Source organism: Ascaphus truei, chromosome 4 (assembly GCF_040206685.1).
Source record: "Ascaphus truei isolate aAscTru1 chromosome 4, aAscTru1.hap1, whole genome shotgun sequence".
In the NCBI taxonomy this organism is placed as follows: domain Eukaryota; kingdom Metazoa; phylum Chordata; class Amphibia; order Anura; family Ascaphidae; genus Ascaphus; species Ascaphus truei.
In genome coordinates this window covers 16,823,115-16,967,293 of record NC_134486.1, presented here as the reverse complement: position 1 = coordinate 16,967,293, position 144,179 = coordinate 16,823,115, and the positions used below count along the sequence as shown (strand labels likewise).

Genomic DNA, 144,179 nt, shown 5'->3' with positions numbered 1-144,179 from the left:
TTATACAATTTGGCAATAATCCTTGCTGCTCTGCTGGGCTTTGGAAATCCTTGATGTTCTTTTTATTCTAATCTAAACAATTATTTCAGCCCTTCCTTCGGCCCAAGCACAGGAGACTTGCAGTACAGGCGGTTACTATCGTGTGTTGTCAAAAGCAAAAGAAAAGTTTTATTGTAAAAATGAAAAATAAAAACAAACGTAACGCTGGTATTGGCAGGGAAATGAAGGAAGGGAATTTGAATGCTTATATGAAAGGAGATACATTAGTATCATTAAAGGCAATTAGGTCTAACCTCCTTGACTACTTACGGATAAACTTCAATTACACTAACAGCCCCGAGGCACGGTATTAATTTTAAGTAAGCACATTGCAAGCCTGGTCTTATTGGAAACGACTGACAATACCAGTAAATGAGTTGGGTTTTTCCCTGCGTGTGTTCGTGCTATAGCAGCACATTCCACACTGTTTTCCAGGTGATGTGAAGAACAGGATTGGATGAGTTATTATTTCCAGAAACCTCTGCGACAGAGTTGGCGCATGACCAGTGTTGATGTTGCAACTTTACGGTTGTAAAAATACTGGCATGGAAGTATCTTGGGATCAAATGCCCCCTGCCTACGGATCAGAGAAATGTGTTGGCACGGTATCCTCTCGGGATTGCGGCACCATTGCTTTGTAAATAAGGGAGGCATACAGTAAGCTTATAGGGGGTCCATGTTAGGGCTGTTATATACAGGATGCGGCCGTGCGGCCGTGCGTTCCTATGCGAACGCATGTGCACGTGCCGCATGCTTTCCGTGTATGTAGAGCCGGGAGCTGCAGGTAAGTGTATGTGCGTGTATGTGCGTGTATGTGTGTGTATATGTTGTGTGAGTGTAAGTGTAAGTGTAAGGAAGTGTAAGTAAGATGTTTTAAATTTAAAAAAAAGTTTAATAAATTTTTTTTGTGTGTGCATTTATTTACCCCGCCACCCCCCTACACACACACACACACACACACACACACACACACACACACACACACACACACACACACACACACACACACACACACACACACACACACACACACACACACACACATCCATACAAACACGCATACACACATAGACACCAATTCATACATTTGAGCGCAGGCAGCGGCGCGAAAAGATGAATTTCTTCATCTTCGCCGCTGTCTGTCGGCTCCCCTCTCCCTGCCGTGCGCGGCCCTTGTATAGAAAGGCTGACTAATGTCAGCCAACTAAAAATCCGCGCGCGCCCGGCACTATAGAACGTGCCTTAAAATGGATAAGAAGTAAAGAGTGATACATTGTGCTCATTTGCATGTCATTACCCAGAATCCTTGGACAGCGGTGCGCAAACTGTGGGGCGTGACCCCCAGGGGGGGCGCGACACTGCCGACGGGGGGCGCGGGTTTACAGAGGCCCCGCGCGCTTCCCGAAGGCACTTAAATTAAGTGCCGGGGGAGCTGCAGGGCCTCTGTAAACCTAACTTACCGTGGCTTCCTCCCTGCGGCGCCATGGCAACGCGGCGTCAAAATGACGCTGCGAGGTCATGTGACGTCACGTTGCTATGGCAACGTGACGTCATTACGCCGGAGCGCGGGTAAGTTGGGGTTGGGGGGGGGGCGCGGGAGTGAGGGGGCAGCCGGCAGGGGGGTGCAGGGAAAAAAGTTTGCGCCCCCATGTGCTAGGAGATAATGGGGGAAAGCAGCGCTGCAGACCCATCTGAGACGTGAATGTGTTTCTATTTGCTAAACAATCCTCTAACCTTTGAAATTTGGTGTACACAAATATAACCCATTTTGGTCTAGGTGGGCATGACTGAAACTGGCCTCGTCCCCGATTAAGTGGGGTCTATATCCAGCAGAATGAGTCACTTGCAAAACTTGCAAGACCCACTGTGGTCTTTCTCCCTCCTAATAGAGCACCATCAGCAAACAGCCTTTGTCTGAGGCTGATGAGCCAGAGGAGGAAGACGAGGCTGAGGAGAAGACATCATCCTCATCCCGACGAGGTTCCTCCTGAGGATCTGGCCCATAACTACTGTAGGAAACGCAAATGCAATAGGCTGTGTTTTGTATTTCCTTGCACGCTTGCGGCGGTGGCCCATGCTGAATCCGTGAGGGCACCATCAAGCACCAGGGAAATCACCCCGTTCAACCACGTGGGGTTCGTGGATATCGAGGAGAAAACGTGGCACAGTACAGATTCTCTCCCCTGTACTATTAAGATTCTATCTTGTAAATTGGGGGTTTTCCCGCTTTAGTTAGGGTTGTTGTTGTAATCTTACTGCGCAATTGGTGTGTCTTTGTCTTTGTTTCATTGCAGAGACCATCTGGATCACTTTCTGAGGACCACCCAATCCATTCAGAACTTTATTGGTTAATTCACCCATTTGCCAGGACTGTTTCTCTAACAAGGACTGTCTTTTGGAATATGGTACTGTGGACATTAACTCACTAGCGACGGGGATATTGCTTTTTGTATATGTATTATGTTTTGTTAGATTTGGAACTGTCTATTGTTTGCTGTCCCCTTGGCAGCTGGTCTTTCACATATTGATTTTTTACACTTACCCATATTTTGTTTAGTGTATATTATCACTTCACGTTTGCTAGTTGGATTAAGCGCCGACAGAGAGTGTTATTAGTTAGTTCGTTTGTAGTACATCTGCATTGGGCGTCTAACTGAACAAGGACCTTGATAAGTCATACAGTGTACACTGTATGTACTGTATAGTTTCGGTGAACCCCATGGTGCAAATGCTAGTGCTGTGGTTTGGAACATTAGCAAACACTTTCCAGGATTCCATGTTGAACTTGCAAATCACATGGTGCCATTAACACATCTTTCCTCTCTGCTAGTGGAAACAGGGCTCAGAATTCAGGGTGGTCACTCTCCCTGGTGTTTTCATTCTAACGTCTCTTTGTGTTTTGGTTTAGCTGGAATTCGAACGGTTTTGAACTTTGTCTTGGAATTGTAAAAACTTATGGAAACAGTCAAAATAAGCAGGAAATGTTTTTAAAATGTAAAGTTCACAGTTTGATTTAAGAAAAAAAGAAAACATTTAAAAAATAAACCGAGTGCAAAGAATGAACCTTTCTGGCGTTTTGGCAGCAAATGCCCTCGAATTCGGAAAATGTGTTCTAAAGCTTCACTCAGACATAAGAACAAGTTCACAAGGTTTATTTGAACTCGCACGAGTGCCCATGAAATGAATGCGTAACTCCAGCTGTGCCTTAATAGAAGGGCTTATAGGCGTTAGTGGGGAGCAGTCTGCAATTAGTGGGTCCCGCTCAGAGATTATTCGTTTAAAATGACAAAAAAAATATTCCAGTGGCTGGCAAGTAATACAAGATAAATTGAACGGTGACACAATGTTTAGGACAGTATTACAATTTCAAATAGTTCCTATAAAACCCTGGTCTCTTTTAGCACAGTACAAATCGAATTGCTCCAATAAAACGCCTGATTCTTTCCCTCCTGGTTAAGATGTATCACCCCCTGCAGTGTTTGTGGGCTTGCTAAAAGGTCACTGCGCTGTACAGGCAGGTTATATACTTAACAATTTCACTTGTCACTGTGGCCAGGATTGCCACCACTCCAGGGACTACGGGTGGAGATGTGAAATCTCCGGGTTACTGCAGGGCAGGCTGGGATATTTGGTGCAGGGACATACGTATGCGGGGGCCTTGGCTCCTGCCTTCTCTGGCGCCTGCAGATTCCCCCTGCCCCCCCCCCCCCCCCAGAATGGTCCCGTTAAAATGGCTCTACGACGTCAAATGGTGTTGTGTTGCCATGACAACGGGACGTTATGTGGTGTCCCATTGTCATGGCAACATGGCGCCGTTTGTCGCAGAGTTTCCTTGTTGGGACCATGCAGGGGGAGCTGCCACCGCCAGAGACGGTAAGAGAGTTAAATATATAAATATAAACCTTTTTTTTAAATAAAGGCTCCGGGCTATATATAACAGAAGGTATCTTTTGTATGAACACTACATTCTATACACACTGATGTTTCGGAGGATATTGAATTGTCCCCTAAGAACCACATTTAAAGCAGCAAAAACATGAAATCTTTATTTTTTTTTATAAATCAGTTTAGTAGTGTTTTTTTTTAATTCAAATCTTAATTCAATTTTTAATGAGATTTAAAGCATCCTTAGATTACTATAGCAGATTTTGGCCCACATCCCCAGCAGTTCAAGACACTTTCCTGTTTGGGATAATTTGTTGCCAATCTTCCCAGCAGTTTGAGCTGCAAACTGTAACAATAGATAATGTTACCTTAGTAATATAAGGATACATTGTAGCTGCTGAGTTACACTGACTGAAGGATTAATTGAAACTGAAAGGCGACCATTATATTAGGCACACAATCAGGATTTTAACAGGAGCACCAAATGATTCCCAGTTTTGGTAAGAATGTAAAAGTATCCATTGTCACATGTTTATATATATATATATATATATGTAGCTCGATTAATTATAAAAAATGTCACTCGCCAGAGAAAAAAGGGTCTTGATCCCCCCATGAAATTTTTTTCTGAATCGCACTGTTCAACTGGGCGTGCACTCCCTCTCTCACCCATCTCCTTCCCTCTCCTCTTCCCCTCCCTCTCTCACCCCTCTCCCTCTCCTATTCCTTTCTTACCCCTCTCCATCTCTCACCCCCTCCTTCCCTCACCCCTCTCCTCTTCCTCTCACCCCTCTCCCTCTCCTATTCCTTTCTCACCCCTCTCCCTCTCACCCCTTTCCCCCTCCTTCCCTCACCCCTCTCCTCTTCCTCTCACCCCTCTCCCTCTCTCACCCCTCTCCCTCTCCTATTCCTTTCTCACCCCTCTCCCTCTCTCACCCCTCTCCCTCTCTCACCCCTCTCCCTCTTTCACCCATCTCCCTCTCTCACCCCTCTCCCTCTCTTATTCCTTTCTCACCCCTCTCCCTCTCTCACCCCTCTCCCCCCTCCTTCCCTCACCCCTCTCCCCCCTCCTTCCCTCACCCCTCTCCTCTCCCTCTCACCCATCTCCCTCTCTCACCCATCTCCTTCCCTCTCCTCTTCCTCTCTCATCCCTTTCCCTGTCTCACCCGTTTCCCTCTCCTCTTCCTCTGTCACCCCTCTCCCTCTCCTATTCCTTTCTTACCCCTCTCCCTCTCTCAACCCCTCCTTCCCTCACCCCTCTCCTCTTCCTCTCACCCCTCTCCCTCTCTCACCCCTCTCCCTCTCCTATTCCTTTCTCACCCCTCTCTCACCCCTCTCCCTCTCTCACCCCTCCTTCCCTCAGTCCTCTCCTCTTCCTCTCACCCCTCTCACTCCTCTCCCTCTCCTACTCCTTTCTCACCCCTCTCCCTCTCTCACCCCTCTCCTCTTCCTTTCTCACCCCTCTCCTTCTCCACCCCTCTCCCTCTCCTATTCCTTTCTCACCCCTCTCCCTCTCCACCTCTCTCACTCCTCTCCCCCCTCTCCTACTCCTTTCCCACTCCTGTCTCATCCCTCTCCTGTTCTCACCCCCACTACTTCTCTCACCCATCTCCTCTTCCTCTCACCCCCCCCCCCCCCACCCCTTTCCCTCTCCTATTCTTTTCTCACCCCTCTCCCTCTCTCAGCCCTCAGGAGGACTATGGGAGCGGAGCAGCAGAGGAGGTGATCGGCGCAGCGGAAGAGGACTGAGGAGGACCACGGGAGTAGAGGAGGAAGACAGCCCGCGGCAGTAGAATTGAACTGCGGACCATGTCAGCAGAGCAGGAGCAGCACAGGAGGACTGCCGGGGGGGGGGGGGGGGGGGGAAAGCGCACCTCAGCAGTCCGACCCGGAACTCTTATGGCTCTGCCATAAATCTCCTTCCCACTCCAGAAGACACCATACAGCCCATTCATTGAGTAGTGTCTTATAGCATTATTTAGTTAACATGGGCCTAGGTCCCCTATTCAGTATGATCCAAAGCTAACATGATAACAATGCAGTAACTTCCATTCACTTGAAGTGGGGTAATGATTCGCCATTCTCCGCAAACCCGTGAAAGTTAGTCTGCGCGGTTTGTGCTGACAAACCCACACAAAAGCATGGAAACCCGCCCCCAGCCTGCATTTCACTACTGGTTTTTTTGCGATTATTTTTGTGTCGTTCTGTTTGGTGCGCAAAAAACTAAAGTTCGTACAAACAAAACTTAAACATAAATAAAAATATGAGCGGCGAAGTCTTTGTCACGCGGCTGCGGCGGCGAAGATCAAAGTTCCCACATACAAAATAAGAAATCTTTTTTTTTTTTAAACAGCGGCAGGTTTTTCCGATCTCAGACGTGTCCGCGACGATTTGCACTCGATAAGATATGATGATTTTGCGGAGAACTCCAACTTTGGTGAAAAGTTCGTCCATCTCTAGTAATTTCCATTCATTCCCAACTGAATGGAAGTCAATGCCTTGTTAGCTGCACATTGTCCTGTGTATCATCATACTGAATAGTGGTCTCAGAGGTAAAGTATGGAGGTTTTATGTGTTACATGGACAATACCATCTAATACACTGTTTCTTAACTAGGTTAGGAACAAAGCTAATTATGATGCGATGTTAGGGTATCGAAGATTTAATTTCCATTAAAGGGGAAAACCAAGCCGGTGATTTGTTTTAACCTCCGACGTAGGTGCTCCGTCTCAGCAAGCAGCGCTTTCAAGTTTGAAGCTCCAGTGTCACATGGGCCAATAGGAAGCTGCACCGATGATGTCATGGCTTCCTATTGGCCCGCAGGGTCTGATATCTGTGAACAGAGGACATATTGTGAACCCTGGTAGCGGAGAAGAGCAGATACCGGCACCTAATCCGCAGGGGGTCCCCAGAACTGAAATTAACAGGGTTCAGCTCCGACCCTATATATATATATATATTGGATTGTCTAAGAAAAGCAGAAAAACTGAAATATTAAATTATATTTAATTATACGAGTCATTGTAAATGTAACTATCAGTGAACATGTTTTATATTTCTGGTTCCAAACCAGTTTTATGAGAACCTCAGTTACAGTAGGTTAAATTCTCAGACCCCCGTGGAAGTGGCCTCTGGCGTTGAATTTAAAAAAAAAAAATGTTGAGAAACTGGTTAAATAGGTTACATGTTATTGTGCCTTTACACACTGAGTCAAGTACAAATAATATCGTTTCAAATCATTTTTTCCAAGGACATAAATAAGTAAAAATGTTACTGTATGCGATGCGTACAGAGGAAACGACAGGAGTCTCGCCTTTGAAAAAGTAAACAAAGGCATTAATTCAGGCAAAGTTCAGCAACAACAAAAAATGACAGCTTTTCCTCAGCCAAAGTTCAGCAAGAAAACACAGCACAAGTCTATATACATAGGAAATAACAGGAACACCGTTCCTAGTGCCCATCTGCAAGCCATGTACAGCAACTGTGAGCTGTATGCTGCCTGCATTTTAAAGCTTCCAACCCAAGTGGCTCATTAATGTTTCAGCCTTCTCTAGGCAGGAGTTAGCTACTTGATGACTGCCCCAACAGTCCTAGCCTTTGATAAGAGGGTTGACTCTTCTGCAGTCCCTTTAACAGAGATTGAACCAAAGTCAGCCAAGATCATGGATGAGACCCGTCACCTGTTTTTTCTGTAAATGTCACTGGTTTGAAGGGTTCAGTCTCACTGGTTTTTAGCATCATCGTCTCATGGAGATCAATGGAATGCCACTGGTAAATATCAACACTTTTCAAATGTAATACAATTTTGGGGTTCAGACCCTCAAGTCTCGCTGATGCTGCTCCTTGAAAGTTGACATCTCTAATGCATAATTTTTCAATCTTTTTTTATTCTCTGCTAATTCATACTGGCTTTTCGGACTTAGCTTTCAAGTTATGTTGAGGCCTACGCGTAAAATTGCTTTAGTCTAGTTCTTATTCAGGTTCAATCTGAACCCCTTCAGTGTACATCAACTTTGCCCCAAAGACGGACGGACACCTGATGGGGCTCCCCAAGAGCTGCTCCCCTGTGCACAGGTCCAGCGTGCTAAGGGTTAACATTTACTCGTACTTTGTGGAACGTCAACCCCACCCAATGGGTCAAACGTTACGGGATATGCAACCCTAAATAGATCTCGAGCTGGCACTTACTTTAAGCCCCCTGAACAAAGCAGGTGGCGAAACGTGTGCGTCGGGGGTCTTCCTTGTGTGTACGCCTCAGAACCCCCGTGGTCCCTACACCTTCTCCTCTGCGAGCCGTCCGGTGAACTGATGTCCTGCGATCCTGTGACTCTTACCATTACCACCACATGAGTGACTGACTCATATACTTTGCAACCAAACGCTTGGCTTTGGCTAAGTATTAATTTGATTACATCTACATGTGGTTTATTTCTGGACTGATACCCTATAGACCCAGGGTGGGCAACCCTGTCGCCATTCGCCACTTGTGGCGAATTGGCACTGAAACTATGGCGCAAAAAGCCGCCGGGACTTCCTGTGCGCCTCCTCCCATGTTGGGAAGGAGCGCGCTCCAGCGGTGTGACGCGCTCCCCTCCCTAACCCCCGGCCACTCCAGCACATGCGTGTCGCGCACGTCCGCTCCAGCACGTGAAGCGCTCGCCCACTCCAGGGCTCCAAATGCGCGCACTCCATCCCCTCCGAGCCGGCTCCAGCTGAAGTTGATGCGCTTCACCCCCCCCCCCCCCCGCCACCACTGCCTCCATCGCCTCTGTGCCGCGATCTGGTAGGAATGGGGGGGGGGAACTGATGATGAGGGGGACTGCTGAAAGGGGCTGGAGGGAGGACAACGGTGTTGGGGGAGGACAAGGGTGCTGGGGGGAGGACAAGGGTGCTGGGGGCAGGACAAGGGTGCTGGGGGAGAACAAGAGTTCTGGGGGAGATCAAGGGTGCTGGGGGCAGGACAAGGGTGCTGGGAGCAGGACAAGGGTGCTGGGAGCAGGACAAGGGTGCTGGGAGCAGGACAAGGGTGCTGGGGGGAAAACAAGGGTGCTGGGGGGAGAACAAGGGTGCTGGGGGCAGGACAAGGGTGCTGGGTCAGGACAAGGGTGCTGGGAGCAGGACAAGGGTGCTGGGGGCAGGACAAGGGTGCTGGGGGGAGAACAAGGGTTCTGGGGGGAGGACAAGGGGTGCTGGGGGGAGGACAAGGGGTGCTGGGGGGAGGACAAGGGGTGCTGGGGGAGGACAAGGGTGGTGGGGAAGATGATGAGGGGGGTTAAATGAGATGATGATGATGATGATGATGATGATGATGATGATGATGATGATGATGATGATGATGGGGGTGAGGAAATGATGATGATGATGATGATGATGAGGGTAGTGGTGGTGGCGTGAGAGGAGGATGAAGGGGGGTGAGAGGATGAGGGGGTTTGCGGTCTGAGGGCCGATCTATAGTGCATGCGCTTGCTGCGCCGTGCGCGCGCAGCATTTATAGTTGACTGAAGTTAGTCAGCCTTTCTAAAATGGTGCCGCGTGCGCACGGCTGTGAGTGTGTAATCAGCCGACGGGGGAAGATGTGGAAAAGAAAGATTTTGCGCTGCTACCACCGCTGAAATGTGTGTGTATGTACGCATGTACAATGTTAATAAATAATTTATTAAAGTATTTATTTATTTCAGACATATTTATAACACACACATATACATATACACACACATACACACACATACACACAGTAACTCCCTCGCTCACAGCATACACACAAAAAGCATGTGTCACGTGCACACGCGTTCGCACAGGCACACGCGCGTTCGCACAGGCACGCTCGCACATACTATAGAACGGCCCTGAGAATTTATAAACGTGTTCAAACAGTGTGTGTTTAAAATTTTCACATGCGCAACATAATACCTCAATTTTTACATGGTGTGGCTATTTTCAATTCTAATTCACCACACCTGTGGCTACATTGAAAAATAGGTTGCCCACCCGTGCCCTATAGACTCTCACCTATGTGGAACTCCTTCATGATTTATAGCAGTTTATAGGAGTTCATGTTTACCTATTTTAGGATATATTATTTCCTCTATATATATTCAGTGCTATTATGCCATGTGATATTATGCTAGTGTCCTGCCTTAAATAGGGAGTCCTATTGTTCCATCAGGTTCTTGTGTCAGACCGGCGGGTCAGAGTGGTGGGAGGCTGATTGCATGCCTCCACACCCTGTATCCACTGTGTGCTAATTAGATCATTCATGAGGTTGCTTTTCAGAGGTTTATCATTAAGTGTATTAACACAGGTGTTAGCTACAATCACCTTAATATAGGATACTGGGGATTGTTTTACTCTATAAGTGTTGTTTGTGATGAATGAATGAATGTCTTTATTTATATAGCTAAACACACAAGATAAATGCAACTTGGGATGCCCCAACTCTATGGGAACAAGTGCAACAAACAGGAAAAGTAGTGGGTGCTGCAAGCAGAAACAACCTAGTCAGGGTAACTGCATGTAAGCTGAGCGCACCAAAAGAAATGCAATCATTTATCAAAAGTTCATATAATTGACTGATTACAGTCACAAACCATCCAATGGTTTGTGACTGTAATCAGTTAATTATATGAACTTTTATCAATTATTGCATTTCTTTTGGTGTTTTCATCTTCCCTTCTTTATTTATATAGCACCATTAATGTGCATAGCGCTTCACAGCAGTAATAGTTATAATCATATAAATAATAGGATATAAATAACACATAATAAGATATAAATAACACAAAGAGAAGATGTGCTTCAGACATAAAATGTGATGTTAATATTAATAAATGTGATACTTTAGTATACCTGGGTGCTTTTGTTGGGATACTTTCTCTTTCTCTCTTCGCTTACATTTGTACATTGTCCCCAGCACCGTCAGCAGTTGTGCACTTTATACATATGTAACGGGTATTCCCTATGAATACAACCGCTACTACCTGCTGTGCAACCTGTGTGGCTCTCAGGAGCCTAAGCCTCCGCTTGGGGAACCTGGGGTACATGCATGTTATACATCTCTGGGTGCAACGCCTCCACCTGGGAGGGATCCCAACGGAGTGGGAGGAGGCCCTCACAGGAAACAACCACACAAAGCGAGCAAATATAAAACAGGACTGGCTTTACTGCATAGCAAAACATATAATAACACACACATCACATAACCATGACTCCTCTCTAGAGGAGCCACATGTGGCGTCACACAGGACGCTAACCACTATGCACCACGGCGGACGCTAACCACTCTGCGCCACGGCGGACGCTAACCACTCTGCGCCACGGCGGACGCTAACCACTCTGCACCACGGCGGACGCTACAAACTCTAGGCGTCACGGCGGACGCTACCACCTCTAGGCGTCACGGCGGACGCTAACCTCCCACAGAGTGACCCCACCCTGTGTCCAGTAACCCCCACCCAAATGTCTCGCACTCCCAAATGTCAAATACCAATGTCTGTATATATGTGTGACTGCGCAGCCACTATGTCTGGTGATTAGGCCTTGTTGGTGCACGTGAATGGTAGGTTACCTGCCCGGGGCTCCAGCCACGGGTACCGCGATATCACTGGAGATCCGCCCGATCCGACGTCGTCCTCCACACCGCGTTGGGTGAATTCCAGCGCGGATAATATCACCTTAGTCCCAGGGTCGGCGGTGGTGTTCTGAGCCCAGAACCCACCTCGCCGGGCCGCACGGATTCAGCACTGTGTCCCTGACTAAGCTACCAATTAATGGGGCAGTGTACCTATCTAGGGCCTGTCCCTAAGCTCCACAAGCTACTAGGTGGCTCAGGACCTAACTGGGACCTTGGGGGCTGCTGGCCTAATGCAGAGGGTCACTGACCCCTGCATCCACCTCTTACCCCTAGCTGGTCTGGATCCTGACTAACTGCGTGCTGCCAAAACCCCGCGAAATGTATCTTTATTCCTGCAGGGCCATACCTCAGCCCTATTGGCTCCCTGGGGTCATGTGTCTCTGCCCCTATGCACCCTGGGGGCTGGCAGTCTCATCTCGCGCATGCGCGAGCTATCTGGGGCCTCCCGCGCTGTCCTATGCCACTGCGCATGCGCAACAGCCCTAGGTATGGCGGCGCCCTTCACTTCAGCCGCCGGGCCGGTGGCAACGTGATCGCGGCCTTAGCGACGGCCCGATCGCGTCCCCGGCAACCAGCCCGCTCGCGTCCCTAGCTACCAGGGATTCCGCTGCCGCTCGCGTCCCTAGCTACCAGGGATTCCTCTGCTCGCGCGCCGGCCCCCCCTCACTCCCTCGCACACAGCGTCTTGCCAAAAGGGAGGAGGGGGTCAGCCACACTAAAGGGGGACCTGGCTACACATATATTCAGCAGACTTTGGTACTTACTGCCTTAGGGTCTGTAGCAGGCATCTTTTCATGTTTCATGTATGTATATATGTATGTCTTTATTTATATAGCGCCATTAATGTATGGCGCTTCACAGCATTAATATAAGTGACAATCATAAATAACAAATTATATAAATAATAAATAAAGGGGACAAGCGCTTCAGACATAAAAGTAGCATTTAGGAAAATGAAGAGTCCCTGCTCCGAAACAGCTTACAATCTAATATGTTGGTAAGAAGAACATACAGAGACAGTAGGAGGACGTTGTGGTACGTGTGTCTGCCAGGGAGCAAGGCTAATGTATGAGGTGTTAATTATCAGCCATGGAGCTACTCATATGCTTCCTTAAACAGGTGTGTTTTGAGGTGGGTCTTAAAAGTAGATAGAGAGGGTACTAGTCGGGTATTGAGGAGAAGGGCATTCCAGAGGTGTGGGGCAGACAGTGAGAAGGGTTTAAGGCGGGAGAGGGCTTTGGATACAAAGGGATAGAGAGAAGACATCGTTGAGCAGAATGCAAGAGTTGGGATGGTGCATAGCGAGAAATAAGGGCCGAGATATAAGGAGGGGCAGAAGAGTGTAAAGTTATAAAAGTGAGGAGAATTGAGTGTGATACGGGATTTGATAGGAAGCCAGGAGAGGGATTTCAGCAGGAGAGACGCTGAGACAGATTTCGGAAATAGTAAAATGATTCTGGCAGCAGTGTTTAGGATAGATTGTAGGGGAGACAGGTGAGAGGCAGGAAGGCCGGACAGCAGGAGGTTACAGTAGTCAAAACGGCAGAGAATGAGGGTCTGTGTCAGAGTTTTTGCAGTAGAGCAACAGAAGAAAGGGCGTATCTTGGGGGGGGGGAGGGGGAAACAACAGTTTTTTGCTACCTTTTGAATGTGAGAAGAGAATCTGTGAGAGGAGTCGCGTGTGTCCCCTAGGCAGCGTGCTTGGGCTACTGGGTGAATGTGAATGTGGAAGGAGGAAATAGGGCCAGGTTTGGGAGGAAGTATGAGGAGCTCTGTTTTTGCCATGTTAAGTTTAAGTCAGCGGAGGGTCATCCTGGATGATATAGCAGAGAGACATTCAGAAACTTTAGTCTGTACAGCAGGTGTAAGGTCAGGGGTAGAAAAGTAAATTTGTGTGACATCAGCATAGAGATGATATTTGAACCTAAGAGATGTGATTAGGTTACCTAGAGAGAGTGTTTAAAGAGAAAACAGAAGGGGTCCCAGGACAGAGCCCTGGGGTACCCGCACAGAGAGATCGATAGAGGAGGAGGAGGTGTTAGCAGAAGAGACACTGAAAGTACGATGAGAGAGGTAAGAGGAGATCCAGGATAGCGCTTTGTTATGAATGCCAGGATTAAGGAGAATGTAAAGGAGAGGAGGGTGGTACGAAGTATCAAATGCTGCAGAGAGGTCGAGTAATATGAGCAGAGTGTAATGGCCTTTGTCTTTGGCAGCTATTTCAGTTGCTGTAACTTTAAAGGCTTTATTATGGTGGTTGCCAAGGGTTACTGAACTCTATTTAAAGTGTGCTAAGAGGCCGCAGAGATACAGAACACCTGACGAAGAGGATAGTTTCCTTGAAACGCGTAGGGCTGTATCTCTGCATGGCCTGCCAGCTGTGAGGTACTCTGGGACTGTCCAGCGCTTGAGCGGAGGTCTGCGGGAGCCAAATCACTACCATCCTGAAGATCCGCCCCTTTGGTGACGCGAGGACGACGTGCTACACAGATGTCACGTGACCCGGAAGTAGGATGTCCACGCGCGCTGAGGGTGAAGGACTCAGGAGGAAGGAAAAGACTCAGCAGAGCACCATGGATGCTACGGTGGACCTGGTTTGACCCCACAGCCATCCTTAATACACAATAGTGTGCCTGATAACGAACTACGTTTGTGAGTGATTTTAATCGTTTTTTCTTGTACTAATAAATGACAGACTTCACTATGAGCCTTGCGCTCTCTTCTTCTTTTCATTTTCATGAGTTAAACTCATATAGGTTTCTGGGAGATTGCTGCTTGAAATTGACACATCACTCTTTTCTATAAAAATAAAAAAATACAAGTTTTTCAAAAACAGTTGTGTTACTCTGTCCTGCTCTATACCAGGAGTTCTCAACTCCAGTCCTCAACACCTCCCAACAGGTCAGGTTTTCAGGATATCCCGGCTTTAGCACAGGTGGCTTAATCAGTGGCTCAGATTGAGCCACTTGTGCTGAAGCTGGGATATCCTTAAAACCTGACCTGTTGGCAGGGTTGCCACCTTCTACTGAAGGCTAATCCGGAGAAAAATGTTAAACATATTCTCCCTTACTGGCAGTGGCATGGTGCGGTGTCTCCCGGCATTCTCCTGCATCTCCCCCTCCAACTCAACGTGCTGTAGTGTAGCGTTCCGTTACCATGGCAATGGGCATCACGTGACGCTGTTACATCACGTAGCGTCCCATTGTCATGGCAATGCGGCGTTACTTGATGCCGTGCAGCCATGTTTATGGGAGCTGAAGGGAGAGATGGTGAGTGCCGGGAGACACTATCGCACCCAACCGACACCCGGAGACTAACAGACTAAACCCGTAGCCCGCAGGTATGTCGCCAAAACCCGTAGTCACCGTGTTAAATCCGGTGTGGTGGCAACCCTGCCTGTTGGTGAGGTCTTGAGGACTGGAGTTGAGAACCCCTGCTTATACCATATCTCCTTAATCATACATAAGTAAAACTACAAGTCCCAGCATTCCATGCTGCTAAATAGGCAGCTTGGTGTTACTCGGTAGCAGCCATCTTCTTTTTCTTCTTTTATTTGAGTGACCCCTTGATATTAAACTGAAAATGTATAATTTGTGTGCGTGGAGGTGCGGTGGGGGGGTGGTCCCATTACTTTCCTACACGAGAACTTTTGAACTTTTGCAACATGTTCACATGGTCTACTGTATGTGCTGATGCCAGAGCTGGCTGCAGCAAATATGTGACACGTTTCTTCTGTCCACTATGGGCTCATATGGTCCTTGCTTGGCACCCCTACCATGCCTTCTAGGTCCCTCTAATGCACACAATTTGCTAGGGCCAGTTCGTCCCAATGATGAGGATATGTTAATGGAGTAAAGGGTCTGTTCAGTGATATTTATAATTGAATATAGAGTCAGGCCGATGTGGGTACCAAAGTGACCTAATAACAGGGATATGGTTAATGGATTAAAGGCTGACTCCCATGTAGGGACCAAACTTACCCAATGACAGTAATCCCCCAGAAGTGAAAGGGGCAGACACTGGAGACCAGAAAGAAACAAGCCTCTTCTGCTTTGAGGTCCACAGGAATCAGGGGAAACCCTCCTAGCGCCAGAGTTGGCTGTTGCCCTATTTATATGAAATTATGATGAAGCCATTTTAATGGAGGTAACACAATAGTAGAGGACAGCTGGGCTATTTTTAAGGGCTGAAACAAAATAGCGGGGCTTATTGTTTTTTGGTCACCGTTGACATTTCCATTACGTCTCAACAGTTCACACGTTAAAAATGTGCCTAAATTTTGAATGTGCACAAATGTTTCACACATCTGTTTTCTGCTTACACCTTATAGGGAAGGCCCTCATCTTCAGGCATGTCAGCGAGAAATGAATGGATCCTCCCGATTTTCTCTCATACCTTCTTTGTGTATTTTTTCCCCACACACAAACAACTGTTCTAACTTGGTGACTGTCAGCCTTGTTAGTTTACCATGAAACCTCCTTTATATTTGGTATTCTGTGGTTAGAATACAGACTTGTGCTATTTATTTCAGTGTTGTCCCAGGAAACATCTGTACAGCAAATGCACAAGATCTGAGTGACTGGGGATTTCCTTTAAGTGCTAGGTTTTTTTTTCCATTTGTGGCATGCAGACCAGCTTAATGCAAACACTGCCATCTGCTCCAATAACAGGGAGTTCAAAGAAGCCCGTCAGGTCAGGAAAGGGCTGCAGAGTCTATGTGAATCTCTTTACTATATATTTTGGAAAGTTGTTTGTCTGGTCGATGTGCTTTTAGACACCTCTTAAGATATCGTAACCAAATTTATGCACGATGTTTCCTGAGGTGAAGGAGCAGGTTTTTGTCTATGTTTGGAAATTAGATACATTCTATTTTTAATTCTGTGAGTTATTACAATTTCTCTGAGCAAGTCACGCACTGGGTGTTGTATCTGGTAGGCTATGTATCTGGTACGTAACATCATATTGGTGACATCATAATGCACATAACCTGCTGGCAGATAAGGAGAGTCAGATCGCTATAAAGTTTACACAGAAAGCAGATGAAGAAAGAAAGAGAGGAAGTCAATTGGCGCGTGAGGAGAAAGTAAGAATGCTGGAGAAGGAGAGACGTGGGAAGAATTGGGGACATCATAAGGCATTAAAGGAAAGTGATTGGAGGAAGAGAGATGGGGGGTGGGGGGAGAGAAGGGGATAGAGGGGTGAGAGGAGGAGGAGAGGGATGAGGTTGGTTTCTTAGAATTCCCAAACAACACCGGGTACTTTCAGCTAGCTCCACTATAAATAAAAATACCTTTTAATAGTTTTAATGTGGCAAAAATACAAACATCATTTTTTTCATAGAGGATCCGCGGGCTACAGCCTCTTTAAAATCATACAGGTATGAAGATTCCTGCAGAGCATATGTGAATGTGCACAGTAAATATAGCACTTTTTACACTGTTCAGGCACATAAACACATGAGGAAGCAAAACCTATAAAGGTTTTTTTGGCTATGCATAGATTTGTGCATTATCGGTACTGAGCATTCGCCCTATTAAAATGCATGTTTATTACCAGTCATCACTCAACGTTTTAGTTGCACAGCGGAACCTTCAGCGTATGAATCTTACGTGTTAACACGTAATTTTCCAGCAAACATTTTGCGCTTTGATAGGGTGGTGGCTGACATTTTAGTATGAACGTTTGTAACTTTGTCCCTTATAGCAGCAGTTCCAGTTATGGGGGTTTTAATGTTTTCTTTTTTAATGTACCTAAACTGGAGAGCGGATCTGCGTTCCCCCCAAACTGAAGTTATTTGAGATTTTGTGTGTGTGTAACACAAAAAAAGACTATAAATATGGCCTCTGGGTGACCAATAGAAAGTCACTTTCCATAGGCTGCAGGACCGGGCTCGTCTCTGCTGCCATATTGTGTTCACCAAGAAAGTATTCTGGCCTGGTGGACAAAACAAGCTATAACTTGGGAACTGGGGGTCACCTGCGGTCAGAGCACCCCAGATAGTCTCCAAGGGGCCTCCTGGTTTAGGTAGCCAGTGTATTGCTTTAAACTAAATGGATTTACCAGCTTTGATAGTTGACATTGGTTAAGGAAACACAGTACAGAGCCAGCAAACTTTTACGTCTATTTCATGCTTTAGGACCTTTTTGCTTGGGGGTCAGCATTTGGATGATGGCAGTAAACCAGATACAATGAAAAAGGGAGCAGCTGATGGACGGGAAAGTCTCCATATTACCAGGTTTACAAACTACCCCTGAACAATGTTGTCAGAGCTCTTATACCTGTCTGATTTATATAACAAAGCGTCAGACACCAAGATGTTACCCATGAAATAGATAAGTGCTGTTGGTTCACACTGATGCTAGAAGTACCCTGAGGTCCTGGATATAGTGGGCGCACACGCATGATGGAGCGCATGGCGTCTCGCCAAGCGGTCTGTGGCCTGAGACCAATAGCGACGGGGAGGTGTTGCGGAGGTGTGGCCATGATGTCACGAGGCTGGTTCTCCCTCATTGGCTGAACCGCTCACGTGACCTGGCCGTCGCATGGCAGAAACAAAACAATGTGTTTGCGGAAGAATCTGCCATGCAGTCACGCTTCCTCGCGTGCTCGCACGCACTATGGCCGGCCCCATAGATCCCCTGTATTTTGTTACAGCCGCGCACGCCGTCACACGCGCCGTCCCTCGCACCATGGCCGCAGCCTTAGAAAGCCTTTGTGATGAGTTTTCATCCCGAGTTGCATCATTGTGCAGCATGTGAAGCACAGAGAGAGAAAGAGAGAGCTCATTATAACCATGAAGGTGGGGATCTAATCACCTGTTTGTGCTAATGTGATAGGGTCATGTATCACTCATCCAATTACTTGTGCCAATTTACAATACATCACAAGCGAAATCCATGACATTTACTGTACGCAACATTCAAGCTAGGGTGGAGACCAGCATAATAACTGTATTTATCAATAATTATGCAAATAAACATGGTGGAAGTAGCAGTAGTAGTTTACATGTTAAAGCGGCAATCCTCCCCAAATGAATTTTCTTAATTTCTCTGAATCGTGTGGGGGCGGGGGGGGGGGGAATGGGAATATGGGTGGGGGAGTGGGAATATGGGTGGGGGGGGAGTGGGAATGCGGGTGGGGGGGGAGTGGGAATGCGGGTGGGGGGGGAGTGGGAATGCGGGTGGGGGGGGAGTGGGAATGCGGGTGGGGGGGGGAGTGGGAATGCGGGTGGGGGGGGGAGTGGGAATGCGGGTGGGGGGGGAGTGGGAATGCGGGTGGGGGGGGAGTGGGAATGCGGGTGGGGGGGGAGTGGGAATGCGGGTGGGGGGGGAGTGGGAATGCGGGTGGGGGGGGAGTGGGAATGCGAGGGGGGGGAGTGGGAATGCGAGGGGGGGGAGTGGGAATGCGAGGGGGGGGAGTGGGAATGCGAGGGGGGGGAGTGGGAATGCGAGGGGGGGAGTGGGAATGCGAGGGGGGGAGTGGGAATGCGAGGGGGGGTGGGAATGTGGGGGGGGGAGTGGGAATGTGGGGGGGGGAGTGGGAATGTGTGGGGGGGGAGTGGGAATGTGGGGGGGGAGTGGGAATGTGGGGGGTGGGAATGTGGGGGGGAGTGGGAATGTGGGGGGGGAGTGGGAATGAGCATGGGGGAGGGATCCCTGGGATCTGATCCATGGTCTCACCACACCTGAGATACCACAACAAAGAATATCCAGACAAAGGTGAAACACCAGAGAAGAATCTGTGAAATGGCCCATCATGCAATTTTTCATAGATACATTTCACACTGCGCATGCACACCTCACTGCGCATGCGCAATTACTCAAAATTGCTGCCCCCACCTCCCTTTAGTGCAGCGCTCTGGCCAACAACTAACCGACAGCTCCCCCGCACCGGAAGCAGGGTAGGGGGACTCGGCTATCTAATATATATATATATATATATATATATGTAACGGGTATTCCACCCCACCCAATCTCATATATAGTGTGGGTGAGTAGAACATGTAGTGTTACCGGTGTGGTGCGTATACCTGCAGGCTCACAGGAGGTCTGAGCCTCCGCTAATGAGAGCCTGGGGTGAATCCTCTGGAACGGATCTTCTTGGTTCAGCGCCTCCACCTATGTAGGATTCTAGGGAAGTGTAGAATGACCCTACATAGGAACCCAATCAGAAACCACACACACAGTGATTTATATTATAACTAATGACTTTACTACAAATAATAATAATAACCTGTGTCCCTCTCACGAGGGGACACTGACAGTGACGTCTCGCAGGACGATTCCCCGACACCAGGTGATCCCACCCAGTGTCCCAAGAACCCCACCCAATGTCCCGTACTCCTACAGAGATAGTCACTGGGTGACTGCGCAGTCACTAAAACCTCTAGGCCTGTTGGTGCACATGTGATGACATAATACCTGCCGAGCACTCCGGTGCTCGGGTCAGCAACAAGCTTCTAAAAGGATCAGTCGAGCGATGCCTCCTTCTGGTCCTCCACTGCACTCCTTGAAACGTGGACCGCTCGGGCGGTCCCACTCCGGCACAGTCTCTGGGGACCCCAACGTGGGTCCAACCGCTTTCCGGGAACAGCAACGTGACACACCCTGCACTATAGGCCGTCCCTATAGCACAGCATCCTTAAGTGGCTTAAGGGTCAATCTCCTAGGGCATTCGGGGTTGCCTATCCTATATAGGTAGGTCTTGTACCCACCCTACTCATAATACGGGCCCTGGGCCATGGATCCCCGGACTGGTTACCGCTATGAACCCCCCCCAGTTGCCTCGTACTACGCGCAACGCCGCCCTGGGCTATGGCTCCCCGGATTGGTTACCGCTATGAAACCCCCCCAGTGGCCTCGCCACTCGCAACACGGACCCTGGGCTATGGCTCCCCGGACTGGTTACCGCTATGAACCCCCCAGCTGTCTCGTGCCACTAACTCACCTAAACGCCTGCCGCAACGCTCTGCAGACTAACCTCAACCCCCTTATCCCTTGCTATCCCCCAGCTCTGACTACCATGAGTGACAGGGTCCCTCTCTGAGACTATCCCTGGCAACACTCCCTAACCTGGGGTAATACAGGGTTAACTAGGGCCTTAGTGCAGGGAGTCTCCGGCTCCTGCACCCTACCTCCTTCCTCTGTCTGTCTCCTTGCCCTGCTTCTTCCTGACTGACACGCAGCTCCAGCCCGCCAAATGTATCTATATCCCTCCAGGGCAGTCCTGCAGCCCTATTGGCTCCTATCAGGCACCTGGTGCCTGTCTCCCTATGCCTCCTGGGAATTGTAGTCCCGAGGCCCTTACTATAACATTGGGGCCGCGTGCGCTCCTCCCCTCTGCCTACACTAACTCCTAATGGCCGTCGCAATCTCTCCCTATGCTTCCCTACTCTCGCGCGACCTCCTAAGAGCTGCCTTAGCTCCCTACCCCTATCTGCGCATGCGCGACCTATCTGGGGCTCTCCTGCCCTCGCGCGATCACTGCGCATGCGCGACTTGAAGCGCAATGGCGGCGCCCTGCTCTGCGGCCGCCGGGACCTTAGAGACGCGATCGCGGCCTTAGCAACGGCCCGATCGCGTCCCCGGCAACCGGCCGCAGGCAGGAGAAGCCGCGCTGCTCCCTGCTCCAGCCCCCACCCTTGGAAGCAGCCGTCGGGGTTTTCAGTACCCGCGATCGAGCTGCGCCAGGGAAGGGGGGTCTCCAAGGAGAAAAAGGTGACCTGGCTACACTCTCCCCCTGGTGAAACACCCAACGCCCTCGCTTGGGGAACCTCATCACATGGCACAATTTTACACAGTGAAAAATGACATGGCATAACCCGTACACTTAACAGATCGGCTGCAACATCCATGAAACCTGACACATCACACCCATTATTACCCGAGGCCAGCTGAGTATCAGCTGCTTGCTGAGACCATTTGTGGGGTGCCCCTAATTGAACATGTGGGGGTACCTCACTTTTGCGTCCATGAGCCTCCCCGGGGTAAATCTCTCGGAGAGTACACCCTAAAGCGACAGCTACTGGCTCTTCGCTACTTCCTCCCCCTGGTGGAAAGAGTAGCACAGTGTCTCTGAATTGGGCCTTTACCCGGTCATCCGCGGCAGGGATGCGGTAGACCAGGAGGCCAGGACCTTTCCCGCGGTCCACTACTTGGCGAAGGGCACGCTCCTTTCTGGGCTTAAAGGAGGCCAGTCTCCCTGGATCTTCCTTTACACAGTCCTTGTCCCTATATTTTTGCGAGGCTTCCACTGAGAAGCGAGCACTGGACAATGTCTCGGTTACACCTGGCAGGGGGGAAAGAGTAGACACCTTACCCCTGCGGTGATTCACGGTGGCCAACAGGTCCTCGGGGACGCTGTCAGTTCCCACCTTGGTGGTATCGGGACCTGCCCCCGGCACTTCTGGGGCAGTCCACTTACGCACTGAAAACTCGGGAGCGTTGGATCCTAGTCCTGGGACCACTCGCGTCGGAGCGCACGGGCTCACACTCCGCTCAGGAACCGTAGCTTTGGCCTTCTTCACGGCCACCTCCATCGGAGTCTGTGGGGAACAAGGGAGTTCCTTACCACTCGGCTGGCTGACGATGGGCTTCTCCTCTTCCGGAAGGATCGGCGGTAGACACTGGTCCACTCTCTTCTCTGGACAGCTACCTTCTAATGAGGACACCTCCACCAGGACGCGATGCAGAGGGGAGCCCCTCGCCCGGGCGACCAGACTTAAGGAGCCATCGTGCTCCGCGGTCACCTGGAGGCTCACCCCCAGCACCCCTGGGGCAGTCGACTCACCCTGGTCGTCTGTAGGTACTGGTCCCACGCCTAGGACCGATGGTACCTCTGTAGTAGGTCGGACTGACCATTGTAGGGCACACGGGCCCACAGCAGGGTCCGCAACATCGGGATACACCTTTTCCAGGGTATACGGACCCACAGCAGACTCTGTATCCTCTGCATCACCGCTGGGGTGGTTCGCCGGTAGGCGCATCGCCACCGATGGGACTTCAACCTCTTCACTGGAAACTTCTGCATGCTGGGGCACAATAGACTTCAGTAACCGCACACCGCAACATTCACAGTAGGACCACCATGTCAATGTCTCTCTAGAACAGTCACAAGTGGGGCTAAAACACTGTATGCCCATTTCTCCTTCCACCTCGACGGTCCTGAAGTCGAGGGGTCCTTGAGCCACGTTGGCTCCCTGAGCGTGGGCTTCTTGCAGGCAGGAGCATATGAAGAGAAGAGAATCTACTCCTGGCGCGCGCCAGGCCACATACACACTAGGGTGTATCCCTTGACAGTCTATCGCGGTTTCCTGCTCAGAAAGAAAATATTCTATGTCTACGACAATGCCTTCCTCCTTCTCCTGGTGAACAGAAGGGTCTAATGGCTGTTCACTGTGCTCACTCCCCCTGGTGGAATTTAAAGGAGGGGTGTGCTCTATCACTGAGTGGCTCGGGCTCTGCACTGAGTCACTCACATTGCGGGGGCGGGGCTCTGGTTTTCCCGCCAGTCCCGGATGGTTTTCTGCAAAATCATTCTGCGCCTTGGGAGCGGTATCACGTGCACGCATCTCACTTGGAGGAAGTTGCCATGGCGCGGGGTCAGCGTATACTAATGGGTAACCCTCAGGGGGACACCCGGGCATAAATAACGTGGACGGTGACTCGGACGGGCATATATCCCTTGAGGATGACACAACAAAAAGCCGCGATCTCCACGGGGACGTGGAAGCTGGCTCTAAGTCTATAAGAAGAGCGTGCTGCCATCCAGGGATCTTACGCATATGCTCATAGATCTCATCTTCAGATATATTGGCGGGAACGCCTTCTAAGGCCACCACACGGCGGGGACTAAGATTATTTATCCTCAAGGCCCAGGCGAGGACCTCGTGTCCGGACTTGACAACCATGGTGGAAAAAAATAGGACTTGGACAATTTAGAAAAAAAATGAAACAGGGCACCCCAGGTCGATCTCAGCAGCGCCTCCAAATGTAACGGGTATTCCACCCCACCCAATCTCATATATAGTGTGGGTGAGTAGAACATGTAGTGTTACCGGTGTGGTGCGTATACCTGCAGGCTCACAGGAGGTCTGAGCCTCCGCTAATGAGAGCCTGGGGTGAATCCTCTGGAACGGATCTTCTTGGTTCAGCGCCTCCACCTATGTAGGATTCTAGGGAAGTGTAGAATGACCCTACATAGGAACCCAATCAGAAACCACACACACAGTGATTTATATTATAACTAATGACTTTACTACAAATAATAATAATAACCTGTGTCCCTCTCACGAGGGGACACTGACAGTGACGTCTCGCAGGACGATTCCCCGACACCAGGTGATCCCACCCAGTGTCCCAAGAACCCCACCCAATGTCCCGTACTCCTACAGAGATAGTCACTGGGTGACTGCGCAGTCACTAAAACCTCTAGGCCTGTTGGTGCACATGTGATGACATAATACCTGCCGAGCACTCCGGTGCTCGGGTCAGCAACAAGCTTCTAAAAGGATCAGTCGAGCGATGCCTCCTTCTGGTCCTCCACTGCACTCCTTGAAACGTGGACCGCTCGGGCGGTCCCACTCCGGCACAGTCTCTGGGGACCCCAACGTGGGTCCAACCGCTTTCCGGGAACAGCAACGTGACACACCCTGCACTATAGGCCGTCCCTATAGCACAGCATCCTTAAGTGGCTTAAGGGTCAATCTCCTAGGGCATTCGGGGTTGCCTATCCTATATAGGTAGGTCTTGTACCCACCCTACTCATAATACGGGCCCTGGGCCATGGATCCCCGGACTGGTTACCGCTATGAACCCCCCCCAGTTGCCTCGTACTACGCGCAACGCCGCCCTGGGCTATGGCTCCCCGGATTGGTTACCGCTATGAAACCCCCCCAGTGGCCTCGCCACTCGCAACACGGACCCTGGGCTATGGCTCCCCGGACTGGTTACCGCTATGAACCCCCCAGCTGTCTCGTGCCACTAACTCACCTAAACGCCTGCCGCAACGCTCTGCAGACTAACCTCAACCCCCTTATCCCTTGCTATCCCCCAGCTCTGACTACCATGAGTGACAGGGTCCCTCTCTGAGACTATCCCTGGCAACACTCCCTAACCTGGGGTAATACAGGGTTAACTAGGGCCTTAGTGCAGGGAGTCTCCGGCTCCTGCACCCTACCTCCTTCCTCTGTCTGTCTCCTTGCCCTGCTTCTTCCTGACTGACACGCAGCTCCAGCCCGCCAAATGTATCTATATCCCTCCAGGGCAGTCCTGCAGCCCTATTGGCTCCTATCAGGCACCTGGTGCCTGTCTCCCTATGCCTCCTGGGAATTGTAGTCCCGAGGCCCTTACTATAACATTGGGGCCGCGTGCGCTCCTCCCCTCTGCCTACACTAACTCCTAATGGCCGTCGCAATCTCTCCCTATGCTTCCCTACTCTCGCGCGACCTCCTAAGAGCTGCCTTAGCTCCCTACCCCTATCTGCGCATGCGCGACCTATCTGGGGCTCTCCTGCCCTCGCGCGATCACTGCGCATGCGCGACTTGAAGCGCAATGGCGGCGCCCTGCTCTGCGGCCGCCGGGACCTTAGAGACGCGATCGCGGCCTTAGCAACGGCCCGATCGCGTCCCCGGCAACCGGCCGCAGGCAGGAGAAGCCGCGCTGCTCCCTGCTCCAGCCCCCACCCTTGGAAGCAGCCGTCGGGGTTTTCAGTACCCGCGATCGAGCTGCGCCAGGGAAGGGGGGTCTCCAAGGAGAAAAAGGTGACCTGGCTACATATATATATATATATATATATATATATATATATTATAAACACACACAAACACACACATATATATATATATATAGAGAGAGAGAAATGCATACATACATATATATATAAATATATATATATACATATTACACGCACACATACACTAAGTGTACGGTATGCAGCATATACACACATGAAACACACACACATAATAGATACCCATACTCCAGACACACTGACCTGAATTACATACAGATGTATAGCAGAAGTTACTGCACCCTCTGGCGCGCTCCATGTGGCTCATTCAAGACATTGGCCGCTTCACCCGTATGATCAAAGAAAGAACAGTTTCCATCCAGTGTGCAGGCTGAGTGCGTAGAGACCGGGAGGAGGACCAATAGCGCCCCATTGGCCAGAAGCAACGCCCGTTACCTCCCGGGGACCATCCCTGCTGCAGATTGCAGCAGCACTACCAGGTGTTATCGGTCCTGATCCTTGGCACTCGGGCCATCCCTTTCCCGCCTGGTCAGCCCGCCCATGCTTATTTTATATACACCAAAGTGGTCATTTAGCATCCCCATAGAGTTCAATGGTGATTTGTCCCTGAAAAAGGCCAGAGTTATACTCCAAAATGGCCAATCACACTGTGACCAGCCAAAAATCCCAAGTGACTTGAATATATTGAATGACTCCCTTAAGTGGCAGCACTTGTTATTTTCCAGTAGCTGCTTTATAACTCAGCCCTGCTCAGCCCAACTTGGGGATCGATGCTGCAGCTTAAGATGTCTCCCTAATTAGCCCGTAGTAAAACTAGCATGTACAGAATTGTATACTGTGCGATATTTCTTACTGCAGACCCTTTCCACTTTTGGCACATAAAAATAGGTGCACTTTATTTGCTACCTTAATGTGGGGTCGAGGAGTTTCGAGGCCAGTGACCCCTCCATCACTTGGCACAATAGCACGTGCTATTTACTATATGCAAATATCATATTATCAATAAGAGGTGTATTTATGGATTTCTTTTTATACACACACAATAGAAGTGGTAATAACCCCCCTCCAACCAGCTGATCATTAGCAGATAAGTCATCATTATCCCAGCTGCTGAAGTTCAGACACTGGCAGAAATAGGTACAATAGGTAGAGCTCGTTTTAACAGGTACAGCACATAACAAAACAGGTATAGTGCCTGCTAAGCAGGTACAGTACAGTTAAAGGGTATGTTACTGCTGTTTAAAGTTAGGCTTTGCGGCCTAAGTCCATGATTATACCTGCTCCGGCGGGGCGGCCGCGTGGTCGGGTGACATCATCCTCGTGATGCGAGCGGCATGTTGAACTGCAGGCAGGAGACAAGCCGGGGAGACAGGGAGGGTGGCGGAGATGTGGCCGTGAGCGGTTCAGCCTTATTGGCTGTACCGCTCACGTGACGCGCCCGTCACTCCTGAAAAACAAAATCTCCTGTCTGCTCTCCAGTCTGCCGCTTTGCAGTTCGGCGCTGTGTGGCCGTCGCGACTGGTATGTTCGCTCAATTGGATTTCTGCATTTTGTTTTTGAGCCGGTGATACGCTGCCGCCGGCTGATTTTGGTATAATCACAGCCTAACGTTACAAAGTTACTGAATATAAATAGTAAACCATAAACTATACCTATACCATATACTATACCTATACTATATACTATACCATATACTATACCTATACTATATACTAAACCATATACTATACCATATACTATACCTATACTATATACTATACCATATACTATACCTATACCTAAACCATATACTATACCTATACCATATATTATACCTATACCATAAACTATACTTATACCATATACTATACCTATACCATATACTATACCTATACCATATACTATACCTATACCATATACTATACCTATACCATATACAGCTAAACCCCGTTATAACGCGGGTCTCGGGGTCCACCCCGAGATCACCGCGTTACTAACGGGGTCGCGAGAAAAAAAAATGGCCGCCGCGCTTTAGCGCATATTCATCCCGCGGGACAGGAGATGGGAGCGGGCATGTCCCTCCGCTCCCCGCTTCCCCCTGTCACCGCGGGACAGGCCGCGGGGCAGGAGATGGGAGCGGGGATGTCTCTCCTGTCCCCGCTTCCCCCTGTCACCTCGGAACAGGCCGCGGGGCAGGAGATGGGAGCGGGGATGTCCCTCCTGTCCCCGCTTCCCCCTGTCACCTCGGGACAGGCCGCGGGGCAGGAGATGGGAGCGGGGATGTCCCTCCTGTCCCCGCTTCCCCCTGTCACCGCGGGACAGGCCGCGGGGCAGGAGATGGGAGCGGGGATGTCCCTCCTGTCCCCGCTTCCCCCTGTCACCTCGGGACAGGCCGCGGGGCAGGAGATGGGAGCGGGCATGTCCCTCCTGTCCCCGCTTCACCCTGTCACCGCGGGACAGGCCGCGGGGCAGGAGATGGGAGCGGGGATGTCCCTCCTGTCCCCGCTTCCCCCTGTCACCTCGGAACAGGCCGCGGGGCAGGAGATGGGAGCGGGGATGTCCCTCCTGTCCCCGCTTCCCCCTGTCACCTCGGGACAGGCCGCGGGGCAGGAGATGGGAGCGGGGATGTCCCTCCTGTCCCCGCTTCCCCCTGTCACCGCGGGACAGGCCGCGGGGCAGGAGATGGGAGCGGGCATGTCCCTCCGCTCCCCGCTTCCCCCTGTCACCGCGGGACAGGCCGCGGGGCAGGAGATGGGAGCGGGGATGTCCCTCCTGTCCCCGCTTCACCCTGTCACCGCGGGACAGGCCGCGGGGCAGGAGATGGGAGCGGGGATGTCCCTCCTGTCCCCGCTTCCCCCTGTCACCGCGGGACAGGCCGCGGGGCAGGAGATGGGAGCGGGGATGTCCCTCCTGTCCCCGCTTCCCCCTGTCACCGCGGGACAGGCCGCGGGGCAGGAGATGGGAGCGGGGATGTCCCTCCTGTCCCCGCTTCCCCCTGTCACCGCGGGTCAGGCCGCGGGGCAGGAGATGGGAGCGGGGATGTCCCTCCTGTCCCCGCTTCACCCTGTCACCGCGGGACAGGCCGCGGGGCAGGAGATGGGAGCGGGGATGTCCCTCCTGTCCCCGCTTCCCCCTGTCACCTCGGGACAGGCCGCGGGGCAGGAGATGGGAGCGGGGATGTCCCTCCTGTCCCCGCTTCCCCCTGTCACCTCGGGACAGGCCGCGGGGCAGGAGATGGGAGTGGGGATGTCCCTCCTGTCCCCGCTTCCCCCTGTCACCTCGGGACAGGCCGCGGGGCAGGAGATGGGAGCGGGCATGTCCCTCCTGTCCCCGCTTCCCCCTGTCACCTCGGGACAGGCCGCGGGGCAGGAGATGGGAGTGGGGATGTCCCTCCTGTCCCCGCTTCCCCCTGTCACCTCGGGACAGGCCGCGGGGCAGGAGATGGGAGCGGGCATGTCCCTCCTGTCCCCGCTTCCCCCTGTCACCTCGGGACAGGCCGCGGGGCAGGAGATGGGAGCGGGCATGTCCCTCCTGTCCCCGCTTCCCCCTGTCACCGCGGGACAGGCCGCGGGGCAGGAGATGGGAGCGGGGATGTCCCTCCGCTCCCCGCTTCCCCCTGTCACCGCGGGACAGGCCGCGGGGCAGGAGATGGGAGCGGGGATGTCCCTCCTGTCCCCACTTCCCCCTGTCACCGCGGGACAGGCCGCGGGGCAGGAGATGGGAGCGGGGATGTCCCTCCTGTCCCCGCTTCCCCCTGTCACCGCGGGACAGGCCGCGGGGCAGGAGATGGGAGCGGGGATGTCCCTCCTGTCCCCGCTTCCCCCTGTCACCTCGGGACAGGCCGCGGGGCAGGAGATGGGAGCGGGGATGTCCCTCAGGTCGCCGCTTACCTCAGAACCATGCTGCCTGCATGGAGGTTGTAGCGGGGGGTTTCTTCTCCCCACCGCTGTCCCCGGTGCTCCCGCTGCCTGCGCGGGAGGAGGGGGGGGAGCGGGTGGTGGTGCTGGTCGCGGCCCGTCTGTGTAGAGTGAGAGAGTGTGTGTGTATGTATATATGGGAGAGAAAGTGTGTGTGTGTATATGGGTGTGTGAGTGTGGGTAAGTGTCTGTGAGTGTGTGTAAGTGTCTGAGTGTGTGTCTGAGTGTGTGTGTAAGTGTGTGTGAGTGTCTGTGAGTGTGTGTGAGTGTGTGTAAGTGTGTGTGAGTGTGTGTGAGTGTGTGTGAGTGTGTGTGAGTGTGTGTGAGTGTCTGTGAGTGTCTGTGAGTGTCTAAGTGTGTGTAAGTGTGTGTGAGTGTGTGTGAGTGTCTGTGAGTGTGTAAGTGTGTGTGAGTGTGTGTGAGTGTGTGTGAGTGTGTGTGAGTGTCTGTGAGTGTCTAAGTGTGTGTAAGTGTGTGTGAGTGTGTGTGAGTGTCTGTGAGTGTGTAAGTGTGTGTGAGTGTGTGTGAGTGTGTGTGAGTGTGTGTGAGTGTGTGTAAGTGTCTAAGTGTGTGTAAGTGTGTGTAAGTGTGTGTGAGTGTGTGTGAGTGTCTAAGTGTGTGTAAGTGTGTGTGTGTGTGTGTGTGTGTGTGTGAGTGTGTGTGAGTGTCTGTAAGTGTGCGTGAGTGTGCGTAAGTGTGTGTGAGTGTGCGTGAGTGTGGTCAGTGTGTGTGCAGTGTGTCAGTGTGAGCAATGAGCAGTGTGTGTGCAGTGTGCAGTGTGTGTGCAGTGTGGCAGTGAGCAATGAGCAGTGTGTGTGCAGTGAGTGTGTGCAGTGTGTCAGTGTGAGCAATGAGCAGTGTGTGTGCAGTGTGCAGTGTGTGTGCAGTGTGGCAGTGTGAGCAATGAGCAGTGTGTGTGCAGTGAGTGTGTGCAGTGTGCAAAAAAAAAAATGTAAAAAAAAATTTTTAAAAAAAATTTTTTTTTTTTTTTTTTTTTTTTTTTTTAAAAAACGGGAGCCACGGGAAAACCGCGTTATAACCGAATCGCGGTATAACGAGGCGCGTTATAACGGGGTTTAGCTGTACTATACCTATACCATATATTATACCTATACCATGAAGTATACCTATACCATTAACTATACCTATACCATATACTATACCTATACCATATACTATACTTATACCATATACTATACCTATGCCATAAACTATACCTATACCATATACTATACCTATACCATATACTATACCTATACCATAAACTATACCTATACCATAAACTATACCTATATCATATACTATACCTATACCATATACTATACCTATACCATATACTATACCTATACCATATACTATACCTATACCATATACTATACCTATACCATAAACTATACCTATACCATAAACTATACCTATACCATATACTATACCTATACCATAAACTATACCTATACCATATACTATACCTATACCATATACTATACCTATACCATAAACTATACCTCTACCATAAACTATACCTATACCATATACTATACCTATACCATATACTATACCTATACCATATACTATACCTATACCATATACTATACCTATACATATACTATACCTATACCATATACTATACCTATACCATATACGGGCATACCCCGCTTTAAGTACACTCACTTTAAGTACACTCGCGAGTAAGTACATATCGCCCAATAGGCAAACGGCAGCTCACGCATGCGCCTGTCATCACGTCCTGAACAGCAATACCGGCTCCCTACCTGTACCGAAGCTGTGCGCAAGCGGGGAGACTATAGAGCCTGTTACAAATGCGTTATTTACATCAGTTATGCATGTATATAACGATTGCAGTACAACACATGCATCGATAAGTGGGAAAAGGTAGTGCTTCACTTTAAGTACATTTTCGCTTTACATACATGCTCCGGTCCCATTGCGTACGTTAATGCGGGGTATGCCTGTACTATACCATACAAATGGCAGAAAAATATATGGATGCGTATTTGTTTTCACTTAATTACAAAGTGAGATAAGAGTTGGTAGTAACTGTGTCTCCATTAATCCAATGTGTCCCAGTCCCATTCAGTAGAAGCGTGTAGAGGCCCCCTCTCAGAGGTGGGGGGAGGGTACTTGTGACAAGGACGGCATACAATAGGGGCATTGTATTCAGCCACAGGCTGCATTCAGATGAGGGGATTATAAATTGATGTATTTATTATTCCTTCTAAAAGGTCAGAAGATCTGAAGAAGGACGGCCTGCTGCTCACATCACCACTGAAGATGGCAGGGCAGGTTCACAGTCAAGACATTATTTAAAGCAGGGCTGGCCAACTCCAGTCCTCAAGGGCCACCAAATGGTCAGGTTTTAAGGATATCCCTGCTATAGCACAGGTGGCTCAGTCATTGACCTATCACCTATGCTGAAGCAAGGATATCCTTAAAACCTTACCTGTTGGTGGCCCTTGAGCACTGGACTTGGCCACCCCTGGTTTAGATGGACAGTCTAGTGAAGGACCTTTCCCAGTAAGCTGTAGAAGATGCTTCTCTGTGCTGGAGAAGATGTGAATCCCATTCATGTAAATAGGGCTGATTTCTTCTTCTGTGCTGGGCAGCAGCTTGACGTCATATTGAGTGGGGGCCGTATCTTCTCTATGCTGCATCTCAATAGCCTGGACCCACAAGCTTTTCTCCCCACAGAGGCACTTAACCATTGTGGTCAGGCACAGCAATCCACCCAACCAACTCCTCAATACGCTGTCCCTGTAAGTCGATCAACATACCACTTAGATTGTAAGCTCTCCGGGGCTAGGGGTCCCTTTCTCATGTTCTAGGTTTATGTTTGATAAACGTATTGTTTATTATACTGGATTAGATTGATTTTTGTTGTTTAGTGCTGTGTACAGTGTTTGCACTATATAACTATGCATATACACACAAAAACAAAAACAAGCAACATTTCAATGTAATCTGGTTCTTTTCCAATCTAATCACCCTCAAAGTAAACTTTTTAATTCTGAAAAATAAAAGCGTTTTTTTGTTGCCTGTTCTTGCGAATTTCCAGTCCTTTTTTGGCAATCTTGTACATTTTAAGACTCTTTGGACATTTTATCTCAAAAGAGATCGGTAAAAGATTGGGGATAAAAAACACCATGCAAAGCATTTGATTGCTATGGAAATGTTACAGTTTAAACAAATATATTTCAACTTCTCAATAGTTTCAATTTAAACCCCTTGTATGTACCCCTTGCTTGAAAAAGAGCCGATATGTCACCTGTTTTTCAGAGTCTCGTGGATTTGATGTCAGTCTGACTGATTTTTAGCCCCTTGTTTCTAAGGCCTATAGAGCGCGCTGTTGCGCTCCCGTGCGCGCGTCAATTACAATTGACTATGGGAGGCTGACGCGCGCTCGCACGGCCGTGAGCGGTGGTGCGGCAGACCATAGAAACTACAAGAGAATTGTATTTTCGTGCTGTCGCCGTGCCACGTGACGCTAAGAACAAATCACAGCGTGGCCTAGCGTTGTAACGTCATAGCCATGCCCCTTAGCCATTAGCGTCACCGCTTACCCTCTGCAAACGAAACACCTACTCCACGTGCACGCGCAACGCTGTGCACGCACCAGCGCGCACTATATTACAAGCCTAAGACTTCGGTAGAGTTTTACTGATAATAGTCATTACTTTTCTGGTCCAAACGGCCAACTCTTGGTCTTTTTAGGTTGACATATCTCTTCAGAGAGGTGAAGGGCTTTTACACCTTTCACATGTTTAGCACCTGTTCCCCCTGCCATGGAAGATCTGGCCACTACATGGGTGTTTCCCTGGGTACTGTAGCTCACCTGCTGGTTCAGGAGGTCTGAGTTGCTCCCTGTTGGAGTTTGGGAGCAGCAACAGGGCAGGTTTTCTTGTAGTTCTTACTGTGCAGCACCTTCATCTCATGAGGAGCCTGCGGATTGCAGGATGGTCCCCACTGGCCATACTCCTCCCCAATAACCACACAGCATATAGGGTCCATATAGGGTTTGTTGCATGTACAGGATGACATCTCCTTTCCTGGAGCACACCCCCGGGGCTTGAGGCCCCAAGAGCCCCTCCTAATCTCCTCAACCCTTTTATAGGGAAAAGGGTATACACGGCACAATAACTATCCACCTCTGAGCTCACTCAATTTGGTGAAGTGTCAGCTTTCATACCCGGGGGGAAAGGCTTGTAACCCTGCCCCATAACAGGGCAGGTCCAAGTACTGACAGGCATCACACCATATACTTGTGACCCAGTCAGAACCCTACCCAGGTATGACACTTCAACTACCGGTTTAGGCCTGCCCCTGGATAAGGCAACATAGTACCCATTCCAGGCTGCAACAGCAGGCTAGGCCCTGCGCAGGAGTTTAACCCCAACACTGCCTGCTCCTATCAGGACTTATAGTGTTGAGGCCAGTAGAAGGCTATAGCCAGGGCTACACTTGGCTACACATGCAACCCCACTTTGGGATTACTGGAGCCTTTAGGGGTTAACTGTGTGGGTTCACACAGAGTAACGCCCCGCCCCCATCACATGGTGCTGGAGTGACAAAGCAGAAGTTAAGCCCCCCACCCCCGCCTGGAGACAGTGACATCAGACTAAGCTATAAATAGATGGGGGGAAGCTTCTGGAAGGCAGATCCCAGGAGGAGACCAAGAAGAGGGATCTCACTGTGAATAGCTTATATATAGTTCATATGTTTACGATAGGGTAAGGATTCCCTTTTATTGTTTTACATCAGCAAAGTACCCTGATTATGAGTCACACAAGATGATCTTATACTGCTCCCCAGGTGTACAGAAAGACAGACTGGGCCCCACCAGCCGCAGTCCTTAGGCGTAGTCGGACCAGCCCCAACGGAGGGTTCGTCGCTGGCTCTCATCCAGATGCCCACATAGTGGCTGGCCGCCCTGAAATGAGGATCTGATAACAGAGGGAGTAATACCAGGCCCGTCGGGGGCCCGTGGATATGGGTCACTCCCAGCGATGCAGTGCAGAGGGACTCTATAGGTAACAGAGTAGTTACAAAGCCTCAGCACCTTCCTAGTGAGATGAGATGGGAGCAGCTAGGAAAGCTGTGCAAACAGTATAGGTAAAGGACCCTCAACTGGAAATACAAGATGACCTCTGTATATTAAATGTGAGACTGTGCCTACAAGATAATAAAACTGCTGTTTGAATGAATATAGTTCCTGGCGCCCATCATTTTGTACCAACGCCCAGCCTGCACACCGCCTGCACCTTGAACAAGGCAAGGCGCCCTGAGCAGCGCTAACACCGGCACTGATATAAACTCCCCAGGAGCCGGGCACAGAGGGTTACATACATATTTATATATTTTTCCTCAAACTATTAAATACACGTATGTATATATGTATTTACACAATAGACAGGCAGAAAGACAGATAGCTTAAACAGTTTTTAAAGCCAAGAAGGCAAGGATTATTCTTGATAGACAGAGTTTCTTTTCACTGCTGAAAACACAAAATGATGTATTCACTGAAATGCCCGACAAGAAAGAGTCTCGTGATAACTAACACTTCCTCACCTGGGCGCACAGAACTCCCCAGTGACTAGTCCCAAGCACTTTCTCACCTGGGCGCACAGAACTCCCCAGTGACTAGTCCCAAGCACTTTCTCACCTGGGCGCACAGAACTCCCCAGTGACTAGTCCCAAGCACTTTCTCAGTACTGCCAGAAACAAGCAAAAAATTAGGGTATTGTATGTCTTTATTTATATAGCACCAAAAGTGTGCTCAGCGCTCCACAAAGAATACAGTACGTGGAATTATAATAATACAATAAGCTCAGCAAAATCAGACAATAGGAAAGGAAATCCCTGCCCAGAAAAATATAAGAGGTATGATGGAAAACTTACAGAGACAGCAGGTGAGGGAATAAGTGCTGTAGATGGCAGTGCTTGGCCACAACGGTTGGTAGGAGTGACTGTGGGTGTGGGACAATAGCCATGAGTGCAGGGTATTGGGATGCTTGATTTGTGGGGCGAGTTTTAAGGTTAGTCAGTATTAAATCAGAAGGTTAACACCATTTACAGGAGAAGAGATGGCAGGGAGGCGTGGGTGAGATCAGGTGTATATGGCTGGGTTCAGGCTTAGGGGAGATCCCCAGCATCAGGAAGGAGTAGATAGAGGACGTGAATAGAGGATTTGTGTGGGTGTTTTTTTATTGAGGGGTAAAGAAGTTATTGGGAGAGAGGTGTATAAATAATGGTGTCGTGGGGAGTGGGGAAGTTGGAAAGAATAGAGACGTTCACAAAGGAGTGAGGAAACAGTAAACAGAAAAAGCAATAGGGAGGGCATAGTGAGACGCAGGAGGAGAGACTTAACAGTTATTGGAGGATAGGAAGAATACAAATAATCACAGCATTTAGAAAGTCAAGTTCTCACAGTTGTAAAGTTGTTGTTGTTGTGCAGAGTCAAGATCTTCCTCTAATCTTCACTTCCAATTTCAACTCCAACATTAACTCTACAGACACTTTAAATGTGACATTTTGATGTTACACAGCCATATGGCTTACAACCAAGATAGACTTTCTTAAATTCTCTGATCACATGCATTTGATTAACAATTAAGGGAGGGATTTTCCTAATCAACTCATAGAAACATACCAAAAAGTTAATTAGATTTTAAGTTCTATTGCAGTTGAAAGGAGAATTCAGCTCACAGAAATATACCTGTTTGAAGAAATGAATCAGAATGTTAGCCCAGATATTCAGAATGCATCCATGAATAAAGATATAGAAAGAAAACATCCAGAGATGATAACTTCAAAATTAACTGTACAGACACTTTAAATGTGACACTTAAGACATAGGGTCCAAACTTACAGATACCAAACATCATGGTTTAGCCAGGACAGGTCTGTAGAAAAGAAGTAAAGAAATATAGGCCAGTAATAACTGCAGACAGCATTACAAATACCCAACTACGTTAATCAAAGTCTCGGAGATTACACTTTTACTCTATTTCCAATATATTGCAGGGTCACACATACTTGTCCTGGCTTTGTTTAGCCCTTTAGAAATAGTGTAGCTTTGTCTCAGCCCGCCCATAGATCATCCAAACACATACTGTATATATTTGTGATTTTTGTTTCCATAAACTTGATTTTTTTAATTAATTGTATAGGGTGCGTATCACGCTAATTGGGTTTTGGATTAATTGTGAACAAAGGCCATCTTCCTCTTGATTGGGAAGATTTAATCTCCAATCACATAAATGAAGCTGAAATGTTTCTCAAACCAGGACAGCGCACCTTCACAGCATATTGGAGAGTGAATTTGCTCTTAAAATGGTCCTTTAGTCATGGTATCGGATACAGTTCTCTCAAATAATTACAATGATGTTCTGGGTGAATCGAATGTGCGCATGGTGGCCACCAGCGGAATTGCATACATTCCCATGTGAATATTCATCTGCGAATTGAATATTTCAAAAAAACAGAAATAATTTTCAAAAATGGTGGATAATTTATAGTATAAGACTAAAGCACGCTTATAAGTACAGCTTAGAGCAGGGGTGCGCAAACGTCTCCCCCTGCATGCCGTGCCCCCCTGTTCGCCCCCCACCCCCTTACCTTACCTTGCCGTCGAAAGTCAAATGACGCCACGGGGTCATGTGACATCACGTTGCCTTGGTAACGTGACATCACGTGATGCCGCGTTGCCATAACGACGCGTCGCTGGAAGCCAAGGTAAGTGAGCTACAGAGGTCTTGTGCGGTTCTCAGGCATTTAGTTTAAATGCCTTGGGGAAGAGAGCGGGACCTCTCTAACCGCTGTGCCCCCCCTGGAAAATCTCGTGCCCCTCCCTTGCCCCCCCCCCCAGTTTGCACACACCTTGGCTTAGAGGATAGAAGAGAGAGGGGGGGGATATAATTGAAACTTTCAAATTAATAAAGGGTTTCAACAAAGTACAGGAGGGAAGCATGTTTCAGAGAAAGAGAAGCACTAGAACAAGAGCTCGTTCTCTGGCACTGGAGGGTGGGAGCCTCGGGGGGAAATGTGAGGAAGTACTTAGTCACCGAAAGGGTGGTGGATTTGTGGACTAGCCACACAACATACTGTAGGTGGCAAAGCCCTCCTAAATATGAAATAACGCCAATGATCAAATAGGAGACATCACACAAAAGGTAGGAGCTACGGAAAGTCATATCCCTCGCATGTTTCAACTTCCCATGTTTACCAACAACATTTAACAAACGATTTAATAAAATGTGCCTAAGTTTTGAGTCAGCAAAGTAAAGGTGACATGTGTGATTTAATGAGAGATCATTTCCAGTGTACAGGACAATGCTGAGTCACTTACCTGGCACCTGCTCAATTGCGTACAACAAAAGGAAGCAAATGATCTACAAACAGCTCAACAGACCTACACTTATTGTACTTATTATATTATAGAAGTGTATGGTTCCTCCCTTCAGGACAGAGCTCCTACCAATTCTCCAATTAGCATAAAGGTAGAATACACCTCACTGTCAGTCACCCTCCACTGAAGAGCAGGTGAGTGTTTATGGCTGACAGAAAGAAGAGATGCGTACATTTTAATATTTCACACTAGGGTATTTGTGAACCCACAGATCACCTTTATAATAAGGGAACTCTGATACTAGCTTTGGCCAGCTTTTAATTGCACGCAATCACCAAAGCATATGCTTCATTTATTTAACCCAATCAGGGCATTTTCACATATCTCACAAAGTTTAGTGCACAGGACATTAAGAAATGACATATATTCAGTGTACTGTAGGTTCCTGCTAAACGGGATCTACCTTGACACACTTGGCGGCTTCAATCATATTTGGATCAAAAGATGCAACCAAATGACTCCTTAGTCACACAGACTTAGGACCCAAATGTAAACGTCACTAGTATATTTTAGCCCAAATTGGGAGTAGAGCAGGATCTGTTCTTTTGTTTTACACAGCTCAACAGACCTACACTTATTGCACTTATTATATTATACAGGTAGACTTATATCTAGAGATGGGCGAATCTTTTTTGGTGAATTTGGATCTGCAGCAGATCCACTGGTTCCTTTGGTCTGCGGATTTCAGTGGATCAATCTCAAAAAGGGCGATTCGCGTTTTGTGGATTTTTTTTATTATTATTGCCAATACACGCCGCGGATTCAGCAATCCGTTGATGGATTTTTTTGAATCTGCCAACGAGATTCTGAATCCGCAGATTGAATTCTACAAATCCGTCAATGGATTGTATCCAATGACGGTTTTTGATGAATCCGCGTGGATTAAAAACTGTCCAAATCCGTTTGCGGATTTTACACCGCGAAATGGATTTTGGGGGGAAAATGCGAGAAAATCCGGAAAACGGATTGGGGCTGATTCGCATATCTCAGTTCACAAGAGGGTTATCCATTTTCTTCTATTACTGCAAAATGCGTTGGTAGGCATCAATACTGCGCATTGAAGATTATTAAATCTAATTATTATTTTACTGAATTTCTTAAACGACAAACAATTGATGTTAGAGGTAAATGTTTTCGACAAGATAACAGATCTTAAAGCTGCCACAACAGGGTAAAGTTATGATGCAATTGGCCAGACAGCGAATTAGGTTTTACCTTCTAGCCATTACCAAATGTTGTGTTAGGGATTCTGTAATAGCAGATCCTACAAACGTCAACATTTTAATGGTGAACAGTGGCTGAAATACAACTATATGGATTAAAAAAAAAAAAAAAAGTGTAGACATTTTTTTTCAACTAAAAATATACTTTTCTGAATAAAAAACTGAAGGAAACATAGTGATGGCAGCTGGTAATGTGGAAGTGATCAACTAATCCATGCAGACAGAACAAAAGAGTTCAAGCTACAGAATGTGCAGTGATACTGTTACGCGGTGCTGCCCGCAGACCAGACCCATCCCCTGAGCTGAAGGGGGAAGTGGTAATACACGCACCCGCAGCAAAGGGAGCGTGTCCGGAGTGTGGTATAAAGTGTTGCCAGGCCAGGTGTAGAAAGGTAGACAATACTTGCCGGTACCGGTTGTAGAGATAGAGTGAAGAATGCCTTGCCGAGGTCAGGGAGTGGAGAGCGGAGATAGGTCGTAGTCCAAGCCGTGTTCAAGGGGTTACCAGAGTGAGCGTTGTCCAAGGAGTGCCGAGATCGAGAGCCAGAGGGGGTACTCGTACAAGCCGCGTCAGAACTTATGAAAACACTGAGAGAATCCAGAAGTACTTCCATACAGAGACTATGTCGAGCAAAGACTGAGAGCAGAGAGGAGCTAGATAAAGCAGGAAGGTCCAATTAGGAACGGAGGCGGGACAGGAAGAGCTACAGGGAGACAGTGCAGATTGGTGCAGGCATAACAGGCCAGGTGAGTCTTGTTGGTAACCTGAGTATGCTCGTGTGGTGTGCGGGGGCGGAGCCTGAGGTCCGGGGGACGGGAAGAAGAGTGTGCAGAATGAGCGCGCTCCGTAACGCGTGTACGTGCGTGGACCGAGCCAGTGGATGGTGCAGGTGTGCGTGTGGGAGGGCGTGGGCGCGCCCGGCGCTGAGCAAAGGAATCGCCGAGGGGAGTGATCCCGCGACGGTGGCAGGGGCGAGGAGCCGTAGAGGTCGGTAAGGCAGGATTGTTTTGTGTGCCCAGGGACTCCCTGAGGGGAGAGAGTGCTCTGTGTGGGGAGCGCGGAGGACGCCGATTCCTGACAGTACCCCCCTCTTCAGGAACGGCATCAGGACGGTCCATGAACGGTTTCTCTGGAAACTTTATCCTGAAGGACTTAAGAAGGGCTGGGGCATGAATGTCCTTTAAAGGTACCCAGAATCTCTCTTCAGGGCCAAAGCCCTTCCACTGCACCAAGAACTGGAGCTGGCCCCTGGATAGGCGAGAATCCAAGAGAGAGCATTCCTTGTTATTTTGGACAGTAATGGGGTCCGGTTTACGAGTCTGATCCGGAAAGAAGTGACTGGAGATGAATGGTTTAAAGAGGGACACATGAAAGACATTGGGAATCTTCATACTGGGTGGTAGTTGGAGCCGGTATGCCACAGGATTGATTTGTTCACAAATAGGGAAGGGGCCCAGGAACTTAGGTGCCAGTTTAGGAGATGGTACCTTGAGGTGGATATTCTTAGAGGAGAGCCATACCAAATCCCCTGGTTTGTAACTGGGCACCGAACGACGACGGCGATCGGCCTGTAGTTTCGATATGCGGGAGGAGTCGAGATGGGTAGACTGAATCCTGGACCATGCGGTTTGGAGGGAAGAAATGCGTTCATCTACGGCTGGTACTCCAGAAGGGATGTTGGGGATGGGAAGACAGGGAGGGTGGAACCCATAATTTATAAAGAAGGGCGACTCCCGGGTGGCCTCGTTTTTAGCAGAATTGACGGCATACTCTGCCCAAGAAAGGAGTTGAGCCCAATCATCCTGGAAATCGGATATGAAACATCTCAGGTACTTCTCCAGGGATTGATTGATTCTCTCCGTTTGTCCATTGGACTGAGGATGATAGGCAGAAGAGAAAGAAGAAGAGATGCCCAATCTCTTCGTGAAAGCTCTTCAAAATTTGGATACAAACTGAGAACCTCTGTCAGAAACAATGGACGAAGGGTTCCCATGAATCCGGAAAATCTGCTCCGTAAAGATATCAGCAAGGGCGGGGGAGGTGGGTAATCCTTTAAGTGGAATAAAATGGGACATCTTCGAGAACCTGTCCACGACCACCAAGATAGTGGACCAAGGCGTCGAGCGTTTTCTATGTAAAGAAGGTTCTTGTGGTCCGTGAGAATAGTAAACGGCTCTTTTGACCCCTCCAGCAGGTGTCTCCACTCTTGAAGAGCCATCTTCACGGCCAGAAGTTCCCTGTTACCCACGTCATAGTTCCTCTCGGCAGATGAGAATTTCTTGGAAAAATATGCACAGGGATGTAACTTATCTTGAGGCGTGGGTCTCTGAGAAAGAACGGCTCCAGCGTCGCAATCAGAAGCGTCGACCTCCAGGACAAAGGGAAGTTCAATGTTGGGATGACGGAGAATAGGTGCGGATATAAAAGCTTCCTTGAGTGTCTCGAAGGCGGAGATGGCCTCATATGACCAAGCAGAAGGATCGGCTCCTTTTTTGGTGAGCGCAGTGAGGGGTGCCACAGTGGTAGAAAAACTCTGTATAAACTTACGATAGTAATTAGCGAACCCTAAAAAACGTTGTATGGCCTTGAGAGAATTGGGTCTTGGCCATTCAGTGACTGCTTGAAGTTTACCAGAGTCCATCATAAACCCCTCATCGGAAATTATGTACCCCAGGAACGGAGTAGAGGTCTGATGAAAAGTGCATTTCTCCAGTTTGGCGTACAAATGGTGTTCACGGAGACGGGAAAGGACGTAGGAGGTGTGGCGTACATGGTCCTGGAGATCTTTGGAAAAAATCAGGATATCATCCAAGTATACAATAACAAAAATATTGAGTACCTTACAAAAGACATCATTGATGAAATCCTGGAATACAGCGGGATCATTACATAAGCCGAAAGGCATTACAAGATACTCGTAGTGTCCACTACGCGTGTTGAAGGCCGTTTTCCATTCATCCCCCTTCCTGATGTGCACCAGGTTATAGGCACCACGTAGATCCAACTTGGAAAAAATCTTGGCCCCCTGTAATTTATCGAACAGTTCAGAAATAAGGGGAAGGGGGTAACGATTTTTGATAGTTATGGGGTTCAAACCCCTGTAATCGATGCAAGGCCTCAACGACCCGTCCTTTTTCTTGACGAAGAAAAACCCAGCCCCTGCTGGGGAATTGGAGTGACGAATAAAGGCTTTCTTGAGATGCTCCTGGATATATTCATCCATAGCGTGAGATTCTGGTAATGACAAGGGGTAGGTCTTGGACTTGGGTAGGGAGTAACCTGGAACCAGATCGATCGGACAATCGTAAGTCCTGTGTGGCGGCAAAAGATCTGACTGTACCTTATTGAAAACGTCCCGGAATTGGTGGTAAACAGAAGGTAGAATAACTTCGGGAAAAGAGGTATTGGCCAGCAGTTTATGAGTCTCGCCTGACCTCGGCCTCCAGGAGATGGGAGCAGAGGAAGTCCAGTCAATGAGAGGATTGTTAAGCTGTAGCCAAGGAAGACCAAGGGTGATGGGTATTCCAGGAGCGTGAATGGCATCGAGAACTAAGATCTCCTTGTGCAGATGTGAGGACAGAAGCAAGGGGGCCGTCTCTAAGGAGATGTGGGCCGGGGTAAGAGGACGTCCATCGATACCGACGAGTGCGATGGGAACCTTCTTATTCACGAGCGGTATGCGGTTTAACCTGGCGAATTCAAGGTCCACGAAGTTTCCTCCAGCTCCTGAGTCAATGAAAGCGGCGGTAGAAGTCTGGAACTTATCGCCTGAAAAGGAGACTGGAAATGTAAGTTTCTTAGGGAGTTCACCTTTATGAAGGGGACTTGGAGACATTACACCCAGAGAGAGCCCCTCTGTACTCACTGGGTGTTCCCATTTCCCGGACGCAGTGGACACTCCCGAACCAGATGCTCCATGGATCCGCAGTAGAAACACAATCCCCCGGCGTGGCGGAACTGCCGTATCGGTGTGCAGATGCGTTGTACCCCCAATTGCATTGGCTCTGGCAACTCCAGTGCAGGACGAAGAGGTGTGGTAGCACTTGGGGGAGCAGGAGTGCTGCTGGGAGTACTGGAGAATGGAACTTGAAAGTTATGGAAGCGAGTGCGCTGACGCTCTGAGCGACGTACCTGGATACGTTGATCCACTCAGACGGCCAAATCAATGAGGACCTCCAATTGATCCGGCCTGGATTGGCGAGAGAGTTCATCCTTGATGGGATCTGCCAGGCCTTGCCAGAATACGGAGACGAGAGCCTCTTGTCCCCAGTTAGTCTCGGCTGCTAGAGTCCGGAATTCCACAGCATACTGTGTCACCATTCGCCGTCCCTGAGTGATCTGGAGAAGAGAAACAGATGCCATCTCCCAACGAGCGTGGGAATCGAATACTTGTTGGAACTCTGCTTTAAATGCCGGGTAATCTTGGGTACGATCAGAACGTCGCTCCCAAACCGGGGAAGCCCAAGCTAGGGCGCTGCCAGTGAGGAGGTTATAAATGTAGGCTACCTTCTTGCGACCAGTATTGTAGAGATGGGGGGCCATTTCAAACTGCACCTCACACTGGTTTAGGAAACCCCTACATTCTTGCGGTTCACCTGCATAAGGTTTTGGGGGAGGAATCCTTACATCGGAGCTGCTAACTGCGCTTGCGGAGTGGGGGCTTACATCTGGCGAGGTCGCGGTCGGTACTCGGTCTGAGAGTACTGTGACCTGGCGTGTAAGTGCCACAATTTGATCCGCCATGGCCTGGTTTTGCTGAAGGAGATTGGAGAGAAACTGCTGAAGTTCGGTCTGGTCTGCGTCTTGTGGACTCGACATAATGTTAAGCCGGTGCTGCCCGCAGACCAGACCCGTCCCGAGCTGAAGGGGGAAGTGGTCATACACGCACCCGCAGCAAAGGGAGCTTGTCCGGAGTGTGGTATAAAGTGTTGCCAGGCCAGGTGTAGTAAGGTAGACAATACTTGCCGGTACCGGTTGTAGAGATAGAGTGAAGAATGCCTTGCCGAGGTCAGGGAGTGGAGAGCGGAGATAGGTCGTAGTCCAAGCCGTGTTCAAGGGGTTACCAGAGTGAGCGTTGTCCAAGGAGTGCCGAGATCGAGAGCCAGAGGGGGTAGTCGTACAAGCCGCGTCAGAACCTGTGAAACCACTGAGAGAATCCAGAAGTACTTCCATACAGAGACTATGTCGAGCAAAGACTGAGAGCAGAGAGGAGCTAGATAAAGCAGGAAGGTCCAATTAGGAACGGAGGCGGGACAGGAAGAGCTACAGGGAGACAGTGCAGATTGGTGCAGGCATAACAGGCCAGGTGAGTCTTGTTGGTAACCTGAGTATGCTCGTGTAGTGTGCGGGGGCAGAGCCTGAGGTCCGGGGGACGGGAAGAAGAGTGTGCAGACTGAGCGTGCTCCGTAACGCGTGTACGTGCGTGGACCGAGCCAGTGGATGGTGCAGGTGTGCGTGTGGGAGGGCGTGGGCTCGCCCGGCGCTGAGCAGAGGAATCGCCGAGGGGAGTGATCCCGCGACGGCGGCAGGGGCGAGGAGCCGCGGAGGTCGGTAAGGCAGGATTGTTTTGTGTGTCCAGGGACTCCCTGAGGGGAGAGAGTGCTCTGTGTGGGGAGCGCGGAGGACGCCGATTCCTGACCGATACATGGCTTTGACTGCAGGTTTACAGCCAGGTACAGATAGATATAGGGCTTTATTCCTATGGGGTCATTTGTGCCATTTTTAGCAGCAAATCCCCCAGTAACATCAATGGAGATTTTCAGCCAAAATCGCTGCTTCAGACTATATAAAATTACAGAACGCCCTCCTTCTGTCTCTTTAAGATGTCCCCACTTAGCACTTAGATTGTAAGCTCTTCGGAGCAGGGACTCCTTTTCCTAATCTTTTATGACTGAAGTGCTTATTCCCATTATGTGTTATAATATTATATCACGTGCAAAGATCCGTTATTATAAAGCGCTATGTACCTGTATGGCGCTATATAAATATATATGTACATACAGTAGCTGTGTCATCAGCACACAGATGGAAAAAGGTACAAATGCAGCACTCACACGGTCTTCAAATATCTAGATATTTTATCGAAGATCGATGTTTCAGGCCTAAATTGTGGACCTTTCCCATAGCAGCATACAGCTTTATAACGTGAGTGCTCCTGTCTATTCTTCCATCAGCAGAGAGATGACAGCTGAAGCCAAATGAGGTAATGAGGTCACCCTGCAAGAGTGTATATATAGAGAAGAGTTTTGGACTTATATAAGAGTATTGGAGTAGTGAGAGAAAAACAGGAGAGGGCAGTGCCACAGATGCCATGAGAGTGAAGACTGTCCTGAGGAGGACGGTCAACAGTATCGAAAGCAGAGGAGAGGTCAGGAATATCAAAAGCAGCGGAAAGGTCAAGAATATCGAAATTAGAGAAGTCAAAAGTATCGAAAGCAGAGGAGAAGTCAAGAAGAATCAGAACGGAGAAGTTTCCTTGAGACTTGGCAATATGGAGGTCATTAGCTACTTTAGTGAGTCCGGCTTAAGTTGAGTATACTGTGTGGAATCCCAATTGAAGAAAATGTAGGTCATGGGAGTTGAGAAAAAACATCTTCAAACAACACGTGGAGAAAAGTGGGAAACATACTAATCAGGTATGCTAATCAGGTATGCTAATGACCACTGTTAGCATATTACTCAGATGTGCCCATTTTCTCTCTCTTTCTCTCCTACATTGTTTCAGTTGATCAATTATCATTATATGGATCGCTATATACTGTATACATCCATGATGAAATCCTCCTGACGGTGAATAAACGCGTAGGGACAAATCCTTACATGATCACGCTGGTCTTCCGTATTCTCCATACACTCTCAGAAACTGACTGCCACCACCACCACACTGGGATACAGCATGAACTACACGAGGCAGAGACTGTATTGTGAGTCCTGAAAATGGCAAACTATCGTTTGTAGGTGTGAGGGTTTGGGAGTCACGCCGCCCTCGGCGTGCTCCTCACTCACCTACAGCTCCGACGGAGATCTCCGCAGCACACTCTCATTCCCTCACCGGAGCGCCGGTCACTGCTTCACGTGGGCGCGCGCGCGCACGCCAGGACTGCACTTCTAATCTCGGGCTGGCGGCTTCACCCGGTCACGCGCACGCAAACCCCGCTATACGGAGGCATGGCCACACGGCGTCGCCTCAACCCCTTAAAGGTACAGCGCATCAAAACATTGCTGCAATCAAATGCACTCAGACTACTGGGCTTTATGGCTCCTCCCATGGGACTCATTCTGGACCTATCCCTGCGGTATCCTGGCCCTTCTACACACCTCCACCTTGCTGCACTGCTATTGGACCCTCTCTCCTATATATACCTGGCAGAATCACTGACTCGTTGGCTGAGCATAGAACCAGTTGTTCTCACCATTCTCTGCCTCCCTAGTTCTCTTTGCAGACTTCCTCGTGAACCGAACCGGCTTCCGCTACGTCTTCCTGTACCTCTGGCAACCTGAACTCGGCATACGGCTACACGACTCTCCGCACCTCTGGCTTCCCGATCCTGGCTTACGGTAAACTACAACGTCCCTCTCTCCAACCCCGGACTTGGCAAACGGCCTTCCTACCAACCGTACCTCTCCTACCCCGATCCGGAACCCCAGACCAATCTACTCTCAAGACGTGCCCACGTGGCTGTGGGTGGCGTTCTAACCTTTCCCACCTCAGCACCGCGGTCCCGTCTCGTTTGTGGTGAGCACATCCTTACATTATGCTCAGCCCACCAAAAATGGACCCCGCTGAGGTGGAGCGGACTTTAAATGCCCATACTGCTCTTTTTACAAGATTAGAGTCTTATCTGGACCAATCTGATAAACGAATGGATGTTTTACAGCAAAGCGTCCACGCCCTTACTCTTCAAGTTCGAGTCCTCACGCGCCAATCTCCACCCGTGGCACCGGCGAATCCTTTCCCGATACCTCCGTTCAATCCAGAACCACGTATTCCTCCTCCCAAACACTACGCGGGGGATCCCCAAGGATGCCGGGGTTTCATTAACCAATGTCTCATTCAATTTCGTCTCTCCCCCTCTCGCTTTGTGTCTTCTGTCTCCAGGGTTGGCTACATCTACTCCCTTCTCACCGACCAGGCACTGGCATGGGCCTCTCCCATCTGGGAACAACAGGGGTCTCTCACACAGGACATCGATCTTTTCGTCGAGGAATTCCGAAGAGTTTTCGATACTCCAGCACGGAAGTTAACGGCAGCTTCTGCTCTACACCACATAACTCAAGGAGATCGTTCGGTTGCCCTGTATGCTGTGGAGTTCCGCACTCTTGCTGCTGAGACGGGTTGGAACAACGAGGCTCTATCTTCTGCGTTCTGGCAAGGTCTGGCTGAAACTCTAAAGGATGAGCTCGCCGCACGAGATCGCCCTACTAACCTGGAGGAGTTAATCGCTCTGGCTATCCGTGTGGATCAGCGCCTACTGGAGCGGAGATACGAACGTTCTCATTACCGTCAACGGGTTCCAAGAGGTCTTGCTCCCACCTTCGTGGCTCCGTCACCTTCTTCCGGGGACATTCCTGAACCAATGCAGTTGGGGGGCAACAGGCTGTCTTCTGCTGAGAAGCAACGTCGGCGCACAGCCGGACTTTGTATGTATTGTGGCAATTCCACTCACGTTTTACCCCAGTGTCCCCACAGACCGGGAAAACGCCAGCTCTCAATGAGATCCCGGAGAGTTTCGTTGGGAATACTGACCCTTTCTCCCATCGTCCAAAACATCCTTCCTACCAGGATAGTCTTGCCTATAATACTGTCTGGAGAGGGGTTTCACACCCGGGCACGGGCGTTCATTGATTCCGGTTCTGCAGGTAATTTCATTGATGAGACTTTTGCTAGACAGAACAATATTCCATTTATCAACAGGAGGACGCCTGTAGGTCTGGAGGCCATTGACGGTCGACCTCTAAATCCGGCATTTATCACACTACAGACGGTACCTCTTCTACTGCAGTTCGTCGACGTCCATACGGAGATCATTACTCTCGATGTAATCCACACTCCCTCTGCTGAGTTGATTTTGGGTCTTCCTTGGCTCCAACTTCATAATCCTCGCATCGACTGGACGGATCGGGAACCTGTGCAGTGGTCTCCTTCTTGTGCCAAGACATGTACCAGGGTTTTCCAGAAGATCGGTGGAGTATCTACCATATCTGAGAAGATTAACTCCTTACCTTCTGTGTACTGGGAATTCCGTGACGTATTCGATAAAGCACGTTCCGAGGTACTACCGCCGCACCGGTCTTTTGATTGTCCCATTGACCTACTTCCTGGAGCACCTCTTCCCAGGGGAAGATCCTACCCTCTCTCTCTTCCAGAGACAAAAGCCATGAACATTTATATTGCCGAGAACTTAGAAAGGGGTTTCATCAGAAAATCTTCCTCCCCGGTCGGAGCAGGATTCTTCTTCGTCAAGAAGAAGGACGGTTCTCTCCGTCCATGCATCGACTACCGGGGTTTGAATAATATCACACGCAAAAATCGATACCCTCTCCCTTTGATTCCGGAACTCTTCGACCGTCTCCAGGGAGCAACTATCTTTTCTAAACTGGACCTGAGAGGTGCTTACAATTTAGTAAGGATACGAGAGGGGGACGAGTGGAAGACTGCTTTTAACACCCATGATGGCCACTACGAGTACCTGGTTATGCCATTCGGTTTGTGCAACGCACCAGCAGTTTTCCAGGATTTTGTCAACGAGATCTTTCGGGACATCCTTAATACATTTCTTATTGTTTACTTAGATGACATCCTCATCTTTTCTAAATCCGTTGAAGAACACATCAACCATGTTCAACAAGTGCTGTTACGCCTTCGGGAGAACCATCTCTTTGCGAAATTGGAGAAATGTCAGTTCCACCTCAAATCGGTGGCGTTTTTGGGATACGTTATCTCTGACTCCGGTTTCAACATGGATCCAGAGAAACTTAAGGCTATTTTGGACTGGCCTCGTCCTACCACTCTCAAAGCCGTGCAACGCTTTCTGGGTTTTGCAAACTATTACCGACGTTTCATCCGCAATTTTTCCTCTACAGTATCTCCCATAACGGCTCTCACTAAGAAAGGTGTAGATCCTTCATCATGGTCTGAAACCGCCATACGGGCATTTGATCTGCTAAAAAAGGCTTTTGTGTCAGCTCCCATCCTCAACCACCCGGATCCTAAACTTCCATTTACCTTGGAGGTAGATGCATCGGACATCGGGGCTGGAGCCGTCTTGTCACAGAGGACATCTCCCTTAGCTAAACTGCATCCATGTGCCTTCTTTTCGAAGAAATTTTCGGCCGCAGAACGGAATTACGATGTCGGGAACCGGGAGCTTTTGGCGATCAAATTGGCACTAGAAGAGTGGAGACACTTCTTAGAAGGTACTGAGACACCCATAACCATTCTTACAGACCATAAGAACCTTCTTTACTTAGAAGGGGCACGTCGTTTGAACTCTCGACAAGCCCGCTGGGCATTATTTTTTTCTCGATTTAATTTTCTCATCTCCTTCATCCCTGGCTCCAAGAATCTAAAGGCGGATGCTCTGTCTCGACAATTCCTTGCTGAAGACAAGTCTGAAGAGCAGCTAGAGACAATTATTCCCTCTAGATGTATCCTGTCCGCCAACTCGTTTGATATTATGGGCAAGATTCAATCCGAGCAATCACAGATTCCTATGGGGCTCAAGGTTCCGGAGGGAAGACTCTACACGGCGCCTCAACACCGCAAAAGGGTTCTCGAGTGGTGCCATTCCTCTAAGTCTGCAGGACATCCAGGGATACGGAAAACCAACGACCTTGTTCAACGTACCTTCTGGTGGCCTGAGAGGGCTAAGGATGTGGAGGAGTTCGTCAAAGCATGTGGCACTTGTGCTCGCAATAAAGTACCCCGGGTTAGACCTGCAGGCCTTCTTCTTCCCTTACCTATTCCAGACCGTCCTTGGAACCATATCTCTATGGATTTCATTGTGGAGCTCCCAGACTCCAAAGGAAAGAATACCATCCTTGTGGTAATTGATCGTTTTTCCAAACAAACTCACCTTGTTCCCTTAAGGGGTCTTCCAAATTCCTCCAGGCTGCCGGACATTTTTATCCAGGAGATTTTTCGTCTTCACGGAGTACCTGCAACCATCGTCTCTGATCGTGGACCCCAGTTTGTGTCAAGATTTTGGAGAGCCTTTTCTCGGAGGATGGGTATTTCACTTCATTTTTCCTCGGGTTACCACCCACAGACCAATGGGCAGACGGAGAGGGCCAACCAAAACCTGGAACAATACCTTCGGTGTTTCATAGCCGAGACTCAGGATGATTGGGTAGATCTACTTCCTTGGGCTGAGTTTGCTCTTAACTCCCTTCGCAATGACTCCACTCAAGAATCACCCTTCTTCATAAATTGTGGCTTTCACCCTTCCCGCCTACCCTTCTCTCCTATAACCTCAGGAGTACCAGCAGTTGATAAACGCATCTCTCGCTTAAAGGACTTATGGACAAAGACTCAGGAGAACTTAAGGGTGGCTACTGGGAGACAGAAACTTCAGGCAGATCGTCTTCGACGCCCGGTTCCAGAATTCGTCCCAGGAGACAGTGTTTGGCTTTCCTCCAGGAACATTCGTTTAAAGGTTCCTACCATGAAGTTAGCACCTAAGTTTCTCGGTCCTTTTCCTGTGGTCAAGAGGATTAATCCTGTGGCTTATCGTTTGCGTCTTCCACCCTCGTTGAAGATTCCTTCAGTCTTTCATGTTTCCTTACTTAAACCTGCATTCCGGAGTTCTCGCTTTTCTAAGTCCACGGTATCTCCACTTCCTCTTCTGGTCCAAGGTCAAGAGGAGTACGAGGTTCAGTTTATCCTGGATTCTAGGATCTCCAGAGGAGGGTTACAATATTTGGTTCACTGGAAGGGCTTTGGACCTGAGGAACGTTCCTGGATTCCCCACCGGGATCTCCACGCGCCTCGCCTCGTTCAGGCTTTCCATCGCAAGCATCCCTCCAAGCCATGTCATGGACGCCCGGAGGTCGCCCCTGAAGGGGGGGGTACTGTGAGGGTTTGGGAGTCACGCCGCCCTCGGCGTGCTCCTCACTCACCTACAACTCCGACGGAGATCCCCGCAACACACTCTCATTCCCTCACCGGAGCGCCGGTCACTGCTTCACGTGGGCGCGCGCGCGCACGCCAGGACTGCACTTCTAATCTCGGGCTGGCGGCTTCACCCGGTCACGCGCACGCAAACCCCGCTATACGGAGGCATGGCCACACGGCGTCGCCTCAACCCCTTAAAGGTACAGCGCATCAAAACATTGCTGCAATCAAATGCACTCAGACTACTGGGCTTTATGGCTCCTCCCATGGGACTCATTCTGGACCTATCCCTGCGGTATCCTGGCCCTTCTACACACCTCCACCTTGCTGCACTGCTATTGGACCCTCTCTCCTATATATACCTGGCAGAATCACTGACTCGTTGGCTGAGCATAGAACCAGTTGTTCTCACCATTCTCTGCCTCCCTAGTTCTCTTTGCAGACTTCCTCGTGAACCGAACCGGCTTCCGCTACGTCTTCCTGTACCTCTGGCAACCTGAACTCGGCATACGGCTACACGACTCTCCGCACCTCTGGCTTCCCGATCCTGGCTTACGGTAAACTACAACGTCCCTCTCTCCAACCCCGGACTTGGCAAACGGCCTTCCTACCAACCGTACCTCTCCTACCCCGATCCGGAACCCCAGACCAATCTACTCTCAAGACGTGCCCACGTGGCTGTGGGTGGCGTTCTAACCTTTCCCACCTCAGCACCGCGGTCCCGTCTCGTTTGTGGTGAGCACATCCTTACAGTAGGAGCTGGTTCCTGGTTTAAACTCTCGCCGCACAGAATCTTGATCATTTCCATAATCAGGACTCTCCTTTCTACATTCCTTCCCGCCTATCGCTGAGACCTGAGATTGCTATACTTGGGATGGTTGTCCAGTAATCTTCTGCCTGTTCTATATACTGTACTATGCAAGTTTGTATCATAGATCATGTGAGTGGGCATTTGTCTAACGGGTTTTATTAACATTAACATAGCGTCTCATTTTTATTTTTATGACTGTCATTAGTTTACATTCGTCCTAAGTGGGAATGCATCTTCAGCTGCTCCTCTAAGACAAGGGCAGCCTATAATAACCAAGCCTATTTCTGCTTACTCATTACAGAATAATGTACTTACCATAGTGTGAGAATTAAGTAATGGGAATGCACTGGGAGTGTCAGTAAAACTGTGAGGGTGGAGTTGGTGCGCTTAGTGTGCCCTGGGAGTGGGTCACCGAGTTGTGGTTAGTCATTGCCTCACACAGCGGCCACATTATTCCATATCTATAAAGCAACAACGTTATTAAAAAAATAATATAAAAATACAACCTGTGTGCGACCTTGATTAAATCTGACTCCGTTTCTGTTCAGTTGCAGTCATTTCATGCAGAATGCGTGTTGGTTCACGCTCCTGCCTTCCATTCTCTTTAAAGCTTCACTTCCTGCGGATCTTGATGACATCATCAATTTATGTAAATAACTTCACAGGGAGATGACAGTTTATTTAACCTGAGTCTCTGGCTCACAGCAAACAACATCCAACAGCAGAGACCAACAACCTGACCGTAGATATGACTGAAAAATAAGCATTAGGTCTAGAAATTGTTGGCAGAGAAGGATCCTTTGGTGACTGGCCCATATAGGTATGTCTTAGGCTTCTTACTATATATATATATATATATATATATATATATATATATATATATATATATATATATATATATACTAGAACACACATATATCATATACGGTAACTAAAACTATTTTTGTTTTGTGGGATGAAGCTCTCTGTCCTTCAGGCAGTGAAGAATTTGAGAGGGTTACAATTATTTTACTATGACAAATAGCTGTTAATATATATATAAAAATAATAATAATAATACACACGTAGAAATGGGATATTTTTGCCTATTCAGCCCTGAAACTAAGAGCAGAATGGCCTTTGCTAGGAATGGCTGCAGTTCCTCAAGTTGAGTTAATGTTGGGCGCGGCAGTTTGAACGCGCACCTCTTAATGTCCATGTATGTCACTTTTGGCTGCGTTAGCGTCTCGTGCGTTGGTATGCGATTCGGGAGTGGTTACTTGGAGCAATAGGATAGCAGTTACAGGATGAGTTATTTGGCACAGACATTAGCCCTTTTCCTTGTGTCAAATCAGTCTGTTTGGTCTCAGGTGGCGTAAACTTCTTTGGCAAGAAGATCTGCATCACGCACACAGTACCAAAAACAACTTGTTTGAAACATTGTTTTCATTTAACACAGACTCCAACTGAAAAATAAAAAGCTACACTACGCACGCGTTTCAGGAGATGAATACACTGCCCCTTCTTTGTATTGGTCATTCAAAGTGTCCAGCAGCCATACTGGTCCTGGAGAAGTCTGAATTCACTGCTAGTTCTAATTCCTTGCAGTGGGCCAACATGATAAAGAGACTGGTGAGGTTTCGAAAGGATTAGCAAAGCATTAATACACAGCTCTATTGTTTGGTGGTTTAAAAGCTCCAGTCCCACAGTATAAGTTCCACCAAATGCAGCCGATGACCATGTACACGGTGCTGTGCACGGAACGTTAGAGACACAAAGAGTCTCTGCTTTAAAGATTACATTCAAATTGTTGGTGCCTGAGGTACAATACGATAAGGTCACTTATCTGCAATCACAAAAACAATTGTATTGCTCTGCTTCACAGGTAGTGTCCCTAAAGCAGCAATACGGATTAATTTTTTTTTTTTTTTTTTTTTTTTAAATAAATGTAATTTTTTTTAAATTACAGTTTTGAAGCAGGGGCGTCTCCGGATGTGAACGGTGTTCGTTTTAGCTCCGGGGACCCCCTGCTTCCTGAGATACTTAACTCTGTAGCGATGCCGGTATCCCAGCAGGCAGAGAAACTGTGATTCTTTATCTAATGGCAGCGTTTATATTTCCCGCTTCACACGGGCCAATAGGAAGCCGTGACATCATCCCTTGCGGTTTCCTATTGCCCCATGTGACCTGGACCTGTAAACTCCGCAGGTATACTGGCACCCCCTACGGAGGGAAGTGTCTGTGCAAGCAGGGGGAGCTGAAATTAACACCGTTCAGCTCCGGAGACCCCTTGCTTCAATCCTGCAATAAAAAATAAATATTTTTTGGAAAAACAAGTTAATCCGAGCTGCTGCTTTAACTAAGCTACTTGTTACTTCCCTTTTGCAGTCAGGACACTTTGATTAATAAACCCCGATCGACCTCCCATTCACTAACCTCAAAATGTACAGTTAGTAAGCCTTATTTTCTTATTTCAAATATATTTTGACCTGTTGTGCTTAGAGATGTTGCTTATAACGGATGCCGGTGTCTGTGTCTTGTGCATGTCTGGGAAGGCAGGGTTGCAGACCTGTCTGAGGCATGTGAAGAGGCTCACAAGTGGTATTTTTATTTGCTGTATATTACTCTACAAAGTACTGGTCCAGAAACACAAGTACAGCTAAGCCCAGTTACAACGCGATCCGTTACAACGCGAATCCGCTTATAACGAGATGCAAGTGTGGCTCCCAATTTTTGTATTTATGAATACTTTACAACACGATTATTGGTGTCTTTAATACTTTATTGTACATTATTTCTAACACGATCCGCTTACAGCGCGATGTGATTCTTTGGGTCCCAAGCAGAGCGTTATAAGGGGGTTGAGCTGTAGTTACTGTATGTATCACAATAAATAATTATTGGTCGTTGTTGACCTCATGGTACTTGGAAACAATTGACCCCTTCCTCCGACATGCACAAGACACAGACACGTGCTCAGAAATGATATTTATATTTGCTGTAAACTGGAGGATTTTTGTGACTTTTTATTTTACCCCCAATAACTTATTTAATGTAGGGTAATATAGACCCAGTGATCCCTGCGCTGCCAAAGTAGCAGATCACAAAGTGATCGGTTCAAAACTTACATTGACTTGAATAAGTGGTTTTGAATGATCGTAGCTTCATATTATATAGAAGCCCCAGAGAGACCTAACAGATAACTTGAAACTCACAATATATCTCCACCCAGGACCCCCTACTTCAAAGGCAATCACCTTAACCCTTTGCTGCCTGAACGTACAACCAACCCTGGCGTTAATGTATATGTACAATCCTTCTGAACCCCAGTGAGCCAATGGTAGTGCCTTATTTAATACAGTATTTCTCAGCACCAAAGTGATGCGGATCATGTCGGTGAATTCACACCCACTTTCACATGTATTCAGTGTACGTTTATAAACATGGTAACGTTAAAGACGTTTCCCGTCTTCAGCTGCTCGAAAACAAGCTAAAATGATCACTGGAGTTGGAACGCGGAAGTCAGATACATCAGGGCCACTTGACATTTCATGGTGGACAAGGAGATTACTGAAGTGGGAAGTAAATAAAAATACCACATGGTGCATTTGCATGTCTCAGATGTATCTGCAACCCTGTCTTTCCCCATTATCGCTTAGGCTGCGCCCCCCGTGCCGCTGACTGCGCTCAGGCTTGAGAGTGGTGACGTCACCAACTCTCCAAGCATGAGCGTTCAGCTGTCCGGCAACTTTTTTGGTAAGCGTGAGAGGGGGGGGCGTGGCTGGGGCTGAGCAGTAACTGGCGCTGATTGGCTGAGGTCATGTGACCCTTCAGCACGCCTCAAACACAATTTTAGCTGTCTCGGCAAGCGCCCGCAAGCGTACGTGCTCAGGCGCACCAGATGAGCATGTCCAGACAGATTAAAATTGATTGTACTGACCGCACTAAGCGTGGTCAGCGGCAGCGTGGACGCAGCCTTAGCATACAACGCTTCCACTGCAGCCAGGGATTCTGGGTAATGACATGCAAATGAGTACAGTGCGTCACTCTTTACTTCTAATCCCTTTTAACACAGACCCCTGTAAGATTATGCGTGCCGCATTACACAGCTTTTCAGCACAGCCTGGGTTTAAGAAGTGCAGAGCCAGTAAACCTACTCACTGACAGCAGTTTCAACCTTTTGGTTCTCATCAGTGCGAGGGCTGGTTGCTGGCTATGTAATGTGAAGCTGGTACGTGGGTATAACCAGACATTTATAAGAGAACACAGAGGGCCCTTTCAATAAAGCTTGCTGCTGCAAAATAGGACAGAGAATATTGTATTGTACCACTGAGAACTGCTATAAACACTGAGCAGTTTTTAATGAATCCCTTCAATGCTAGAGCAAAAAATTGTACCAGATTTAACAAAGAAAAAAGTCCAGGATACAATGGAATTTTTTTGACTTCATATAAACTATGCAGTTATTTTAGCTTCCGTTTTGCAGCCTGCAGACTTGGACACATATATCCCTTACAATATTGGGGTAGTCCTCCCCCCCCCCCCCCTAGTAGCTGCTCCTATTTCAGAGGGGAATGAAAGTCAATAAAAAGGTAATAATATATTAATTAACAAATATAATGTAATCTCTTATGCGCCAAACAAAAATAATACACAGAGTTTGTGTCTGTAACTGGCAGCTGTCCCAAGAGACATGAATCTTAGATTGTAAGCTCTTCGGGGCAGGGATTTCCTTTCCTATTGTCTGATTTTGCTGCGCTTATTATATTATTACAATTCCCCGTACTGTATTCTTTGTGAAGCGCTGAGTACACTTTTTGCGCTATATCAATAAAGACATACAATACATGAAATAATTCTTTATGCTCAGGACCGGGTGAGCTTCCCTGCCCCATCTACAAACTTCTAACAAGTTTATTTCCGTGTACTACAAAACTTTTACAGTAAGTTTCATACAGAACAAATACAAAACAAACTTCCAATAAACAAAGCCAGCCTTATTATTAGCCCAGGACCACTCCTTCCCCAGGGCGGGTCTCTCTGCCCCTATCTCCTCCTTTCTTTTTTTGGTCTTCACTCTTCCCCTCTCACTACAAATATGAAGCAAAGTGACTCAGTGCACCAGGCACATGTCCCAGCACAAGCAGGGGGCAGCTGCTGCTCAAACCAGCTCCTGAGAGGGATCACAGGCTGAATAAATGCTTCAAAGCAGAACAGGGCGCTGCTTGGGACCTGTGTGCACCTCCATGCAGCAGCCCAGACCCCAAACCCTAAAGGGAGCAGCAGGAAGGCTGGGCACAAAACTTCCCCCCCTGCTAAAAGAGCTGGAGGAAGCGCAGTGCGCCTGCGCAGAAAGTGCACCAAATTCAAACAGCTGTTATTAAGGGGGCTTTGTCTGCCCCCATCCTGCACCAACCTGTGGGGCCTTTATTTATTTATTTTATTCTTTTTTTTTTTCCCCCTCCCCATGCAATTGTCTTCTTTTCAAGATCTAAAAGGGGGGTGCTGCAAATAAACCACACACCTCTGCTACAATGGTCGACAGGGGTCCCCTGCTGACCTCTGCAATTATATTCTACCTGGCCATTGGGGCGGCAATTTTCCAAGTGCTGGAGGAACCCAACTGGAAGCGGGCATCTGAGCTGTACAGGTTCAACAAGGAGCAGATCCTCAAGAAGCACACCTGCCTGTCCCAGAGGGACTTGGATGAAATTCTGGAGGTAAGATGCGTGGGATCTGTCTTTGCCTTGGGTGCTGGATATGGGGCTGGTCTTTGTTGTGGGTCTGATAGTGTTTTTTTTTTTTTTTTTTAACTCATAGCAGGACATGCACCTACATTAGGATGTACCTACATTGCTATGTCTTGTATATAATGTATACCCTGTTCACTTATGAAACTATTTGTAACCATGTATTATTTGTCTTAACTCTGTGCCCAGGACACACTTGAAAACGAGATGTATGTAAAATATTTTATAAATAAATACATTGTGGGGGAACCTCATTCATCTCATCTGCACCTCTGAGTTGTGACTTGGTTGCTGCAGGTATTTGGTTGTATAAACATTTATATTCTTACAGGTAAAATGAAATCATTCACCCCCCCCCCCCCCCCACACCCCCAGTGTGTTTATCTAATGGTAACCAAACAGTGCAAGGGTTAACATGCCATGAACCCAGAATAAACACAGTGCAGATATGAAATATCTTCTGCTCTTTGACAGGAAGCCAGTTTGGCTTTATAAGCCTGTAAGCTCCCCGGCACAGAGCTGTCTTGTTGTCTGATGCTGGCTGTTGCACTTGTGTTATAGTTCCCTGCATTGTCTGTTTTGTGTAGGATTTGGTGCTACATCAATGTAAACAAATATATGCATGCGTAGACGTGAGTATATCTGAAAAATCAGTGACAGAAATTTCTGGGTTATTGACTATAATAATGTCACATTGTAAAAACAACTTTTTTTTCAAGTGCCTGTTTTTAGGTAAAATATTTATTATATAGTCTCATTGCGGCTGTGTTCATCTCTCGCAGTAATTCTCACTGCTCTGGGTGGGTCTGTAAAGTTTCACCTTCTGAATTCATTTGCTGACTGTTTTTTGTTTGTCTTTTATTTAATTTTTTTCACGCAACGATTGTTAACGTCCTGTGAAACCGGTCACTGACGTGGTATTCAGCCCTGAATTAAATAGACATAGCCGCCCCAGTCCAGTTGCGAGTATTGTTTTGGACCCCGAGTATAACAATCAAAATCTTGTCCTAAAATGTCAATTGTTGGTTTGAGTAAAAATAAAAAATAAATAGTATAGAAGTATTCGGTTTACTTTGCGCTGTTCAGCCCTAAATATTTAAGCTACCTCCTTTCCTTGACAAGTTCAGTCTCTCTACGGTTGTATGAAAGGAAATGTTCTAGTTTAACCCAATCGTTGCCAGTGCATTTCAGGCGCTCCAGCGAAGGGAATGCAGGGGTTAATAATCATCTTTTAATTTAATCTAAATAAATTCAGCTACCAGCAGTGCAAACTTGCTGTAACTTCATTATTTTATTACAGAACGAAATAAAGCAGCAGTCCGCGCTAACTAGTTTTTTTAAGGGCAGAATTTGCTCAGGGCCAGATACTAAGATACTGCGTTAAATTCCAAGGCTTCTAGGGGGGATTTATGCTTTAATCATGTTTGCAGAGGCTAAAAGTAGCAGTAGAAGGAAGGTTTCATGCAGCTCTCGGGCTGTGGGCCAAAGTGCGGTAAATCTTAATTTTTATAAAGGTTTTTATGATGGGGAATAACAGACGGGATAGCTTTACACTGCATCAGTGTTTTTCTTTTACGAGTGGAACTGAAGGGTTTGGAAAAGGTGGTGGTAACCTGAACCCCCATTATACCCGTCCATGCTCTACCTGAGCAGCAGTGTCCTCTGTGTTTGCATTAAGCCGCTTGTGCGGTACGCTCGGCGAGACGCGCTCGGGCTCTCTTGCTGTTTGTATTCATGTCTGCAGAGATCTTACGCAATGTTTGTATCATATTGCAGAGGTGGCCAAACCTTTGCTTACCCTGGCCTATCGGCGGCGGCAGTAAGCGCGTCGGTGCGTTTGTGTTATTTATATGTATACAAAGGGACAAGGAACATAATGCCACATTGTTTTTGTTTTTTCACTTTTTAATATGAATATTATTCAAATGTAGTTCTGGACCTCAACGGCAGTGTCTGTTGTGAGCTTATGCCATGAAAGGGAAGCTTACCGGGCGGGACAGGTTTAACTGAGCCCGAATTATATCCCGTGCAGGCTTCCCCCAACAATGTAACCTCTTCTTATTCTGCACTTGTGCTTTACTAAAGGCCCGACGTTAACACTGTGCCACTATTTAGATTGAAAGCTCCTTGGTCTTCCTATCGTCCTTACTTTTACATACTCTTCTTGTCCTACGTTGTACTCTCACTTTGTACTGCGCTGTGGATTAGGTTGGAGCCATACCATTTAAAAAAAATCAAATACTTCTCAAACCTACACTTTCATTTTTCGTAACGGCAGATATAGTGGGCACGCGTGCAATGGAGCGCATGGCGTCACGCGCGCCTGTCGACAGAGCGATCTGTGGACTGAGATCCCCAGCGACGGGGATGCGTAGCCGTGATGTCAAAAGGATGGTCTGCCCTCATTGGCTGAACCGCTCGCGTGACAAAAACAAATTGTCGTCTCCTGAAAACACCGCCGCGCGCTTTATGGCCTGCCTCATAGAGTTGCGACCTGATTGCGTTGCGCGGTCGCTCGCAGTATGGACGCGGCCTTAAACGTAATTGCAGCAGGCATCCAGTATCCAAAGATGTGCGCCCCTTTATTTAACAGAATGTCGTCTTTTTTTAACCCCTTCCAAACCAGAGGACTCTGCAAATGCATTGAAGGGGTTAAAAACAATGGCGGTCCGGTGTGCCACTACTTTTTTAAGAACTTGAGCCAGTGGGTTATCATGGGTCAGCACACCAGGTGTACCCGGGCTGTTGCGGGGGGGGGGGATCCCCATGATCCCTGATCTCCTGACATGGTGGGCAGAGAGTACTGTACACGCTGGGATGTCTCCTCACTGGCCAGCGTGTGCTCCGTGCATTGGGGCCCTGTGGCTGGTCTTGCAGTTTCTTTTCTGTGTCCGTAACCTTCGTGGGCGGGAAGCTGAGCACCATATACTGCTTCCCCACAGACCGCACTGTAGGTGTGTCTCAGCGAGATAATAGCAGACACACACAGGCCTGGAGCTAAGCGCTGGCAGACACTCTCTCTCTTGTTGCTGTCATGGCCGATGCTGTTCCAAAAAAAAAAAAAAAAAGCAGTGTTTTCAAGTGCAAATAAAAGCTTGGGTTTTATACAGGCCAAAAATATCGCACTCGTTTGTAACCCTTTGTGGGCCAGTGGGACCTGCAGCACATTGCAAAGTAGTGTTATTCAGTATAAGTGCTATGGCAGGTGCATGGCTGGGACCTCCTATTCCCCTGCTGTGCAGCAGCTCTGCCTGATCAGCGCGGTTACATGAGATAAGGCCCTGAGTGCGGCAGTGTGGATGTGCTTATTGTAGCTGTGTGTCAGTGTATTGCTGTTCCTCTGATTATGTGCATTAACAACACTGGGTACGGTTCTAAATACTTTTTAAAAATCGTTCTGCAAGGTGAACCTCCTGGACCGCCCCACCCCCCCTCATCCCCCCCCACCCCCCCTCATCCCCCCCCCTCCTCCCCCCAAGGGTTTTGAGCAGCATTTTTATTTGCACTATGGTTGTCACTGTATTATTGTAAACATCACTATTTTTTCCATCGTAATCATCACCGAATATAATTTTTATTATTGCACACTGATTGTTGTATTCACGATATTGGAGCGACCTTCACGTTTTTATTTATTTTATTATGGTTCTAAAACAAAACCCCGTTTCACGTCTATACTGACGGCGCGGGAGCTGCGGGGGGGAATGGTGAAAGAGTTCTTCAGAAAACATTGTACTAGGCTTGTGCAATGTCCATGTGGTGGAAATGCAACATTTTGTAGGCAAAGTGCTATTTATTTAACACCGGTTGGCTAACTACAGATTCTGTCCATTTATGGGTTGATTTGGTGAGGCTTGTAAACAGGACAGGTTTATTAACTGTGTGTGTCATCTATCCCGCATGCAGAAGGGATGTAGGATGCCGGCACACTGGTAAATACTGTCCCTCTACTTCTCACACTGGGAACTAGTGATTAGGACAGGAGAGCAGGGTATTTATCAGCGCATGGTAATTAGGTAGCTGAGGGAGCGGTGACAGGCTACGATTACCTCTCCGCTCCCTCTGCACGGGGGAGGGAGGGCTGCTTGGGTGACCAGCGGTTTCGGGGCTGTGCCCTGAGGGCCTGTTGCCCACCAATGCATTAAATCCACAAGATTCGGTGTTAACTATGCAAGCCAATGGGAGTTAAACCTGAATCGGGTGCGCTAACCTGCACCGGCGCTTGCTGTGCCCAGCCTAGACCTTTTTCTTTGGCTCCTGAATCTGCAGCTATTAAACTGCGATAAAAAAATGGTACAAAGTGTTTGTATGCTCACAATGGATTCCACCAATGTGAGCTTGGTTGCAAACATTATCCTTCCCTCGCCTCTCTTCCCCCCCCCCCTTTTTGTATCGATACTGGGCTGCTTTTGAATGCTCGAACCGCATCGCCACAATAATCTGTGAACCTTCCTGCTACTGAACTGATTACTAATGCTCTGCCATTATGGGCCACGGCGAGCTAATGACAATGGTACTGTGGTTATTATGTTTACTAACGTTGTAAGGATACACTTTGCGAAAATATTTAAACATCGTTCAATTTAAGGCCTCTTTCACCTGGTATTAATTTAAATGGCAATCAAACTGCTCTGGGTCCCCCCCCCCTTATACATGGACCAAGATATTCACTGTCATATCCTCTGGGCGAGAATACGTTTCCATGGACACAATATGGCTGCCAGGGTCAGCCTCACAGTGGCAGACAATAAAACGATTCGATATCGTCAGGGGGTGACGTAGTGCAGGTGTGGCCACCAACAGGTCAGGTTTTCAGAATAGCCACCTGTGCTGAAGCAGGGATTAGTCATGACTGGGCCACCTGTGCTGAAGCAGGGATATCCCTAATATCTGGCCCGTTGGTGGCCCTTCAGGACTGGATTTGGCCACCCCCGATGAAGTGTATTTCAATGCGGGAATTGGCAGCCATATTGCTTTTCTTGTTTTGTGGGAAACTGAAATTAACATCTCGGGAACCAAAGGGGACGGTTCTCTAATGGTCAGATCGCCGTCAATCCGGTTCAGTTAATATTAGAAAAAGGATCTTTTGAGCCAGTCACTACTTTTTAAACATGTCATTCATTGGTGCAATAATTCCACGTGATCCTATGTGGGACTGGCCACTGGGGTTCTAGCCACACGGAGACCACTTCTCCGCAGTGCGCATTGTCCCATTTGGACTGTTCTGTATTTGGTACACTATGCTGCATAAGGAGCTCACACAGGTGAGCAAACAGAGGGAAATGCCCCAAATAGCCCGTCTAGCACCACTGTCTGCTCCATTCTTTCCTGAGAGCAATGCAACTGTAATCTCTCTTTGTTTGTTCCCTCACAAGACTTGGAGATAACTACTGATGGGTGAACTGTGCAAACAAAGCCTTTGTGCAGCTCTTTGTCTGCAAGTCACAACCATTAGTGTTAAATGCTCACACTTAATATGCGTGTAGCACAAATCTGTCTTTAGGAAGTGCTGTGAGCGGCAGATGGTCAGTGGGATATTCCAACATTGTGTGTGTGTGTGGCAAATGGAAATATTCTTGTATGCTCATTTGCATGTCCTTGGGGGTCTGTAACCCTGCCTTTTGCCATTATCACTCAGCATATAGTGCTTCCATTGCAGCAAGGGATTCTTGGAAATGACATGCAAATGAGCACACATTTTGCTTCAAATCCATTTTGACATGGACCCCCTATAAGCTTATGCGTGCTGCATTGCAGAGTTTTTCAGCACAGCCTGGGTTAAGAGGCATAGCCAGTAAACCTATCCACAGACAGCTGTTTCAACCTTTTTGCTCTCATCCATGTGAGACTGGTTAATGGTGAAAGGTGGGGTTGCAGACCTGTCTAAGACATGCAAATGAGCATACAGTAATATTTCCATTTGCTATATGCTTTACGGTGGAGGTTTTTTTTGTCACTTTTTTTACCCACCACTATGTATGTCTCTCTCTCTTTCTCTTTTTTTTTTTTTTTTTTTTTTTATGTTAAGGAACCCTATAATTATATTGTTGTGAAATTCTGAGGAACCCTAACTCTAATAGCGTGTCTGATATCAGATACATTGTAAGGAACCCCAACCCTCTCTAATAGCGCGTCTGGGATCAGATTCATTGTAAGGAACCCCAACCATCCTGGGGAAACCACTATGTTTGGGGGGGGGGGTTGGGGGGGGATGGTGTCTGTAACTCTGTCTCTCTTTCCAAATGTTGAAAGCATATACAGTACATCAAGGACCGACCAGTGACCCTGCAGTTTAGGCTTCCTGTAGCAAGTTTGTGGTGTGACAAAAAAGTTAACCCCTTCGCTGTCAGAGGGTCCTGCTCAATACGTTGGCGGCCCCTCTGGTTCAAAGGGTTGTAATAGGCGTTGTTTGGATAAGGGGTGACATCACTCTCCATCACACTTAGATTTCCTGCACATTGTTGTTAGCGACACAAAGCACGTACCCTCGTCTCAATAAGCCAATAAAGCCAAGCTATTTCTTCCTAAGATTGTTTTCCTTGGCTAGCTTTCTGAAGCTTAGTAACTTCTACTGTGCAGTGGGGGCTTGCCAGGGCTGGCTTCGCCGTGGGTGCAGAAACCAGTAGGAAGACTGTGCAGGCTCTGACGGGAATCCGGAAATATTTGTGACCTATATTTGCGCTGGCACGTCTTTTAGAATTTTGGTTCCGACCGTTTTCCAATGGCTGGGACACTGGCTAACGATACTCCCTGAACAGCTTTACCATAAAAACCCGAGGGCCTTTCTTACCTGACCGTCAAATTGAGGACGTCATCAGTTGTGTACCATGCTGGCATTCTCACACACACACACGGAGCTGTATACCCCCATGGTGGCAGCAAGCATAGGAGACAGATTTCGCATCCCCTTGTGGCTGTACTCCACCTGTCCTTGTATTACGTCCTGTACCAGGGGTACACAAACAGGGGGGTGCAAGATTTTTCGGTGGGGGGGGGGGGGGCCGCAGCAAGGAACTGACGCTTGGGTGTGTCGTAGCGTGCATAGAAACGGTGTCCAGTTGCTTGGGGTGTAACTGCCCTCACTGGGGCACATTCATTGGATAACGCCGCACTGCGAGACATGCTTGGGGGAATACTGAAAGTGTACGAAACGAGACCTACGGGTATATAATATTAGTGTCTGCTCTCTGATCAATGCACGTTTGTAACTGTGGCTGCGTTTTTTTTTCTCAGCTGCAGGGAAAGCTGTATGTATATTTAATGTTTTATATAGGCTTACATAATCCTTGCTAATCTGCACGCTTTTCCAGGTAGCAGTTAATCCCTTTCGCCTGTTCTCTTTTTGTTTAATGTTTAAGTCGGAACCGCTGCACACCCAAACATAGTGAAATATGTAGGTGGGGTCTGTCTGGGACAAGCCCAAGAAACGAGAACCTGCCCAATATTTAAGTTCTAATAAGCTGCTTAGAGCCAAAGAAAGCAGAGAGATGTCTCATCCAGTGCCTCAAAGTCACCTGTAAACTCTGCAGCATTTCACATTTCGTCACCTTTTGGAGAGTTGTTTTATTTATTTATTTTCCTCTCACTTTAACCCTTTTAATACAACGATATCTAGTGGCACAAAGTATCGCTATTACAGTAATAATGCAATCGGATCCCACCTCACCCCCATTTCCATGAGTGAAAGAGGAGTCTCTTTGCTTCATATCGCATAAGAGCCCAGGGAGGAGGGGAGAATCGGCTTCTAAGAACGGCACTATAGAAGTTACCTCATCGGGCGCCAGATGGGCCTGTAAGGCTGGTTCTATACTGCGTGCACGCGCTACGCCGTGCGCGTGTGCGGCAGTTTTAGTTGGCGGAGGTTAGTCAGCCATTCTGTAATGGTGCCGCGCGCACGCACGGCAGGGAGCATGGAACCGGCCGACAGGGGGGAAGATGGAGAAAATAAAGAATTCACACCGCTACCGCCGCTGAAGTGTGTGTGTGTGTGTGTGTGTGTGTTAAAGGATTCATTTATTTATTTGAAAACGTATTTAAACACACACATACAGTACCTCACTTGCGCACAGTATACACACAGTGTGCGACACGCGCCTTCACACAGGCGCACGTCCGCACACCGTATATATCACAGCCCTAAGGCTGATACTAAGACTCCTGCTGCTTCCCGTGAAACGAGCTCTGATGTGTAGGTGGCCCACAAGACTCCATAGTCTACTGCGTCTGTCACTCTACATTCCGGGAGATCACTATTGTTGGAGCAGGCAATGTCGTCCTACTTGGGATCGACCAGTCAACTGTTGCGCCAATCAACTATGTATTTGAGAGGGACGTAGCAAGTTTCGTGGTGCTGAATCAAGACTCTCCATCGTAGACGGAGAAAACAGGCCCCAAAATTGACAAAAAGCCATCACTGAGAACCTGCAAAGTATCGAGCAATTAATGTCCTTTCAAAAAAAACAAATCCTGGTGTCCTCTTGAGGATTGGCAGCTAAAAACTTTTATATTCCTGCACTTCCAATTAGATTACATTGGGAAAATGAGATTGTACTGTAGGGAATATGGGCTCGTAAAGAAGAAAAGTCTGTGTACATGAGTGCTGCCTATCTTCTAAAGTGCTTTCCGTTTCTCTTCTGGTTCTCTAGAAAAGGGAGAGATTGCACCTGCTGATAAACGGGCTTTTAAAGGGGAAGTTAATCTTGCTGATTGTAAATTCATGTTTCCTGTCAGTTTGTCATGATGGACAAAGCAGAATTGAAGAGTTGAACGTGTGAATGTAAAAATATCAAAGTGTGTGTGTGTGTGTGTGTTTTGTTCTGTGTACACAAAGGTTGTGGCCATGCCGGCATCAAAGTGATGTTTGTGGCAGGCATATGTTGAAGATGTGAAATCTAAATGATTTCCTTGTGTGTTTCGTTAAGCCCTTTTGTTCTAAGCATGTACAGCAGCTAAGAGGTTAATGTTACAAGTGTAGTGTATTAAGCTTGTTCCGTGCCTGAGAGGGACTCGTCCTGATCATGTATTATTACCTCTTTCTGCTGTGCGGATTTAGAACGTTCCCTGCTGCTTTATAACTTCAACATGGGGGAGTTTGCAACTTTTAATAGCACTGCTTACAATCTCACATTACAAGTCAGTTTTTTTGATGAAGTGCTAGTCCTACCTTGTAATAAAGGATATATCGTTTTACACTTTTTAGCATCTCCAGGAAACCAGGACAACCCCCTCCCCCTATTCCTATTTTAAAGGGGCAATCTGATTTCTTAGGAACAAAGTGAAGTAATTCGAGTGACACGTTTAAGGGTCTCCTCTGGGCGATCGTTCCCATTTTATTTATTTATTTTACTTCTGAAACCTGTAAGTATTTTGTATTTATTGTTTTAAGGAGAAGGAGCGTCTCAGTGAGTAAAGACACTGACAGGCACTGGGTTTGAAGCAGGGGAACCTGGTTCAACTCCCGGTGTTGGCTCCTTTTTATCTCCCTGTGCCTCAGGTACCAAAAACATAGATTGTAAGCTCCACGGGGCAGGGACCTGTGCCTGTAAAGCGCGACATAAAACTAGCAGCGCTATACAAGAACATGTTGTTGTTGTTGTTGTTGTTATTATTATTTAACGTTGGACTTGGGAGGGGATTGATTTGCTTTGGTTACTCCTTTTTTGTGTGATCAGCGTGCTCCCACAGCCAGAGTCCCACCATCTTTATTGGCTCTCTGGTAAGGACGGGCTGGGATAAGGAGAATGGAAACACTCGCTTGATCAACATTTCCCTGTTCAGAGGCTCCTAAGAAATTCAACTGCACCTTTTGTTAAAGCGGGCAGGGAGTTAGCAAGCAGGTTCTGTAGCATCCATTTATTTTCTCTGAATTTCGGGTAGGGAAAACATTTTGCAAGCACATGTTTAAGCCCCTATAGCTGTCAGAAAGGGCTGCCCGAGTGACCTCTGCTTTGAAAGCTTCTAAACGTTAATGGCAGCACCTGATGCTCTTTGCCTCCCGACACCAATCTACCAATACACTACACACAGGACACATCTATTGCTACACAAAACACACATGTTGAATGGTATACAATGCCCATGCACAAAGATACACGCAGACCTACACCATTTTACATAACTGCTGAAGGCCGTTGGATATAGGAGTGCTTTGTCCCTGTCGGGGTGTCGGGCCGTTGGATATAGGAGTGCTTTGTCCCTGTCGGGGTGTCGGGCCGTTGGATATAGGAGTGCTTTGTCCCTGACGGAGCGTCGGGCCGTTGGATATAGGAGTGCTTTGTCCCTGTCGGGGTGTCGGGCCGTTGGATATAGGAGTGCTTTGTCCCTGTCGGAGCGTCGGGCCGTTGTATATAGGAGTGCTTTGTCCCTGACGGAGCGTCGGGCCGTTGTATATAGGAGTGCTTTGTCCCTGTCGGAGCGTCAGGCCGTTGGATATAGGAGTGCTTTGTCCCTGTCGGAGCGTCAGGCCGTTGGATATAGGAGTGCTTTGTCCCTGTCGGAGCGTCAGGCCGTTGGATATAGGAGTGCTTTGTCCCTGTCGGGGTGTCGGGCCGTTGGATATAGGAGTGCTTTGTCCCTGTCGGGGTGTCGGGCCGTTGCATATAGGAGTGCTTTGTCCCTGTCGGGGTGTCGGGCCGTTGCATATAGGAGTGCTTTGTCCCTGTCGGGGTGTCGGGCCGTTGCATATAGGAGTGCTTTGTCCCTGTCGGAGCGTCAGGCCGTTGCATATAGGAGGGCTTTGTCCCTGACGGGGTGTCGGGCCGTTGGATATAGGAGTGCTTTGTCCCTGACGGAGCGTCAGGCCGTTGGATATAGGAGTGCTTTGTCCCTGACGGAGCGTCGGGCCGTTGGATATAGGAGTGCTTTGTCCCTGTCGGAGCGTCGGGCCGTTGCATATAGGAGTGCTTTGTCCCTGTCGGAGCATCGGGCCGTTGCATATAGGAGTGCTTTGTCCCTGTCGGAGCGTCAGGCCGTTGGATATAGGAGTGCTTTGTCCCTGTCGGAGCGTCAGGCCGTTGGATATAGGAGTGCTTTGTCCCTGTCGGGGTGTCGGGCCGTTGGATATAGGAGTACTTTGTCCCTGTTGGGGCGTCGGGCCGTTGGATATAGGAGTGCTTTGTCCCTGTCGGGGTGTCGGGCCGTTGGATATAGGAGTGCTTTGTCCCTGACGGAGCGTCAGGCCGTTGGATATAGGAGTGCTTTGTCCCTGACGGAGCGTCGGGCCGTTGGATATAGGAGTGCTTTGTCCCTGTCGGAGCGTCGGGCCGTTGCATATAGGAGTGCTTTGTCCCTGTCGGGGTGTCGGGCCGTTGGATATAGGAGTGCTTTGTCCCTGTCGGAGCGTCAGGCCGTTGGATATAGGAGTGCTTTGTCCCTGTCGGAGCGTCAGGCCGTTGGATATAGGAGTGCTTTGTCCCTGTCGGAGCGTCAGGCCGTTGCATATAGGAGTGCTTTGTCCCTGTCGGGGGGTCGGGCCGTTGCATATAGGAGGGCTTTGTCCCTGTCGGAGCGTCGGGCCGTTGCATATAGGAGTGCTTTGTCCCTGTCGGGGTGTCGGGCCGTTGCATATAGGAGTGCTTTGTCCCTGTCGGAGCGTCAGGCCGTTGGATATAGGAGTGCTTTGTCCCTGTCGGAGCGTCAGGCCGTTGCATATAGGAGTGCTTTGTCCCTGTCGGAGCGTCAGGCCGTTGCATATAGGAGTGCTTTGTCCCTGTCGGGGTGTCGGGCCGTTGGATATAGGAGTGCTTTGTCCCTGTCGGAGCGTCGGGCCGTTGCATATAGGAGTGCTTTGTCCCTGTCGGGGTGTCGGGCCGTTGCATATAGGAGTGCTTTGTCCCTGTCGGAGCGTCAGGCCGTTGGATATAGGAGTGCTTTGTCCCTGTCGGAGCGTCAGGCCGTTGCATATAGGAGTGCTTTGTCCCTGTCGGAGCGTCAGGCCGTTGGATATAGGAGTGCTTTGTCCCTGTCGGAGCGTCAGGCCGTTGCATATAGGAGTGCTTTGTCCCTGTCGGGGCGTCGGGCCGTTGCATATAGGAGGGCTTTGTCCCTGTCGGAGCGTCGGGCCGTTGCATATAGGAGTGCTTTGTCCCTGTCGGAGCGTCAGGCCGTTGCATATAGGAGTGCTTTGTCCCTGTCGGAGCGTCAGGCCGTTGCATATAGGAGTGCTTTGTCCCTGTCGGAGCGTCAGGCCGTTGGATATAGGAGTGCTTTGTCCCTGTCGGAGCGTCAGGCCGTTGCATATAGGAGTGCTTTGTCCCTGTCGGAGCGTCAGGCCGTTGGATATAGGAGTGCTTTGTCCCTGTCGAGGTGTCGGGCCGTTGCATATAGGAGTGCTTTGTCCCTGTCGGGGTGTCGGGCCATTGGATATAGGAGTGCTTTGTCCCTGTCAAGGTGTCGGGCCGTTGGATATAGGAGTGCTTTGTCCCTGTCGGAGTGTCAGGCCGTTGGATATAGGAGTGCTTTGTCCCTGTCAAGGTGTCGGGCCGTTGGATATAGGAGTGCTTTGTCCCTGTCGGGGTGTCGGGCCGTTGCATATAGGAGTGCTTTGTCCCTGTCGGAGCGTCAGGCCGTTGCATATAGGAGTGCTTTGTCCGTGTCGGGCCGTTGCATATAGGAGTGCTTTGTCCCTGTCGGGGTGTCGGGCCGTTGCATATAGTAGTGCTTTGTCCCTGTCGGGGTGTCGGGCCGTTGCATATAGGAGTGCTTTGTCCCTGTCGGGGTGTCCGGCCGTTGCATATAGGAGTGCTTTGTCCCTTTCGGGGTGTCCGGCCGTTGCATATAGGAGTGCTTTGTCCCTGTCGGGGCATCAGGCCGTTGCATATAGGAGTGCTTTGTCCGTGTCGGGCCGTTGCATATAGGAGTGCTTTGTCCCTGTCAAGGTGTCGGGCCGTTGGATATAGGAGTGCTTTGTCCCTGTCGGAGTGTCAGGCCGTTGGATATAGGAGTGCTTTGTCCCTGTCAAGGTGTCGGGCCGTTGGATATAGGAGTGCTTTGTCCCTGTCGGGGTGTCGGGCCGTTGCATATAGGAGTGCTTTGTCCCTGTCGGAGCGTCAGGCCGTTGCATATAGGAGTGCTTTGTCCGTGTCGGGCCGTTGCATATAGGAGTGCTTTGTCCCTGTCGGGGTGTCCGGCCGTTGCATATAGGAGTGCTTTGTCCCTTTCGGGGTGTCCGGCCGTTGCATATAGGAGTGCTTTGTCCATGTCGGGGTGTCGGGCCGTTGGATATAGGAGTGCTTTGTCCCTGTCGGGGTGTCGGGCCGTTGGATATAGGAGTGCTTTGTCCCTGTCGGGGTGTCCGGCCGTTGCATATAGGAGTGCTTTGTCCCTGTCGGGGTTTTGGGCCGTTGCATATAGGAGTGCTTTGTCCATGTCGGGGTGTCGGGCCGTTGGATATAGGAGTGCTTTGTCCCTGTCGGAGTGTCGGGCCGTTGCATATAGGAGTGCTTTATCCCTGTCGGGGTGTCGGGCCGTTGTATATAGGAGTGCTTTGTCCCTGTCGGGGTGTCGGGCCGTTGCATATAGGAGTGCTTTGTCCCTGTCGGGGTGTCGGGCCGTTGTATATAGGAGTGCTTTGTCCCTGTCGGGGTGTCGGGCCGTTGCATATAGGAGTGCTTTGTCCCTGTCGGGGTGTCGGGCCGTTGCATATAGGAGTGCTTTGTCCCTGTCGGAGCGTCAGGCCGTTGTATATAGGAGTGCTTTGTCCCTGTCGGGGTGTCGGGCCGTTGTATATAGGAGTGCTTTGTCCCTGTCGGAGCGTCAGGCCGTTGGATATAGGAGTGCTTTGTCCCTGTCGGGGTGTCGGGCCGTTGCATATAGTAGTGCTTTGTCCCTGTCAAGGTGTCGGGCCGTTGGATATAGGAGTGCTTTGTCCCTGTCGGGGCCTCAGGCCGTTGCATATAGGAGTGCTTTGTCCCTGTCGGGGTGTCGGGCCGTTGCATATAGGAGTGCTTTGTCCCTGTCGGGGTGTCGGGCCGTTGCATATAGGAGTGCTTTGTCCCTGTCGGGGTGTCGGGCCGTTGCATATAGGAGTGCTTTGTCCCTGTCGGGGTGTCGGGCCGTTGCATATAGGAGGGCTTTGTCCCTGTCGGGGTGTCGGGCCGTTGCATATAGGAGTGCTTTGTCCGTGTCGGGGTGTCGGGCCGTTGCATATAGGAGGGCTTTGTCCCTGTCGGAGCGTCAGGCCGTTGCATATAGGAGTGCTTTGTCCCTGTCGGGGTGTCGGGCCGTTGCATATAGGAGTGCTTTGTCCCTGTCGGGGTGTCGGGCCGTTGCATATAGGAGTGCTTTGTCCCTGTCGGGGTGTCGGGCCGTTGCATATAGGAGGGCTTTGTCCCTGTCGGGGTGTCGGGCCGTTGCATATAGGAGTGCTTTGTCCCTGTCGGGGTGTCGGGCCGTTGCATATAGGAGGGCTTTGTCCCTGTCGGGGTGTCGGGCCGTTGGATATAGGAGTGCTTTGTCCCTGTCGGGGTGTCGGGCCGTTGCATATAGGAGTGCTTTGTCCCTGTCGGGGTGTCGGGCCGTTGCATATAGGAGTGCTTTGTCCCTGTCGGGGTGTCGGGCCGTTGCATATAGGAGTGCTTTGTCCCTGTCGGGGTGTCGGGCCGTTGCATATAGGAGTGCTTTGTCCCTGTCGGGGTGTCGGGCCGTTGCATATAGGAGTGCTTTGTCCCTGTCGGGGTGTCGGGCCGTTGCATATAGGAGTGCTTTGTCCCTGTCGGGGTGTCGGGCCGTTGCATATAGGAGTGCTTTGTCCCTGTCGGGGTGTCGGGCCGTTGCATATAGGAGTGCTTTGTCCCTGTCGGGGTGTCGGGCCGTTGTATATAGGAGTGCTTTGTCCCTGTCGGGGTGTCGGGCCGTTGCATATAGGAGTGCTTTGTCCCTGTCGGGGTGTCGGGCCGTTGCATATAGGAGTGCTTTGTCCCTGTCGGGGTGTCGGGCCGTTGCATATAGGAGGGCTTTGTCCCTGTCGGGGTGTCGGGCCGTTGCATATAGGAGTGCTTTGTCCCTGTCGGGGTGTCGGGCCGTTGCATATAGGAGGGCTATGTCCCTGTCGGGGTGTCGGGCCGTTGCATATAGGAGTGCTTTGTCCCTGTCGAGGTGTCGGGCCGTTGGATATAGGAGTGCTTTGTCCCTGTCGGAGCGTCGGGCCGTTGCATATAGGAGTGCTTTGTCCCTGTCGGGGTGTCGGGCCGTTGCATATAGGAGTGCTTTGTCCCTGTCGGGGTGTCGGGCCGTTGGATATAGGAGTGCTTTGTCCCTGTCGGGGTGTCGGGCCGTTGCATATAGGAGTGCTTTGTCCCTGTCGGGGTGTCGGGCCGTTGGATATAGGAGTGCTTTGTCCCTGTCGGGGTGTCGGGCCGTTGTATATAGGAGTGCTTTGTCCCTGTCGGGGTGTCGGGCCGTTGGATATAGGAGTGCTTTGTCCCTGTCGGGGTGTCGGGCCGTTGCATATAGGAGGGCTTTGTCCCTGTCGGGGTGTCGGGCCGTTGCATATAGGAGTGCTTTGTCCCTGTCGGGGTGTCGGGCCGTTGCATATAGGAGTGCTTTGTCCCTGTCGGGGTGTCGGGCCGTTGCATATAGGAGTGCTTTGTCCCTGTCGGGGTGTCGGGCCGTTGGATATAGGAGTGCTTTGTCCCTGTCGAGGTGTCGGGCCGTTGGATATAGGAGTGCTTTGTCCCTGTCGGGGTGTCGGGCCGTTGCATATAGGAGTGCTTTGTCCCTGTCGGGGTGTCGGGCCGTTGGATATAGGAGTGCTTTGTCCCTGTCGGGGTGTCGGGCCGTTGCATATAGGAGTGCTTTGTCCCTGTCGGGGTGTCGGGCCGTTGGATATAGGAGTGCTTTGTCCCTGTCGGGGTGTCGGGCCGTTGGATATAGGAGTGCTTTGTCCCTGTCGGGGCGTTGCACCGATTTTCATATGATGTCCGGATTTAATATTCTGGGGCACATGCATCAAGTGGCAGTACAGGTTATCGCACCAGGTTCCTGCGTTAACTACCACTCAAGCTAACAGGAGGTTTAGTCCAAACAGTCGTGATAACCCGTACTGGTACTTGCTGTGCCCCTAAGTTGTAAACAGTGCCCAAAACAGCTCTGTTCTCCGGACTATAAACAAATGTGAATGACTTCCTGCATCCTGGAAACGGGAAGATGCAATTTGAAAACAACTGCAGCTACGAACATGCAACAAACGTATTTTAGATAAGTCTCTGTCTGTCTGTCTCGGTGTCTGTCTGTCCGTCCATCCGTCCTGTAGTGAACAAACACACCGTGATTCACATGACATCATACCTGCTGAGCAACTTGAAATAAATCGTCCTTCTTACGAGGTTGAAGAGGCGCCGCACTTACACAAACACCTGTCAGCGACGTCATCGTTTGTATTGTCTTATTACAAGCGTTTGTGTATAAATATGTAAGCCCTCTTATTTGCCTCAGACTAACACCTGCCGCTGAGGTTGGGGCCCGAGTCCTCCGCCTCTATGTATTATGGCACACGGGGATTTAGGTCAGACAATGGTAGACAAACTACAGTGGTGTTTATGGTATAACCTGTTTTCATAACAAAAAGTAACAATGAGTTTTTGGGTACCGTGTGTTCCTTAACAAAGGATCAGTACATATAACATATCAATACCTGGGGCCAACCCAATGAGGAAGGGGAAGTGTCTCCGCACATGTACCCCCACCTTCAGGGTGTTCTAGAGCCCCCCCTTATAGGTTTAGTACTTTGATTATCATTTATTATTCTTTACCCAGTGTTTTGCTCTCCTCCTTTCAATATATGGATATAGGTCCAAGTATTTTGAGCACCATTCTCCAATCACATAACATATCAACATAACATGCCCCCCCATCGGCTGTGCAGGTGTATGTCAGTGTCTGGTAGTGCGGCTACCCAATCCTGGGTGTCCAAGGCCTGTATGATGGTAGCACTCCGTTGGAGCTCGTTAATATTGACAGTTAGTGTTGCAGGCCTGTACTTCGCAAAATGCTTCGGTACCACTTTAGATGAACGTTGAGGAGTGTCCTCTCCGATTGTGCTTGTCCTCCACGCAGCTACCACTCGGGTGATCTGCTGCGCCTCCTTGCTGGTCTCTTCGGCGCCCTCTTTCTCCAGCGGGACGCAGATGCAGTCAGTCCTACGATCTATCGAGTATGTGCAGAGCTGCTGTGCCAGCTCTGTACTAGCTGCTCTACCCTTGCAGTTTGGCCTCGGAATGTCCTGCCTGGGACCCTTCTTCATTTCCTCTCTGTCCCGCCTCTCCAAGGTCCTATCTCATTAGCCGAGGCCCTGTCCATCACAAGTCACATCCTCCTGCACCAGAAGTTGCTCCCTGATGCAGCAAAGCAAGCTGGGAGTTGTAGTTTCCTATTGCAGCACATGAAAGGAGGAGGCAGGCAGGGGGCAGTATATGTGTCAGCCGCATGCACTTACAAGGGGGTTATAAATATCCACATTTTCTGCAGACCAGTATATTAGTGAGGGTTTGTGTTGCATGAAAGTGCTCACAACGTCTACTATGTGGATTCTCTAAGCTGCGAGATCGCCGTTCCTGTGCGATCTGACACAGAAGCTCCATTAAGTTCAATGGGCGTCCGTGACGGAACGGCGATCTCGCAGCTTGGAGAATCGCGCCCTTTCGGTCCTAAGTACTTTGTGGCACAAACTGAATTTTTAAGCATAAAAGCGGCGATTTATATTGTGACAAAAAGGAAAAATAGAACAGCGCACAAAACATGATACGAGATTGCTAAGAAAAGTCACAATACAAATTCTCTGGAGATCGGTGGCCTAAGGGAAATATGTCTGTTTGCACAATAGACCTTTTTAACGTCTGCGTTGTTAAGCAAATACTGGCAAAGATTATTTTGGTGTCAAATATACTTCTGAGATAAACCTGTTTCTGTCTTTTTTTATTTTATTGTTATGGTAGAATGAGGCAAGCAGGTGTATTGGCATTTCTCTTTTTTATGCTCTAGTGTTTCTTGCCTTCCTCTCTCCGAGCAATATCACCGGGCCGATGCAGGAGTAGTAGGCGAACCTACTAAAGGCTGGTTTTGTTTTTTTATCTATGTATCTGCAATATCAAATATAGATTATGTGTGTGTGTGTGTGTGTGTGTGTGTGTGTGTGTGTGTGTGTGTGTGTGTGTGTGTGTGTGTGTGTGTGTGTGTGTGTGTGTGTGTGTGTGTGTGTGTGTGTGTGTGTGTGTGTCATAAGGGTTTCGCCAAAATATGAATGTCACAGAGTCTAATTCTTTGTTGGTGTGTGTGTGTTTGTTGTTGCTATACACGTCTGATTAGCCCACCAGTGTTGTAGAACAAGGGTGGGATAGAAAGGTAGAATACAATAAGCACAAAACCCTTTATTGAGTAGTGGCTGCATGGAACAGCCGCCCAGTAGAATCCAAAGCTTCAAGGGTTAAACACAAGACAATCCATTTCTCACCACCATCTTAATATGTTTTACTTTAAATTACCAATCCATGTCCGTTTTCTTAACCACATACCAAACAGCCGGCCTGTCTCCGTATTGGCGAGCATACTTTCCAATGCCATTTTCTCCCCACCCATAATTTGACCTACATACTGCAGTTCGGTGTTTTGTATTATTACATCTGAAGTGATGCATGAGAGTGTAATGTTAAGTGTGTGCTTTATAATGGAGTGAGCGGGACTTCCTCTCTCCTTTTCCACTCTTGGAGTGGCTTCAGCGTATCTCTCGGAGATGCAGAAACCCCCAGCAGGGAATGGGCTTTGTGTCCATCCTTCACTCTCAGAACAAAGTGGTTCTTTCAAACAGACGGCTCAAGTCAAGTCGCTTCCTGCATTGGCTCTTGCGACGTCCACATCCATCCGTCAGCGGCAATGCAACATGTGTCCCAGCATAATGCTTTGTTAGTGGCTTATCTTGTGCTCTGCAGCACTCCCTCGCTGTCTTAGCAGTGTCCGTGGTTTTGCAGGCAGTGCAAGTGTCGGTACTTTGGGAGAAATAAATGACCCTTGCATGATTTGTAATGGTGCGAGTTCAGGAATGTATTACAATTCAAGTCATTTGAGAGGCATGGGGGTAATTATTTATTTATCCCACCGGTGCGGCAGTTTCATTGACGTCCATTGGGATTTGACTGAGCCACTGATTGAGCCAGCTGTGCTGAAGTGTGGATATTCTGAAAGCCTGACCTGTTGGGAGGGCGTGATTGGCGTTGCCCACCCCTGTCTTAGACCATTGATTGAGCCATCTGTGCTGAAGCAGGGATATCCTGAAAACCTGACCTGTTTGGTAGCTCTTGATGACTGGGGTTGCCCATCCCTGCCCTAAACCAAATATCCCAGGCACATGCATGACTTACAATGCTGGTCTTTGTAGTTGTGTACAGATGTGGAGATCCCATTTATGCAGATTGCAGCCTTACCCAGCGATTGATTAAAGCTGGGACCGGAGTAAAGGGTGCAACAAAACTGGCTGATGAGCACTGCCCCATAACAAAGGACAATTTAACCTACACACGATTCTGATATCATTTCTTACAGTGGGGTTTAGCCTGACCTGTTATTTCCCACAGTGATGACGTCTGTCAGGCAACCAACGCAACAAAGCTGAAAAGGACCCTTTGTAACAAAAAGACTCCATATCAATGCTTTTCCATTGCTACTTTCCGGACGGGGCCCTACCCTTGGGCGTGCGGGGGGGAGGGGTGGGATCCCTCTGATGCTTTTTCTCTGAAACGCTGAGTGTTTCTCTTCCTCTCCCTTTTTTTTTCTTTTTACCTTTCTTCACTTGCCTTTGTAGCACATTCCCGTCGAAAGCCCAGATCCCTGTAGCATTTGCATTCCCGCTGAACGCGTGCAACATCACGCCCAAGTGTAGAATGTTCTATTCGCTGGTTCGTGCTCTTCCAATTAAAGCCCAAATGTCTCGCTGCATAATGCACAGCTACACATTCCAATGGGCATTCCATTTTAGGATCTGTCTCTGCTAGGACCAAAGTCATATAATGGCAGTGACCGGTGATTAACCAATGAATATTTATTTAATGACACTGGAGTATTTTTTGCTATCCCTTACCTGTTTGCAAACTTCTGTCTTCAGGGATGTTGATGACAGTGTATACACTTTTTTACCCCCTTTTTGTTGTCTGGTGTGATTTGAGGAGAACAGCCTAATTAGTTTATAAAGATCCTGGGCAAGACCTGTCATTTCCAGATAAGACTAAAATAAAACGAACGGGAAGAGAAACAGAACTTCTTTTTACACAAGAAGCAAATAAATGTTTAAGCGTGATTTACATTTTTCTAAAGACTACATTGCGATAGTGTGCAAATAGACTTATTTTATTAAATAACCGAAAAATGGGGGGGGGGGGTGGGAACAAACTGTGACGGGTGCTAGAAAAGTTTGATAATCCCTAGTATGATGATTGCAATGTTCTGCTTAACCCTCAGAGAGCAAAGGAGCTGGCAAAAAGCAGTACTGTACAAGGATTTGCACGGCATGGAAATGGCGCTGGCAATCCGCAAGGGCTTCAGTTAAACACCATTTTTCAAAGCCGCCCCCCCCCCCCCCCTCTGTCATCATATCGCTCTTAGTACACGCGCACACAATGGGGGAAAAGGAAGCCAACACTTTATTCTGGAAGCGAGTCGGCATCGGTTCACCGCCTGCCGCACTTGGAATGTGTTTCTCCGGCGACGAGTTCCGACTCCTCAATGGAAGCTTTGTCCGGGCGCAGACTCCCGCTGCCTCTTACCTGGGGGGGAAAAGGAAATCGTTATTCACTTTTCTCGCAGTTCTAAATACAATTTGTAACTCTCTTTTAATAATAAAAAATACACGCCTCCTACATTTCAGGAACAGTGCAGCCATTGTTTGGTAAATGAATGAGCTGGAAACACGACAAACTCGTGTTGGATCTAAATACGCAATCTAACGTTTGGGCTGAACACACAGCACATCCCCCCCCCCCCCCCCCGCAACCCCCCCCATAGTCTATAAATTGTATTTTCATTTATTATCATCTTTCATCCTTATTAAACACTTGATTTTGTTAAATCCTCCAGTGGCCTTTTTTGTATTTTGGCGCACACGGCCACTTACTATAATCTCGTTGCCGCAGGGCCCTCGTCGGCTATTGTTAATGTTGTAATTGTATTATTGTATCCGCATCCCCATTGTGCGTTGGCACATGGTAAATAATGTTAATACCACGTGAATCTTCTGCAAAGTGCCAGAATCGCTGCCCAATTTTGGATCTGCTGTGGCCTTTTTCCTTATATAGATACGAGCCCTTAATGAATGCAGCATGTATTGTACTTTCTCTGATATTCGTTACTATGTCTACCACAAGCCCCGCTTTCTGAGTAACTCGGAGAGCTCAAACCTTTAGTATGTGGCTGTTTTGATGAGACATGTTATCCTTGGTTTGGTAGAAGTTAAAATGATACAAATCAGTCGTTTTTTTTTAAAGAATTTGGATTTTCCTCTTTATATAGAAGAGAAATACCCAATGATGGAAAGATCTCGGGCGCCTAAAATAACCCGCCTGGGCTGTGTGCAGTGAATGTTGTCCTGATTTGACAGGTCAAGTCACCGCCGTTCAGTGAGGGAGGGAGGGGGGGAAAGAATTGTCCGCCTGAGAATTGTGGGTGGGGCTAAACAGCGTTCTGCGGGCAGAGTTAGTCAGGGGGTGGAGCCAGTCGGAACAGAGCGGAGGGGTGTGTGTGTGTGTGTTTTAGTGAGTGCCTGTGTCAGTGCGTAGAGCGGCTGCATCGGAGAGCAGGAGACAGAGGGGCTGGGCTAGTCGGTGGTGAGACGTGTGTGTGTGTGTGTGTGTGTGTGTCACACACACTGACAGACAACAGGGGCTGTAGCTGGCTAGCGTGATGCTCATGGTGCATCAGTGGAGTCACATTGCTGTCTACTTTAGCAGGCCTGAAATGTTTATTTTCATGTTACAAATTTGATAGCAACTTTATTATGGAACAGCTAAGCTCCTGTAGTACATCTCTACTGCAGGATCAAATACTGTCACGTTAGCGGTGCCAAACCAATGGTGCGCAAACTATCGGTGATCCTTGGTCTGCAATGTGCTGGTCCCTGGAAGAATGTGTACACTTACCATCAGGGTGGCTTGGGATTGAGTACCATGTAATAGGACAGCACTAAACCCCAAGCAGCAGGCACACGTGACAGCACTTTGCCATCTGCATTTAAAACCTTCCAACAGCTGTTCAGGCAAACAGATGTCTTCCCACGTCTGAACGCTGGATGCTACGCGATCCAGTGAAAGAAATTCCACAGCCTTTGTGTTATTATTCGGTTTAAGGATTCTTTATATCATTACAGGAGTTAGCACCAGCACGTCCTGACTGCTCAACTTTCTATTATAGCAGCAGTGCACCTGTGGCCTGCACTGTTTAATCAAAAAAGGCTTCCAAAACCATCATTGAAAGGATAGCGAGTACGTTTTAGATCTCAGTTGTTTGGTGGAAGGACAGCATTTTAATAGCTGTATTGTCCGACTGCGTAGATGGATGATGGATATGTGTTATTTTACCAAACTGTTGTGTTGTCTTCATCTTTGCTTAGCTAGCTCTGCTAGTTTCTGTCTTTACTGCTCCCTTCCTCCCTTCTCCTTCTGTCTCCCTGATCCCACTTTCTCGTCGCCCCTTCCTTTTCCTCTTTCACCCAGGCCCCCCCCAAAAAATTATTTTGCTAGTAAGTGGATACATTATACAGCCACGTATTTCAGAAACTAGTTTCCAACATCAATCTCTCGCTCCTTGTTAATATGCTATGCATCAGTCTGTAATGCAAGTGGCTGAATCCCACGGGGTGTGTAATGCAAGTGGCTGAATCTCACGGGGTGTGTGTAATGCAAGTGGCTGAATCCCACGGGGTGTGTAATGCAAGTGGCTGAATCTCACGGGGTGTGTGTAATGCAAGTGGCTGAATCCCACGGGGTGTGTAATGCAAGTGGCTGAATCTCACGGGGTGTATAATGCAAGTGGCTGAATCTCACGGGGTGTGTAATGCAAGTGGCTGAATCTCACGGGGTGTGTGTAATGCAAGTGGCTGAATCTCACGGGGTGTGTAATGCAAGTGGCTGAATCTCACGGGGTCTGTAATACAAGTGGCTGAATCTCACGGTGTGTGTAATGCAAGTGGCTGAATCTCACGGTGTGTGTAATGCAAGTGGCTGAATCTCACGGTGTGTGTAATGCAAGTGGCTGAATCTCACGGGGTGTATAATGCAAGTGGCTGAATCTCACGGGGTGTGTAATGCAAGTGGCTGAATCTCACGGGGTGTATAATGCAAGTGGCTGAATCTCACGGGGTGTGTAATGCAAGTGGCTGAATCTCACGGGGTGTGTAATGCACGTGGCTGAATCTCACGGTGTGTGTAATGCAAGTGGCTGAATCTCACGGGGTGTGTAATGCAAGTGGCTGAATCTCACGGGGTGTGTAATGCAAGTGGCTGAATCTCCCGGGGTGTGTAATGCAAGTGGCTGAATCTCACGGGGTGTGTAATGCAAGTGGCTGAATCTCCCGGGGTGTGTAATGCAAGTGGCTGAATCTCCCGGGGTGTGTAATGCAAGTGGCTGAATCTCACGGGGTGTGTAATGCAAGTGGCTGAATCTAAAGGGGTGTGTAATGCAAGTGGCTGAATCTCACGGGGTGTGTGTAATGCAAGTGGCTGAATCTCACGGGGTGTGTAATACAAGTGACTGAATCTCACGGGGTGTGTGTAATGCAAGTGGCTGAATCTCACGGAGTGTGTAATGCAAGTGGCTGAATCTCACGGGGTGTGTAATGCAAGTGGCTGAATCTCACGGGGTGTGTAATGCAAGTGGCTGAATCTCACGGGTGTGTAATACAAGTGACTGAATCTCACGGGGTGTGTGTAATGCAAGTGGCTGAATCTCACGGGGTGTGTAATACAAGTGACTGAATCTCACGGGGTGTGTAATGCAAGTGGCTGAATCTCACGGGGTGTGTAATGCAAGTGGCTGAATCTCACGGGTGTGTAATACAAGTGACTGAATCTCACGGGGTGTGTGTAATGCAAGTGGCTGAATCTCACGGGGTGTGTAATACAAGTGACTGAATCTCACGGGGTGTGTGTAATGCAAGTGGCTGAATCTCACGGGGTGTGTAATGCAAGTGGCTGAATCTCACGGGGTGTGTAATGCAAGTGGCTGAATCTCACGGGGTTTGTAATGCAAGTGGCTGAATCTCACGGGGTGTGTAATGCAAGTGACTGAATCTCACGGGGTGTGTAATGCAAGTGGCTGAATCTCACGGGGTGTGTAATGCAAGTGGCTGAATCTCACGGGGTGTGTAATGCAAGTGGCTGAATCTCACGGGGTGTGTAATGCAAGTGGCTGAATCTCACGGGGTGTGTAATACAAGTGACTGAATCTCACGGAGTGTGTAATGCAAGTGACTGAATCTCACGGAGTGTGTAATGCAAGTGGCTGAATCTCACGGGGTGTGTAATGCAAGTGGCTGAATCTCACGGTGTGTGTAATGCAAGTTGCTAAATATCCGTATTATTTCTCCGCTGAGAGACGTTTAAACGTTGCAGTGTTGCTTTTCTTACATGTAATCTCATAATGTTTACTGCTGATCATAAATACAACTTTAAACCCACAGGCTGGCAAGTGCATTAATATTTAGTTTAGCTGAGGTCTGTAATTGTATACAGCACTGCGCAATTAAGCACAGCTCGCCCCAACATAAATACACAAACCAGTTACTACATGTTACGTGTGTTTTGTTACTTTAAATGTTTGGGTCATACGAGTAGATGAAAGAGCCGATGTGACTCAGTAGGAGTTGGCTTTGTCTGTGTGAGATACACAAAGTCATTGTTACTTCTCTCTCATTGTTTCCCGGATTGTTTGGTGTCTGCAAGGTATAAGAAACTGTGCAATAAGATGGTGTAGTAAGTTGAACAGTCATTGATTCTGTGAAACGTTGGATGGGCCGCATATCTCCTATTGTCCTGAGGCTAATCCTATCCATATCTGCTCTGTACCGGAGCTCTGCTTTGTCCCAGATCTCATTGTCTGGATCTGGTTATAGGTTCCTTCTTGGCTCCTTATTTCTCCTATTTCACACCATGTCGTTAAGCTGATTTACCCCCCCGCCCCCCGACTATGATCTGCTGTTGGTTTCCATTTCATCTGTTATAAGTATTGTTCTAATTATGATATATATATATATATATATATTTTAATAATATTTTAATAATATTTATTGGGACATTTGGCCGCGTCCAAATGGTCGCCGCCACAGACGGACCCTCTGCCGCCGCTGGAATCCCGGACACTTCTAAGCTACATTTTATTACTGGGTAGGGGGTTAATTTAAGGGGTTTTAGCGGTTGGGGTAGGGTTTTTTTTAGGGTAGGAGTTTGTAGGGAAGTGGATTTAAGGGTAAGGGCTTGGGGTAGTGGATTTTAGGGTAAACGCTTGGGTTTTTTTAGGGTAAGGGCAATGGGGTAGGATGTTTTAGGGTACTGTACTGGGTTTTGAGGTAAGGGCTTAGGGTAGGGAGTTTTAGTTTATGGGGTTTACTTACCTTAGCGAGCGACGGAGAGTCGCATCCATGTGGTTGCAGCACAGCAGCCATGACAATGTCCCAGACAGCGTTTTGCTGCCGTTCCAGGCGTCCCATGGCAGTAAGTGGGGGACTTGCTTTGTTGTTGGGGACGAATAACTGTCAGTCACTGTTCTAAAATAAAGCAAATAAAATGTTACAAGAGGCATTGCAAACCGTGTATAATCAACAATTAAACTATTGACACGGTGTACACAGTAGGTGTGTAGACACACACCCACACACCCTGATTTCACTTGGGTTCACTTCTTCACCTCAGACTCTCTTAGAGATAACGCGAGTTGCAGGAAAGGCGGCCCTAGGATTATCCGCACCATCCTTCTCCCCCACTGCTCCTGTTTATAAAGCCAGCGTGGACTGGGTTAACATTAGGGAGGAAAAGACAGATCAGAGGGTCCTCCCCGTGCCCCCCACCCTGCCCTGTGCTCTGGGTGTCTTGTCCAGCTGTCTTTACTTCAGACTATTGGAACACCAGAGTCACAGCAAAGGCGGCACCCTGAGGGGGGTCATAGATCAGGTCCGTCGTAGTGTGCATGGGACATGGCTCTAGGTCGCCTGGTGGATTACTCCAGTCCTCAAAACCTCCCAACAGGTCAGGTTTTAAGGATATCCCAGCTTCAGGACAGGTGGCTCAATCAGTGAAGCAGAGATATCCTGAAATCCTTGAGGACTGAGGCCCGTTCTATACTGCATGCGGCCGTGCGTGCCTATGCGAACACGTGTGCACGTGCCGCATGCTTTTCCCTGTTATAGAGCCGGGAGCTGCAGTGTGTGTGTGTGTGTGTGTGTGTGTGTGTGTGTGTGTCTATATATGTGTGTGTGTGTGTGTGTGTGTGTCTATATATGTGGGTGTGCATGGGTTGTGTGAGTGAAGAAAGTCACAAATAAGATTTTTTTTTTTTTAAAGAAAAAAAAAGTTAATATTTTTTTTCATTTTATTTGTGCAATCATTGAGACACACACGCATACATACATACATACATACACACACATACACACACACATCCACGCATACACACACACATATCATTTGAGCGCCGGTAGCGGCGCGAAATCATCTTTTCCCCGTCTTTGCCGCTGTCTGTCGGCTCCCCGCTCCCTGCCGTGCGCGCGCGCGGCCCTTGTATAGAAGGGCTGGCTGACCTCAGCCATCTATAACTGCCGTGCGCGGCCCTTGTATAGAAGGGCTGGCTGACCTCAGCCATCTATAACTGCCGTGCGTGTGCACGGCGTAGCACGCCCCGCCACTATACAACGGTCCTGAGCCACTGATTGAGCCACCTGTGCTGAAGCTTAAAAACTGATTTGGGGTTGGGGGGGGGGGGTGTGGTCTTGAGGGCTGGAGTTGCGCACTCCTGCTCTGATCCACCAGGCGACACAGAGCCATTTCCCATGCGACACAGAGCCATTTCCCATGCGACACAGAGCCATTTCCCATGCGACACAGAGCCATTTCCCATGCGACACAGAGCCATTTCCCATGCGACACAGAGCCATTTCCCATGCGACACAGAGCCATTTCCCATGCACCCCGGGAGTAGAGCAAATGAGAATAAACAGCAGGAGTCACCATGTGGACACTGCACAGAAAGAATGTCCCTCGCAGCGTATCATAATGACTGTGCAGTAATATAACAAGAGTCCTTCATACAGCATCTCTAAGTTAGTGCTAAAAATAAACTATATCGATGTTATGCTGACGGCAGCAAAAACGGCAGTGAGGAGGAGCGTGTTTTCCACTGTTGCGTATTAATTGTTAGTCATCTGTAGTGCGGGTATTGGTTATGTACTCTAGGGTAGGGTTGTGCAAAGTTTTTAACCTGCGCGCCCCCCCGCCTGCCTACCTCCCAGCTTGCGCCCCCCTCCCCCTCTCTCCACCTCGGCTCCGGCGTCAAATGACGTAGCAGGGTCATGTGACGTCACGTTGCCATGGCAACGCGATGTCACGTGACCACGCAACGTCATTTGACGCTGGCTACCATGGCGACGCGTCGCCTACAATCAGGTAGGAGAAGCTGCAGAGGCCTCGCGCGGCCCGCCCTGCATTTAATTTAAATGCCTTGGGGGAGAGTGCGGGACCTCCTGTAGCTGCCACGCCCCCCCCATGAAATTCTCCCGCCCCCCACTTTGCGCACCCCTGCTCCAGGGATCCGCTCTCATTCCCTGTGCAGCTATTATCTTGGGTGCCTGAAAAGTGAGTTCTCAGACTCCCTAGTACAGATCCCATTACTTATTGTGATTCCACTATTTAACAACTTCAGTGCCAGATAGCACTGTGAGTCGTGGGAGGGGAGACTCTTCACCCCCCCATCAAATTAGGGTTTTTATTACCCTTTATTTCTAGCCATTTCTCTTAGTTCTGTGATGTCATTGAAAGAAAATGAGCGCTCATTCGTGGTACATCCTAAATTGGTACGTAGTACACGTGATTTTCATATTCTCAGAATTCAGTAACGTGATCCGTGTAATCATGGATCTCTCTGCGTGTCTATTATTATTCTTCTGCTAACTAAATGTTTCTCTCGTGTATGACCCCATATATCTTCATGGGCACCCCGATTCTAACGTGTATTGTGGCATATAATATCATGGCTGAGGGAGCGGCTCAGTTATGTTTCAATCAGGGGAGCCTGGTTCAATTCCCGATGTCGGCTCCTTGTGACCTTGGGCAAGTCACCTTATCTCCCAGAGCCCCCGGCACCAAAAACATAGATCGTAATTTCTACAGAACATGGACTGTGTCTGTATGAATTCTATGTCCAGCGCTGTGGACATTGTCCGCATTATACAAGGAAAAAATGTATTGGATTTTTAAAGCTTCTGTTAAAAAGATTGCACTCCATTGACCCGTACTGTCATGGGTTCAGGTTGGTGCCTAATGGGATTCTGGGGATCTGTCTTGTCCCATTTCAAAACCTGGGTCAACATGTCAATGGACTTCGTCTTGCAGTGGGTGGACGTCAGTTTCCAAACGGATCACACGAATTAAAAAGCTTTCATGGTTGTGATCCTAATTGGTGTTTTTATTGACACGAGCCAATACATGTGATTCGATTCTTTAAACGCCTTATTTTTCAGCCTCGTCTGCAACGCATTGCAGAGAACTTTTTAAATAAAGTACCACTATTTTGTGTTTTTTTTTTTTTTTTTTTTATTTATATTTTTATTGCTATATTTTTGTTTCCTTGACAGGGCAGGGACTCAGTTTTATTACATTACTTTTCATTACACTTTTTAACTACGAGGTCGGTGCGTTGGAATCCTGTGTTTGGCTACATTTCGAAACACTGGGAATGAGGCGGGGAAAAAACGGAGATTATATCTGCCGTTAACTTATTTCTAACGAGATAATGTCACGAACGCAAAGGCTCCCTTGGCACACAGGCCCAATTCCCAGGAAATGTTCTTTTTCCTTCAGCGTTCTCAACCCTTGCTGTTCCATGCCAAGTGCAGCAAATGACATGTAGAACACAAAATCGAGATGTTTGTTTCCCAGCCATAGATTAATGAAGATCTCGCACTGCTGTAATACGTAGACATTGCCTACAGCTAACCTGCATCTCGTGTCTCCCCCGTTTTAATCTATTCTAGAATAATCATTAACTCTTCCTAACCTCGCCGCAATGGGCCCCATCCATCCTCAAATCCCTTGGCTGGCTGCCCACTAAATCCCCTGTATTCTGCGATATTCTTATCCAAGGCACTACACAAGAACTCTTTCCACACCCTACTGCTCCTCTCACGGTGTCCCGTCATGCATACTCTCTCTAGTCCCCCTATTTCTACAGCTGTCCTGTCTGAGATCATTAATTCTTGCATTTCCATCCTCTGGAACTCACTACAAACGTCTGTTCACTAGGTAACCACTTCATCCTAAACTCACCTAATAATCCACCCCCCCCCCCCCAAACTGAAGACTTTCAATGTATTGCCACCAATCGAAGTCCTCCTCATCCCAACTCCATTCTACGTTGTTTTTTTTGTTGTCATTTGTGACATATTATACTATATATAATAATATATTTTACTTGGATTTTATAGCATTTGCACAAATCCTACTGTACCTATTTATATCTTCTTATACTGCTTAGACTATGAGCTCTTTGGGGCAGGGAATCTCTTACTTGGTTTCAATTTATTTACTGTAAGCCTTGCCTTGTTTAGTTCGTGTACTGCCTTGTTTATCCAATGTGTGCAGTATTTCACCTATAACACTTATGTTGTAGCCTAGTGTCTGTCAACTATGGTGCCATGTTGCTTAACTAATAAATTACCACCTAGAACGCTTCCGGTTAAAGATTTTCCATGGAAATGAATCGTAAAATGGCACTTGACATTTATATTTACACACACAGTAATATATATATATATATATATATATATAGACCATACGATACCGGTTGCAACACGACATCAAGGGACAGCACGCAGGTAAGTAAATCAAAAATGTTCTATATTTGATAGAAGACACAAAAACCGACGTTTCGGTCCCCCAGTGGGACCTTTCTCAAGGTGGTGCAATTGAATGCAGTGCACAATATATATATATACCCCAAACCCCAGTGCAATTCAACAAAACCAATCACAGTTAATTAGCCTCACCTGCCTATGTGACATGCATCCACAGTATCAGCAGGTAAAGAGCATCCATTTTGAATATATTAACTCTATATTTGTTTACCTGATATGTGTTTAGGCATGCGCAAAAAGGCTCAGGAATTGCATAATGTTACTGCTGAGAGACTACATAAGTCTGCCAGACCCAGCGATATCTTGGATAACAGGAGAGAGTGCGCATGGGCTAAACTGATCTGGAGCTGATACCTGGATAGATTAACTATTTCAGGGACGTGCAAAATACACATTGTAACTGCAAGTTAAGCGAAACATGTGAAACACCTGATGTGCTCACCATAAATGTGCAAAAAAATGTGAGGGATTAAAACATATATACACACGTGTGGATGACGTGGCTGACTGGAATCTAGGACAATATATAAATGCTGAAAGCACTCAGCCATATAACGCCTAATGCATAGTGTAAGAAATGATAATGCAATAATGACTCTATGCATCATGTCAGGAAGCGACACCTTAAAAAACCAACAAAAATACATAATGCAGACAATGTCAAATAGAGAAACTGGTAATACATTAGAATACATGCTGTGTCACACTCTCAGCAAACATTGCTACAGGTGGCTCTTGACTAAAAGGGACCTGAGGTATCTGACACACTGTAATGCACCAGCATACATAAAAAGTGAAATCCTGCATCAAAGGAAATGAATCGTAAAATGGCACTTGACATTTATATTTACACACACAGTAATATATATATATATATATATATATATATATATATATATATATATATATATATATATATATATATATATATATATATATATATATATTACTGTGTGTGTAAATATATATATATATATATATACATGTATATATATATATATATATATAAATTATTATTATTTTTTTTTTATTATTTTTTTTTTACAAAGTTTATAGAAACGAATGAACGTAACTAATAAATTGTTAGGGTGCTTCACCAATAGGATGTTTATTGATTTATTATGGAGCAGAGAAAGTGGTCTGAAACATTTTGTAGCTTATATGGGCCTAGAATTTCATTGGGTCTCTGGTGAAATGTGTATTCCTGCCAACGGACTCCAGGCCTCTTATATGACATTGAAACACTTCTGGATTTGTATTCTCGTTTGCTGATGTGTTGTTTGTATCTTTCCCTATTGTTACTAAGGCTAGGATTCGCAATGCCGATGCAAGATATCACACCCCAACCCGGCGTTAACCACCATTGACTTGAATAGCTGTTATTGACAAATTGGGGTGCGATACCCACATCATCGCCTGTTGAATCTCTCCCAAAGAGAGATGTCGGTCACACAGCCGGTTTGGCATGCGTTGACCTGTATGGCTTTGAGTTCATACAAGTGTATACTGCAATGGGGGGGGGGGGGAGGGGAGAGAGAAATCAGTCATGGAGCTGTAAACTTGGCAGATTGAGATGCAATAATAATGCTCCTGACACAAGTACAGGCATACCTCGCATTAACGTACGCAATGGGACCGGAGCATGTATGTAAAGCGAAAATGTACTTAAAGTGAAGCACTACCTTTTTCCCACTTATCGATGCATGTACTGTACTGCAATCGTCATATACGTACATAACTGATGTAAATAACGCGTGTGTAACAGGCTCTATAGTCTCCCCGCTTGCGCACAGCTTCGGTACAGGTAGGGAGCTGGTATTGCTGTTCAGGACGTGCTGACAGGCGCATGCGCGAGCTGCCGTTTGCCTATTGAGCGATATGTACTTACTCGCGAGTGTACTTAAAGTGAGTGTCCTTAAACCGGGGTATGCCTGTAGTTAATAATCCGAATAGCCCTAAAACTGTGAGGTCCTGGAGCGCAAATATGTGCAGTGCAGCTCTAGGAACACCCTGACCCGGCATGGATCGGTAATATGTGCAGTGCAGCTCTAGGAACGCCCTGACCCGGCATGGATCGGTAATATGTGCAGTGCAGCTCTAGGAGCGCCCTGACCCGGCATGGATCGGTAATATGTGCAGTGCAGCTCTAGGAACGCCCTGACCCGGCATGGATCGGAAATATGTGCACTGCAGCTCTAGGAACGCCCTGACCCGGCATGGATCTGTAATATGTGCAGTGCAGGTCTAGGAGCGCCCTGACCCGGCATGGATCGGTAATACAGTATGTGCAGCTCTAGGAACGCCCTGACCCGGCATGGATCGGTAATATGTGCAGTGCAGCTCTAGGAACGCCCTGACCCGGCATGGATCGGTAATATGTGCAGTGCAGTTCTAGGAACGCCCTGACCCGGCATGGATCGGTAATATGTGCAGGGCAGCTCTAGGAACGCCCTGACCCGGCATGGATCGGTAATATGTGCAGTGCAGCTCTAGGAACGCCCTGACCCAGCATGGAGCAGTAATATGTGCAGTGCAGCTCTAGGAACGCTCTGACCCGGCATGGATCGGTAATATGTGCAGTGCAGCTCTAGGAACACCCTGACCCGGCATGGATCGGTAATATGTGCAGTGCAGCTCTAGGAACACCCTGACCCGGCATGGATCGGTAATATGTGCACTGCAGCTCTAGGAACGCCCTGACCCGGCATGGATCGGTAATATGTGCAGTGCAGCTCTAGGAACGCCCTGACCCGGCATGGATCGGTAATATGTGCAGTGCAGCTCTAGGAACGCCCTGACCCGGCATGGATCGGTAATATGTGCAGTGCAGCTCTAGGAACGCCCTGACCCTGCATGGATCGGTAGAGGTTTCCCATGGCTGTCTGGACATGGGGAGTCCACCTTCTGTTCAGTTCCTTCCTTTCAACATTCATCTTCTCACAGTTTCTTTGAACAGTCCATCAGATCACCCCACACCCCACACCCCACACCCCATGTATGAAAGTGATCCCCATTTTAACATATTATTATTGTTTTTTTGTAACACTCCAACATATTCGGTGCTAACCGATAGAAAATGGAGCGAGGGCCCGGCTCGTGTGAGCTTACACTCTAGAGGGAATAATAGGCAATGTAGGAACAAAATCAGCACGTAAAGCTGCAGCTCAAGCTGTCGTTTAAAATAAAAAAAAAAACTAAAAGTTCATTCAATATGTGCATCAATACAATCCACACACTGCTAAGCTGCCGATCGATCCGTTCTCGTGTGATCGATCAGCGAAGATTCAGCTCGGTGTTCACTAAATGCATTTTGGGTAATCTGCTGCACTGACAGCCAAAGTTCTGTGAGGAAGATCATGTGACCAGGCAGGCACTAGATTCAATTGGTTCACTGCTAGAGAGAGGGCGGAGCTCAAAAAGGTGATGCAGTTTCAGAAGGGGAAGGGAGTGTGACTTTGTATTTGGTTGCTTTAGGAACAAAAATGCCTGTTACCTTTTATAATACATTAAAAATGTCTATACACATTTTTTTTTTTTTTTTAATGCTACAAGTATTTTCTCGTAGCACAGAAATCATTTATTTAAAAAAAAAATCACGTAGGAAATTGCTTGAACTGCAGCTTTTTCTATGGGCGGGAAACGTATAGTACAGAAATCAGAGCACAATACAGTAATTACATTATTGCCACGCTGTGTTGTTATAAAGCTTTGATAATTACAGCATGGCAGTAATTACTAGCGCTCTCTGTTTCTTCCTGTGTTAGTGCAAGCAGTTCTCTCCGGATTCCAGCTGCCGCAGATGAGACGCTCAACTCCCCCTCCCCCCCCCCCCCCCCCAACAGGTCAGGTTTTACAGATATCCCAGCTTCAGCAAATTTGGCTCAATCTCAGTCTTCGACTGGACCTCTGAGCCACCTGTGCTGAGCAGGGACTGATTGAACCACCTGTGCTGAAGCTGGGATATCCTGAAAACCTGACCTGTTAGGGGGGGGGGGGAGAGGGGAGGGGTGCTTGGGACTGGAGTTGAGCCCCCCTAGAGCATAGCATTGCTTTGGTGCGAATAAAAGTGTGTAATTTTTACCATTTTTTTTTTAAAGTGCTTAAAGAAATGTGAGGAACACAATAAAAAAAATCCCTAAGCGCAGAGCGTATTGAACCTTCTATAACTTCATGCAAATGCCATGTGCAACACCTTCATTTTTGTTTTTCAACAACAAATGACCCTAGAATATCAGCGTCCTTCTAATGTATGCGTGGCACTGCATAGTATAACCATGGGGTGCGCAAACTTGCGCTGCGCCCCCCTGCACCATCAAATTCCGCTTCAGGGTCATGTGACATATGTCACGTGACCAACCGCGTCATTTGATACCGCGTCTCTATGGCATCGGGTGTCAAATGACACAACGGGGTCCCGCGGCGTCATTTGATGCTGCGTTGTCATGGAGACGAGTGGACACGGAAGCCGGGTAAGTGAGCTGGTCTTCCCTCCCCCCCCCCCCGCCCTCCCCAAAAGATTCTTGCGACCCCCAGTTTGCGCACCGATGGTATAACCCTTAGAGATGGGCGAACTTTTTATGCGGATTTGGATCCGCCTCGGATTGGCCATTTTTTATTCTTTTGGAAATCCGCAAATCGGTCTCAAAGTGTGCTTCGTCTTTTCCGGATTTTTTTATTTCTTATCACTGACAATGCGCAAGGCAGATTTGTATCCGCCGGCGGTTTTGGATACATCCGCACGGATTGAAACCGGAACAATCCGTCTACGGATTTTACACCCCGGAACGGAGTTCGAGTGGAAAGCCCAGGAAATTCCGTCCAACGCTTTTTGACAGGTTTTTTTTTGCCCGTCTCTACGCATAATGCCATTTAATGGGATAATAAATAACCACCTTTTTCCCTCTTGCAAGTAAGGATATTCTGACATCTTCCCTCTATTAATCAGTTGCTTTTACTGCAAATTTCCTTGTAATTAAAAATAAATACCGCCTGACGAGTTCACTTGCTGCTCTGCCTTCTGTACTTTTCTATCTGCTGCCGTTATTTTCCAGAAGGATTTTTGACATCTGTTGAACCAAGTTTAAGGCGAGCAGAACAATTGTCTTCTGTATTTAATCTTCGCGTTATCACAGGAGCCGCTCTCTCCCCGGGTTGCATAGTCTTTAGTGTCGAGTTTTCCTATCTCCGGCAAATTTGCCAAAGAATTTGCAGCTGTGAGTGAAGAGGAAGGGGGGGGGAAGAAACAAAAAAAAAAACCCCATAACATTTGTTTATTGGCATGTGAGGAAGGAACATCTGCAGATAAGCTGCACATTGCGTAGCAAGGAGCAAAGCAGCTGATGGTCTTGAACTGGCCGTGTTTCCATGAGGTCTTTCTGCCGAAGTATGTGGCTGAATACTTGAGCTCCGGAACAATCTGCAGCATTGTGATGTAAGACCACAGGGCACTAATAGCAATGGCCCGCAGCAGTAAACAAAGCCGTCCCAATGCACTTCAACTAGGACCCATTGCTTCAGTTCACTTCCACATTTTCTTCTCATCAGTATGGGCCATTTAGTTGATCCTTTTGGCCAAAATATGTTAACCCTGCAACCACGTCAAGGTTAAACCCGGTCTGCAGGTTCCCACTCTACCAATTTTATGCGGTGTCCTTTTTGTATTGCAATGAAAATGTTTATTACGTTCAAATTGGAGTATGAGCACCTTTTATTTTCAAACCATTTTTTTTAAACTTTAGCCAGCAAATATTTGTTCACCGCGGAACCAGCTTTCTTTCTCTTTTTTTTTGCCGCGTATCCCGTTTACTTACCTGGTTCTGCCCCACATGCAAATCATCTGATTCTGTTATTGGGTTAGGGCAAACAAGTTTGGGCGCAGATGGAGTTACTTGGTCGTCGGAAGACGACCGCCTATGATTTTGTTCAAATCCCAGTGCCGGCTGCTCTTGTGATCTTGGGAAAGTCACCTGATCTCCCTGTGCCTCAGGCATTTAAATTAGACTTGTATTTTGTTCGGGAGAAACGGCGTGTGTGTGCAGAATTGTGCACAGAGCTCTGGAATTTTTTTAATAATAATCACAATTTTTTTCTGTTTTTTCCTGAGTCCCCACTGCATGTGATGACTAAAATACTTTTGATGGGAATAATCAATAAAGATTTAAGAGATGAAACATCACCGCCTCTAGCATTTACCTCCCAGCGGGCCTTAAGCGGGGTGCTCTGCTCGGTAACCCCCCCGCCCCCCATCTGGTTTCTTTTCAATTACACCTCCTCCTTTAGTGCACTTTATCTTTAGTTAATGTGCACGGGCTTCAGTTTTATTTGTATTCTGTTTTAAAACCTTTTCTTTTCTGGCTTCGCCAGCCAATCAGTTATAAGGGTTTTAAAATAGATCTAGTTCACTAGGATTCCTACGTGGGACCTGCACTTTCTAACGATTCATTTAAATGAGGCCATTGGTGTAAAGTCCCTGTTTGCAGCGTGATTTGGAGTAGTAAGGAGGTGAAAACTGTCAGGATTACTTGTTTCATAATGTCCGATCCAGTAAAGCAGATTTAGGACCTGCATCCTGGTCGTGCCGTGAAGTGGCTGCAGGATTACAACACTTTGGCCAAAGGGTTTAACTAAATGACCCTTACTCATGAGAATACTAACATTGAAGTATTTAACTGTGTATTTGGTCACGTTGGATGCAGCATTGGGCATTTTTGTCTTTTGTTAGAACAGTGCAGCAAATATTATACATCTACAATGAAATGTGAAGGTTCTTAACGGAAAGATCAGACGACATGAGGTCAGGGGTTCTCAAGAACCCCCCCCCCCGCGCCAAAAACAAGGCAAGGTGTTAAGGATATCCCAGCTTCAGCACAGGTGCAGACTTCGATTGAGCTTGAGGACTGGAGTTGAGTACCCCTGCTTTAGGTTATTGACTTCATTGGGGAAGACGTGATACCTGGTCTTTTGCTTCCAAATTTCTCCAAGATAGGATTATGCCCTGGGATAATTTTATAATGACCAAACATTAGTACAGACCATGCAAAGTAACGGTGACGTTTAAATGGTAAAATTCAATAAGTTTGTGACTAGTTCTCTGGCAAACATGTACGTTTGTGACTAGTACTCTGGCAAACATGTACGTTTGTGACTAGTACTCTGGCAAACGTACGTTTGTGACTAGTACTCTGGCAAACATGTACGTTTGTGACTAGTACTCTGGCAAACATGTACGTTTGTGACTAGTACTCTGGCAAACATGACGAACTGTACCCAGCGTAACAATGTAGGTGTCGCTCGCCCACAGAGTGTACAATCAAGTTGTGGTCCTTGAAGCTTGGGGAGAAAGGGGAGGTTCTGTTTTGGCTGACAGATTCAATCTGTCAGTGGTGACATTGGATGCCGAGGCTTGAGCCTCATTACTCCAAGTTCTCTTGTTGAGTGTATTGTCGCACTTTTAGAAAGCTTCTTGATCTGTGTTAGTTACCACAGTTGAGTTGGTTTCACAGGGTCAGCGCTGTGGTGGGAGAGAGGGGCACTTAGGGCAATAAGGCACTTAGTGTTTGTTTCCCCCCCGCCCCCCTCCCTGTTGTTCGGCTAAGTTTGTAAGATGAGTTCCTGTTTACTGTTTAGCCAACTAAGCTATTCTTTGCAAGTGAAAATATTTAATCAGTCCCTTTTTATCAGAACAGGTGAGGGCATTCAAGGCTGAATTGTAATTATTAACCAGAGCTGCATTGCGTCTGGGACAGTGTATTAATGATCTCCTCCGGGATTATCAAACGAATGGTGCAGGGCTGAGGAACGATTCCGAGACAATGGTTTGAAGTTGCTGTGTTGCAGATAATTCTTTTGTTAACCTTAATGTAAAATTGCCATTCACAGAGTGGGAGGTTTTACAAGTTGTACATTTTAGCAGCTGTTCTAAAGTAATGTTTGTTCGGCTGTTGAAGGCTGTTCCCTTCACCGTCTGCTATTTTCCCTTTTTGATCCTTTTTCTAATTTCTCTTCAGTCTGTATCTCTCTGTAGGGCAGAACCTACTGGGGCTTTCAAACGATGTTTATTGATATACACAGGGTATGTGGGATAGTTTTGCAAAATGTTTTCAGGCAGCAAAATTGGGACAAAAAAAGTATTGAATGCCCGTTTTGCAGCCATGTACCCTTAATAACTGACACCCTTTATCGTATCGCCACTTTCCCTTCTGTCTTCTAGGGTGTAATGTCTTCCTAGGTTCTACAAATCTGTATGGTGGACACAGCTGGTCAGTGCTTATAAAAAAACACAGATATTAATAATAACAAAATGCAATTTTAAAATTTCTAACATTTAAATCAAACGTAGTAGAGCCTGATAATCTGTTCATATGGAAACCCCTTGTTCACGTCTCCTTTAGCATTCTGCTTGGGTTCCAGAACCCTTGTTGGTGTGGGCAGCCCTTAACCGTTCTTCCCTCCACTGGTGCAAAGTCCTTTCGCTGCTTGTTCTTTGCACTTTCTTCCAAGACCAAACAAAACATGATATCAGATATCAGTGCCATTAGTGCATCAGAGATTCCTCTGGCGTCTTCTTGTCAGAGGGCAAGGCGAAAGTAGCATTGAGAGATCCAGAGGGAGGAGAAGGGGCTTTGTTTACCCCTCCAACGGAAACTTTTAGGCACTTTTTAGTTCCTTCCCATGCAATTTTCTTTTAAATATCTGAAAGGGGGTGCAGAAATAAACTAAAATATCTGCTACAATGGCAGACAAGGGTCCCCTCCTGACATCTGGAATTATATTCTACCTGTCCATTGGGGCGGCAATTTTCCAAGTGCTGGAGGAACCCAACTGGGAACAGGCAACTGCACTGTATAAAATCAACAAAGACCAAATCCTCAAGAAACACACCTGCCTGACCAGGAAGGATTTGGATGAAATTCTGGAGGTAAGATGTTTCTGATCTGTATTTGCCTTGGGTGCTGGACATGGGGTGGTCTGGGTTGTTGTTTTAATAGTGGTTTTTGAACTCCTTGGCTCAGAGATAAGACTCTTATAGCAGGACATGCACCTACATTGTGGGAACTCGTTCATCTCTTCTGCACCTCTGAGCTGTGACTTGGTTACTGTGGGCATCTGGTTGCATATCTATACTATAATTCTAAGTTGGATTTCGTTTTCCGTTCGTTTGTATGTCAGAAGCATCAAAATCTCACAAACGGCACCACTTAGCACCACAAAACTTTCACTGTACATTCTGCTGTGGATTTGTAGGTCAACGCAACTATTTTGCGCTTCCAATGTCACTCACCTCCCAAGTTATGGACATTCTAAGTTTCACTCGGCTGGACAGCAGTAAAAGCAGGGGGCGAGGCTACTAAGGGAGGGGACGTGGCTTCTAAGGGAAGGGGCGTGTCCTCTCCGGGAACGGAGCTCTGTGTTTCATGTGCAGTGATTCTCAACCGGGCTCCGCAGTCCCAGGGTTCCGCCTGGCCGCCCGCACTCACTGCTCCTCCCTCTCCCCCCTCCGCTCTCCTCCTCGGAGCCGCTCTAGCAGCCCTGCACTTCGGGGGAGGGGGGCGCTGCTGCTGCTTCTCCTTACATGTGAGCGGAGGGACAGAGGCTACTTTTACTGAAAACGTTGGTGTGTGTGTGTCACTGTGTGTCACTGTGTGTGTGTCACTGTGTGTCACTGTGTGTGTGTGTGACACTGTGTGTGTGTGTGTGTCACTGTGTGTGTGTGTGTGACACTGTGTGTGTGGGTGGGGTGGGGGGGGGGGAGATGTGCCAACGGGAGGGGGGGGGCAGAAAAATGTGCTCCCAGTAGGGGGAGATGTACCAACAGGGGGGGAGGATGAAAAGACGGAGAGGAAAAGGCGCAGAGGGACAGGGTTACGCGTGGGAGCAGCAGCCACCGCCACTCTGACCTTCCCTCGAGTATCCGGATTGTTAGAGCAGCAGCCGCCGTGAGCGACGTGGATGAGAAGCAGTTGGAGGGCGGAGTGAGTATACCGAGCATGGACCCGCCTGTACGGCAGCACGTATTTCATGTGTATATGTTCGCGTTGGCCAGTCCCCGGGGCGGTGACTGGCGCAGCCCTGTCCCAGTAATAAAACAAATAATATGACCGGAAAGTAGTGCGAATCCGGATTAAACATCCTTTTACGGGTGGCAGGGGGTTTGCTGTGAGGCGATGGTCGGTGGCTATGAGGTGATGGCGTGTGTGTCTGTCACAAGATGGCTCCTGTCTGCCACACAGAGGAGTGGGGGCTTCTCAGATATATATCTGTATACACACCCGATAACATGTGGGGACATGTTCCGGCAGCGGGGACACACACACATATACACACACACAGACAGAGACAAATCTCACCCCGCACTACATCCAGCAGCAGGGGGGGGGGGGGGGAGTGAAGAGATGTGCCGCCAGGAAGGGCGGGGGGGGGGGGGGGGGGGTTGGTGAGATGTACCACCAGGGGAGGTATGGGGGGGGGGCGAAGACATGTATTCAATATTACATTCCCCGAGCCGGTTACAAAAGCTAGTACATTTATATTCTTAAAGGTCAAATGACTCCCCCGCCCCCCTCCCAAACAGTGGAATATGCAGGGGTTAACATGCCATGACCCATTTCAGTGGTAATCACTCAAACCAAAAAAAAAGCGTTTTTTTCTTCAGATTTAGCATAGTTCCAGGCCACGTGAGCCACGCTACAGCTGGTGGGTGGTAAGGACACTGCCTTTTAAGCAGGTCAGCTCTGTTCTAATCCGAACGTGAGCTCTCCTTGGGCAAGTCACTTTGTCTCCCTGTGCCTCAAGCATTAAGAATAACATTGCTGGAGCCCCTGTCCTGAAAGGGCTTACAGTTTATGTACAGTGCTGCATATATTGTCAGTACAAAGATTCCTGGCGACCAATGGTAGTATTCAGTATTGAAACTACCATTGGCAGCAAAGTACAGCGTCGGCGCTGCTGCACTAGCGGGAGACTTTTGAATCTGTGATTTTTGGCTGCAGCAGCGCGACGTCGATTTCAGCAGCCAATCATAGCTCCTCATTTGAAGACATTTTATATTAAAATATTGTGGCAGTGTTTCTGGCCTCATTTTTCTAAATATTTATGCTCAAAAAAAAATAAAAAATTTATTTTAAAGTGCAGACTTGCAAATAAGAAATATATATTTACTGGTACTTGGCGTTTGTAAAGTTTCTGAAGGCTGCCTCTTTGGCTGTGGGGCTGAAGGCTGCCTCTCTGGCTGTGGGGCTGAAGGCTGCCTCTCTGGCTGTGGGGCTGATGGCTGCTTCTCTAGGTTTGGGGACACAGGATGTCGCCTTGTGTTGGATCATTCCGTCTGCTCGGGATGATCAAACATCGCCAAACAGACAGAGGCCCGCACGCTGCGTCGCGAAGTCCCCAGTGTGAACGCGGCCTTAGGCTGAGTCCATGCTGTCACAGACCGCGCTGAGGCATCCGCGTGATCAAACGCCTTAAGGCGTTGATCGCACCCATAGACCGCGCGGGCGACAGCATTAGGGGGCGCGCGTTGAATCAGTTGAAACTGATTTCTTGGTGTAACAGGCAGGTCACGTGAGCAGTTCGCCCAATGAGGGCGAACCAGCTCCATGATGTCACACGCTCCTAGGCAAGCCCCCCATCCCACTCACCCACGATGGCACATCTAGCATGTCCGAAAAACGCACCCGCTTCACGCGGGTGACGTCACGGACGCAAAGGCAGCATGGCCCGGGCCCAAGTCTAAATTCCTACTTGGCTTCTCAAAGAAACGAATAGATTTTACTTTGACATGACCCATCCCTCATAACTCAATAATAACTACCTATTTTAATTTCCTTTTATCCATATTTTGGGGGTGATCTGGTGTGGGTGGTGTGTTTAGAATATATTTGAACAAATTTCCCTATTCCATTGCTTATAACCCATTAGTGGTCGAAGGGCTCCGCAGAGCATTGCTTTCTGCAGGCTACTTAACGTAACCCCTCTGTGCAGCTGCTTGTCTATATATGGCAGTGAAGGAGTTACTTCAAACCTCACTGGCACACAGATAATCACTTGTTAATGCACAATCTTTTCAGAATGATTAAGTACAAACAAATGGTGGACTTTGCCCCCCAAATTTAGATTAAAACCTTAAGAAGCACTTCGTACCTGGATGGTTACTGTACACAGGGATTTTCCAGTGCACTGATTTAAGGACCCAGAGTATCTCTACCGTACATAGTTTCATCCTTCCCAGAGTTCCTTGCCTGTAGAGAACATATCACCTGTCCTATCACCCCCAAGATGCTGCCATGTGGAACTTGTAAATACTCTTCTTCCTCAATAGTGGATTTACTCTTGGTGTTAAGAGTAATTAAATGGCACGAGGAGATCGCTGCTGGGCTTATTAAACACTTATGCAAAAAAAAAAACCACATTTTACGGATGTAAACTCATCGCAGAGATTAATTATTAAGTCCTAAATAAACATGGACATACTCTGTTGTGTAATGAGGACAACAATATCCATACACGTTCAACATCTGGTAGCTGCTTCTTAATAAAGATATTGGACAATATAATGGCCACAAATGTAAAAAAAAAAAAAGTCCATGCTTGAATTGGTGGTTTTGTATTGGGCCTTCACTTCCCCCATGTGACTCCCTGAAATAACCAGCCCGTGGGTATTTCCTGAAAGTATTGGGGTACTTGGAGAGAACTGGATGACATAGTGTGGGTGTTTATTTATTGGAGAGCATCATTTATTTGATGTCCGTTTTCTAAGTAGATGTAGGGTTAGCCATTGATGTATAAACCTGTAACCCATAACTCACCCCCCCCCCCCCCAAAAGCTCCTCTTGGAATTCATAGACCCCTTAGGTAGTTGCTATCATAGTTACTTGGCCATATTGGTCCTGCAGAAAAGCCACTCGTTTTCTTTCTAATGGACCAGCGAAGAGTTTTTATAGATCTCCAGTCGACACACAAGCTCACAAGTCCTTTTTTTGTTGATACTATATTCGCGTAGCTAGTGGCAACATCTTCTGTTCCGTGGTGTTGACTTTGGAAGATGCGATTTGTTAGGTCTCAAAACTACTCTACAAACTATAGTCTTGAAGAATGTTTTCTTCTGTTTGCGCCTAGTGAGTGCAAGGGGGATACAAACTAAAATGCGTTCATTCCCAAGGACCTCCGGATAAACGTCTTTATTTCGGTCTTTATCACCTTGGCGTTTTTACTGTACCCGCATTGTGATGCTGATCTCTGTAACCAGATTCTCTTTGAAGGAACATTTTCTTTCTGGCCCCAAAGGGGTTTTTAGAAGAGGAATTCACTCTATTACATAACAAAAAGCCGCAAGACAGAAAGGCAGCCAGCTGCTTGCGTGCTTGAAATGTCAGACGTGGCCTACGATACATACATCCACCGTACAATGCAAAGTTTTTATATCTGTGGGTTACTGTTCTGTATTAATTACCTTGTTAAGTATGCAATAATGACCAAGCTTATTGTTTGCGATCTTTGCCAATAACTTTTATTTAAAAGGATAGGGGATACATTATTTCTACCTAAACAATAAAATGTGACCGACCTGCACAGAAATTCTATATTTATATAGTATTATGTTACAGCAAAACACACAAAATCCACGGGGAGCATGGGGAGGAAACAAAAATAAATTTAGGTGAAGCTGTATTGATTTAAATTTTATCACATTATCACCTATTTAAGATTTTGATTAGTCACTTATTATTAGTGTTCACTTTTTATTTGTTTGCGCCTTATTTCACTTTACCACTATACAATTGCTATAGTATTATGTTATAATAACATACCTGTATTTTGAGTAATGTCAGAACTCCTCTTCCCCAGTGGCTGTTCTTATTGGACGGAGCTTCTGTTTTTCATTCATCGGTTTAGGAATGTACCCGTGGTATTTGATTTGAAGATTCCACTTCACACTGGCTTCCTTTGGAATTCCTGAATCCTTTCCCATTTTATGATAACACGCTCCTTTTGCTAAGCTGAACAAGTGAGCTAGCGGGGAAGAAAAAAAAAAAAAAAACAACCCCCCCTACAATAACTTCAAACCTGACAGGGATCCGACCACATTTAAAAGCCGGAATTATAAATGGAAAGTACATACCGTACTTGTGAGAAATGCACAGGCCTTCCAAAGGAGCACGAAGGGGAACTGTCAGGTTGTACAATCGCTTGATTCATTGTTACCTTGCAGCAATTGTTTGTTTCAAGAAGCCGCGGGGTGAGCCGTATTCATACGTCTTGTGCTAATCCGTTCTTTTCTAAAGCATAACGTGCTTGGCAGGTAAATTTTGCATTCCTCGAGTGCGCATCTAAACATGCGTGTCATGTATGCGTGTTTCTGCAGCTTACCTGTAGCCCTTGGGGGCATTCAGATTTTTCTCTATTTAAAAAACAAAAACATTTTTTATGGTTTTTGCTCTGAATTGACTATTTTCAGAGAATTGTAAATAATTACACGACAGAATAATTTTAAGAAATTAAAAGCTGTTGCTACAATATGCAGATTTGTTGTAGGTTGTGATGTACATTGGCGTGAAATAATATTGGTCAGAGCTCTTCAAAACCTCCATTGGTTTCTTCCATACGCTTGAAGAACGATGGTATGCTAAAAGGCATCTCAACCTACAACAAATGTGTCATTTTCCCAGGAGGTATACGTACAGTATATAAATGTGGTATACGTATATAACCTGTGAAGCCCAATACCAACCTTGTGATATGTGGGGATGAGTCCAACTTCTGGCATTAGAGATAGTTTATATGACAGGACAGTAATGAGAAACAAGTTCAGTTTAATGACTAGAGCCGCGAGCCAATGATTTCATCCACCATTACCACTAAAGATGAAGTCTTCCTTAATTCAGGAAGCAATGCAGTGTTGAATCATACACTGGAATTATATATGTGTGATGTGTCGGGAGGGGGGGGGGAGGGGGAGTATATTTGCCCAGTAGTTTATGAAATGGTTTGTTGCTTAATACTGTGTGTGTGTGTGGTGTGTGTGTGTGTGTGTGTGTGTGTGGTGTGTTTTAACTTTATTTTCATATTGTTCCCAATGAGACTTCAAACGCTTCACAATTACAATATAGCACTCCGTCCGCTGCATTCATTGTACATAGGATTGTTATAGACCTACAATCTGTTTTTGGGATATAAAGTGACTTCCCCAAGCTGACCCCGGGATTTGAACCAGGCCCCCCTGCTTTAAACTCAGTGGCGAGAAAAGGTTTGTGAACCCCTTAGGATTTTCACATTTCAAACCTAAAAATTTTAATCTTAATAAAAGTCCCAATAGATAAAGATAACATGATCAAACAAATGACACTAAAAGATGATACTTTTTCAACATTTATTTAGCCACAAATGATTCAACATTAAATATCCATGTGTGAAAAAGTATGTGAACCTTTAAATTCAATGGCGCCCCCTTGAGCAGCAATGACTTTAACTGTTTCCTGTAACTGCTGGTCAGTCTCTCACATTGATTTTGAGGCATTTTGGTCCATTCCTCCTTACAGAATCGCTTCAACCCAGTGACATTTGAGGGCTTCCTTGCATGGACAGCTCACTTCAGGTCCTGCCACAACACTTCAATGGGTTTTAGATCCGGATGTTGACTAAGCTATTCTAAAATGCAGAATTTCTTCCTTTACAGTCATTCTTTTGTAGATCTGCTTGTAGGTATAGTCTTTGTCGTGCTGCATGATCCACTTTCACATCAGCTTTAGCTCACAAACGGATGGCCTGACATTCTCCCCTAGAATCTTCTGAAACAATGCAGAAACCATGTTTGTGCCAATTATGTATGGCAAGACGTCCAGGTCCTGAGGCAGTAATGCAGCCCCAACCATCACACTCTCACCACCATGCTTGACGGTTGGGATGAGTGTCTTTTGTTCGAACACAGTGTTTGGTTTTTGTCCAACATAACATTTCTCATTGAGGCCAAAAAGTTCTACCTTTGGCTCGCCTGTCCAGAGAACATTGTTCCAGAAGTCTTGTAGATCATCTATGTGCTCTTTGGCGAACGTCAGACGAGCAGCAATGTTCTTTTTAGAGAGCAGTGGTTTCCTCCTGGCTATCCTTCCATGTGAACACCCTTCTTGTTCAGTCTTTTTTTGATAGTTTAGTTATGAACACACATTAGCCAAGACGAGCGTGTCCTGCAGATCCTTGGATATTACTCTGTGGTTCTTTGTGACTTCCTGGATGCTTTGCTGGTTTGTTCTTGGAGAGATTTTAGTAGGACAACCGCTCCTGGGTAGAGTGACTGTGGTCTTGATGTTTCTCCATTTGTAGACTATCTGACTGAAAGTGGATTGGTGCAGTTCTTAATCCTTAGAAATGGTTTTGTAACCCTTTCCAGACTGATGAGCGTCAATAACTGCTTTTCTGAGGTCCTTCGAGATTTCTTTTGATCGTGGCATGACGTGTTTCCACACCTGTATGGAGAAGACCAAACTCACAAAGTTTCTGATCTTTATATAGGGTGGGGACTCCCAAACTCGCGCCTGAAGTTCTACCTAATCATTTAAACACCTAATACTAGTGATCCCCTTTAATTTAGCTGATAAAACCAGGGTTTCACTTACTTTTGCATATACCCTGACTCTTAATTACTCATTTTTTGTTTGTCTGATTCATACATCATTTTGTTTCAAAAGACATTGAATTGGATAATATAAACCCTATTTGATATTTAAGAAAAGATTAACATAAAACGGTTTTGAACACCACTAGTACAAATGAACAATCGTTAACACTGCCACCAATGTCCAAGAAAAGGACAGCCCCGACAAGCACCTAAAGGTCACCTAAAGTCAAATGACCACAGAATCTGATCATAACCAATAGTATAGTAATGAGTAAGGCCTCGGCCAGGCTTACCGCTGGCGCGCTGAGGCTCAGGGAAAGCGGGTGCTTTCCCTGGCCTTGTGGTTGCTTGCCCGGCGCGCCGTCAGGGGGTGGGCCAGTGGCGTCACGGAGCTGGTGCGCCCTCATTGGGCGAACCGCTCACGTGACCGGCCTGTCGCGCCGGCAAGCGGGGGAATTTTAAATTCCCCTAAGACCTACGCTTCCGCGCACTTGCGGAAGCGTAGGAGAGCCCTACTAAAGCCGCTCTAATTGCGGCTGTAGGGGCTCAGTGCTGAGCGGGAGCGCGTCTCAGCGCGCTTCCGCCAGCAAGCGGTTAACATGGCCGAGGCCTTACTGAGACCATGCAGCAGCAGTTCAGGGAGTGCAGGGCGTACACTTTTAGTTCTTATCAGATTCTGTGGTGATTTGACTTTAGGTGCTTGTCAGGGCTGTCCTTTTCTTGGACATTAGTGGCAGTATTAACCGTTGTTTTATTTGTACTAGTGGTGTTAACAACCTTTGTATGTTAATTTTGCTGCCTTGTGGCTGAAAAATCTCCAGTAGTTAGACTGTTTGTTGCACGTATTGCAGGATTATTTCAGCTCTGTCATTTGTTTAAATAAGGGAGCTCTTTCTCTATAGGGGTAAGGGAAGTAGCAGGATCATTTTGGTCTTTGGGAACAGGCCAGAAGAAGGGTCTAGGAGCCCCGAAACATTGTCCCCCTTATTCCCTCATTTCTTCCCCCTCCGTTCGTTTTCCCATACCTCCTCTCTCTCCCTATTTTCTTTTTGCCTTTAACACTTAGTGTGCTATTTGGATACCGTTTGTGGGTGTACTTGATAGATAGGAACAGCATCATTGTCTATTGCAAACTCTTTGCCATATTTTGTACATTTTTTTTTTTTTTTTCAATTTTAACACTTTTTTTTGCATAACATCCAGTGTAATTTACATTGATAATTTCTATTGAGTGCTGGGAACACTCTCTATGTTCTTCATTGCCAATTTAGAGGGAATAGGGGTCACTCTTTTTGTTCCCGTGCACCACACCTTTTCTCTATTAGTGATTTACCTCCATTGAGGTGCTGTTAATACATATACTGTACTTTGTGTGTATAATTATTTTATACTGAAGTTTAAAACGGATAACACTATTCATATTGTGATACTGTTGGAGTTGATCCTATCAATTCAGGACTGATGATAAATCAAAGCAATTTGAGCGCAAATGAGCAATTCGACTTGTTAATCCTTCATCCCATTCATGCTTTTGGCTTCCCTCATTGTATCTTAGTGTTACTGGACTTTTGTTGTGGGAAAGTATCAAGAACTTGAGATGTGGCAGATATCAAGTTATTTCTAGTGTGCCCTAATGTTACAAAACCCAGGAGACCCTTTTCTTCCACATCTGGCCTGACTTTTTTTTCCATGAGCACTGAATTGCGTTTCCAGCCTCAGATAGAATTGGTAGAAGAAGGGGGAAATGAAAAGGCAGGCCTCTAATTCCCTGCTCATTTCCAGAGTCCCTAAGAGACTGTCAAGTGCCTGGAGTAGCCTGGAGGGCTTGTCGTTTGACCACATGTGCTGACCCTGGTCATCTGCCAGGGTACTGAAGGCAGCGCAGCTGGAAAGACTGTACGACTCGAGCTATGAAGGTGGTGTGAGATGGCAAGCAGCAGGCAAGGACTGAGTGACCAAGAAGGTCTTGTTTTCCTGGAGAGAAGACTGGAGGCCCTGTGGCCCTGGGGTTGTGTTTACAATGTGAAGTGTGTTATTCTTTTGGTATTCTATGCGGATTAACCAAGAGTTTGCAGCTGTTCCACAGAAATGTTATCATTGTGGCTCACATGCGCAGTTGTTAGATTCTTGGCTGTAATGCTCTAAAAAAAATACTGCATCTGGTTCATTATCAGGAAGAGGGAAAGCCATAAGCATTTCACTGCTGCGCCGAGCGTTTGTTTCCTTGCCGCCTGTTCTTTGTGTAGGCCCAAACGGTGGTTTGGTGCGTGACTGGCGTAAAAGATTGGCGACGGAGACTAAAGCATTGGGAAACAGCTAAAAAACTATTATTATTATTATTATTCTGTTGAAGTAGATGTATTGCACTCAATAAATTGCAGTTGTGTTTCATAATACACTTGCATACATGATCTGGTCCTTCATGCTTTCAGTCATCCTTCTGCCATTGTGCATGGATTTAGTAGAATTGTAAAGTGTGTGTGTGTGTGTGTGTGTGTGTGTGTGTGTGTGTGTGTGTCACATTTGATCAATACAGCCATGTGTGCTGACAGGACATTTGACTTCAGCAGGCAGAAGCACCTTTTTTGTATTTGGCAGAGAGGTCCTGAGAGGATGGACACATATGAAATCTGAACTTGGAACACTTCAAAGTTTGAAAATCCGAGCCAAAACACCAAAAAATGTATTCATCCTCTGAATTTTTTTTTAAATGCATTTACTTTGAACAGAAAAACTTGCAAAACGTTTAAATAAATAAAGTTACGCCAGTGACAGTGCCCAGCCGTATTCTGAATGACCCTGTGTGTCCCTCGGTGTGCTGTACATTTTCCTTTCTCGCAGAGGAATAGGAGGAATAATTCTAGAATGTTTATTCCACACGGCACTCGGTTACCTTCTATCATTCGGCTTCATTGTCCCTTACATAAGAAGCTTTTTATCGGGCAGAGGAAGTCTGCTGTGAGGATCATAGCAGGGATACTTTGTACTTGAATTATTTTAAGCGCATAGGGAAGACGGGAGTATTGCAGTTGAAATCTCGCACTGGGAAAATAAATGTTTGAATGGACTGACTTACTTTCTGTGGGCTTCAATGTCACGGTTGGCACTGTGCTCATTTGCATGTCATTACCCAGAATCCCTGGCTGCAGTGGTAGCACTGTATGCAGAGAGATGATGGGGGAAAGCAGGGTTACAGACCTGTCTGAGACATGAATGGGCTCACATGCGGTATTTTTATTTGCTTAACATCGTTAAAAATGTGCAAACATTTGCGTTCGCTCACTGATGACAACAAGTATTATGTCAGTGATGTGAGTTCTCACAAGCTAGGCCCTCACTACCGGTTTGTTCTCGTTCGTGTAATTACTGTACCGCTCTTCAGACTACGTTGGTACTTTATAAATAAATGTCTAATAATGCCATTAGTTCACATTGGTTTTGAGGGAGATACTGCACCCAAGGAACCCAAACACAGACAATGGCAACCCAAAGAAAGTATGGAAACACATAAAAAGGCGCAGCTAAATATTGAATTCAAAGTGTGTAACTATTTTCCCGGTAACACTGAAACAGGGAAGGAAATAAAATAAAATACATACCGGCAACCCGAATTCCCACATATAGTTAATGAAAGTGATTTATCATTTTCTATGACCTTGCATTGGAAGGAAAATGATACATTTTCAGCCAAGCGCTTCCTGGTAAGTAGTAAATGTTGGCAAGTGTATACTTGCATCATTTGCTCTACTCCTAATCCTCCCCGGAGTTACGGACTCCCAGAGATAGCAGGAGTAAAGAACGGAGTGACACGAACAGGAGATCTGGTTTCCTTGCAGTGTTTGTTTGTATATATATTTATATTTATACTTCTTTTGCGTTTCTGGCCTATTTTGTGGTAGGCATTTTTTTTTTTTAACCAGGAAATGCCCTAGGAATAAAGCATGATTTTCTTATTGAAAATATATATTTTGTATATAGCATAGCCACTTTCTTGTCATCATATGTGGTGTTGGCTCCTCTTGCGTAGAATATAATAGCATCACATTGTTAAAGACTTTATGGAGTATTGAGAAAGGATAGACATGTCCATCTCTATAAATGTATGTTTTTGCAATCCACTCACTTTTCTCTTATCAGTGTTTTTTTTTTTTAAATGTTCACTTCAAAGTTTAAAAGACCTTCTTGCAATAACCCAACTGTGTCATCTATACCAAGTTTGGCGATTTTTATGAGTATTTTTTATTTTTAAATCCTGGTTTAGTTATATTATATATTTGTTCTTACATTATGGAACATATAATGTCTTGGACAAGATTCTCAGCCTCTATCATGGCAGCTAAGGGTATACGTTAAACATGTAATCTCAATGTTGCTTCCAAATGAGCAGGTCACTGACTAGATATTGTATACACTGTACGTGTGAATAACCTTGGCTATGCCTCTTTGCTCCTAGACTGTATCAGGAGCTGCCGGGCAAGGGGTGACCATCATCACAGGGAACAACACCTTCAACAACTGGAACTGGCCCAACGCTGTCATTTTTGCTGCTACAGTAATCACTACAATCGGTAAGGATTTCAGAAAGTGTCACCCACTACTTTATGAGCTTGAATCCCATCTCTTTCCATCTCGCGCCCCTTGAATCCCCTCTCTTCTATCTCGCGTCCATTGAATCCCCTCTCTTCTATCTCGCGTCCCTTGAATCCCCTCATGGGTTTTGGTCTAAAATGACGACGTTTATGGACTTCTTCGCTGCACTATCCAGTGTCACCTGATGACTCTTTGGCATGCTAACAAATCTTTATGATGGTTTGCCATTGTTTAACATCAGACACAGAAACATGTTGCAATAATGCATAGTGTTTTATTCCAGTAACCTCTCGCATAGAGCGCTTACATACGTCCCACGCCTCAACTCGGGGAAATAAACAATACAATGACAATTACTGGCTTCTATGAGAAATGAGGTCATAATACCTGGGGGACGAACCTCTTACTGCCCGTGTGCATGCGTGTGTGTATGTGCGTGTATATCTATATATCTCGCTCAGCCATAACTGGAAAATGCTTTTTATTATTTCACCCCTAGAAAACATGTGCTAGGCCCCATATCTTTAATTTCCGTTAATATCTTGGATAGTGTTTTATTTTTTTAAGTTATTATGATGTCTACGCAATCCAAATGTCTAAATTACATGCCCCTCCGTCAACAAAAGGGTTCATCTAAAGCTTTAACCTTAAACTTCAGAAATCACTATGGCAGCCATCTAACTAACAATCACTGTACCAGAAAATTGCACTGCTCACCGAACCCCTTCCCTCTTCTCCTGCCCACATCTGACTGCGACTGCACCATTCCATTGTTAATTATTTGGCGCTGCTTCCGTGTTGGCATTTGGTAATATTTCGTCTCTCCTTTTAGGTTATGGCAATGTTGCTCCCAAGACGCCTGCTGGGCGCCTGTTCTGTATATTCTATGGTTTGTTCGGAGTGCCTCTCTGCTTGACGTGGATCAGTGCTCTGGGAAAGTTTTTTGGTGGTCGAGCAAAGCGGTTGGGCCAGTTCCTGACTAAGAGAGGAGTCGCCTTGGTAAGTAATTTATACAAGGCCTAAAGAAACCTGAAAACATTTCTCTTGGCGCCCGAGTTGGTGATGTTTATGTCCTTTGCTTCACGTCATTCATTTTTATAGTGTCTATATTCCATGTAAATTTCTAACCTCAGTGTGTTACAAAGCATATGAGGAAGTTGCTGTTATTCGGCAAGATGTTTATATTATATGTTTTATATTTATATTTTATTATAGTCCTTGTTAAAATGTATCGGTCAAAACATTATTATATTGCTAAACTTGTGCAGCTAAAACATGGTCATTAAATGTTTATTAAGGCTTTCTTCAGGATGTAAAATGAAATTCTCTGTTGGTGTAATTTGATCAATCAGATAATCTGCAACAAATATGTGGACGCAAATGAGATTTATTTAAATTATACCTGATAATCAACCTGTTTAGTAAGCCCATTAGGACGCAAAGTATATAAGGTGACAATCGAAAAAGAGTCTCTTCTCTCTCATTGCTGTGCTTTGTTGCCACCTCTTGGACCACATGTAACAGGTTTTATAGCTACAACATGTATGTGCTTACAATACATGTGACGCATACATCAGATCCTTCTTATCAATTGTCTGCAGGTGTTCATAGATACTCTGTCTGACAGGTATACATAGTGCATCCCACATTCCAAACATGTGGGTACCTTTCCACATCTGCACACCTTGGGGACCAGTTATTTTATTAACAACTATTCCTAACGGTTTTTGAAACCTTTAAAGCCGCAGTGCTCAATTACAGTCCTCAGGAATCCCCAACAGGTCAGGTTTTCAGGATATCCCTGCATCAGATGGCTCAATCAGTCCCTGCTTCAGCACAGGTTACTCAATCAGTCCCTGCTTCAGCCTCTGATTGAGCCACCTGTGCTGAAGCTGGGCTATCCTTAAAACCCAACCTGTTGAGCACCCCTGATGTTACCTACCACATCTAAAGAGACAACAATGCAATGATCAGGACTGCACATGGAATTTTGTGGCATTTAGTAAGCCGGGCAGCCTGGGTGTTTAATGATGCACTAGGTCTGCATCAGTGTGCAGAGCGTGTGCTCCGCTGGTCTATGGGAATGCACTGGTACACGATCTGTTCACATGATTAGACAGTAGTTTCAAAACATAAAACTTCACAGAAACACTAAACCCTGTGAAGATTTGACGAAGCCTGAGAAGTATACAGAACAGGTGGTGTATTTTACTTTTTCCTTCTACACCAGATGCTGAGCACATGGTGTTTTTCTCCTTTATCTTGCAACATTATCACGTACCATTCAGTTGCTTATAAATGCAAAACTATTCGGATTTTTATGGTGGTTTATATTTCCTACAACAATATGTAAATCAGATCAGTTTTCCGTTACTTCTCGACCCATATTTCAGATTCTTTGTCTTCCCGTCTCTTTTACTGTCCAATGCAATGTGTTTTTTTTTTGATGTTAAAGATGCAATCCTTAAATTAAAAAACAAAAATACTTGTTAAAGTCACTTTATTATACATTGGATATTAACCTTTCTTATGCTGTAGCACATTACAAATATCTGCTATTTTCTATATTTCTGGGGATATATGAATTACTCCGTAGATGTTAAACCCTGTTTTGAATATTTTTAGAACACACTTGCTTTTCCTAATCAATATAAATAACCGATTTTATAGTCATAGGATTTGAATTATTCTAATATGTTTGTGTATTTGAGAAACGTTTCCATCAAACGCTGAATGTAACACTGCTGGTGTTCCCAGCACTCCAAAAGAAAACAAGAGGACTGATGGTGTCAGTAAAGAGTGCGTATTGCAAGACACAACATAGTTACATAGTAGATGAGGTTGAAAAAGACGTACGTCCATCAAGTTCAACCTATGCTAAATTTAGACAACAGATACTTTATTCTATATCTATACTTAGTTATTGATCCAGGGGAAGGCAAACAAAAAACCCCATTAAGGGGAAAAATTAATTCCTTCCTGACTCCAAGAACTGGCAATCTGATTAATCCCTGGATCAACATCCTTCCCATGTATACTTATTTGGTATATCCCTGTATACCTTTCCCATCTAAAAAGATGTCCAACCTTTTTTAGAACAAATCTATTGTATCTGCCATCACAGTCTCCATGGGTAATGAATTCCACATTTTAACTGCTCTTACTGTAAAGACCCCTGTCCTTTGTTGCTGGTGAAATTTCCTTTCCTCCAACCTTAAGGGATGGTCCCGAGTCCTTTGTACTGCCCGTGGGATGAATAGTTCTTTTGAAAGCTCCTTGTATTGTCCCTGAATATATTTGTATATAGTTATCATATCCCCTCTTAGACGCCTCTTTTCTAATGTAAATAAATCTAATTTAGCTAGCCTCTCCTCATAAGTTAGAATGTCCATCCCCTTTATTAATTTGGTGGCTCTTCTCTGCACTCTCTCTAGTTCCATAATGTCTTTTCTTAGGATTGGTGCCCAAAATTGTACTCCATATTCAAGGTGTGGTCTTACTAATGCTTTGTAAAGGGGCATAATTATGTTTACTTCCCTTCCATCCATTGCCCGTTTGATGCAAGATAAGATCTTGTTTGCCTTTGCAGCTACTGCATGACATTGGGCACTATTGCTAAGCCTGCTGTCTACAAGCACTCCTAAATCCTTCTCCATCAAGGATTCCCCCAATATATCTCCATTTAATTTGTAAGTCGCCTTTTTATTCTTGCATCCCAAATGCATAACCTTACATTTATCTGTATTAAACCTCATTTGCCATTTACCTGCCCACGTTTCCAGTCTCTCCAAGTCCTTCTGAAGAGAAATTACATCCTGCTCTGATTCTATTACCTTACACAATTTAGTATCGTCAGCAAAGATGGAGACTTTGCTCTCGATCCCAACCTCAAGGTCATTAATAAACAAGTTAAAAAGCATCATAGCGCAACAATATGTAAAGGCAAACAGGGATATAAAAAAGACTGCAGGTAGAGGCTGAAGGGGGGACTGGGGGAGGGAAATGTGAAATCACAGGAAAATGGGAAAAGAATAGGAAAACCCCTAACGGGGAAGGAGATGCTGGAACAAAAGATGCGGGGGCAACGTTTGTGTGGTTTACCCCTTTCTTCTACTGGCCCATTCCTGTAGCCACCGTGAGGGGACTACGGTACTTCCCTACACCCTCAAAACCCAATCCGGCTCCTGACAAACATAAAAACAAATAGCGACACACAACGAGAGGGTCTAGTGAATACAGGCAATTGAACCTGCAAAGGAATAAGTCACTTGTAAACCATGCAGTCAGACCTGTGTGTCACACTATGATACAGACACCTTACACAACCTGCGGGGAGGAATCAATATGCCAAGGGTTAATGATCCTAGAGTAAACGCATTTTGCTACCAGGCATCAGAAATACTGATTGTTTGTGTTGGCTATGCAGTGGTGTGCAAAGGATAACCAAGAAAGAAAATCCTGTGACTCTTAAGTCGCCAATGGCAGCTATAAACTCTGAGTCTGTGATCAGAGGGCTCTCTCTGGCTGAGCAAATGAAACCAACAGTAGGTAAGCAACAGTTCAAGTGGCAACCTGGAGCACAGAGAGTACAGTGTCTACATTACGTGACCGAGCCCATGGCACGTTGCAAGGCAGTGTTGTGTAAGGTGTCTGTATCATAGCTGCATCATAGTGTGACACACAGGTCTGACTGCATTGTTTATAAGTGACTTATTCCTTTGCAGGTTCAATTACCTGCATTCACGAGACCCTCTCATTGTGTGTCGCTATTTGTTTTTATGTTTGTCAGGAGCAGGATTGGGTTTTGAGGGAAGTACCGTAGTCCCCTCACGGAGGCTACGGGAACGGGCCAGTAGAAGGGGTGAACCACCCCAAAACGTTGCCCCCGCATCTTTTTTCTCCGCATCTCCTTCCCTGTTAGGGGTTTTCCTATTCTTTTCCCATTTTCCTGTGATTTCACATTTCCCACCCTCTCCTCCCCTAATCCCCCTCAGCCTCTACCTGCCTTTACATATTGTTGTGCTATGATGTTGTGTCTTGCATACGCACTCTTTACTGATTCACCATCAGTCTTCTTGTTTTCTTTTGGAGTGCTGGGAACACCAGCAGTGTTACATAGTTTGTTTACGAGAGATTTGGGGTCTCTCCATTTCTCCGTGCACCAATTACATCTAAGTATTATATTTAGTACACGAACGGTAGTGCTGCCTTAACCACATGCTTTCTGCTTAATGTTTTATGTCCAATCAGAAGGTGCCAGTGTATCTTGTAACCTGTGTCATTGTTCATATCCATTGTGTCGGCCATAAAAGGACCAACAAGAGTTCTGCAAGATGTTGGTGTGTACAGAGCCTTCAGCTTCTTCCTCTGTGTGTTCTTTTAGTACCGCAAGAGACCTGTGCACATTTGACCACTCTCTATGTACTGACCCGTAAGAAGAACTCTTTGTTGGTCCATTAAAATGTATCACCACCTACACAGAATCTGCACTTCCCCCAAGACCAAGAACTTTTCACAAATAGCAGTGGTTTATTGTAGTTTTACGAATTAGAGGTGACAAGTGAGACCCTTCCAGTTGATCACAACGTGACACATTCTATAACAGGTCTTTGTTGTAAACTATTAATGTTACTATGAAGCATGCTCGTTAGCTAATGACTATTTTACAAGTCCTTAATCTCCCGCTCTGGTTTTGATTGTGTCTTGCAGAGAAAAGCTCAGATAATGTGCACAGCGATTTTCATCATCTGGGGGGTACTCGTTCACCTGGTGATACCTCCGTTTGTCTTCATGAAAACTGAAGGCTGGGACTATATTGAAGGTCTCTACTACTCCTTTATCACCATCACCACCATAGGATTCGGAGATTATGTGGCTGGTTAGTATCGAACGTACCAGTGGGAATTTTAGTGTTGAGACTCGGATCATCCAGCAAATAATGTTAATTAAAATAATGGAAGCGGGGCACCTCGGGTCCGGCCAGGGCAATGTTTTACATTTACAGATTAGATATGTACAAGTGTACTTAGTAATCCATTCTGTACTTCATTTTACTCAAGATTTGCCCAAGCCCAACAAACACTCTAGAGAATCCGTGCATGAAAGATGGCAGAATCTTTATTTTGTGGTTTGCAGCTAAACTTATTAGAGCAAATGAAAAAAATAAAACAAAGTGTATGAGGACAAATTGTCTAAAGCAGGGATAAGAATGTCCCACCCTGGCGTCTGTGCTGTGCGCAGTGATGACAGACCTGATGAGTCATGTCACCGCCGTGCAGCTCAGGGAGGAGACCGAAGGGAATCGGAGAACAGGAGGCAGGTGAGGGCGGGGCTATCTGGAGCGGAGGTGTGTGTGTGTCCATCTCCGTGAAGAGGGCAAGGGGGGATCGGAGAGCAGATGACAGAGGGGCGGGGCTAGTTGGACGTAATAGCTGAGATGATGGTGACACAAATGACGACAGGCAGGGAGTTTGGCTTCCACTGGTCTAAGTAGCACAAATCGATTTGGGCCCACACACGATAAGGTATCACCCACAGACACATCAATTTCCCCTTTGTAACTATGACTACAGTGGCATAAAAATGCATGACGGGGTCAGAAATTGCATACCACGGTGGTGATTGACAAGTGCTGCCAAGACCAAACGTGAGCCCAGGTCCAATGATTGCTTCATTGGCCGGACATAACTTGGAGGTCAGTCCGCTTCCACTACTATTTCGTGCCCTGAAAAGGGAAACTAAAAACACACTTGTGCTTATTTACGTGTCATTACCCAGAATCCTTGTCTAGTGGAACTACTGTGGGAACTGGAAACATTAAACGAGTTTAGGTGATCTGCCTGGTCTAGCTGTGGTTCTCTTATAGAGAGAGAGGGCATGTTTATCAAAGATTGACTGACTACAGGGCGGGTGCAAAAAATTGCCTTTTTTTTCCTCGTTTAAACACAAATGAAGCATTTGCAGAATTCTCTTTATCCGTTGATCAGTTAGATTCCCTGTGTTGATTTGTTAGAGCACTTTGTATGTTGGAACAAACTCCCTATGAGTTACGTGTCCTAAAGAAGTCTTTTTGCAGCAATGCCACCTGCCCTGCTACTACGAAGCAGTATATGTGAGACCTGATGCTTTCCAGCCCATGGTACTATCTGGGAATGCAGATAAAGTGGTGGGCCAGCTGGCATGCATAGGAGGCCACAAGGGAACGTTCTGTTCATAGTCCAAAAGCAGCAGTAAAGTTTATGTTGACGAGACCATGCCAAATCTATAGTCTGCATAAACCTGGGAAATATGAAGATTGTAGCTGTGAGCAGGTGAAGAGAAGGATCTGAACTCAAGTGAGACTCTAGTATTTTTATAACTTAATCAAATGTTATAAATCACTAGACCCAACACACCATTTGGAAGTTGGCGTATGGCGTCACCCAAATCACTGGTGAAACAGTTCTTTGTGTCACAATACTGACCAAACCAGCCTTAGAAAGGATGCTTGTGTTTGTAATTCTACTGGAAAACCCATGAACTGAAAAATCATATGATCATCTTGCTAGTAAACCATACAGAGTTGTATGCTGGATATTGTTGAATCTTCCAGTAGGACATTAGATAATGTTTCATCTTCTGTTCTCGTCATATCTTAGTTTCAGTGTCTGTTGTTTTATACAATTCAGATTTTCTAAACCGTTGACCCATTTTATTCTGTTTTGACAGGTGTAAATCCGGAGGCAAATTACAATGTCCTGTACAGATACTTTGTCGAGATCTGGATCTATCTTGGACTCGCTTGGCTTTCTCTCTTTGTGAATTGGAAAGTCAGCATGTTTGTGGAGGTGCACAAAGCCATTAAAAAGAGAAGGAAAAAAAGGAAAGAGTCTTTTGAAAATGACCTCCATGCCAAGAAGAACAAAGCAATTCCATTGGCCAATCCAAAAGATGTAAATATTTTCAGCTTCCTTTCTAAAAAGGAAGAGACGTACAATGATCTGATAAAGCAGATTGGCAACAATGGTAATGAGAAAATAATGAATGGTGACACCCCAGGTAATAGGAACCTACAAAAGAGAGGCCAAGAACTCATGGTTATGTACAGTAAACGTAATGGACTCCACTATGACGAGGTTAAGTTTTCTAATGGTCTTTCGAAAGAGAATGGAATGAAGCCACTTCAAGACAGAGAAGCAACAATATTTATAAACCAACTAGACCGAATCAGTGAGGAAGAGGGAGAAACGTGGGACTCTAAAGATTACAAGCCTTTGATCTTTCAGAACGGGAACATAACTTTTGTGAATGAGGAGGAAGAGTGCGAGCTTTCTGAGGACGAGGAGAAATCCAAGTCATCCTTTGAAGAAAACATGGAGGACCCAGAGACTCCAACACAGATGGACAAGTACACCTGTCTAGATGAATCTTCTTTTTCTAGCGGTGACTTGGAGGCCTGTGTTCCCTATGAACAACTCTTGAACGATTACAACAATGTAAACAATGAGAACGCAGAAACGTGATTTGGATGCTTTGGTGACAATGCTGGGATTAATTATCCTAAAACATTTTATACTAATAATGTTCTTTCAAGGAGGGAAGTTTGACATCTCTACCCGATTTCATTTTTTTTTTAATTTTTTTTTAATCTGGACTATAAGAATAACACCAGCCACCCGCCAAGAGAATATACTGCAGTCTTCAAAAGACTGTTTCTTGCACAAAATACTTATAGGGTTTAGTCCTTATGGGTGTAGATGTCTCCTTAGACATGGTAGGTGTTGAAGCATTGTATGTTCTTACACTGGACTTATTTTATACTGAGGAAGGAAGATGTGACGTATACAAAATTCTCTGACAGAACCTTGTTGCCCTTTAGTGTTTTAATCTGAGAATTTGTTTTCGAATATCTCCAAAGTGTAGGCCTCAACTGAAACCGGCCAACCGAAATTCTGCTACTCCTCTTATGTCCATTTTATTTCTTTTTTGAAAATACTTGAAATTTAATAGAAAGACTATGAACTTTTGTCTGTATAGATTTTTGTATTTTAGTGACACGGTCTCCTGACTAAATATCTGGGTTTTGTCTTCTGTATTTAAATATTGAGATGTCTATGTAGAGAGAGAGAGAGAGAGAGACACAGAGGCCAATGCGTTAAACTCTGCTGCTCACTCGGCTTTTGTCTTTTGCACAACTGGTACTGTACGTTAAACTTGAAACCTGAATCTTAGAGCCTTCTATTCTGGACAGGGGGGGGGGGGGGAAATGTCCGATTCAGCACAACATTCACTCATGAAAGGAAAGGGCACCGTTACTACGTTCCATATAGGGGTTGTTACTTCTTTGCTATTGCACACCACGTGTTCATTGGTTTCCTCCAACAAAATGGTAGAACCAAAGTGAATCCATTTTGAATTTTGTAATTCTGCGTCCATTACCGTTCCCTTATTTTATTTAGCAGAATGAATATAAACATTCTTGATATATTTTTTTAACTGTTGTGCTGGTTTTATGTGGTGAACACTTTAATGCAGGGGTTCTCAACGCCAGTCCTTTAAGGATATTCTGACTTCAGCGCAGGTGGCTCAGTTGAAGACTGTAACCTGTGCTGAAGCTTGGGTTTCCTTTAAAACTATACCTGTTTGGGCATCTGGAGGACTGGAGTGTAGAACCCCTGCATTAATGAACAAAAATTATTTCTCATAAGGTTAGATTAGCACAGCGGTGTAGTAATATCCATCTAATATGTACCGGGTTACGTCTGTGTTTGTATAACCAGCACTCCGACGCTCGTTAAGTTTTAACTTCACCCTGTTACTTTTAATCCTATAATCAAACAACTGACCCAAACTCCTACATTAGAGGAGCTGTGAAGAGGTTAAGGACCATATTAACTATGCAGTCTTCTGCCTTACAACCTTCCTTTGCTAGAAGATCCCATACTGCCCATTCAAATCAATAATGAATATGGGCCCTAATCTTATTTGCTGTAGGTTTACCAGTCTACCTGTCACAGTAACAACCTGTGTCGCATAATGGCGATGTACAAGAGAGTATGGCGGCTCATTTTAAACCAGTTGACGTTTCTGCTGCTTACTAAGGGCCTCCAAAACCCGTGACCGTTTATTTGGCCATGTGACTGGGTTAACCTGCTGGCTATGCACATAGAATACTGGCTGCCCATTGTATCCTTAAGCCTTTGCCACTCTGTGCCATCCTAAAGTCTCTTCCTGGACCGTTCTTGCCTCCCTGCCAGAAGGAAAAGCAACAGCTTGCAATGTTACTGGACCATCGGGAGTTAATATCCAGAACGTTGCCAGTCTGACTTAACCGAGTGGTCCAATAAGCAACATTTCTGCATCTATATATTCGATATGAAATGTTAAAAAAATCTACCACAGATGCTCGGCGCTGTCAGCCTGAAATCATATGTGAAAAGTCAGGAAGGTTCTCTGTGTGAAATATATTTGTATATATTGTCCCCAACTGTTTGTTGTGTAGCGTCTTGCTGAGTCCAGTAGCAAGTCATTGTTGTTGTTTTTTTTTTGTTCTACGTTTGCTTGGATTTTATTGGGACCTGGTTGTAACCGGACCTGTCGCTGTGCAACCTCCTGTACAAATGCAAAGGTTTAGTTCAATGGCAATGGTTAAGACTGTTAAGACTTCTTTGCAGCGGGATGTGATGTTAAACAGGACTCTTGGGTTTAGTCCGGAGTTGTTGCATATCTAACCTGACTAAAAGTACTCCCTACACCTTCCTAACGTTTATTCTCCAAGCCATTGAAGTATATCATAGTCAGGTAAAATAATATGTTCACCCCCTACTGTGCTTGAGGTGCCACTTGGCATACACCAGTGCTATGCCACTTCAGGACTTAATGGGTTAAACTAGGAAGGTTCATGCTGCGGGACTAGTGAAGCATAGGTGAAACAGACTCCAGTTTTTTTCCGTGTCTCGCGTGGCCTTTGATAGCTTGCTCTATTACACTAAGTTTTACAGTTCTTCATACTACAGGCCTAAACGTTTGACATGCAAATGAACAAAAAGGAGGATGTCACAAAGTTCTTGTCCCTTTACAGGGAGATTTCACAGCAACAACCTTCTTTAAGCTGCTTTTATGTTAAATGCCCAATTCCACAGGATTACATTTACCCTTTGAAGTGCAAACCGAGTCCTTTTTAATGTATATTTAATAGTGTAGGACATGTTTTAAAGGTGCAATCCCCTCTGTCCTAGAATGTTTGCATTACTTTTTTGAAAGGGCACCCCTCCACATTCCTGCTGCCCCCTCCTAAACCTCTGGGGAAAATTCCCTCTGAAAATTCTTGTTGCTTGGTATAAAACCTGGCAGGATCCCGTGAAGCTGGTAGTCAGCCTGATGGCACAACACTCACTTTTGTTTGAGAGCCAATAAACCAGAATGAGGCAATAGAGGATTCTGGGAGCGGAAATAGCAACACCTGATAGTCTCCCTGATACACTGGCTATCCTTAAAACCAAAGATTGTCAGATTTGTATGTATTTTGACATAGAACCCAGTACCACTACTTGTAGATCATTGCCTCCATCCTTATGAGTAAAAGTTCTCCGTGTAGAAATAAACACTCCATACAAGTGAATGTAAATTGTTTTATTTCATTTGTCCCTGTATATTTTATTTATTTTTGTACATGATCTTTAACTTGTCCCGCACCCATGAAAGTTGCGTAATGACCGGGATTGCAGGAGACCCATGGTCCAAAAAGTTGAATTCAACCTCCCATGGAGCTTCCAGGAGTTTATGGTTACTGAGCTGGACTGGAGAAGCCAACATTTCAGTGGGAATTAAGACCCTTTTCTGTTGCTATCCATGTCTTCATGGCCACAACAAGCAGATATAGCCAGACAAAAGTTCCCCGGAGCCACTGGCTGTCCATGTTTGCTTTGTCGTTTAGCTGTGGTGTTGTCCATGTTTGCTTGGTCGTGTAGCCATGGTGTTGTCCATGTTTGCTTTGTCGTGTAGCTGTGATGTTGTCCATGTTTGCTTGGTCGTGTAGCCATGGTGTTGTCCATGTTTGCTTGGTCGTGTAGCCATGGTGTTGTCCATGTTTGCTTGGTCGTCTAGCCATGGTGTTGTCCATGTTTGCTTGGTCGTGTAGCCATGGTGTTGTCCATGTTTGCTTGGTCGTGTAGCCATGGTGTTGTCCATGTTTGCTTGGTCGTGTAGCCGTGGTTTTGTCCATGTTTGCTTGGTCGTGTAGCCGTGGTGTTGTCCATGTTTGCTTGGTCGTGTAGCCGTGGTGTTGTCCATGTTTGCTTGGTCGTATAGCCGTGGTGTTGTCCATGTTTGCTTGGTCGTGTAGCCGTGGTGCTGTCCAGGAACTGGTAAAGCAAGTCTGGCTGCATCTGCACAAGCTTCCTCTTGCTAGAGAGTAGCACTATATCAGGTTACGGCTTTGTTGGAGTTCTGGTTTCTGAAGACCGTGTAACCTTATTAAATGGTTGGGAAAAAAATGAATGATTTGCCCCAGTAATGTTTTTAAATAGAACTGACTCTTTTAGTATTACCTATTGAAATTCACAGTCATGTAGCTCCTTGTACCATATTTGACCATTTTAGAACATATACTTTTTAATAGGTTTGCAGATTTAGACAAAACCGTTACAAATAGAATGAATACTGTATAATACACACTGCTAATGCTGGAAACTTGTACCTAATTGAGGAAACAACTTTTTAGAAATTTGAAGTGATGGGAAAAACTATAAAATCAAAATTGGGGCTGTTTTGAGGGGGTCCCTGCAAATATTATTTTTTTTTTGCATTCTTGCTGCAAAATACAAGTGCTTTTTCAGCCAGTCAAGTCAGCAGACTGCACCATTACTTCCCTACAATGAAGATATGAGTAACTCGTAAGCACTACGTCGTTGATTCTTCTTTGGGTATTCCCACTGCATGTGACATTCTTGCCGTGAAAGTTGCTAGGTTGTGGCATATAATGTATTCACTTGGTAAAGTTGGTTTCGGCGTCATCCTGCAGATACAATGTAACAAATGTAAAAACATCTAAAACACTCCTTTTTTTTGTAGATTCATTGTAGTTTCGGGGGACCAAAATTAGTGTTTCCTAGATTAAATTATAGTGCACAGGGCTTATAAATTGCTTTTTCAGGTATCACTTGATCGTACATCTAAAGGAAGAAACCTACAGGGTTTTTCGAAAGCTTTGTCCACTATAACTTAATCTATGCAGAATGCTCTGGGTCCCCTGAAAGGTACCAAGCTACAACGAATCTGCATTTTTCCAGGACCAATACAGATACTGGGACATTCAACTGTGTGTTCTGATTTTAGTTTAATTCTAATAGAACAAATGTTATCAGGACATGTTAACACTAGCTTCAAATGCTGTTTTACTGCACCTGTTCATTTAGTAGTTTGTTGAAAGGATTGTTGCCCAGTATTTCTGGGCTCTCGAGCACGGAAGTTTCTGAAACGCCTCATACGCATTAACTGAATTGTGCATACTCTGGTAATGGTTAATATGTGGATTACATTTGTTGACCAGTCTTAAAAATGCCATATGCTTTACCCAGCCACTCGGGAAAATAGAGTGAATGTTCTTGTTATGAGATGTCACGAAGTTAAACTGTGGACCTCATCCTAACTGACTTGTTATGCTGACAATGGCACATATCTATCAACAAAACTCTACATTTTATCCATCCCGTAGCATTCTGGAATTTGTCCCAGTGGACAATGTCCCAAAGTGGTTACCCAACGCTACTACTGGTTTATTTAAGTGGCTATTCGATGGATGACTGTTTTTTATGGTGTAAATACATAAACATTATTCACATAATAATTTTTTTAAGTGGACACTATGACGACTTAAGACCCTAGTCAAATACTTTGCCATAGCCTTTTTTTTATGCATAGATCACTAAACATTCCAGAAAGTTTATGGGCAGAAGATTAAAATAAAGACTTGAGTAAACAGCTGTGGAATACCAATCGGACGGCCAACATCCCACGAAAACCCCTATTTGCTTTACGAACGCTAATGGGAGTTTTCCATGCGATAGTGCCGATCTGGGGGTACTATCGCAGCTTATTAAATAACCCCCTATACATCTACAAGCATTTCACTCTACACTTTGGTCCGTGTGCAAGGTTACATGGTGGAGATATTACTTGTCTCTTCTACTAAATCACACCGGGAAACCTTTGCTCACACAAGGCTCTTCTTTTTGCGAAATATCTTCTTAAACCATCACTTGCTTTAAGAAACGAGTTCTTCTTCTCGCATCATTAAGATCATTTTTTTCCAAAGTGATCATTCTCTCTTGTATGTCCTTTTGTCACTGGAATTTGCTGCATGTATATATGTGATACTCCTTTGTAAAATAGTGTAATTTATTTTAATATTTTTCAATAAAAAATTTCAAAGTAAAATGACGTCTCTTTATTTTACGGGATACATTTTGGGATATTTATATTTTAAAAGATTACTTTTCTTAAAGACTGCTAAAATGGAATGGTTTAAATGGTGAGCTTTGATTCTGACGACAAATCAACATGTACCTGACTAGAAGTGGATACCCAGGGGTTCAGTGTAAATGCATGTACATTCATATATTACCAATACAGTCACATTATTCACCAATGGATGGCAGCCAGCACCTACAAGGGTGGTCATTATCTGGTCCTGATTTTCACAAACAACCTAATTTCTCCATTTCCAGCCTGTCCTCTCTCTGACCATCACCTCCATCTACCCCTCGTTACTGCAGAGACCTGTGTTCCATTAGTCCACCGGCTCTTGGCTCCACTGCGCTCCTCCCTCGCTTCTCTCTGCTCTATTAGGCCTGTAATATAGTGGGCATGCGTGCCTGTGCGAACGCTCGTGCACGTGACGCACACTTTTCGTGTGTACAGTCCGTGCTGCTGTGACAGGCTTGGAAGGGTACTGTGTGTGTCACTGGGGAAGGTGTGTGTGTGTATTAAAAATTAAAAAAGACGTGCTGTGAGAAGAAATTATTAATATTGTGCAACTTTATATACATACACACACACACACACACACACTGCAGAGACTGAGCGGTAGAGGCGCGAATACTTTTCTGAGTCTTCCCATCTATCGCCCGGTTCCACGCTCACTACCGTGAGCGCGCGTGGTCCTAGCATACAATGGCTGACTAACCACAGCCAATTATAAGTGCCGCGCGCGCCCACTATATTACGGGCCTTACAGACTCAACCTGGTTTATGAACTACAACTCTGCCCTATTATCATCTTGGTCTACATGCCCCATCTTCTTTTTTTGCTCCCGTTCTGTCCAGTCTAATCCCAGACCTTGGCTAAACCACATCCAGTTCTGCACTGTCCCCTCTGGAGGAAATCTCATATTCTTGCAGATTTCCTTCACTATGAATATATCCTATCCTGTCTCAACTCCGCCCTCTCCCAGGCTAAACAAACCTCCTTTTCTTCATTAATCAACGCCCACAAATTTTAACCCACACAGCGTCTTCTGTCTTTGACTCTACTCAGACCACTGTCTGTTGCCTCTTCTTTTTCTTCCATTTCACCCAATAGGCATTGTTGACTATTTCAAGCCTAAGGTGGATTCCATTCGTCAAGATATCCCCTTTGTATCCTCATATTCTACACCTCCTCTTCCTAACTCTCTTCCTGACTTCTTTTTCCTCTGTCACAGAGGTAGTGTTGCTGCTGACTCCTCTACCACTTGCCCTCTGGACCCCATTCCCTCCCATCTCCTCAAACCTCTTGCTTCCACTTTCTAGACTCGCACATTTTTAACTCCTCCCTCACCTCTGGTACCTTTTCCACCTTCACGCACACAAGTTATACCTTTACTCAAACGGCAAGCTTGAACGTACCTATCACCCTGTTTCCCTGCTGCCTTTTGCCTCAACTCCTTGAACGACTTGTATTCTCTTGCTTCATTTTTTTTACATCCTAGTCTCTTGTACAATCTGGCTTCTGCACTTGTCACTCCAAGGAAACCGCTGCAGCCTTCAATACTTTGGACCAGCCTCTTCACCTTCCCATTCTCCATACTCTTGGAGAATATATTCATAACCAAGTTCTATCCTGAATTTCCTTTTACCTCTCCCATCGTACTTTGTGTCTCGTTTGCCAACACCACCTCTGTCAATCTTTGTGGGCATAGCCCAGGGGTATGCCATTGGACGTCTTTTTCTTTAGACACTCTAGGTGGCCTTATCACCTCTCTTGGGTTCAAATATCACATCTATGCTGATGACACACAAGTTTACTTTGCAACCCCTGACCTTCCACATGCTGTACAGACCAAAATCTCTGAATGGCTCTGCTATATCATCTTGGGTAGCTCTCTGCCGACTCAAACTTAACATGTCATAGATGGAGCCCGCCATACTTCCTCACATGCATGGCCCTACTTCCCCCTTCTCCATTACTGTTGGCTGCACATCACTATAGTATATACCCAGTATCACAAGTACGCTGTCTAGGTATCACAATTGACACTCACATTCTCCTCTCACATTCACAATGTAGCTAAAACCTGTTGCTTTTTCCTCCATATCATTTAAAAAATATGCCCTTTCCTCTGTCACTCTAACACAGCCCCTCATTCTCTCCCGTCTTGTCTATTGTAACGTTCAACTGTCCGGCCTTCCTGCCTCTCCCCTAGAATCTACCCTATACGCTGCTGCTAGAGTCACTTGACTTTCTCATAAATCTGTCTCCATCTCCTGCTGGCTTCCTGGTAAATCCCGTTACAGTACAAACTTATCCTACTATTTTTTATTTTTTTTAAGTTTTACACTCCTCTGCACCCCCCTCCCCTTACATCTTAGTCTTAATTTCTTGTTATACACTATACCAGCAAGGTGAACAAAGAAGAGTCCTTACAGTGCGGCGAAGCACTGACGGGGAGGTCCCTATAGCGTGCACTCAGTGCTTGATCATAATTGGCTGTGTGAGAAAATACCCCTATCTATCGATGAGGCAAAAAGCTGATAGGGTAGCCCTGAATAGCGAGTCTCAATGTAATGGTGTGTATAGTTATTATTCTAAAAATCAATTTAATGGATATACATTAAAAATAAGGGGACTAAACAATACAATGAGATCAATAAAATAGCCACAAAGTATTGGGCTCAGTGAACAGCAACATAAGTGCCTGTAGGTGAAAATACCCATATGTGACAATCGCAACAGCATAAGTGCCTGTAGGGTAAAATTACACATATGCGACAATCATGTATCGATGTCCGATGCTGTGGGAATGGAACCATTAATTAGATTACCCTAAACACATATCCCTACACACAGTAGATGGGTGGGAGAACCGGGAGGCAGGAATAAGGGGGCCGGGAAGGTATCCTAGTCACCAATTGTTCGCTGACCCTGATGTCCGATTCTCAATGCAGGTGACAGAAGATGCACCAATGCCAAGATGGATCGATTAACCACAGGCCACACAGGGAAACACAAAATACAGATGAAAAGCACACATACTGGGTGTCTGGGGTTTGAAAAAAAGACTGTTCTAGGTCCAGGGAACTCTAAATAAGAGTTTTACCCATACAGGGACTTAGCCTGGAATCTCTTGGTTCCCAAATCGGCGTGAAGTTCCACACGCCTCTGCTCCCTTCACCGGCAGCTACCACCGATTCCCTGGAACCGAAATCTGGATATGGGGAATAGAATAGAAAGATGCACTTTTATTTCTACCTGCCCTTATTCCCCACACACTATCTATGGGACTTAGACTGGACTCTGAGGTCCCCTCACAACCTTATGCACCCATGAACCCAATACAGGTTCTGGGCTACTTGGGCATTAAATGGGGTATCCCCCTTAACCTAGGGACCCCGTTAGCCACAGGGACACTTTTCAACCCTTTGCCCCATTAACCTTTCTGGGCTATGCTGAAACTGGGAACCCTAGCAGTGAGTCGCGCAAGCGTTTTCAAGGGGAGATATTGCCGGGACAATGTGCCTACATGTATCCGAGGATCAGGCATGATTCCCGTGTACATTTTTGGGGAACCGACAACTCCGGACCCCAACTACACAAAAATTCTTTATTAACGCAAAGTACAGGTTATACATAAGCATTACTGGGCTCAAGAGCTGCTATCTTGAACCCTTGTACTCGGATCAGAGGCAACCAAAAATGGGCTTAAACTTTATTAAGAGCCTGGTTACCCCCTCACCTTCACATGCACAGAGAGAAGACACAGTAAAGCAGGGAGTGCAAAGAGGAGCAGGGCATGATGGAGGGTGGAGGAGATACAGAAAAAAGGAGAGGGGGAGACAGAGGGATGAGAAGGAGGGAATGGAGAGCAGTGTGCACATTGGGCAAGAAGGAGTGCAAAGAGAGGGGAGGACAGACAGCAAGGTCAGTAGGAGGAGGAAACAGAGAAACAGCAAGGAGAGAAGGAAACAGAGAAACAGCAAGGAGAGAAGGAAACAAATACATAGTTACAATGAGTGAAAAGCAGTTGTTAATGGTCATTAATGGTCATTCAAGCCACTATAAATGATTGCTGATTGGCTGTGGCCACTAAGTGAATATCCCCACACAATAAATAGAGCAAGAAAGGAGGCAGAAATAAGAGGTAACTGTGTGATGAATGAAGAGTAGAGAAATTTAGAGGTGGTAAAGCTAATACATAGGAGGTCACAGAAGTTACACATTAATAATAATAATTATCATTTGTGACGTGCCAACATACTGTATTCCCCAGCGCGGTACAATGAAGACGAAAGATAACACACATGAAGACGTAGTTGGCATTAGACAGAGAGTAAATACAGATAAGGAAAAAAGGGATAAAAAAAAAATCAAGGTTGTATTGTGGTATTTTTTGTAATATTCCAATGTTAATCTCTTCATTACCAGGTGTTCACGGTCCGGATAATGTAGGGTCACTGTATGTATCAGCCTTCCAAATGCAAAACTCAGAAATATTACAGGCTTTCCAAGGAAACAAATGATCTTGCTTTCAACACACTCTTTTATTCTGAATATTCTTGTAGACGTTTTGTTGGTGCAGTTTTGCAGCAGAGCGCCCTTTGTGTTTTTGACCAGTTCGATTCATAATAAGCCGCCCGCTGCTCCGTGCCTTAGACTTTGCTTCTGCTATGAAGGACTAGTCACATTACAGGAAGGAGATTTGCTCTGAAAACACATAGATAAAGCGAGACTCTGATCATGGAATTGCAGCCGCTGAATCTTTATGACAGTATAGGCCACGACTGGAGATTTCTTTGCCACGGTATTTTTCTTGGTACAGTATAGCACGGCTCCAGGAACTATAGGTGCTCCATATCTGTAAAGCTTCCAGCGCAGCAAATGTCCCAAACTCAGCATGAATTTTGCCTACATATTTTGAACTCCTGAATATGATCCAACAAATCTAGTGAGAAAGACAAACATGCTGCACAATGTCCACTGAGATGGACAGGAATTCATAGCTTCAAGGACTGAGGGCTTAGTGCCAGCATTCTTACCCTGGCATTACATAACTCAGCTATCCTGTGTCCGGACCACTCTGCATCAGTGTGACTCTCTGGGTCTTTTCTGCACTCGTACCTATCAAGGGCTGCCTGCAACGCTGCCAGAGCCCTTACCCTGTCTCTGGGACCTACACATAATGGGACCCCAAAGAAACCAGGTTTCCTGGCTTCCAAACAGGGGGGGGAAAGCCAGTGGCAAAGAATCGTATGAGAAAACCTCCCACAGGATACGTTTTCTTTGATAAATGCAGATGCAGCGGCCGTTACCCGAACATTTCACGGAGCCGTTTTCGTGAACTCTGCTGTATTCCACGCGGCATTCACGGGTTACACTTTTTGTTGTGTGCGCTCATATTTTTTTTATCTTCTACAGTTAAGAGGATTTGTGTATGGCTAAGGAACCTCAGAAAGGACTTCTGTGCCATGTACAGTATACAGTACAAACTCGAGATGTTAACCTTCAAATTACAATTACACACACTGGCAGAACTGTACGGCAACAAAAGACAGGTTGAATTGCACTTAGATTTTTAGATTTTAAGACAACTTGCGATCGCCCACTTGAGTTTCTCAACGGTATTGCAGACAACGCTAAATCACCCGATAAAAACACTAGTAAACACGCTTCTTAACGCGGGAAACTCTGAAGAAATCGTGCGGCACGACCTGGGTATGCCCAGGAATACAAATCGTGAAATGTTCGGACAACGGCCGCTGCATCTGTAGGGTGCTGGGGTTTTTTTTTTTTCTCCCCAGTTTTGTAACTGAGAGACATTAGCAATTAACCTTCTATGGAAATTGGAAGAAAAAAGTGCACACAATGCGCACCACGGATTAAGAATATGTAATTTATTAGTAAAAATAATAATAATAATACTGAGGGGATCCAATCCCACCTCAGTAACAGAAGTTACACAGCTAGGTTCAGTGACAATACACATGAACCCTGAGATACATATAATGTTGCTACATCCCTAAACAGTATAACACATAAAATACAATTCAAAGCAAAAGTAATCAGTTGGTACAAAACAATAATCCAAAGTAGTTTGAAGTGAAACCACCATAGAGGACTATCTAAAGCTGACAGGGGGGAGACGGATACTCACACTGAAGCAGAAATGCGGGTCCACGGTGACCGTATGAAGATCCGCATCACGGCACTACTAGTGCGAAACGCGTAGAGGTCACGACAGGTCATCCTGCGCGTGTTTGCTGATGGGCTGAGACGGCGCCTGCAAGAAGCACTTGTGGTGTTTCCATCTCTGCGGTGCCGTGATCCGGATCTTTATACGGTCACCGTGGACCCGCATTTCTGCTTCAGTGTGAGTTTCCGTCTCCCCCCTGTCAGCTTTAGATAGTCCTCTATGGTGGTTTCACTTCAAACTACTTTGGATTATTGTTTTGTACCAACTGATTACTTTTGCTTTTAATTGTATTTTATGTGTTATACTGTTTAGGGATGTAGCAACATTATATGTATCTCAGGGTTCATGTGTATTGTCACTGAACCTAGCTGTGTAACTTCTGTTACTGAGGTGGGGTTGGATCCCCTCTGCATTATTATTATTATTTTTACTAATAAATGACATATTCTTAATCCCTGGTGCGCATTGTGTGCACTTTTTTCTTCTTGTTTTTCAGGGTGTCTCCCCCCTTTTTAGGGGGGATCACCTTGACCTGGGAGCTGTTTAGGGAGATGCTCCACACACCTGCAGCAAGGGGATTTTCCTTTATCAAATCATCTGTAGCACGAGCGCTGAATATCCTGTACTACTTGCTTCTATGGAAATTGCCCTAACTTTGGTGATGCACTTTTTGTTTATTTAGAATATTAAGAATTCAATCTTAGAAATGTGATTAAGTGTCCCAGTAACTAGTGGGTGAAAGTCTGATCGCAGCAATGCTCGGGACTCTGGCGCATATGCATGGCGTACAATGCCATTATATGACTACTCCCCCTGCGTGCTTGTTTTGTAGAGATTTCTTCACCACCATAGACAGTGGGTATCTTTCCTACCCCCTTGCGAATTGGTTTTAAAATGCTGTTTTATTTCCACCAAATGAGTACAAAGCTGAAAGGGAGGAGGCTGCCAAGCTCCGGAACCCGAGTGGTGACACCACCGGACTTCTCACAGATACGTGGGATAAAGATAACAGACTGAGGCAGCAGTCAGCCCCGTGCTTCGTAGAGCAGGTGGGAACAGGCAGCCGACATTGGCATGTGAACTCTACTCAAAGGCTTCAGGCCTGTTTTGAGTTCCAAAGAATGGAAATAACAAGGTTGTTAATTTGTGTTTAAGTGAATGTCATGTTCTGTGAGAACTGTACCTTCTAGAGAAGGGGTGGGCAAGTCCACTCCTCAAGGGCCACCAACAGGTCAGGTTTTCAGGATATCCCTGCTTCAGCACAGGTGGCTCACTGAGCCACCTGTGCTGAAGCAGGGAATGATTGAGCCACCAGTGCTGAAGCAAGGATATCCTGAAAACCTGACCTGTTGGTGGCCTTTGAGGACTGGACTTGCCCACCCCTGTTTTAGATGGTGCTAATGTTAGGTAATAGCAAACTCAATGTATGCTGAATTTAGCCCATAGTTGCGGGCAACTGAGGACAGAAATAGCGTAGACTAAAACATGTATTGAATAGACCTGTTTAACTGTGGTCCAGCAAGATAATACTGATCTATGATTAATATGTATATATTTTAAGAGGGTCTCTGTCCGTTTAATTTTTATTTCCTTTTGGGAAATTAAAATGGCTGCCAGGTAAGCCTCACTCCTGAAGGCCAATAGAAAAGCAATGGTGCCTTCTTTTGGATGACTGTTGTGAATGGAAATGCCAGACGTGACTGACAGACTCCATCTAGTATCATTAAGGCAGTTTCGATCACAAACATTCCAACTTGTATTAAGGAGACTGCGTGTCTCTCTTTCCACAACTCCCTACATTCCTTTGCACTGACAAAACAGAGACCAGTATACCAGATTCATGTGGCAATTCAGCTTTGAGGTTGAAGATGATGGGATTAAGTGCACCACAGCAGCATGGTGATCTAGTGCAACCTAGTTTGGAGCCCTGATCTATGCCCTCACAAGCAACATGGTAGGTTTCCTAAAGGATCCGTTCAGCCTACACAATTTTCTATCTTACCCCTCTTTTTGGTTTTGTTTAGAACTTGCATTTGTTTGAAATCGCATTCATTTCAGCTTTCAGTTACCGGAACTGCTACCGAGTCTTCCCCTCTAGGGGAAACAAATGGATGTTTATCTCCAATGTCACTGGGGTCTGTAGGAAGCCACGCCATCATTGTTGCTTAAACCCTTTTAGTGCTCCCTTGATTCAGCTACCGTATCATGGAGTCTAGCACTGCATGGGCCAAAGACGTAGTAGCTACAATATATGAGATTTTGCTCAATGTCTAGGGGAGATCAGTGCTCCACAGGAGCGCAGAACATGAACGCAAACTGTCTGCAGAACAGAAGAGGACTCTATCCTCATCGTCATCAGTGACACCGCCATCATGTGATTGCAATGTCATAGAGGGGCTGTGGCACTCTGCTGGCGTGGCCCATCCGACATGAAAAGTGTTACCTATTTTTTATCATTTGCCAAAAGTTCATAAGTGTATCACCAATCCCCCTGGGAGACCCATCGTCTCAGGGATTCAGTCTCTGACTGCTAATGCGTCCCAATATATTGACTTTTTTCTGCAGTCTTATGTAGTCAAATTACCATCCTACATTAAAGACTCCACTGCAGTTTAAAAATTATTTCAGTCATTTGAATGGAAGAGTAGCTACAGATGGCTAACTTGTGACATTAAAGCCTTATATACTCATATTCCCCACACCAAAGGTCTTGAAACTATCGATTTATGTATGAGACAGGACCACTTATTACATCCTCTAGATAGGGAATTCTTTTTGAGGTTGATAGACTTTATTTTAAAGCACAACTATTTCCTGTTTCTCACTAACTTCTACATACAGGTTTGCGGAACATCTATGGGTACTCGTTTTGCCCCTAGTTTCGCAAACCTGTATGTGGGAGACTGGGAGAACCAATTAATTTGGGCCAATAACCCTTTCACCGGTAACATCATCATGTCGCGACGCTACATAGATGATGTCCTGGTGGTTTGGGATGGGGATCTGGATTCAGTTAATCAATTCATGTCATTTATAAATAATAATAATTATAATTTGATTTTTACATCCCAGACTGATGAAAAGACAACTACCTATTTAGATCTTAAACTAACATCAACGTGTGAAGGAATGAATAATAACTGAAACATTTTTTAAGGAGGTTGATACGAATAACCTTCTAATGGCAACAAGTAATCACAAGGATACCTGGATAAAAAACATCCCAGGGGGCCAATTCTTGAGACTGAAAAGAAACTGTAGCAATAACGACACTTTTATCACACAAGCAGAGAAATTGTACAGTCGCTTTATTGAAAGGGGATATAACCCTGAACATCTGAAAAGGGAACTTGAGAGGGTTCGACTTATGGACCGTAATGATCTGTTGGTTCAAAAAAGTAAAAAATCTGGCAATATAGGTACAAAGAAAGTGGATGTGGCTTTTATAACGAACTTCAACTCAGCTCATAAGAATATTGAGAAAGTGGTCACAAAACACTGGTACATTTTGAGTCATGATCCGATTCTGAGTGAACATTTGACCGAAAGACCAAGATTCATCTATAGGAAGGCTTCTAATTTAAAAAACACGTTAGCCCCTAGTGATATCGGACAACTGACACCTTTGGGTAACACTAAGACCTGGCTTGGGAAAAAACCTATGGGGAACTTTAACTGCGCTAAATGTTCTGTGTGTAAGTTTATGCATTCTAATCGTAAGACCTTTATCTCGAAAAAAACTCAAGAGATTTTTCAAGTAGAAGATTTCATTACTTGTGACTCTACATACATAGTGTACCTACTTGAATGCGCTTGTGGGTTACACTATGTGGGGAGAACAAAACGAAATTTAAAAATAAGAATACAGGAACACATCCGTAATATTAGAAATGGTTTTGAGAAACATAGCGTGTCGAGACATTTCTTAATTCACCACCATAAAGATCCCTCTTCCCTGACTTTTTTGGGTATTAAACATGTTCCTGTTAACAGGAGAGGGGGTGACAGATTAAAAGCTCTATCTACTGAGGAGTCCTTTTGGATCCATAAATTGGATTGTATGGCCCCTAAAGGGTTAAATGAGGACCTGGATGTTTGGGCTTTCTATTAAGAGTTTGTGATATTAGTCTACTCATTTTAATATCAATACCTTTTGTTAAGGGTCAATATTCATTTATGTCCATTGAACAATGCATTGTGTACATATATGTCTCCCAGAGAGTTTCTCTGTTTGTATGGGAATCGCCATAACAAGAACTTATTCACTAAGTATTAGTTTTAATATTTTATCAGAATACGATTTTGTGTTTCTAATCATGTTTTTTCTCTTTCTTCTCTTTTTTATATTTTCTTTGCAGAGAACTGCTTTTTGTTTGAATAAAGTTGTGTATTTTAAGTTAATGTATTATCCGAATTCACTGTCACGCCCCCAATTTGAGCAGTTTGTTTTTGATTGGTTTTGGTCTAATTGTTTGACCAATTAATGAGTGGCCCAATATGTATAAAGCTCTGAGGGAGTGCCACTGAAATTATCCCTGATGAAGAAGCTTTTTACAGCTTCGAAACACGTAGGATTATTTCTAATATTTGTTTTTCAATCATGGTACCTTTAAATACCCCTTGCCATTATTATATGCTTATTTGAGCATTTTTACGTGGACATTGTTTGCCAACACTGTTGGGCATCGGCCCGTGGGAAGCTGCTTGCCGCATGAGTGACGTCATCACAGAGCGCAGCCACTGAACGGGATACTACCGCCGGGAGCGGGTCGTTGAGACCGCGGTGGGAGCTTACCTTCGGGGAATCACGTGACTGGCTGTAAGAGACCTTCACTCCGTGCAGGCAGCGCATAACATAGGACAGATGATCCGGTTATCGGGCGGCCTTGGTGGACACTGCGGACGGTAAAACCCAGTTCGTGGGTATCGTGAGAGACGCTGACAGTGTTCCCAGACTGCAGGAGCGAGTGACCAGAGGGACACCCTCCAGACCAGCCGTTTTGATGTTTGCCGTGTGGTAACTTCACGTGTGATACACGCAAATGCACATGGGTTTTATATCTGATGTACGCAGAATACTCACCCTTTAATTACTAAAAGTTTTATTTTGACTTACTTCACCATTTGCGTTTTGCGCTTTTTTATTGTTTTTATCTCTTAGTTCGTGGGAGTGTTGAGCCACTCTTTATATATAGCAGCAGACGCTACACCAACGGTTTTGTATGGTTTACACTTTATTATTTTATTGTAAGGGTTGTGCCTTATATGTATAATAGTTTCGCGTTAATCCTTAATTTATGGTGAACTAAATAGACAGTCTTTAGTACGATTAGGTTGTTTTTTGGGTTTGCGCACCTTTTCTGTTGTATAGTTCACCCCCATATGGGAAAAACTTATCAATAATGGCGCTCTGTGTATTAGGTTATAATAGTGAATAATATAAACCCACAGAGTAGTGCAAAATCAACCAGATAAAAAACAATAGTGATACTTATACAAACACATGTAGTAAATGCCGCTGTAACCTGGTGTAGGACTGCTCTCTCAATCCTCGTGAACAAGTGAAGGTTAGGGATCATCAGGAAGCGCAAACATGTGAAAAACACAAACATAAACTGATGGTGCAGTATTGTAACAATAACGTGAATAAATGATGGCAAAGTCTATGGTCAGAATAATCACAAACGTGAGATGTAACTGGACACGCAATGGTATCTTTAAATAGTATAGTGGCAGCCAAGTGATCGAATGGGCACAACACTCTCGATCTGGTACACCTTTCCAGTGGGCCCCTAATATAGAATAAAACCGGACATAGTGCAGACTGTACAAGAAATTTTATAAAAGTAGATAAAATCCAATAAACTCACATGGTGTAAGATATAAACAAGCATATAGATCTCAATCAATGGATCTCTGCGGACCGGATGAGTGGTGTCTCAGCTGTTCCTCTGTACTGGCGTGCGTGTCATGGATGCGTCTCACCGAAGACTGGAAGTGACGACATCCGCTTCCAGAGGTTCCAGTTAGTCCTGCAACATCACTCTACGCATTTCACTCCTGAAGAAACCGACAAGGTGAAACGCGTAGTGATGTTGCAGGACTAACCGGAACCTCTGGAAGCGGATGTCGTCACTTCCAGTCTTCGGTGAGACGCATCCATGACACGCACGCCAGTACAGAGGAACAGCTGAGACACCACTCATCCGGTCCGCAGAGATCCATTGATTGAGATCTATATGCTTGTTTATATCTTACACCATGTGAGTTTATTGGATTTTATATACTTTTATAAAATTTCTTGTACAGTCTGCACTATGTCCGGTTTTATTCTATATTAAGGGTCCACTGGAAAGGTGTACCAGATCGAGAGTGTTGTGCCCATTCGATCACTTGGCTGCCACTATACTATTTAAAGATACCATTACGTGTCCAGTTACATCTCACGTTTGTGAGTATTCTGACCATAGACTTTGCCATCATTTATTCACGTTATTGTTACAATACTGCACCATCAGTTTATGTTTGTGTTTTTCACATGTTTGCGCTTCCTGATGATCCCTACCCTTCACTTGTTCACCCCAATACCCTGAACAATCATACCCTTAAATAAAACACAAACACACTCTGTAAGGTCTGGAGGTTCAAACGGCCACTGCTTTTAAAATACCAACATACAGTTAACTAGTAAAACTCCTGCCAGAGTGCTGCACCGTCCAGTAAGGCCAAGGGTGTTCAACCGTTGCCTGCAACCACCAAACCTGGAGCCACACAGCCCTGTCCACTCAGCTGATTCATCATCAGCTACGAGGATGAGCCCCGGGTGCCTGCCGCCAAGTGAGCCCTGCCCACTCGCCAATAAATGTCACAACTAGACATCACGGTGTCCACAGAGCCCTGTCTCGCAACGTTACCACACAACTAACCAAAAACAGCCACTATTTAACAACCTTACACATAAATGAACAATCCCAACTAAACAAAGCCCCCAACCCGATCTGCCAAATCACAACGCACAGTAAAACATCCCGGTCAAAAAGCCCTACCAACATGCCCACCAGATCAGAGAACGTATGGCTCACTGAACAAACTGACTATAGATACGGTCGTCATTACTAGATGATGTTTCTGGATAGGACAAATGTTTAATAAGCTGCAATTTCCCCTTCTCTTTTGGAACAATGCCCAAGGGTGACACCTTAAGATCAGGCAACGGCGGGGATGGAAATTGACCTGCCACCCTACTGTATATTTTTGTCATATTTAATGTAGCTTTGGGCTTCTTTGTTTTTTGTTATATACATTTAGCCACGCCCAGTAGCACTCCAATTGACACTTATATACATATATATATATGTTGTAATTTTTTTTTTTTTTTTTTTTTTTTTAGAGCTTGCTGGGTATCAGTGTGCTTATTACGTAAAGGAACTTCTTTATGGCGCCTCGTCATAGCAACTTCCCCATGCACCCTGACCGACTACAAATGTCTAGACTCTTCAGCCTGCTGAACTGGCTTGCCAAGCTTGCCCCTACAGAATAATTTAGCTGCTGAATTGGAGCCATCACACAACAAGCACTGATGACTGAACCTGCGCCCACTAAAATTGCATCGAACCTCACTAAAGACTGAGTAATAACTGTTCTTGCTACTAGCCGATGGCCCATGGGAAGACTCACCGCCAACCATTTCTTCCAAGGGCTTGAGTCAGGACTTGTGTCATGATCAGCACGAGTCACAAGTCCATGTCTTTCGTGTCCCACGACAATTGCTTACGTACGATCATCTTTTTCCGTAACAGCTCGTCATAGAGCCACCATGCCATCCCGCCATTGTTCCCACAGATGCAGCGGCCGTTATTCGAACATTTCACGGAGCCGTTATCGTGAACTCTGCTGTATTCCACGTGGCATTCACTCGTTATTCTTCTGTGAACGCTGCCGTGAATGCCGCCAATCACACCAATCACACCTATGTTTATCGCTGTTGATTTCTTTGAATTACCTGGATTCTTATTTCTTTGGGTGCAATTCTTCGCGTATCCGCCAGGTGGCAGAAATGAATGAATTGGAATGTGTATAGTACTTTACAGTACTGTACTGTGTGTACATACTGTGCTACTGTGTCAATTTGCAGGTGTTTAAAAACCAAGTCTACCACAGGTCTAATGGCCGCTGCATCTGTGTGTTTGAACCCCACCCTATCTTGGTAGTAAAACAGTGCTGAATAAAGACGGGGTTGACTTCTTACCAATGATGCTTGCTAAGATGGAAAATGCCTGTAGCCAGTTAGAAAACATTAAGGAGAATAGACTCTTTTCAATATCTGCTTTCCTAGCTTCCCCTTTCTTGCTACACCTTGCTAAAGCCTCTCTGTAACCTGGCAGTCAGAATAGTATTTCCACATACCCTCCTCCCCAGATTGTATCCTTGACATGACAGGCTGGTAACACAACTGTAAGCATCTTGAAAAACAGATGTTCAAAACCTTACCAACTTACCAGCACAACTGCTTCTTCACTTCCAGTAAGCCACAGCCTCATGGATTGTCTGATCCCACTCCTGCCTAAGCTTTAAGTAAACTTCCCCTAAATACCCACCGCCCCCCCCCCTTTCCCACCCGGAAGGTTTCCAGTACCTCCCACCAGCAAATGTAACTCTACAACTTTGAGTAGCTTGCAAGGCTGGAGAAGAGAGAGGAGGACAGAGAGGGGGAATCTTGGCCTCACTCATAGCTCAGGGCTACCTTCTATTAAATGTATGTCTAATGCACTACATATTTAGACTGCAAGTGGGGAAAAGCAATATTGACTGCAGGAGCTGCAAAAAATTTAGAATTCACCTTGTGTTTGAAAATGTCTCCCATATGGCTTCAAACGGTGATCCGAGATCTTTGGCAAATGGGCAGGAAGTTTATGAAAAAAATGGATTTCCTGTGTTCTCAAAAATCATGTGCAATTTAAATCTTTCAGCACCAGACAGACTCAAGTGGTTGTATTAACCCCTTTGTGCTCTGGGGGCCAGGTCTTAGGTAGGAATTGAACCCACACAAACACACTTCTGCATAAACACTTTAACAACTGTAGCATTCTTTCAACCTTTATATGTATTTATATATACAGCTCAACCCCCTTATAACGCTGTGCTGGGGATCCAAAGAATCACATCGCGCTATAAGCGGATCTCGTTAGAAATATTGTACAATTGTATGCATTGTACAATAAAGTATTTAAGAAACCAATAATCGTGTTGTAAAATATTCATAAATACGAAAATTGGGAGCCACGCTTGCATCGTGTTATATGCGGATTCGCGTTGTAACGGGATTGAGCTATATATATATATATATATATAGATATATATATATATATGTGTAGAGGTATCAGTACCGTGTTAGCCGAGCTTCAATAATCAAAAAATAAATAGATGATACCGTTCTGTGGCTAACGAAATGCTTTTATTTGTGCGAGCTTTCGAGATACACTGATCTCTTCTTCCGGCGATGTTACAATGAATGAATCAAGCAAAAGCTATACTATAAACAGTGTCTATTGGAATGTTATCTGTGCTGGTCCTTCCCCCCGGTGTGGATGTGTTTTATGGCTGGAGGTGTCAAAAGGTTCCTGAAAGCAAGTGATGAAAGAGTGTGTATGTGTATCAGTGTGAATAAAAATGAATGGAGAGCCCACAGTATATACAGTGCTTTACAAAAGGTGTGTGTGTTATATATATATATCTTTATGCTTTTAAAGAGACAGCGCCATAGGGTGCAATGCAATCTGATTAAACCAAACAATGTTTAAATAAAAAATCCTAATACATAACATATAAGACAGATGAATACCAGCTCTCTATTGTAAATTGTGTTCTTTTCTTGAGCTGAAGCTTAATCCAGTGAGATAAACAGGCAATATGAAATAAGTAAAAATACATAAAAATTATGATAAAAGAAAAAATGTCCAAACCCACACAATAAAGTCCAGTCACAGTGACCTATTAAAGTCAACCTGACTATATAATCTCTGTATCCTGGCAGCCTTCTTCTTGGGCACAACAAACTCCCTCCACCTGACCTACTGTAAGTAGAAAAAAAAGAAGAAAAGGCGCCGATCCTAGTGTGATAACGTATGAAAAGATTTAATACACCTGGGACATTTACAATTGATCACACACAAACATCCGTTTAAATTGCGCGTTGTATTAGAAAATCTCATGCCCCAACATGCTCCTCTGGGAACCGTCCCAGAGGAGCATGTTGGGGCATGAGATTGTTCTCATACAACGCGCAATTTAAACGGATGTTTGTGTGTGATCAATTGTAAATGTCCCAGGTGTATTAAATCTTGTTATATGTTATCACACTAGGATCGGCACCTTTTCTTCTTTTTTTCAGTTTATATATACAGTATATATACCTTTATTTATATATTCAGTAAACACGTGACAATCATATAAATAACAAATAATACAAATAGCACATAATGGGAATAAGTGCTTCAGACATAAAAGTAACATTAGGAAAAGGATTCCCTGCCCCGAAGAGCTTACAATCTAATTGGTAAGTTGGAAGAACGTACAGTACAGAGACAGTAGGAGGGTGTTCTGATAAGTGCGTCTGCAAGGGATCAAGATCGATGTATGAGGTGTAAAGTATCAGCCACGGAGCTAGTCATATGGTACATTAAGATTAAGGCATTTTAAGATGAATCTTAAAGGTGGATAAAGGGTGCTAATTGGATATTGAGGGGAAGGGCATTCCAGAGGTGTGGGGCAGTCAGTGAGAAAGGTTTAAGGCGGGAGAGGGCTTTAGACACAAAAGGGGTAGCGAGAAGACATACTTGAACAGAACACATGAATCGGGATGGTGTATAGCAAGAAATTAGGGTTGAGATGTAAGGAAGGGCAGAAGAGTGTAAAGCTTTAACAGTGAGGAGGAGAATTGAGTGGGAGACGCGGGATTTGATATGATGCCAGGAGAGTGATCTCAGGAGGGGAGACGCTGAGACAGATTTAGGAAAGAGTAGTGTGATTCTGGCAGCAGCGTTAAGGATAGATTGTAGGGGAGACAGGAGAGAGTCAGGAAGGCCGGACAGCAGGAGGTGATAGTAATCGAGAAGAGAGAGAATGAGGGCCTGAGTCAGAGTTTTAGCAGTCGAATAATAGAGGATAACAAGTTACAGGCATACCCCGCATTAACATACGCAATGCGACCGGAGCATGTATGTAAAGCGAAAATGTACTTAAAGTGAAGCACTACCTTTTGCCCACTTATTGATGCATGTACTGTACTGCAATCGTCATATACGTGCATAACCGATGTAAATAACTCATTTGTAACAGGCACTATAGTCTCCCCGCTTGCGCACAGCTTCGGTACAGGTAGGGAGCCGGTATTGCTGTTCAGGATGTGCTGACAGGCGCATGCGTGAGCTGCCGTTTTCCTATTGAGCGATATGTCCTTACTCGCGAGTGTACTTAAAGTGAGTGTCCTTAAACCGTGGTATGCCTGTATATAATATGCATTGAAGTATCAAATGCAAGGGGGAATGAGTTAATTAATATTTCTATTTATTTAAGTGCCTATTAGTACTATTGTTTGGTTTTGAAACTGATGGAAACATAAGTGGCTTTTGCACAGAGTTCCCAGCAAAACCTACTGTTCCTTTCTAACAAAGGGGCCTTTATATGCCAACATGATGTCACATACAACCTTCTCTCATCTGGGTGCTCTTTGGGGAGAAGGGTGCCATTCAGATATGTATTTTATTTGAATGGCTGTAAACCTTACCGCTTATCATGTGATCCTTTGACATGATCAGCACAGTGTTCCAGTGATGTCAATAATGTACTTTCCTGGTCATGTAATTTCTGCTGTTCCCGTGGCTTCGGCTAGTACAATAACTCCTTGAGTTTAAGGAAAAAGAACTCCCTTGTTTGTTATTGATCTTTTCCTGGGATTTGTAAAAAAAAATAAAATACAAGGGAAATGAAAACGGTCTTGTGTAGCCTACAGAGAATTGAATTGTCTTCAATTGTACTCGCTACAAATGTTTCATTGTTTTAAAGCATGATATGCTGAGCATGCACGAGGTTCACTGCATTCCCTGCCCTACTTATAACAGCAAAGCATGTCATTTACTTATATGGGAATATTAATCTAGTCTACAGAATGTGTCACCAGGGCAGGGGCAGCCAACTCCAGTCCTCAAGGTTCACCAACAGGTTAGGTTTTTGCCACCAACAAGTTAGGTTTTCAGGATATCCCTGCTTCAGCACAGGTGTCTCAATCAGTGGCTCAGTCGTTATGACGGTTGGTGGCCCTAGAGCAGGGGTGCACAATCCTTCTCCCTGCGTCCCCCTGCCAGCTTTCCCCCCCCTACTCGTGCCCCTCTCCCAACCCCCCCCCCCCCATCTTACCTTGGTTCCGGCGTTCTGACGTCACATTTCCATGGGGACGTGTCACCAGAAACCACCTGAGCCAAGGTAAGGGACCTCACAGAGGCCTTCGCCGCTCCCCCGGCATCTCATTTAAATGCCTCTGTAAGCGCCGCGCCCCCCAGTTCGCGCACCCCTGCCTTAGAGGAGTGGAGTTGGCTACCCTTCCACTAGTATGTTAAACCATAGAACAATCCCACCGCCGGACCTATATCCATACTGATCTCCAGTACGTGGCGTACAACTATTGCCCAATGTAATGCAAACTATAACACTCAAACATTTATTGCCAGATTATTGATTTAAAGAAAACTAAAACCTGACAATGCAACAGTTAACATACAGATGTTGAGGGGTTTATTGTCCCCTCTGGTGCAGAATGGGGGGTATATTGGGATTTTCTATACCCACACCACCATTGAATTCTACAGAAACTCTGGTATTCTACGTTACATATGTTGTGTTATCTGGGGGAGCAATGAGACTGGCTACATCTGTAGCTATTCTGTTACCGGCCTAGATTAACTCAAGGTCCATAGCTGTGTTACATTTTTGAGTTATTAAATAAATATATATTTTTTCGAATTACCTCCATATTAATTAGGAATTATTTATTCATACATGGGTAGCAATAGCCATCTAATTTGCATACATACAAATTGTGTTAATTCAGCGAGAGGATTGGTGCCAAGTTACTTCCCATCACAGAAGCCCTACCGGAAGTGACGTGACGCTCTGGAGACCGCAACGGAGGGAGTCGCAAGCACTGAAGTGAGCGATCAGGCAGCAGCCAGCTGTATGCGGTAGAGCGGACAGGACACAGAACGGAGGCGGCGGGGGTGAGCCACGGCAATATCCAACCCACACTTCTTTCACTATTATGTGATGATACATGCTGTTTTAATAATATTTTATTGTAAGTGCGTATTTTTATAACCTACATAAAAGACCAACCTTTATATTATTGATCTGCACCATGAATATGTTCTTTTGTTTTCGCATTTAACCATCGCACTGATCACCTGAGGTGGAGTGTATCAACGCCTGGATATAGGAGATAACACATATTCAAGCTACCAGCTGTTGCCCATATACCACTTTCATCTTGTGAGTAGGCTGCACATATGAGCCAAGACACCCTGTGAATTAACCCACACTCAGTTTTCCATGTGCATCTCCATCTGAACCTCCTGGGTTCTGAGAAAACGTATCTACCTTCTGGGGACCAGGGAAGACAGTCCCTGCCAGAGGGTTTGAGCAGGGAGTTGCAACATATAATTTATCACGCCATTTGGCATTATATTTTCACCTAAATCCCTTTCATGTTTGGTATTGGATTTTTATTATATCACTTTACAGTTAGTGATCACTTACAGCAGGGGTCCCCAACCCCCGGGCCGCGGACCGGTACCGGTCCGTGGCTTGCTGGGAACCGGGCCGCCGCCCGCACTCACTGCGGCCCCTGGCTCTCTCCCCTCACTGCGGCCCCTGGCAGTGTCTCCCTCCTCCGCTCTCCTCCTCCCTCCTCGGAGCGCGCTCTAGGCACTTCCGGTGCCTGCTGAGCGTGTGCAGTCTTCCTGCTCGCTGCTGCCACCTGAGCTGTGGTGAGGAGATGCTCCCTGAGATGGCGGCTGTTGCGGGTGGTGGGGGGGGTGTGTTCCGTTTTTTCCCTCCCACAGCTCTGTTTTTGTCTGTCCCCCCCTCAGCTCCGTTTTTGTCCCCCCCAACTCCGTTTTTGTCCCCCCCATAGCTCCGTTTTTGTCCCTCCAGCTCCATTTTGTCCCCCCCCAGCTGTTTTTGTCCCCCTAGCTCCGTTTTTGCCCCCCCACACACACAGTGACACACACACAGTGACACACACACACAGTGACACACACACGCACTGACACACACGCAGTCACAGACACAGTGACAGACACACAGTGACTGACACACTGACGCACACAGTGACTGACACACACAGTGACTGACACACAGTGACTGACACACAGACACACACAGTGACTGACACACACACACAGTGACTGACACACAGACACACACAGTGACTGACACACAGATACACACAGTGACTGACACACAAAGACACACACAGTGACTGACACACAGACACACACCGTGACTGACACACAGACACACACAGTGACTGACACACCGACAGACACACACTGTGACACACACACACACTGTGACATCATCCCGGATCCATATCCCCCGGTCCGTGGAAAAATTGTCTTCCATGAAACCGGTCCCTGGTGCCGAAAAGGTTGTGGACCGCTGACTTACAGTGTTTAGTGCCTTGATCTGCACCATCA

The 144,179-nt window shown here is 46.3% G+C and overlaps 1 protein-coding gene across 2 annotated transcripts; it reads left to right on the top strand.

Moving 5' to 3' along the window:
* The first annotated feature begins 56,826 nt into the window (after positions 1–56,826).
* Positions 56,827–123,202, top strand: KCNK5 (potassium two pore domain channel subfamily K member 5). Of its 2 annotated transcripts, none has more exons than XM_075595366.1 (5): positions 56,827–57,467; positions 108,651–108,765; positions 109,620–109,786; positions 114,497–114,665; positions 116,495–123,202. In XM_075595366.1, the coding sequence occupies exons 1-5, from the start codon at positions 57,282–57,284 to the stop codon at positions 117,286–117,288; spliced, it is 1,431 nt and encodes a 476-aa protein (XP_075451481.1). In that variant the 5' UTR covers positions 56,827–57,281; the 3' UTR covers positions 117,289–123,202. The 2 variants fall into 2 exon arrangements, with proteins under 2 accessions (XP_075451481.1, XP_075451482.1); XM_075595367.1 differs by lacking the exon at positions 56,827–57,467 and adding an exon at positions 95,376–96,505.
* The last annotated feature ends 20,977 nt before the right edge of the window (positions 123,203–144,179 follow it).

What these genes read in the sequence shown, in the direction of transcription:
- KCNK5 (XM_075595366.1), top strand. Translation starts at nt 57,282, where the DNA reads ATGGTCGACAGGGGTCCCCTGCTGACCTCTGCAATTATATTCTACCTG. An exon ending in TACAGTAATCACTACAATCG is followed by an intron (nt 108,766 to 109,619) that starts GTAAGGATTTCA and finishes CTCTCCTTTTAG; the next exon opens with GTTATGGCAATGTTGCTCCC. An exon ending in CTAAGAGAGGAGTCGCCTTG is followed by an intron (nt 109,787 to 114,496) that starts GTAAGTAATTTA and finishes TGTGTCTTGCAG; the next exon opens with AGAAAAGCTCAGATAATGTG.